The 113,442-nt window shown below is 43.2% G+C and overlaps 1 protein-coding gene across 5 annotated transcripts; it reads right to left on the reverse strand.

The window, feature by feature from the left end:
- Positions 1-1,793: 1,793 nt before the first annotated feature.
- nadsyn1 (NAD synthetase 1) lies at positions 1,794-86,147 on the reverse strand. 5 transcript variants are annotated; one of them, XM_063061702.1, is made up of 21 exons: positions 82,249-82,757; positions 75,737-75,797; positions 73,972-74,088; positions 71,486-71,539; positions 67,239-67,328; positions 62,916-62,967; positions 60,735-60,823; positions 37,281-37,398; positions 36,383-36,514; positions 35,923-36,000; positions 29,679-29,797; positions 27,344-27,392; positions 20,748-20,850; positions 17,728-17,896; positions 15,425-15,560; positions 11,880-11,986; positions 10,608-10,739; positions 9,423-9,492; positions 5,505-5,633; positions 4,360-4,536; positions 1,797-2,929 (listed from the first exon to the last, which is right to left on the reverse strand). In XM_063061702.1, exons 1-21 carry the CDS (start codon positions 82,334-82,336, stop codon positions 2,906-2,908), a joined length of 2,094 nt encoding a protein of 697 aa, XP_062917772.1. In that variant the 5' UTR covers positions 82,337-82,757; the 3' UTR covers positions 1,797-2,905. The 5 variants fall into 5 exon arrangements, with proteins under 5 accessions (XP_062917773.1, XP_062917772.1, XP_062917776.1 ...); XM_063061706.1 differs by lacking the exon at positions 82,249-82,757 and adding an exon at positions 86,034-86,147 and having other exon boundaries at positions 1,799-2,929; positions 73,972-74,030; XM_063061704.1 differs by lacking the exon at positions 82,249-82,757 and adding an exon at positions 86,034-86,146 and having other exon boundaries at positions 1,799-2,929.
- Positions 86,148-113,442: the final 27,295 nt, after the last annotated feature.

Here is a 113,442-nt window from a genome sequence, read left to right on the forward strand (position 1 = left end):
GACAGCACTCAAACATAGAGGCCTACTCTCCAGCCACAGCCAGCTGCCACACAGATTCCTTCTCTGGCAGCAGAGGGATCCCATCAGCGATCAAAAGGCAGGCAGGCAGCACTGAACCCTCACTCACCTTCCGTATTTGCCTCAATGTTTCAATCTTCCTCGACACTTTAATCAGTGAAATGGAGCCAAACATCGGTTCACGCCCTTTCTCCAAGTTTCTTCGCCTCGTGGGCATTCAAGCTCGCGCTCGTTTCCCGGAATCTTCTTGGAGCCAGCAAAGCACTGGATGACTCATCTCCAAACTGTAAATCACAGGGCCTAAGAGTTCCAGGAACACATTTAAGATGAAAAACAGACGTGAAGGTAGTGAAATTAGCAGTTTTGTGGACACTCTGGAAGATGTTGGCCGAGGGCGTGTTGTACGTGGGCATCACCAAGACCTCAATGGTGGAGCTGGCAGCATATGATGAAACATCACAACAGCAGGGAAGGTGGAGGAAGGCTCCAGGAGTGAAGGGTTCCCAGTCGTCATGCCACTGGACCCTGAGCCCAATCCCGATCTGTCAAGTGTAGTGACTGCTCGTGCACCAGTCTCCCGACATCAAAAAAAGTCACACACGGGCTTTGTCCATTAACAGAATCTACCCTAACATCCCAGAGCTAGGTGGATCCTGGATCAGTGTCTACAGCCATCTGAGGAACCACCGATAGACAACCTCCTGGGAGAACACCATACCCGACTCCAGTGATCCACATTACTACAGCACATGGATGTACACGTCAAGTGTTGCCTTAATATCAAGTCTTGCATTGCCTCTGCAGTTCTGCCCTTATATCCAAAGCTGTGGTGGGATCTGGAATGGTGTGCAGCTGGTATAGTCCAAACGAAGCACCAATGTTTAAGTTTATGATGAGTTGGCAGTAACTTTTAAAGCACTGCCCAGAGCACCATCATTTTTGTTGGTGATCACTGAGGTTACCGTCAATGGGAGTTCCCTCCACGGATCAATCAACCTTCCGCTCACCTTTCATACTAGGGTCAAAACATTTTAAAGTACATTTATTATCAAAACATGCAGACCATACATACATACAAGGCTATGGACTCGTTTTGGGGGACTTTGAGGCCTGCAGGTAACAAACGACACAGAGTTCGATTGAAATGACCTGAGCTGAACTGAATATGCCTGGACTCTCTTGATTTTGTGTTTTATATTGTGTTTTTCCCTCATTTATTTTTCTCTTTTTTGCCACTTGCACGATTTGGGTTTTTTTTTGCATGTTGGTGGGGGTGGTGTTTTTCCTGGAATGGGTTCCAGGGTTCTCTGTTTCATGGGTAGATGATGAATCTGGGTTGTAAACTGCATAAATTCTTTGATAATAAATGTACTTTGAACCTTTGAATGTTGCATGTGTTTCTGGATTCTGGTTACCCTTTCTTTTTGCTGTTTTTGAGTGGGAGATCAATGTGGACTGAGGTGCTGTGGCAAAGTGTAGCCCTGCAGCACTGAATACTACTGGACTCCTGATTTGACGTCTGATTTCCTATGTGTTGTTCAATCGCCTTTTGCTATTTGCGCAATTAGTTCCTTTTTTATGTGTTGAGTGTTCAACGTTTTCTTGAACATGATGTTTCTTTATTTTGTGGCTGCCCGTGGGGAGATGAATCTCAGAGTCATATTCTGCAAACATGCTTTGATAATGAATGCACTTTCAATATAAAACCTTGAAGTTTATCTCCCAGCAACACACATAACAGTTGCTGACGAAGGTCCCAGCCTAAAACGTTGACTGTACCTCTTCCTAGAGATGCTGCCTGGCCTGCTGCGTTCACCAGCAACTTTCATGTGTGTTGCTTGAAATTCCAGCATCTGCAGATTTCCTCGTGTTGGAGATTATCTTCTTACAGGTAGTAGCAAAAGAAAGAAACACAAGGGAATCCACTAAAATCCATCAAACATCCAACGTGCAAAAGAAAAAAAAACAAATTGTGCAAACAATTTTAAAAAATGAACAAACAATACACAGAACGTAAATCACAGAGACCACGAAAGTGAGTCCACAGCCACAGAGACAATTCACTGCTCAGGAGAGTGCAGCCAGTCAAGACTCCTGCAACTTGCACCCAATGGTAGTAATGAGAAGAAAGGGAGACGGGTCCGACGCAAGCAGACAGGACAGGCTCAGGTGGGGGATCCTGACTGACACAAGAGTAGTGAGCTGAATACCAGTGGTTAAATTGGCTTAACATCGGTCTGTTTCTCACTCTCGAGCCCGGGCCGCACCGCCTCATTCTGACCCGAGTTTCAATCCGGCCGGAAGTCTGCTCCGGAATTGGCTGACGCAGCCATAGCTGCGTTCTCGAGACTCCAGTTTGCCGAATCCTTCAGGGTACTCCAAAAATGCCCGATCGTTCAGACGGCTCAAAAGCACAGCTCCCAAAGGGAAATTACAGGCTGCAGACTGCAGTGATCATAGTCCAGAAAAAGTATATTTAGCAGAATAGTTTGGTTAGTTGCCCACAAAACGTTACCGTCTAACACCAGCACCAGCTTGGGATGGACTTGCTACTACCAAGAATTCTGTTTCCCCCCTCAGTGTTTGTTTGGCTTGAGGTCAACTTGTTTGTTTGATCTGAGTTCCACCAATTTGGGAGATATGCTATGTTACAAATCCAATGTTGGTACTATTATAGTGCAGGAAAACAGTGTTATTACACAATAAGATAACATTTTAATTAGAACCAATCATGTTATTTTTGGACTGGACATTAGAAAACAAGTTCCGTAGCTAGATTCTCTGAATACATGGCAGGCAGTTGAACTTGATCGTATCAATACATGATGGGCAACTGAGGTAGCAGCATTCAGCTGAGCTCATTGCAAACAGCATCAACACTCCGTCCTTAAGTACTTTCCAGTTTTGTGACCTTAAAAAAGAAAAGAATAACTGACATTAGAAATAGCAATTACTGAATATATTGTACAATTCATATTAAATTTAATTTCTACAAGATATCCTGTTTAAAAAGACCTTGGAAGTATCAACAACAAACTTCATTTCTCTTCCACGCTGCAGCTTCCAGTAAAGCAAGATTAAGGAGAAATTCTCTTCAAGGAGTATTGATGAGTACACCAAATTTAGATGTTTAAGTCTGTAGGTAGTAGGTGCTTTCGTGTAGAGAATGCAAGCACTTTACAGCAGAGGATGTCAAAATCTCTAGTGGCTGTGCCCCGATCTCATTGTTCCATTTCACCCGTCACTGACCTGTTACTGATCAACTGAGCACCAGTGAGAGACAACTTCATGAATTTGCAATCCTCATCAAATTTCTCTTTCATATCAAAACTCATCATCTCTGTAATCTCCTCTGACTTTTAACAGGTCGGCAAGCCTCCAATTCTCATCTCTTGGCCATCCTTAAATTTAACCAGTCAACTTGCCTGCTAAGACCCTGAGCCCCAGAATGGCCTCCAGAACTCATTCTGCCTCCCACCATCCAGAGACACAAACAGATACAAGCGAGGCAGAAATTCACTTGTGTTTCTTTCCATTTTGTGCATTATAGTCAATGTGGTCTCTGCTGTACCAGAGAAAAACAAAACAAATAGAGAATGATGTCATGTTTAATGTGTGATAAATGTTTTCTTTTCTTGTGGCTGTGGCTTGTATGAATCCATGCGCCAGTGATGCTGCTGTGAGCCAGCTTTTCATTGCACCTGTCAAACATGTACTTGCGCACATGAAAATAAACTCGACTTTTAGACTGTATCTGTTCTGCAGAACACAAGAAAAATAGGAAGACTAGGCCACTCCGACTCTCAAGCCTGCCCCGTCATTCAATGTGATTATGGCTAGTCTATGCTGGTCTCAACCGTTCCCTACAACCTTCAATTCCTCAATCTTTCAAACATTCATCAATCTCCACATTAATTATATCTCATCATCTGGCCTAAGCCACCCTCAGTTGAAATTCCTCTGCTCTCACACAGCCTCAGTTGGTAATAATAATAGAAAATGTCAGAAATACTTTGCAGATAAAGCAGCTTCTGTGGAGTGAGTCAGAAACCAAGTCATCAAGTGAAACATTGCTTGTTTGTCTCTTCACAAATGCTGTCTGACTTGCTGAAGTTTTGTTCTTAATTTTGGCTTTCCAGCACCTGTAGCATTTTGCTTTTGCCTCACCAGTAAATGCAGCAACACTGTGTGAGCCACATCATTAAAATATTCTCAGAAGAAATTCCCACCCTCTCTCAGTCCAATCACACCCACCCCCTTCAGTTACATTACCATTGGTTAATACGAGTCAATTTGAACATCCAAGTAGGTTCTCCGGCCAGCTTTATCCGAAAGCCTTACCTGGTTATCTATACACTTGAATTGCAAAGACCAGCTGGTATTGTACAGGAATGGTCGGAGGTCAAAGCGATTATCATCAGGATTATAGTCTTCGGCGTGGTATGAAGGAGTCAGCGTGGTCATTTTGTGCCGGTTAATAGAATACATGCGGAAGAAATGTTTTACCTTCTCAGCCACCTTGAGATAAATTAACATTTCAAATTTACTTCAAAAGCCATGACTTAAATGCTCTTTATATGCTCAACTGCACCTCTTCCTATAGATGCTGCTTGGCCTGCTGCGTTCACCAGCAACTTTGATGTATGTTACTTAAATGCTCTTTCATGTTCCAATCTGAAGGTAATAATTGCTAATTTTACATTATGAGCTTAGTAAGATCTTAGTTAAACTAAAGCGAGAAAGGATATGGACGAAAGGAAGAAATATGATGTAGTTACAAATCCACCTTGGTCATTAAGTGACTCAAGAGAATGAATGCCCTAGTTCAGCTCAGTAACATAATTACTGAGTACCTCTCTTCAAGAACTGTGTTTGCTTTGGATCAAGTCCTTTGCTAATATAACTACTTTGGTTCACAATCAACTTTTCTGCACTACATTACACAGTAGACTGAAGCAAGCCAAAAAAGATACATTTATAAAAATTTTTAAATTCTGGACATTCTGTGAAAAATAACAACACAAGTTTTGCAAATCTAGTGATTTTAACAGAATTGGGTTTATTATCACTGATGTAAGCTATGAAATTTGTCGTTCTGAGGCAGCAGTACAGTGCAGACATAAATTATTAAAAGTTATAATTAAAAAAAAGTAATGCCAAAGAGGAATAGCGATGTGGTGTTCATGGACCATTCAGAAATCTGATTGTAGAGGAGAAGAAGCTGTTCCTAAAACACTGACTGTGGGCCTTTCGCTCCCGTATCTCTTCTCTTTGGTGGTAGTAATGAGAAGAACTTATATGTATACTGTATCTAAATCTGAAACTGAATCTAAACATTGGTCACCAATGTCTTCTCACACCGTTCAGTTCTAACATTATAAAGTACTAACAATATATCCTGAAAGTTTTAGTGGAATTTCTTCTCTAAATTTTAAAATAACATATTCTGTGTACTTACTTGATACTTATTGCAATATTAGGCTCACCTGCCGAGGAGTGCAGACGGTTTTCCATATGTGTATTAGTTTGCAGAACATGCTGTAAGGACCACACTTTGCAATTTTCCTTAGCTTCCCGAACACTGAGAGTTCCCCGTACGTCATTCCCATATCGGCCTATGTGGAAATGATGGATTGAAACACTTGCTTTATGTTGGAATGGAAATCCCCGTCTACATAATAACTGTTGACATCGGTTTAAGATGGCACAGGTGAAACACACTGATGAATTACAGGCAGCAAACAAGTCTACTAACTACTCTATTAATCACACTTTTTCTCAACAACGATCACTGCAGTCAATAGCCTGTAACTTTCCTTTCTGTGATGAGGTTTTGATCCACCAGTAAAACCTGGCATTTTTGTGCTGTGAACTGAAGTCTTGAAGGTGCAGGACAGCTATGGGGTGGCACGTACGAGCCAAACTGAGGAATCGGAGCCCGGGCCCGAGAGCGTATCGAAGTGGCAGGGCCCGGGTCTCAGAATGAGCAAGAAGCCGATATCCCGCCGATTTAAGCACTGGTCCAGATTGAAAGAGTCAGGGTGACGGGCCCAGAGACGAGGAACGGGCTGGTGTTCAGCCTGCTGCTCTGCAAGGTTTACTCTGCGCTGAACTGAGGCTGTGGCCTGCAACGAACGGGCTCCTGGACCAGCTGCAGTGATGACCGAATTCGTGGCTATGAACTTACTTTGGTTAACTTCAGTTTTGAATTATTTGCTTACGTTTTATTGTTTGTATTTTATTTTTGCACATTGGGTGTTTGAAAATCTTTTTTAATGAGCTCTATTGGGTTTCTTTGTTTTGTGGCTGCCTGTAAGGGGAGGAATTTTAAGGTTGTATTTCGTGCACAGTACTTTGATAATAAACGTATTTTGAACTGTAAAAAATGGACTGTACCATCCACCAGGTGGAACGTAACTCTTGCAAACAATAAGCACATTACAGTACATGCTGACTGGTGTGATACCTCTGCAGGATGCATTTCACCTGGGTCAGACTCTGATTAGGCCAACCTGCATTCGTTTCTGATTACATTTTAGATGTGGAGGCTTTGGCGAGCGTGCAGAAGGGGTTTGCCAGGATGCTGCATGGATGAGAGGGCATGTCCTATAAGAAGAGGTTGGGCAAACTTGGGTTGTTTTCTCTGGATAGGCAGAGGCTAACGGGAGACCCGACAGAAGCTTATGATTATGGGAAGCACAGATAGAAAAAACTGCTTGTACCTTTTTCCAAGGGTTGAAATGTCTAATATAAGAGGGTAAGCATTTTATTAATAGAGGACTCTGCGAGTGAGGGGGTTGGGGATTTGATGTTATTGTCGTTTTTTTTCTCTGCAAGGGAGGTGGTTTTCAGGATTTGAGAGTTTTGTTTCTTTTCTTTGTCATGCCGGGGTAGGGGAGTTGATGTCTTTTCTTTCAACAACTCCCATGGTTTTCCTGTATTTCATGGCTATCTGGAGAAGACAAATGTCAGAGTTGTATTGTACATGCATATCTTGACAATAAAATGAACCTTTTTTGACTTAACGGTGAGGAGAGAGGAGTTCACAGGAGGTTGGTGGGGAAAGTATTTTTTTTAAAAAAGAGAGTGGTGGGTGCCTAGAATGAACTGCCAGGGGCAGTGCAAAGGTCTGTGAGAATAGCTGACAGGACCATAGAGGTCTCCCTACCATCCGTTGGGGACATTTAGAAAGAGCACTGCATACACAGGGCCCTTTGTATTATTAAGGGTCCCACCCATCCATATTCCTCTTTGACTTTCCACCATCAGATAGGAGACTCCGATGTATAAAACTAAGAACAGTCAGAATAGGAAACAACAGGAATTCTGCAGATGCTGGAAATTCAAGCAACACACATCAAAGTTGCTGGTGAACGCAGCAGGCCAGGCAGCATCTCTAGGAAGAGGTACAGTCGACGTTTCAGGCCGAGACCCTTCGTCAGGACTAACTGAAGGAAGAGTTAGTAAGAGAGCGCTCTGTCCGCCAGAGAAAGCAGGATCTCCCAGTGGCCACACATTTTAATCCACATCGGATTCCCATTCTGACATATCTATCCACGGCCTCCTCTACTGTAAAGATGAATCCACACTCAGGTTGGAGGAACAACACTTTATATTCCGTCTGGGTAGCCTCCATCCTGATGGCATGAACATCGACTTCTCTAACTTCCGCTAATGCCCCACCTCCCCCTCGTACCCCATCCGTTATTTATTTATATACACACATTCTTTCTCTCACTCTCCTTTTTCTCCCTCTGTCCCTCTGACTATACCCCTTGCCCATCCTCTGGGTTCCCTGCCCCCCCGTCTTTCTCCCCGGACCTCCTGTCCCATGATCCTCTCATATCCCCTTTGCCTATCACCTGTCCAGCTCTTGGCTCCATCCCTCCCCCTCCAGTCTTCTCCTATCATTTTGGATCTCCCCCTCCCCCTCCCACTTTCAAATCTCTTACTAACTCTACCTTCAGTTAGTCCTGACGAAGGGTCTCGGCCTGAAACGTCGACTGTACCTCTTCCTAGAGATGCTGCCTGGCCTGCTGCGTTCACCAGCAACTTTGATGTGTGTTACAGTCAGAATAGGAAACAGTTTCCACTCTCAGGCCTTTAGGCTTCTGAACTCTCTGCCACAGCGCCTTCGAAGTGTCACTGGTTAACCTGTTCTGAACCTTATGGTATTTAATTTAAACACTTTAGTTTGTTGTTTATGTGTGATTCATCTGTAGATGTTATCCTTACCTTTATGAGATATATGTGTTATGTGTACTACTGTGCTTTACACCCTGATTTGGAGAAACATCCCATTTGATGGTATACCTGTATATTGTTAAATGACAATAAATTGACTCGATGGTGGAGACAGATATGATAGAGACATTTAGAGGGCTTTAGAGAGGCACACGGATGTACAGAGAATGTACATCCATGAACATCTCTAAGAGATCCCACAGGCAAAAAGGGATCACCTTAGTTCAGTATTTAATTACTAGTTTAATTCGTTTGGTACATCATTTGCCAAAAGGGTCTGTTCCCGTGTTGCACTGTTCAATATTCTACATGTGCATCACTGGGTGCAGTTGTATAAACCTGATGCACCTTCAGAGCTCTCTGATATTCCCATGTATTAAACTGCAGACACCAAACATTACTTCATTGCAGTCGAGAAGTTGAACGTGATCACTTGTTAATTTTAATGCCCGGGGTGAATCTACACAGAGCATACAATGAAGGCTATTATAAAAGGTCTACAGAAAACAGGCCAAGATTAATAATGACGTTAGATAAAAAGCAAGGAAGTTATAACTGAACTCTTATAAAACACTTTATCTCTGGGCATCACATTTCAGGAAGAATATCTGAATGAAGTGGAGGAACACGTTTACCAGAATGATAAAAATGCAATAAAGATGTCCATAAGATGAAAGTGAGATTTACAGGAAGATCAAATCATTTACTCCAAATTATGTGGCGTTTTGTTAAGTAAAGAAATTGTTTCCAATTCAGTGCAATCACCGATGAATCAACGCTCAGGTGATGACAATATTGACGTGGAACTTTGAGTGCGTGCAAAATTGGGGACCCTTTGAACAGTTTCCAGGAATCCTTGCATGAAGATGAATAGTCACTGAAACCAGACTGAACACTTTCTTCGCAGGAGGCTGGCCAAGTACAAATGTTAGTGTCAAAGGCAAGAAGTATAAAGGACACAGGCAAAGAATAGCTGCATGGCACTTGTAAAAACTTGACCTCCTCAGCTATACCGCTCCATACATCTAAATTTCCATTATGCTTAATAACATCTGGCCCTAATACTTCAATGCTGAGCCTTCTATTTAAAATGGCAAGTGCCAATGCATATTGTAGACAAACGGAAGTTACACTGCATTCAGCAAGCAGGAAACGAGTACCTCGTCCGTCTGTGCTATCTGGCCCTCTGCCAGTGGCTCCAGTTCAGCGGTCGGTGGTGCAGACATAATGCTGTTAACAGAACAACACCATAAACCTCAACACGAACGGACAATGAAAGGCTCAAAGTACTCATATTTATTCATCATATGTACATCGAAAATAACGCAGTGAAATGCATCGTTTGTGTTATCAACCAACACAACTGAATGATTTGCTGGGGGCAGCCTTAAATATCACACTTTCTGCCACCAACATAGCTTGCCCGTAATGCTTGGCAGAACATGGAAGTCAACAAATGACAAAACAACATGAAAACAAGCCTCATTCCTCCCTCCCTCCCAGCCACACACTGACAGTATCTCCAGGATTAAGACCATAAAACAAAGGAGCAGAATTAGATTGTTCAGCTCATTGAGTCTACTCCGCCATTTAATCATGGCTGATGAATTATCTCTCTCAACCCCATTCTCCTGCCTTCTCCCCATAATCTTTGAGGCCCGTATTAATCAAGAACCTATCAACCTCCATGGTAAATATGCTCAATGACTTGACCTGCACAGCATTTGTGCCAATGAATTCCACAGATTCGCCCCCCTCCAGCTAAAGAAATTCCTCCTCAACTCTGTTCTAAAGGGACACCCTCGTATTCTGAGTGTGCCCTCTAGTCCTAAACTCCCCCACTATAGGAACATCCTCTCCACATCCACTCTACCTAGGCCTTCCAATATTTGATGTTTCAATTAGATCCACCCCTCATTCCTCTAAACTACAATGAGTAGAGGCCCAGAGCCATCAATTGCTCCTCATACATTAACCTTTTCATTCCCAGGATCATTCTCATGAACCTCCTCTGGAATATCTCCAATGCTAGCGCATTCTTTGTTAGATAAAGAGGCCCAAAACTGCTCACAACACTCCAAGTGCAGTCTGATCAATGCCTTATAAAGCCTCAGCATTACATCCTTGCTTTTATATTCTAGTCCTCTCAACATCAGTGTGAACATTGAATTTCCTTTCTCCACCACCAACCCAACCTGCAAGATAACCTTCAGGGAATCTTGCAGGAGCGGTCCCATGTTTCTTTGCACTTCTGGCTTCTGAATTTACTCCTCATTGAACCCAAAGGAAGCTCAAATTGCATTTTGAATACAAAATTAAAATAAAAGATAACACTACACACTTACTTTCGGAGAGCCGTGATCTGGAAGTTTTCGATACAGTACTGGATGAAGTTTCTGAGATCTGTCTTACTAATGCCGCCAATTGGATTGATATCTGCACTGGAGCAGTCGTACTTGGTCAGGTATCCTCTGAGACTGTAAAAGATCAGCATGGTAAGGCTAGGGAACCAATTTCTGTTCAACACCCCCACCTCCCCCCCCACCCAATTTTGCACTGGATTTCATATCCACATATCCATAATTGGCTAATTTCAAGGCTGCACCAAAAAGGCATGTTTTCACATGGACTGGAACACCAACTCAATTCTTTCACTCATTTGTTAATGCCATGTTATATGATGCAGGTGATCATGCTCTGCAGAAGTGGTTTTCCATTGCCTTCTTCTGGGCAGTGTCTTTACAAAACGGGTGACACGAGCCATTATCAATACTCTTCAGAGACTGTCTGCCTGGCGTCAGTGATCGCAGGACTTGTGATATGCACCAGCTATTCATATGACCATCTACCACTTGTTCCCCACTAGATGCTGCAAGAAACGCATCGCTCCTGGAGTGGAACTGGGTTGGTCGAAAGGGAAGCATCCATTGTTGATGCAGCCTTGATACTTAAACCCATGAGCACAACGTGCATTAACCACCAGAGACAACACAGCAGCATTAGCACAGGAGCAAGAGACTGCTGGAGGAACTCAGTGGGTCAGGCAGCTTCTGTGGGGAGGAGGAACTGTCAGTGCTAGGAGTTGAAACCCTGCACCAGGACCAAGTCTGGGAGTGCACCCAGTATGGAACTTCTTTTAGTCATTTATCTCACAATCAAGCAGTCCAATGAAATACAGAACTTTTCAAACCAGGCAGGAAAAGCTCATCTCTCATCCATGGGAAAGGTAGAAAAAAACACCACCGAAGGTGAATCTCAGAAATAGAAGCGGGAAGTTCAAGAAATTCTCAGCATGTCGGAGGGAGAAACAAAGTGAATGTCTCAGGTTAAAAAACTCTCATCATATATTTGATTTCTGTCTTCACAACTTCTGCTTGACCCACTAAATGTTAAGCATTCCATCCTCCACAGGTGTTGCAGAGCGCTGACTTGGTTGAGCAGTTAGGGTTACGGGAAAAAGACGGAAGAATGGGGCTGGTAAAATAAGAATCAGCCACGACTGAATGGTGGAGCAGACTCAATGGGCTGAATGGCCTGCTTCTGCTCCTATACTTCAAGGTTTATTCCTCCACAGAGGATGCCTGACTAGATGCGACTTCCACTGGCTTTAATCTCACCTCTCATCCACGTTGGCGGATCCCAGAATCAACAATCCTCCAGGTTTCCCAAGAGTCCATAAGCTCAACTGAGCAAAGAGATAGGCAAGGACCATTCGGATTCTAGCCTTAAATGGACAAAAGATTATTCTATCATGTTAATACCTTCACAAAGGACTCTTACCAAGTACCACATCTAGGATTTCAAACCAAAGCAGCAAATTTTGCATTAAGGAAGCTATTAATTATAATGACTGTTTCCTCCTGATAACGGGACTGTGAACAATGTTACAACAATAGAGCTCTGCCAGTGGGTATAAAACCATTAGAAACACATTAATCTATCAAACATGTTTCTATTGCCAAGGCAGACGTTACAGGTCTAATTCAAAAGTACAGTACTGTGCAAAAGACTTGGGCACATGTACAGTATATAGCCAGATTTTCCAAGTCAGTGGCACATTACTATATTTGTCAACATGGAGTGGTGAGCAGGTTTGCAGGAGGAAAGGATGTTGGGAATGGGGAGGGTGAGGCACTGCGGGAGGGGTGAAGGACAGGTGGCAGAGAAGGAGTCTCAGGGGCAGGGAGTGGCGCGAGGGCAGACACACACAGCCCTGAGACTCCGGGCAAGATAATCTGATTCCAAACAATTGGTTTATTGATCACTACAGAATGTCTCTCTGGTGTTTCCCACTCCTTCCCCACCTCCTTCCCCTTTTCCCAACCATGATTCCCCTCTCCCTGACCCCTTCCCACTCTCAGTCTGCAGTAAAGACCCATATTAGAATCAGGGTCTTCATCACTTGCATATGTCATGATCTATTTTTCCGGCAGTACAATGCAATACTTAAAATTAATACAGTGCTATACAAAGAGGTCTTCGGCACATCGGCTACATATATGTGTCTAAAAATTTTGCACAGTACTGTACTCTCATACGAGGTTAGTGCACAGAAAAGATACCTTCTTGTGTTTCAGCAGATTGAGAATGTGCACAGAGAAACACTGAAAAAAAGGAAGTCATAAAGTAAATTCAAAACATCTGGTCTAAGACCAGGCACAAGGAATAAGATGTTCTGTGAATAAATATTGCAATTGAACATTTATCTAAACTTCTGCAAAATAATCACATGCATTTTAACAAGTTGGTTCACCAAGAGGATGCCTTGGAAATATTAACTGCTTTAAAAAGGTGATCTTGGATGCCTTCTGCTGCATATATTATGATAATTCTCCAAAACCTCTGAAGTGAGAGGTCACAATCCAGGACAGGTTACTGAAGAACCAAATAAATGTTACCAGGTATTCATTAACTTGGGGAAGGTACTATCACATGAGGAGTGTTTGATGACTCTAGGCCTATATTCGCTGAAATGTAGATGAATGAAAGGCCGGTATCTCATTGAAATCTATTGAATATTGAAAGGCTTAGACGTGGAGAAGATGATTCCAACAGTGGGGTGAGTCTAGGACCAGAGGGCATGGTCTCAGAATACAAGGAATCTCATTAGAACAGAGATGACGAGGAATTTGTTCAGCTAGAGAGTGGAGAATTTGTGGAATTGATTGCTACAGACAGTAATGGAGGCCAAGTCAATGAGCATATTTCACATGGAGGTTGACAAGTTCTTGATTGGTAAGAGGCTCAAAGGTTATAGGGAGAAGGCAGGAGAATGGGGTTAAGATGGATAATAAATCAGCCACAATCAAATGGCAGAGCCGGCTCAATGGGCTGAATCACCCAATTCTACTCCTATATCTTCTGGTCTTCTGGTCCTGCAGAGGGGTGACTGGACTGTTCAATCAGCTGTGCACAAATCAATAATACAGAATTACTGCAGACTCCCAACTGTGCTCCCAGGGACATGATTTCCACTATAAGCCGATGTTAGACGTATTGGGATCAGTGTGCGATCATCATAACTCACCCACCTCCATAAACTGTAACTGAACCATATCAGACAGTTCATGTGAATGTGGCAAATGTGCTTGAGGCCGACTGAACGTGCAGTGAACCGATTGGGCCTCCTACACACAGAAGGCTCTCTCTTCTTTTCCGCAGGCGTAATACCACTTCCCTGAACAAGGTGGCACACGAATCCTAAGAAGATTGAGGCAAGCAAGGCTCCCCCTTCCTACCCTGGCATCTTAACTGCATTTTACAGGAGCACCATTGAGAACGTCCTGACAAGTTGCATCTCCGTCTGGTATGGGAGCAGTCGAGCATCAGACCAGAAGTCCCGACAAAGAACTGTGCGAACAGCTGAGAGGATCATAGGGGTCTCCCTGCCATCCATCAGGACATTTATCAGAAGCACTGCATAAGCAGGGCCCTTAGTATTGTTAAGGATCCCACCCATCCATCCAGCATCCTCTTTGGCTTTGTCCAATCAGGCAGGAGACTACGATGCTTAAAAACAAGAACGGTCAGGATGAGAAACAGTTCCTTTCCCACAGGCCATTAGGCTTCTGAACTCCCTGCCACGTCATATCCTAAGTGTCACTGGTTAATCTGTTCCGTACCTTACAGTATTTAATATTACAGTAATGCACTTTAGTTGGTTAATTATGTGTGATTTACCTGTAGATTTTATCCTTACCCTCATAAGTTATCATGTGTTATGTATACCACTGTGCTTTACACCCTGGTTCGAAGAAATGTTGGGTCGTGTATATATATGGTTATGTACATTATATACATGTGTGCGCAGCTCTCCGGTGAAAATGATATCGTATCCGTTAAATAGGGGCTGTGGACAATTGTGATTTGATTGAGAATGGACGTGAAAGCACAGAGGAACATCTGGAGAAATTTCTGAAACACCCGTTCGCTGCTGTCGTTACTGTGTGGTTGGGAATCTTTCAGAGGGTAGGCCTCAAAATCCCCGGCCTTGCCTGCTTTTGACAACCGAGAAGGAGGTCGAATCGTTCGGAGAGAGACGCCGCTCGGTACTTGGTGTTGGAGAGCTGATCAGAGTTCGAAGTTTTCGGATGACTCAGAGTCAGGTTGTGGTCGGCATGGCAGGGAGAGTTTTTCTTCCCTCTCCCGACTGCGTGAGATGTGGGACATTTGAGAAACTTTGAACTTTACTGTGTTCACGGACTTCTTCATCAAGTTATGGTATTGTTACACTGTTTGTAATTATATGTTAAAATTATGTGGTTTTGTCAGTTTTTTCAGTCTTGGTTTTTCCTGTGTTTTGTGATATCACACTGGAGGAAATAATGTATCATTTCTTAATGCATGCATTACTAAATGACAATAAAAGAGGACTACGTGTCTTCATAATCATATATAGTTAAATGACAATAAACTTGACTTTCGAGTACGTATACATTTTATCTCAGTGGGCCCAATTCATCGATCCTGCACTGTCGGTCGCCCCCACGTGTACTGAGGCTGACAAGACTGAGTAAAAGTGTTTAATCCTACTACACCATTGTTGTTCTTGCTCCACACATGCATAACAGTAACTAGAAACAAGAGTGTATTATGTCCCATCTTCATCTATCGCATACACCATGCAAGTGACATTGGCAAAGAAACAATTGGTTCTACGTACCTGCAAATTCTGAAGAGCGATGTTCTCCCGGCTACAGCCACCGTGCACTGTAAATTGTGGTAATTTGCCAGTTACCAACTTGAAAATCATAATCACAGCCTTCACAGCAGGGTCAATGTTCAGGTTTATGTGATGACTGAAATAAAATCATAAGAGTACGGAGGTTAAACGCAAATTAACATCCACCCAGTGGCCACTTTCTTAGCTACACCTGCTCATTATGAAAATGTCTAACCAGTCAATCATTTGGCAACAATTCAATGTATAAAAGTGTGCAGACATGGTCCCGAGGTTCAGTTATTGTTCAGATCGAACATAATGGGGAAGAAATATGACGTAGGTGACTTTGACCATAGAATGATCGCTGGTGCCAGATGGGGTAGTTTGAGTATCTCAGAAACTGCTGATCTCCTGGGATTTCCACAAACAATAGTCTCTAGAGTTTATGGTGCAAAAAGCACAGAAACATCCATCGAGCTGCAGTTCTGCGGGTGAAAATGCCTTGCTAATGAGAGAAGTCAGAGCAGATTGGCCAGACTAGTCGAAACTGAAGGGAAGGCGACAGCAACTCAAAACGATCATGTGTTACAATACTGGTGTGCAGAAGAGCATCTCTCAACACACATCTCAAACCTTAGTGTGGATGAGCTACAGTAGCAGGAGACTATTAACATACATTCTGATGTCTCTTTACTAGGTGCAGGAGGTGCCAAATAAAGTGACCACTAAGTGTAGAGTGGAATTTTACAACAAAGGTCCTCTCAAAGCTATATGTTTATGATCTCCGCTGACAATGCTCACTATGGGGTGTTAGCTTTCATAAGTTGAGGGATAGAGTTTAAGAGTCATGAGGTAATGATGCAGCTCTATAAAATTCTGGTTAGGCCACACTTGGAGTACTGTGTCCAGTCCGGGTCGCCTCACTATAGGAAGGATGTGGAAGCATTGGAAAGGGTACAGAGGAGATTTACCAGGATGCTGCCTGGTTTAGAGAGTATGCATTATGATCAGAGATTAAGGGAGCTAGGGCTTTACTCTTTGGAGAGAAGGAGGATGAGAGGAGACGTGATAGGGGTGTACAAGATAACAAGAGGAATAGATACAGGGGATAGCCAGCGCCTCTTCCCCAGGGCACCAATGCTCAATAAAAGAGGACATGACTTTAAGGTAAGGGGTGGGAAGTTCAAGGGGGATATTAGAGGAAGGTTTTTTACTCAGAGAGTGGTTGGTACGTAGAATGCACTGCCTGAGTCAGTGGTGGAGGCAGATACACTCGTGAAGTTTAAGAGACTACTAGACAGGTATATGGAGGTATTTGAGGTGGGGGGTTATATGGGAGGCAGGGTTTGAGGGTCAGCACAACTTTGTGGGCCGAAGGGCCTGTAATGTGCTGTACTATTCTATGCTCTATGTTCTATATGCTAATGACTGCCATGCAATCGCTTCATATTTTATACTTTCTTACACGTAGGAGCTCATTCAGCCAGCTCAGAGCAACATGATCAAACCCAGTCTCCCATGTTTCCTGGAAACCAAGACTCCACCAGGTTCTGATTAATAACCCCTGATTCTCCCATCCCACCCACCCCAAGGACAATTAACCAACAACCAATGGCTTATTGGGATGACAGGGGAAACTAGGGCGCATGTCCACCGGGGAAACTTGCAAACTCCACACAGATAGCACAAGAGGTCAGAGATAAATTTGGGTCATGGGAACTGTGATACAGCTGCACTACCGACATGGTTACCATGCGCTACTGCATTTCTACAGGACATGCCCTCTTCTCACCACCATTAGAGAGGAAGTACAGGAGCCTGAAGACACACACTCAACATTTTTGGAAAAGCTTCTTCCCCTCTGCCATCAGATGTCTGAATAGACAGTGAACCCAAGAACGATATCTCATTATTTCTGCTCTACTTACTATATATATGTATGAGTGGGTGTATGATAGGCTTAAGAAATGCAGATAAATGTTCCTACTATATCAAGTTGAACAGAATGTCAAGCTGAAAGACAGAACTTTGCTTTTGAAATGAAAATACTGAAAGGTGGGCCAAAAATCACAGGTAAGAAAGTTCCTTGAAAGATAATGAAAAATGTTTATACAAATTAAAATTAATCAACGTTTTGTCTTCAAAACAGGTTCTGCACTGCAAGCACTATTGAGTGAACTCAACAAACCTTAAAAACACTAGCTCATTAGTTTCCAGTGTTATAAATCATTGTTCAAGGTTCAGAACGTTGGACAAGTGAATGAACCAATTCTGCACAGTTAGTGTTTCCATTCATGCCTCACCTGCCTATTTGCTCAGCTACCTCTTTGGCCCGGTTACAGGTATCTTGAGACGAGTTCTCACTGGCCATGTAGCAAGTGGTGAAGATGTGTCGACAGAATTCCCGCGGGTCTTTGGGTGTGTAATTAGGATCATTGACAATCCTCCGGGCATCTTCCAGCACCTGCTGATCTGAATGGACATTACAGTAACTTTCAAAGCTAATTCACAGGTTATGACTTCTATAGGTGTGTGGCAGAGAGTATATTGATTGACTGCATCACAGCCTGGTATGGAAACACCAACATCTTTGAATGGAAAATCCTACAAAGAGTAGTGTATTCAGCCCAGTACCACATGGGTAAAGCCCTCTCGACCATCGAGCCCCTCTACATGAAACAATGTCGTAGGAAAGCAGCATCCATCATCAGAGATCCCCACCTCATAGGTCATAGTCCCTTCTCACTGCTGCCATCAGGTAGATGGTACAAGTTCCACAGGACTCGCACCACCAGATTACTACCCCTCAACCATCAGGCTCTTGAATAAAGTGGGATAACTACACAACTTCACTTACCCATCATTGAAATGTTCGCATAACCAATGATCTCGCTTTCAAGGACTCTTCGTCTCATTGTCTCATGTTGTCTATTTATTAATATTTGTATTTGCAGTTTGTCGGCTTCTGAACTCTACTGATCTTTCATTGATCTTGTTGTAGTTACTATTCTATAGATTTGCTGAGCATGTCCAAAGAAAATGAATCTCAGGGTTGTATATGGTGACATACGTACTTTGATAGTCCGCAATAAGCAGTATTTTGATTTAAAACCTGGTGAAAGTTGTTAAATTGATTACTCTAAATATTTCTACTTAAAAGCAAAATTGTTGTGTTGCTGATTGTTAATCATCTTGGACTAATAATCTAAACGTGAGAGTTCAAAGCACACCATGTCAGAAGAGGAATTTACATTTAACAAATTAATTTAAAATATCCAGCGTGTACCCTGAGTAGTGGTACTAGTTTCAATTGGTATGGGTTTCAATGGGAACACATAATGTCAGAGAAATGTATACAATATACATCCTGAAATTCTTTTTCTTCGCAAACATCCACAGAAACAGAGGAATGCCCCAAAGAATGAATGACAGTTAAATGTTAGAACCCCAAAGCCACCCCCAACTCCCCCTCCCATGCACAAGCAGTAGCAAAGTAATGACCCTCTCCCCCATCAGCAAAAAGCATCAGCACACTCCACCGAGCACCGAGCATGCAGCAAAGCATCATAGTGGCTATGAAGATAAGTATCTTCATAAAAATCCAAGTTGTTCTGCAAATCAAAATGGCTGACCGTGTTTCTATAATGTGGGTGATGTTGAAATGCTGAGAAGCCTTTCATTTCAAAGACATTAGCCTTTCCGGCAACATCCCACCATTTGTGATTGTTTTTTCCTTTTAATATTTTAAAATAAACTTTGGATACCACAGGAAGCCAGGCAGTAGAGACAAATAACGTATTGGTTACAACTCCAATGAGTTCACCTCACACATTAACCCCAGCAACAGGGCTCTATCAACAGCCTGCCAGTACTAGTCAGCACATAGATGGTTTATTTATTTGTTTAAAGATACAGTGCAGAACAGGACCTTCAGCCTAACGAGCCACACTGCCTAGCAACCCAACTATTTAACACCAACCTAATCACAAGACAATTTACAATGACCAATTAACCTACTAACCAGTCTGTCTTTGGACTGTGGGAGGAAACCTACGCAAGGGGAGAACATACAAACTCCTTACAGAGGGCACCGGAATTGAACTCTGAACTCCAGAACACCCCGGGCTGTAATAGCGTCATGCTAATGGCTACACTACCCACGTCTGAGATTTGGGGCACAAACACAAGAAAATTTGCAGATGCTGGAGGTCCAAAGCAACACACACAAAATACTGGAGGAACTCAGCAGGCCAGGCAGCATCTATGGAAAAGAGTAAATAGTCGGCTTTTCGGGCCTTGAGCCTTCCTCAGGACTGAAGAAGGGTCTCGGCCCAAACCGTCGAAAGTTTACTCTTTTCCTTTGATGCTGTCTGGCCTGCTGAGTTCCTCCATCGTTTTGTGTATGTTGCTCTGAGATTTGGGGAATGGTTGGGACAACTCAATTCCTTTCCCTCTGTGAGGAGAATGAACTTGGCTACCCATCCAGAGTCCGGTGGGACCTAATGAAATACGTCAGGTTCGTGTCAACTTGGTGGATAAACTGATTAAACATTTTGCATTGGTTAGGGCCAGGTCACCTCAAATGATCAATGCATAGTGTTTTGATATCAAGCCAGCCAAATGCCTTTTGTAGATTAATTATTCATGACAGTGGCACATCAGATGTGGCCACAAACCTGAATCCTGGGGCTCAAGACTCAGGTCTATATTGATGGTGGTTGGGGTTTGGTTTTAATTCAACACCTGAGTAGATCTCTAAATATAAGGAACCATGAGAATTTACTCAGTATCACTACCAAGTTAGTTGCAATTTGGTATGAAACACAAGCTACCCCAATGCAAAACAGAAAAACATTCCATAATGTAACACGAGCTGGCCAGTGGCGTATGCACCACACTTCAAGGCGAGTGGTCCCGGGTTCAAATCCGGCCGGCTCCTTGCACGCTTTCCATCTGTGCTGTGTTGAGTGTCGAGCTAGCAACTCAGCCTCATAAAAAACAAAGAAACCTCAAGGTTGCGGGCCCGCTGTGCCACCAGGAACAACAGCAATAACGCAACGCTGCTGTTATCAACCACTGGTTGTTACTAAGTAAGGACAGGCACCAAGGGTCAAAGTCTTTGCACACTTGAACCCAAATAGACCACGTTTTGGGTAAGAAAATCAGATTGAATGGGAGAGTTGGGTTCACACACAGTATCAGCTGCAACATTACTGAATGACGGGGAAGATTTGACAACAGTATGGACAACCCCTACCTCTATCACAAAAGACAGGGGACTGGGAGTGTAAATGAGACAAAATGGATCCGCACAGTTACTTACTTCCATTTGACACAGCAGAGCACACTTGACAACACATGGAATAGACAATGCAGGCTGAGGCCGAACTATCAATGCCCCCACTGAGAGGGAGAAAAAAACCAGCCTGTGGACACAGAAAGAACAGGATGAAATGGCAGGAAATGACAAGCAAGGAGCCTGCTAAACCCAGAACATCTCCCACATAGATCCTTCCTGCCGGTTCACCAGTGCAGGGACAGGTACACAGTGGGGAGTATCCTGACTGGCTGTATCATGCCTGTTATGGAAACACCAGTGGCCAAAGGTCTACAAAAAGGGGTGGATTAAGTCCAGTTCATCACGGATAAAGCCCTCCCCACCATCGAGCACATCTACAAGGAGCGCTGCCGCAAGAAAGCAGCATCCATTATCAAGGACCCTGCCATCCAGACCATCCTCGCTTCTCGCTGCTGCTATTGGGAAGGAGATACCCCAGGGGCCCTAGGTCCCACTTCATCAGGTTCAGGAAGATATAACCCCTCAACCATCAGGCTCCTGAACTGACATGGATAACTTCATTCAGCTATACACTGAACTTACAATGACTTTACAACTTATGTTGTCTATTATTTATGTTTTTTTTTGTATTTGCACAGTTTCTCCTCTTTTGCACCTTGGAGGCCACGGACCGACATGTCAGAATGGGAATGAGAAGTCAAACTGAAATGGGTGGCCACCGGGAAACCTCGTCTTTCATGGGGGACCGAGCAAAGGTGCTCGCCAAAGCTATTCATTAATGAAAAAGTGTAAGGAAATGCACCCACAATCAATGTATCTGTGACAATCTAGGATCTTCCTCAGATGCTGCCCCACCACCACCACACCGCTTCTCATTTCTAGCACACCCTGTTGTTATTTCGTATTTCCAGCATCTGCAGCTTTCAATGAGGAAATCTAAACGAAGTGGCCACTTTATTCGGTACACCTGCTCGTTAATGAAATTATCTAATCAGCCAATCATGTGTCAACAATTCAATACATAAAAAAACATACAGACATGGTCAAGAGATTCAGCTGTTGTCCAGACCAAACATCAGAATGGGGAAGAAATGTGATCTGAGTGACTTTGACTGTGGAATGATTGTTGGTGCCTGATGGGATGGTTTGAGAATCTCACAGACTGCTGATCTCCTGGGATTTTCACGTACAACAATCTCTAGAGTTACAGAGAATAGTGCAAAAAAACCCAAAAAACATACAGTGAGTGGCAGTTCTGTGAGTGAAAACACCTTGTTGATTAGAGAGGTCAGAGGAGAATGGCCAGACTGGTTCAAGCCGACAGGAAGGCGAATGTAACTCAAGTAATCACTGGTTGAGAGTGCTGTCACAACAACATTGCACTCAACATCAGTACGACCAAAGAGTTGACTGTGGAAATGGAGGTCAAGGGAACACATGCCAGTCCTCATCGAAGGTTCAGCAGTGGAAAGGATAAGCAGTTTCAAGTTCCTGGGTGACAACATCTCTGAAGATCTTTCCTGGGCCCAACACATCGACGCAATTACAAAGAAGGCACAACAGTGGGTATATTTCATTAGGAGTTTGGGGAGACTAAGCTTGTCATCAAAGTTTCTCACAAATTTCTACAAACATACTATGGAGAGCATTCTAACTGGTTGTATCACCGTCTGGTATGGAGCGGCTTCTGCATAGAATCGGAAAAAGCTGCAGAAAGTTGTAACTCAGCCAGATCCATCATGAGTGCTCGCCTCCCCAGCATCCAGGACACCTCAAAAATGCAGCACCCATCATTAGGGACCCCCGTAATCTGGGACATGCCCAAGGTGGTGGTACAGGGGCCTGGAGACACACACTCAGCAGATTCTTCCCCTCTGACTAGACCATGAACCCACATACATTACCATACGATTTTTTGCTCTTTTTTTTGCACTACTTCTTGAATTTACTATTATATGTATTTCTTATTGTAATTTATATTTTTAGCGTTAATGCATTGCCATGCACTGCTGCAAAGCAACAAGTATGACGTTACATGCCAGTGATATTAAACCTGATTCTGAACCACACTTTACAACAGTGGTGTGCAGAAGAGCATGTCTGATCGCACGTCGAACCTTGAAGTTGCAGCAGAAGACCACAAACATACACTCAGTGACCACTTTACTGTACCTAATAAAGTGGCCACTGAGCGTAGAGGGGTATTTTCCCACAAAGATCCTCTCAGAGAAGCTTCATAAAGTGTACGATACCCATAAACTAACATTTGAAAATCACAGGGTGCAATTAAACACACACAACACAAGGAGGAGCTGTGGCACTAAATATTCATGTCCAAACACAGGGCACCAAGGAATGAAATCACATCAGCTCACCCACCCAGTCGTTCCGTCCTGATGGAAAAAAACAGGAATGCACTCCCAGTGGAGGATCAAAATTCAAGATTCAAATTTATTTATCATATGTACAGTACTGTGCAAAAATCTTAGGCACATATATTATATATACAGTTTGTGTGTGTATATATAGTTAGGGTGCCTAAGACTTTATATTATGTCTTACCAGTTACCAAATAACACTTAATACTACTGAACTAATATAGAGCTCAGTCATAGAGAAGTCCAGCACAGAAACAGCCCCTTCAGCCCATTTAGTCTATGCTGAAACCATTTAAATTGCCTACTCCCATCGACCTGCACTAAGACCATACCCCTACCATCAATGTACCTATTAAAACTTCTCTTAAACATTGAAATCAAGCTCGCATGCACAACTTATGCTGACAGCTCATTCTACACTCTCACAACCCTCTAAGTGAAGAAGTTTCCCCTCATGTTCCCCTTAAACTTTTCACCTTCCACCCTTAACCCATGACCTCTGGTTGAAGTCCCACCCTACCTCAATGGAAAAAGCCCACTTGCATTTACCCTATCTCTACCCCTCAGAATTTAGCAGACCTCTATCAAATCTCCCCTCAATCTTCTACATTCCAAGCAATAATGTCTTAACCTATTCAATCTTTCCTTATAACTCAGGCCCTCCAGACCCAGCAACATTCTTCTAAATGTTCTCTGTTCTCTGTCAACCTTGTTTACATCTTTCCTGTAGACTGGTGACCAAGACTGCACCCAGCTACTCCAATACTCCAAATTAGGCCTCACCATCATCTTATGCAACTTCAACAAAATATCCCATCACCTGTACTCAATACTTTGATTTATGAAGGCCAATGTGCCAAAGGCTCTCTTTACGACCCTATCGACCTGTGATGCCACTTCCAACAAATTATGGACCCGTATTTCCAGATACTACATTCCTCAGTGTCCTAGCATTAACTGTGTAAGACCTACCCAAATTGGTCCTACTGAAGTGCAAAACCTCACATTTGTCTGCATTAAGTTTCAGATTCAAGATTCAAATTGACTTATCACGTGTACAGTACTGTGCAAAAGTCTTACGCACCCTAGCTACAGTATATAGTTGTATCCAAGACCTCTGCACCATACTGCATATGGAAACATACAGTGAAATGTATCATTTGCGTATCAAGCAACCAGCAAATGTTGTCAATGGAGTATGCCCACAGAGGTTGGAAAGTGCTGATCCACTCCTGAAAACCTCTAACATATCAGCCAAAACCTAAACACTTTCACAGATGCTCCGTAATAAGAGGCAACATGTTCAACTGCACTCTTTGTGAATGGTCAGAGTGGAAAATATTGAAAGTGGTACTGGAATTGTCATCACAGCTCTGGACTCCACACTCTCAATTCTTCAGGACAGGGCTATCAATGGCTGTCACATTAGGATGCTCTGTCTAAAAAATATGGAAATGTTTGCACATTAACAGGGCATGTGGCGAGTAAGGGCGAAACAATTGCTTCTCACTATTCCCACAGTTATCAAACATGTTAGGAATATGCTTGTATGTTTAAATTTGTGCATTTATTCCGCACCCTCTAAAAAGAGTTAAGTTAGTTAAAGTTAAAGTTTGTCTCGAGCATTATAGGCTCAACTGACCGGAGCTTATGCCGGTTTCTGTGGCGTGGACCCCCCCCCCAAAAGAATGGACGCCAGTCTATCGCGAGGTCCTCGGCTGGGCTCGGACTCACAACCTTCAGATCACTAGTCCAATACCTTAACCACTTGGCCACGTGCCACCCTCTAAAAAGAGCCTAATGTAAATTTATGCTCTCCATTTCCGAAGCTGTTTTATTTGCAAACAGATTTTTATGTTAAAAACTTCCTAGCCTATAGTAAAGAATAAATGCATCCTGAACATCAGGAAACATAGAAAACCTACAGCACAATACAGGCCCTTCAGCCCACAATGCTGTGCCAAACGTGTACTTACTTTAGAAATTACCTAGGGTTACCCATAGCCCTCTGTTTTTCTAAGCTCCATGTACCTATCCAGGAGTCTCTTAAAAGACACTATCATATTCGCCTCCACCACCGTCACCGGCAGCCCATTCCACGCACTCACCACTCTCTGCATAAAAAAACTTACCCCCGACATCTTCCTCTGTACCTACTTCCAAGCACCTTAAAACTGTGCCCTCTTGTGCTAGCCCTTTCAGCCCTGGGAAAAAGCCTCTGACTATCCACATGATCGATGCCTCTCATCATCTTATACACCTCTATCAGGTCACCTCTCATCCTCTGCCACTCCAAAGAGAAAAGGCCGAGTTCACTCAACCTATTCTCATAAGGCATGCTCCCCAATCCAGGCAACATCCTTGTAAATCTCCTCTGCACGTACATCTTCATCTTTTCCCTCTAGATCATCCCTCGGGGTCAAGGATGACTTGCTTCTGCTCCAGTTCTGTGTGGAGGTAATGGACGACACTAACGTGGGAAAAGGAATGCTTCCACAAAAGGGGCAGGATATACATGAAGGGTCGAATGGCTAGATTATTTGGAAGGTGATCATCATCTCATGGTATTTTTTGTGGGCCAGTGTGTGATCCAAACATGTGGAATTATCAGGAAGTTATCACATTGCTCGATGTGGAAACTTGCTGTGCACAGATGCATCACTGGTTCGCATTACAACAGTAATCGGGCAGCGTATCGGTGCAGCAGGGAGTGCCAGTAGCTCTCAGGTGGGTTTAATTGTGACTTCTGCTGCAGTCTATGTGGAGTCTGCACATTTTTCCTGTCACCACACAAGTCTTCCTTGAATGCTCTGTTTCCTCCCAAACCCCAAAGGCACGCTGGCTAGTCGGTCAACTGGTTACTCCTCATGCTCTTGGGTAAGGAATTAGGGGTGGACAAGTGAGAGAGAATCGATCAGGATCAGAATCAGGTTTACTATCACCCACGTGTGTTGTGAAATTTGTTATGTGGCAGCAGTACATTACAATAATAACTGTAAATTATGCTGTGTGTATATATATTTCGGCACAGAGTAATTAGTGTAAAAACAACAAAAAAAGTAGTGAGGTAATGTCCATGGGTTCAATGTCCATTCAGAAATTTGACGGCAGAGGAGAAGAAGCTATTTCTCAATTGCTGAGTGCACACCTTCAGGATCCTGTATCTTTCTCCTGATGGTAGCAATGAGAAGAGGTATGTCTGGGGTGATGGGCTGAATGGCCTAATTCAATGGGCTCATTCCGCTCCTATGTCTTTTGGTCTTGTAATGGAGGGTGATAGGTTCTTGATTAATCAGGGCATCAAAGGTTACAGGGAGAAGGTAGGAGTATGGGCCTGAGAGAGATAATAAATCAGCCAAGATGCAATGGTGCAGCAGACTCGACGGGCCGAACGGCCTAATTCTGCTCCTGTGTCTTATCAGAACAAATGAATGAGCGATGGGCTTGGTGGGATTAGAGTCAACATAAATTTGATGGGCCAGTAGCCTCATCAATACGAAAATATGAAAAATGATGGGAAACAAAATGGTCAGTTGTCATTAAAGCAGACATGTAACTACAGGATTTAAACTTCTTCAGGGTAGGCACCCCTGGAAGAGATTTTGCAGTGTAGCAGCCCAATCACAAACAAGAGAAAACCTGAAAATGCTGGAAATCCAAGCAAGTGCAACACACTTGCTTGGATTTCCAGCATCTGCAGACTTTCTCTTGTTTGTGATGTTAAGTAAAAGACCTTTTTAAGAGGTTGCATAGGAATATTTAAAAATCCAACTGGTAGCTAAATTTTAAAATTGCCATGCAAGAGAATTAAATCTAATTTCCGTGGTTCCATCTTTGGCAGCAATACCTCACACACACTTGAACCTAAACTCCTCTGAAACACACACACTGAAATAACCTCTCAAAGTAACTCAAAGAGTTGACTCTCCCTCTCCCTCACACAAGGAAGTGGCCAGAGTCAGCCGTACCAATGACCACCAGCACAGTACAGTCACTCAAATGGGGGATAAGTGCCAAATCACGGCATAATCCAATTTATCATGTTTTTGTTATAGGATGCTACAACGAATCCCAAGTTACCACGCTTCAATACATAATGTGACCCTTTCACCAAATCTCTCTTCAATTTACAGCGAGATTAAGTGAATTGTTCATTGCCAAGTCTCCTATAGTTAAACCAATTTGGCTGAAAATGCCTCCGTTCATACCTGACACCTTACCTTAGTTCTGACGTTGACTTACCTGTGAGCTACGTCGGAGATAATCCCACAGCCAACAGGCAGGTCCAAGGCTAAAGAGAACAGGAATAAATGTCAAAGAACAATAGATCACGTGTTTCTTCTTCACAAATAAAAGAATAGATGGACACAGGGGTGGGCCATTTATATCTTAAGCCCGCTCTGCTATTCAGCAAAATCTCTGCAGATGTTTTCAATCACTGCCACTTTTCAATACTAACCCCATAAGTATTGAATGATTATAGCGTGAATAAAGGTTATTTGGCTCATCATATGCGCATTGGCTCTATATGGGCACAATTAAGCTAGCTTCTCTCCTCTCAGCTCTTCAAGTTCTTTCCTTACAGGTATTCATCAACTCCCTCATGAATGCAACTATTGAGCAGTGAACATGCCTGCACTCCCAACACTGGCAAGGCATTCTACTTCCCAGGCACTGTGTAAAATGGAAAAGCACTTTCCTTCTGTCGTCACACAAAGGAGATTCTGCAAATGCTGGATATTCAGAGTAGCACCCACAAAATGCTGTAGAAACTCAGCAGGTCAGGCAGAGTCTATGGAAAGAAAGTCAATATTTCGGGCCAAGACCCTTCATCAGGACTTGTAGTACCAATCCTGTTGAGATCCTCCAGCACTGTGTGTGTGTGTGTTTCCTTATGTCAGGTTCGATTCTGAGTAAATAGAGATGCAAAAGATCCATTTAAGATCTCCCCCATCTCTTTTGGCTCCAGGTAAAGATTTTCACTCTGATCTTCCAGAGGTCCAATTTTGTTGCTTGCTATCCTTTTGCTCTTAAAATACCTGTAGAAGCCCTTGTGATTCTCCTTCACCTTGTTTGCTAAAGTAACCTCATATTTTCTTCTGGTCCTCCTGATTTCCTTCCTCAGTGCTCTCTTCCATTTCTTACACTCCTCAAGTACCTCATTTGCTCCCCCTTGCCTATACCTACTATGCAACTCCTCCTTTTACTTAACCAGCGCCTCAATATCTCTCAAAAACTAAGGTTCCCTAAACCTGTTATCCTTCCCTTTTTTTTTCCCTGCCAGGAACACAGAAACTTTGTACTCTCAAAATTTCACTTTAGAAGGCATCCCACTTACCAAGTACACCTTTGCCAAAAAGCAACCTGTCCCAATCCACACTTGCCAGATCCTTTCTGATACCATCAAAATTGGCCTTTCTTCAATTTAGGATCTCAACCCAAGGACTGGTTCAGTCTTTGGACTGTGGGAGGAAACTGGAGCACCCAGAGGAAACCCACACAGTAACGGGGTGAACATACAAACTCTTACAGACAGCATCGGGAAATTAACCCGGATCACCTGTATCGTAAAGTGTCATCCTTACCACTATGCTACCCTGCTGCCCTGGTTGGGAGGCAATAGGTTCATCTGCAATTTTGACAACTTGCCAACGTTTATGAATTTTTAATCTCTTGAAGTCTGGTAAAGGCAGCAGTCAGAATGGAAATATAATATCTTTAATTATGCAAAAGAGTTTATTGAATAGTAGTTCTGCTTTGAAACTTTGAGCCTTTATGAATTGGGAGTGTAGAAGGGGATGTGGTAAATGGCAAGACAGGTTTGAGAGGCTTCCTCCTTTGCCCATGAATTCTGGACAACGTTCTGCACATTACAATTCAAGAAAAGAACTAAATTCTCTCTCATTTCATATCTTGGTTGGGCCCTGTGTTTAGACAAAGCCTGTGCAAGATTAGTTATTGCATGCTCCAGAGTCTAAGATGTAGACATAAATTTTTTAAAAAATTATTGCCACTTTCACAAATTCCACATCTCTTTATGGAATCAAAGAATCCAACAATCAGATTACTGCACTTACCGTATCTCAAAGATTCAAGATTCAAAGTATATTTACTGTCAAAGTATGCATGCAGTATACAACCCCGAGACTCATCCTCCCACAGACAGCTAAAGAACAAAGACAACCATCAAAAAATATCAACTCCCCCTTCCCCATGTACAAAAATAAATCACACAAATGGCAAAAAAACCCACAAAAATGAAAGAGTCCAGGCATATTCAGCATTGCTCAGCCCAATCCAATCTAGCGCAGTGTTACCCACTATCTGCGGGCTGCATGATCTCCAAGGTGTCCAACTACCACCCTACCCCAACGCTTTCTCTCCACAGTCCACAAGACATAAGAGAAGAATTCAGCCAAATGAGCCTGCTTCACCATTCCAGCATGGCTGATTTCTTATCCCTCTCAACCCACAGCTGTGACATGAGTGTTTCCTTTAAGGAAAGTATTAGCTGTACAAGTTATCATAGTTTCAAATGTCACCTCTGTAAAGCCAAAATTGGAAAGCTGCCACACACCTGATTTCTTCCTCAGGAGTATGGTATCGGATCTGAATTGGCTGAACTGAGGGCAGGTAGACATCATCAGCCGAAGTCAGTGCGAAGCTGACATTCACTCGAGGATATACTTCATTTGCCTGTTTGGAATATAATTCGCGGGATTGGTAAATTCTGAGATTCAGAAAAATTTACAAATGAAGACACAAGCAGGGTGGCTACCAGTAAAATGAGACAAAACTCCCACAAGAAGAGCCAGTGATGAGAATTCCCCATTTAACACGCTCAAGAATCAAGCACATTAATTTCAACAAAACTGTGTACCAGTTGACAAATTCACATGGCTGACATCAACAGGGGAGACACCCGTCCTGGACCGAATGCTCCCCGATCCAAAGTTTTCAGTTTGCTTTTATTACTTATCTCAAGCAGCAGCTGCGAAAGGAGAAACTGAACAACCAAAAGACCCAACTTCTTAGCCTTGTCCACATTGCAGCAGAATATGTGGATCCCGGATCGGCCTCCACAGCCATCTGAGGATCCATCAACAGACAACCCTTAGGAGAACATCGTACCTGACTCCAGTGATCGCACCAACTCTCCTACTTCTTATCTAATTTTACCTTCACTATCTTTACCCCACATGCACTGTGTATACATGAGTGAGGTAAGCCTTTTGTCGTGTCAAGCTTCAGAACGGCAGCACAGTACAGTTCCTGGGTTCAATTCCTGCCGCTGTCTGTAAGGAGTTTGATCATTCTCCCCGTGACCTCTGGGTGCTCCGGTTTTCTTCCCCAGTCCAAAGACATACCAGTTGGTAGATTAATTGATTGCGAATTGTCCTGTGATTAGGCTGGGGTTAAATCGGGGGTCGAGGGGCGGAGCGTCCCAAAAGGCCGGAAGGGTCTCCTCCGCGCTGTATCTAAATAAGTGAATAAGTAAACCTATGTTCTGCACAAGCTGTTTACAGTTCTGCTTTTACCATACATGTACAATGGCACACTTCTATCCTGGAGTCTTACGAAGCTGTTGCTAAGCCAGTCCTCCAGGCACGAGTTTACTAGAGCTCACCCAGACCTACAGTTTGTGGCTTGGCATGGCTGAGCCTCTTATAGACTTTCACTGCCTGGAACCAACCCTGTAGGAGTCCCCTTTATCACACATACACAGCCCTCACCCCATCTCTCTCTCTGCTGTGCTACAGAGCCAAGAATTCACTAGTCCTTTCTATCAATTTACTATTTCCTATTTCCCACTACAAGCCAACAATCAGCTGGCAAACCAATCCAGTCTGTTTTATATAGTTATCTTGATCCAACATCACCTACCGTGGAGTCCTGTTAATCACATATATAATGTTAATTATAGAAAACAGCATTGAATACCAGGGTGGAGGTCCATCCTCTGTTGCTTAAGCTAAATTCACAATTCAAACACAGATACTCATCCAAGGCCATTTCTGGAATTCAGTTTCATTATCCAATGAAATACAATGCTTTACGAAACCTCACTGTTACGAAAGACCTACATTAGTACCCTGTTTTCGCTAACAGAAGGTGTTTTCACTGTTACGAAAAAAGCAGTGCACGAAAAAAATCAGCGCGCGCCCCGAGCAGCCGCTCTCCCCTGGATTCGGAACGGCGTTCCTTAAACACGTGTCTGTGAGCAACCGTTTGCAAGATGAGTTCTATGGTATCGGAAAAGCCTGAAAGAGCTCGTAAGGGTGTTACACTTAGCGTAAAACTACACATAATTAAGCATTTTGATCGTGGTGAACGAAATAAGGACTAAGTGAGTTTGGCTTGTGGAAGCTGACGAAGATGATGTTGAAGAGGTTTTGGCATCCCATGACCAAGAACTGATAGATGAAGAGCTGATGCAATTGGAAGAGGAAAGGATAACAATCGAAACCAAATGAGTAATGATAAAGTACGACTTTAATTTTGAAAGGGTACGTCGGTTTAGGGGATATTTGCAGGATGGTTTGAGTGCTTACAAAGAACTGTATGATAGAAAAATGCGCGAGACTCAGCAGTCAAGCAAGCCTTCCACATCAGCCACAGCAGACGACCAACCTCGACGTTCGACATCGAGGCTGGCAGTCATAGGAGAAGATGAGCTGCCTGCTCTAATGGAAACAGACGACAAGATGACACCCCAGTGTCCCACCACCCCAACACCCAGGCCACGGACAGATATTGATTCGCTTTCCGGAGGGTGGGGGCCACTGCACCACCCAAACTCAGATGACTCAGTCTAAGACACCACCATCAGTGTGCTCCGCGCTTTCCCAATTCCGGTAAGTGATACTACACTGTACATACATTATTTCTACTTTATACCGGATGTGTATTTTTATGTGTTATTTGGTATGATTTGGCAGCTTCATAGCTTAAAGGTTACTGGAGAGCGCTTGCGTCGTGTTCTTGCTGACGGCACTTGCGTGAGATTTTCGCTACGGAGAACAGTTCAGGCAATGATTGTGAAAAAGTATTTCTACTTTATATAGGCTGTGTATTTATCATATCATTCCTGCTTTTACTATATGTTACTGTTATTTTAGGTTTTATGTGTTATTTGGCATGATTTGGTAGGTTGTTTTTGGGTCTGCGAACGCTCACGAAATTTTCCCCATATAAATAAATGGTAATTGCTTCTTCACTTTACGACATTCTGGCTTACGAACCGTTTCATAGGAACGCTCTACCTTCGGATGGCAGGGGAAACCTGTATCAGAAATGGATCTCAGAATTCATACAAACACCTCTTTACACTTTCAGTTCAATATCCACCTTGTTTCACTCTTCCCAAAAAAATGTGTTTAGCAAGTCAAATGGTAAAGAGAGAAGATTAAAAAAAAAGGCAAATTAGCAAGAAATATAAAGATAATCATAATAAATAATGGGCGTAAATGGAGAACTGGCTAACTGTCAGGAAGGACAGAAGTCATACTTAGGCATGATCAACACCGATAACGAGAACTGAGAATGACCGTTCTAATTCAAACTATTGGTAATTCAACGTCTTTAAGAGATCAGATCAGTTTGCCTTGATGATAAAGGCTGATAGAGAAATCAGCAGAAGAGAAGGAGGGTGGGAGGACAGGAGGGAGGGGGGCGATGGGGAGAGGGGAGATATGGAGGGAGGGGGAGAGGGGGAGATGCGGAGGGAGGGGGTGAGGGGGAGATATGGAGGGAGGGGAGAGGGGGAGATGCGGAGGGAGGGGGTGAGGGGGCAAAGGGGAGATGCGGAGGGAGGGGGCGAGGGGGAGCTGCGGAGGGAGGGGGCAAGGGGGAGATGCAGAGGGAGGGGGAGATGCAAAGGGAGGGGCGAGGGGAGATGCAGAGGGAGGGGGAGGGGGAGATGCAAAGGGAGGGGGCGAGGGGAGATGCAGAGGGAGGGAGCGAGGGGAGATGCAGAGGGAGGGGGCGAGGAGTAGCTGTGGAGGGAGGGGGAGGGGTCGAGGGGGAGCTGCGGAGGGAGGGGGCGAGGGGGAGATGCGGAGGGAGGGGCGAGGGGAGATGCAGAGGGAGGGGGCAAGGGGAGATGCAGAGGGAGGGGGCAAGGGGGAGCTGTGGAGGGAGGGGGAGGGGTCGAGGGGGAGCTGCGGAAGGAGGGGCGAGGGGGAGATGCGGCGGGAGGGGGCAAGGGGGAGATGCGGAGGGAGGGGCAAGTGGGAGATGCGGAGGGAGGAGCGAGTGGGAGATGCGGAGGGAGGAGCGAGTGGGAGATGCGGAGGGAGGGGCGAGGGGGAGCTGCAGAGGGAGGGGGCGAGGGGGAGATGCAGAGGGAGGGGGCGAGGGGGAGATGCGGAGGGAGGGGGCGAGGGGGAGATGCGGAGGGAGGGGGTCGAGGGGGAAATGCGGAGGGAGGGGGCGAGGGGAGATACGGAGGGGGGGCAAGGGGAGATGCAGAGGGAGGGGGTGAGGGGTAGCTGTGGAGGGAGGGGGAGGGGGCAAGGGGGAGATGCGGAGGGAGGGGCAAGTGGGAGATGCGGAGGGAGGAGCGAGTGGGAGATGCGGAGGGAGGGGCGAGTGGGAGATGCGGAGGGAGGGGCGAGTGGGAGATGCGGAGGGAGGGGCGAGGGGGAGCTGCAGAGGGAGGGGCGAGGGGGAGCTGCAGAGGGAGGGGTCGAGGGGGAGATGCGGAGGGAGGGGGCGAGGGGGAGATGCGGAGGGAGGGGGTCGAGGGGGAAATGCGGAGGGAGGGGACGAGGGGGAGCTGCGGAGGGAGGGGCGAGGGGAGATGTGGAGGGGGGCAAGGGGAGATGCAGAGGGAGGGGGCGAGGGGGAGCTGCGGAAGGAGGGGGAGGGGGCAAGGGGGAGATGCGGAGGGAGGGGCGAGGGGAGATGCGGAGGGGGGGCGAGGGGGAGATGCGGAGGGAGGGGGCGAGGGGGAGATGCGGAGAGAGGGGGTGAGCGGGAGATGCGGAGGGTGGGGGGGCGAGGGGGAGATGCGGAGGGAGGGGGGCGAGGGGGAGATGCAGAGGGAGGGGGACAAGGGGGAGATGCAGAGGGAGGGGGGCGAGGGGGAAATGCGGTGGCGAGGGGAGATGCGGAGGGAGGGGGCGAGGGGGAGATGCGGAGGGAGGGGGCGAGGGGGAGATGCGGAGGGAGGGGGCAAGGGAAAGATGCGGAGGGAGGGGGTGAGGGGGAGGAATACAAGAACAGACCCTTCAGCCCACTGAGTCAGCACTTACCCTTCTGTTTTTGCTAATCCTACGTTAATCCAATGATTTATATAATACCTTCATATTCTCATTTTTTTCCTGCATAATCTACCACCCACCTATACATGTGGTGCAACTTTCAATGGCAAATTAACCTAGCAAACTGCAGAACTTCGACATGTGGGAGAAAACTGGCAAACCCAGACAAACTCCATGTGGTCACATGGAAAACCAGCAAACTCAACAAACAGAGAGGATTGAACCCAGATCTCTGGAACCATGAGGCAGTAGCTCTATTAACCTATCAACATCTCTTGTAAAGTTTTATACTCTCCTCTCAGCCAGTTTTTACATTATCTTTTGTGGCGTTTGCAAATGTGGCTTCTTCTTTAGTTCATACCTCCAAGTCCACAAATGCTGTAATCATTTGTCATTCCAGCACTAATCCAGATGGTCACTGGCTGCTGAATGGAAATTGATTTCCTGGTCCCTACTCGATGCTTCCTGCCAGTTAGTTAGTCCCCTATTTTTGCCAATTATTTATTTATTATTTATTTTTCTATTACTTGCTAATTTGCCTTTGTATTTATTTTCTGTCTTTACCATTACTTCATTTTCCTTTGCTCGATTCTGAATTCACCTGCCTTCAACTAACCTTTGCTTGCTTTTCAGATTAAAAGCTGGTCTTCCAAGTCACAAAAAAGGATTCTGAATTCAATTTCCAAGACCATGAGGTTCTTGAGAATTTGTGAGGCACCTTGTCAAGTGCTTCTGGAAGTCCAAATATAATTAATTCCCTCATATCCACATTTGTTGAGACCTTAACAGAACTCCAATAAATTTGTCTGAAATGGTTTTCCTCTTCTGAAGTTAAAGACTTCACGATTATGACTTTGCAAGTGTTCTTACATTTTTTCCACATCAAATCTTACCTAATTGGGCTATAGTTGCCAGCTTTTTGTCGCCTTCCCTTTTAAAATTGGTATATCGCATTGGCACCTTCCCTATTTCTCATGTATTTGTCTAGAATTTAAGGATGTTTGTAAGATTGTAATTAATTCATCCACAAAATAATCACTTTGCTTAGGCTCTGAGGACACCAGCTGTCCAGGCCAGGGAATTTATCATCCTTCAGCTGCATTATCTTGGCTAATCATATTTCTGAAGTGACACTTGTGCAATTTAATTTCTCCCCTGTTATTCAATAATAATGGGATTTTCATGCTATCTTCTACTGTAAAGACTGGAAAATATCTGTTGACTCCTCCACAATTTTCTTGTTCCCTGTAGCTCTTTCCCCAGCCTCATTCTCTCAGAGGCATTTGAGGGACTTTGTTTTGTGGCTGCCTGTAAGGAGACAATTTTCAAGGATGTATATAGTAATCATAACTTTGATAATTAATGTACTTTGAACTTTTTAAACTTTGCTGTGTACAGGATCTTGTAGCAGCCAAAATGACCTCAGCATTTTATTCAATCCAAATGTAGCCACAGTCATTGACCCTAATGTGTATTGGGGCATCCTGAGACAAGGGAGCCTGCTAAAAGGAAACAGTTTTAAAACAATTCAACACAGAGGTAAACTCATTTACAAACCATTTTAAATTTTTGGCTGCTCTTGTCTATGCGGTAGGTTCTTACATCTTCCAAGTCCTGAGTGGTTGTTAGAACTTCCTAAAGAGAGAACAAAAACAAAATTCCGGAGAAAGATCCATAAGAAACAGGAGCAGAATTAGGTCATTTGACCCATTGAGTCTGCTCCACCATCACAGCATGGCTGATTTATTCTCCCCAATTCAATCCCATTCTCTTGCTTTCTCCCTGTAACCTTTTACTCCCTTAATAATCAAGAATCTATCAACCTCAGTACCTAATGACTTAGCCCCTACAGCCATTCTGCAGATTCACCACGCTCTGGCCAAAGAAATTCCTCCTCATCGAGATGGATGGACTCCAACTGATGTCTAATTCTGCAGAAACTAACTTTGTACTTTTTGACCATTCAGAGAAGGTGGTAGAGTCAGCCCCAGAAGTCTTTACATTATTCATAGCTTACCACATCATCCAATGAAAACTGTAATCCTTGAGCCACTATATGCCCATTTACACCAATCATAGCACAGCCATCGTAATACAGGCGATCACCATCGCAGCCCTTCTGGTTAGCCAGGAGATATATTCCACCATTCTGAAGGGATGGAAGAGGAAAATTAGTCAAACATGGCCTCCTCTACTGTCACTATGAGGACACCCTCAGACTGGAGAAGCAACACTTCATGTTCCACCTGGCTAGCATGAACATCAATTTCTCCAACTTGCAGCAATTTCTCTCCCCTCCCCCTTCTCTTCTTTTCCATTCCCATTCTGTCTCCCCTCCAACCCTGTCTCTCTTCCTCACCTGCCTATCACCTCCCTCTGGTGCCCCTTCTCCCACCCTTTCTACAATAGTCCACTCTCCTATCAGACTCCTTCTGCATTCCACCAATCACCTCCCAGCTTCTCACTTCGTCCTCCCTCTCCCACCCACTTACCTTCCCCCTCAGCTGGCAGCTTGTACTCCGTCCCCTCCCCCCCCTCATCTTCTTACTCTGACTTCTTCCCTCTTTCCTTTCCAGTCCTATTGAATGGTTTCAGCCCTAAATGTCAACTCATTTTTCCCCTCCATAGATGCTGCCTGACCTGCAGAGCTCCTTCACCATTTTGTGTATGTTGCTCAGGCTATAAACTCATCTCCTCTGATATTAAGCCACTCACCAGATCATGATTCCTGTGACATTACTGTTAAACTATGAACTTTAAATTAAACTATGATGTGGTATGATACCTGGCTAGCAACATGATAAACAAAGAAATTTGCTCAGAGTAATTTATTTAAAATATTTCCTTCAGCAATTCTTATAGCACAGCTGAAAGCCCACTGACATTTGGAAATACCTCTTGACCCACAATTTTACCTTTGCAGTAGCTGACTTTACAAGATCGGTCCTCAAGTAACTTTTACGAAGAACATGGTGGCTTGCAGAAGAATTGGTAAATATCTCCACCCCATCCATCGCCATGGTAATGTGAGGACTGGGAAGGGAAAAGAACAAGGAAAGCTTCGTAAACTTCTGTTGCAACTGGCAAAGACGACTTTACTTTTGTTTAAATATACAACCATATTTTAGATCTCATCCTTTTTTTGCCCTTACAGGTAGAAATAGTTCATGGCAGTATAACAAAGGAGCAGGAAAGTTTTCCGTAATGTCCAAGCAAGCATTTACCCTTCATGTACGCTAGTAGGGGTTATTGCACAAAACCATCTTAGTAACTGTGCAACCAATTTCAGAATCAGAACCAGGTTTAATATCACCAGCATATATCAAGAAATTTGTCGTTATACAGCAGCAGTGCATTGCAACACATAATAAAACCTGTGAATTGCAGTAAGTTATTTAAATATATCAAAAAGTTAAAATAACTAAGTAGTGCAAAAGAAGTACTGAGGTAGTGTTCACACACAAAATGCTGGAGGAACTCAGCAGGCCAGGCAGCATCTAGGAAAAGAATACAGTCAATGTTTCAGGCCGAAATCCTTCGGCGGGATTGAAGGGTTTCGGCCCAAAACATAGACTTTTCCAAAGACGCCTCCTGGCCTGCTGAGTTCCTCCAGTATTTTGTGTGTGCTGCTTGGGTTTCCACCTTCTTCAGATTTTCTCTTATTTGTGAGGTAGTGTTCATTGGGCTCAAAATGCATTCAGAAGTCTGATGGCAGAGGGGAAGAAGCTGTTCCCAGTCAGGATATACCGTGAATAAGGTTTTCAAGTTATACCGAGGTTTGTGAGTTTTCTCTGTACAGACACAGCTTCACCTTGAAAAGAACAAGTTTTGTAATAATTTGAAGTATGAGTGAGAGACATCGTTCCAAGGCAGGAGCACAGGCAGATGTTCTAAGCAAGTTTTTAAAAGTATTTTTTCCTCTTTGTCTATATAGCTAGTGCACTGAGAATGTGTCCAGAGTTAGTTGTATGTTCTTTTGTGTGAGATGTGGGAACTCTGGGAGGCGTCCAGTCTCCCTGATAACTACATCTGCACCAAGTGCATCGAGCTCCAGCCCCACAGCGACCATGTTCAGGAACCAGATACAGCTCAATGATCTTCGGCTCACACGGAAGAATGAGGACATGATAGATAGGACAGGGAGCTAGTCACCCCTGGGATGCAGGAGGCCGGTAACTGGGTGACTGTCAGGAGAAGGAAGGGAAATGCTAGCCAGTGCAGATCACCCCCGTGGCCACTCCCCTCAATAATGTATACAGCTTTGGATATTTTTGGGGAGGACAAACTACCAGGGAGAACCTGCAGCGAACACGTCTCTGGCACCAAGTCTGGCTCCGTAGCTCGGAAGAGAAGCGGGAGAAGAGGCATGCAGTGTATTATTTTTGAAATACATGTAGTATTTGGAATAAGGTTGATGATCTTGTAGCATAGTTAGAGCTTGGCAGGTACTACGTTGTGGGCATCACAGAGTTGTGGCTGAAAGAAGATCATAGTTATGAGCTTAACGTCCAAAAATACACAATGTATTGAAAGGACAGGCAGGTAAGTGAAGGAGGTGGGGTGGCTCTGTTGATGAAAAATGAAATCAAATCTTTAGAAAGAGGTGACATTGGATCAGAAGTAGAACCCTTCTGGGTGGGGTTAAGAAACTGCAAGGGTAAAAATATCCTGATCTGAGTTACATATAGGCCTCTGACCAGTAGCTCGGATGTGGGATAAAAATTATGAGACAGGAAAGGTATGTAAAAAGGACCACGTTGTGATTGTCATGGGTGATTTCAATATGCAGGCAGACTGGAAAATCAGGTTGGTATTGGAAAACAAGAGAGAAAATTTGTAGAATACCCACAAGATGGTTTTTCAAAGGAGCTTGTGGTTGAATCCACAAGGGGAAAGGCAATTCTGAACTGGGTGTTGTGTAATGAAACAGATTTGATGTGGGAGCTTAAGGTAAAGCAACCCTTAGGATGTAGAGATCACAATATGATAGAATTCATTCTGCAGTTTCAGAGGGAGAAGATAAAATCAGATGTATCAGTATTACGATGGAGTAAAGGGAACTACAGAGGTACAAGAGAGGAACTGGCCAAAGTTCATTGGAAGGGGACACTAGCAGGGATGTTAGCAAAACAGCAATGGCTGGAGTTTCTGGGGAGCAATTCAGAGGGCGCAAGACAGATACATGCCAGAGATTAAAAAGTATTCTAAAGGGAGGATAAGGCAATCATGGCTGACAAGGAAAATCAAAGACAGCATAAAAGCCAAAGAGAGGACATATAATCAAGCAAAAAAATTAATGGGAAGTAGAGGATCAGGAAGCTTTTTAAAAAAAAATCGACAGAAGTTAACTAAAAAAAGCATCAAACAGAGAAGAGATGAAATAAGCTAACCAATAATATAAAAGAGGATACAAAAGATTTTTTAGATATATAGAATAAAAGAGAGGTAAATGGATATCAGACTGCTAGAAAATGACACAAGAGAGGTGGTAATGGGGGACAAAGAAATGCGGACGAACTTACTAAGTATTCTGCGTCAGTCTTCACTGTGGAAGACATTAGCAGTGTGATGGGAATTTGAAAGTGTCAGAGAGCAGAAGTGAGTATAGTTGATTGGGAAGCTGAAAGGTCAGAAGGTAAATAAGTGACATGAACTAGACGGATTACACTCCAGAGTTCTGAAAGAAGTAGCTGAACATATTGTGGAGGCATTAGTAATGATCTTTCAAGAATCACATCTGCAGAATTCCTCGTGTTTACTAGATTCTGGAATGGTTTTGGAGAACTAGAAAATTGCAAATGTCACTCCACTCTTTAAGAAGGAAGGAAATTATAGGCCAGTTAGCCAGACTTTAGTAGTTAGGTCCATTATTAAGGATTTGGTTTCAGGATACTTGGAAGCACTTGATAAAAATAGGCCAAAGTCAGCATGGCTTCCTTAAGGGGAAATCTTGCCTGACAAACTGTTGGAATTCTTTGAGGAAATAACAGGCAGAACAGACAAAGGACAGTGAGTGGATGTTGTTTATTTGGATTTTCAAAAGGCCTTTGACAAGATGTCCACGAGGCTGCTTAACAAGATAAGAGCCCATTGTATTACAAGTAAGATACCAGCATGGATAGAAGATTGGCTGACTGGCAGGAGGCAAAAAGTGGGTATAAAGGGGGCCTCTTCTAGTTGGCTGCCGGTGACTAGAGGTGTTCCGCTGGAGTTGGTGTTGGGACTGCTCCTTTTCACGTGATATATCAAGGATTTGGATAACGGGACTGATGGCTTTGTGGCCAAGGTGTAGACAATACAAAGATGGGTGGAGGGGCAGGTAGTATTGAGGAAGCAGGGAAATCTACAGGACTTGGACAGCTTGGGAGAATGGGCAAAGCAGTGGCATATGTAATATAGTGTAGAGTAGTATATCGTCATACACTTTGGGAGTAGAAGGAATAAAGGAGTAGACTACTCTCTAAACGGGAAGAAAATTCAAAAATCTGAGGTACAAAGGAACTTGGGAGTCCTTCTGCAGGATTTCTGAAAGGTTAACTTGCAGGATGAGTCAGTGGTAAGGGAGGCAAACACAATGTTAGCATTCATTTCCAGAGGACTAGAATATAAGAGCAAGATGGTGATGCTGAGGAGTCATAAGGCATTGGTCAGAGCACAAAATAGATGTGCTGGCATTGGAGAGGATCCAGAGGAGGTTCATGAGAATGATTCCGGTAAAGAAGTGTTAATATATGATGGCTCTGGGCTTACACTTGATTGAGTTAAGAAGGATGGTGGGGTGATGGTGGGGAGCAAAAAATCTCATTGAAACCTATCAAATATTGAAAGGCCTGGATAGAGTGGATGTAGAGAGGATGTTTCCTATAGTGGGCAAGTAGAGGACCAGAGGGCATAGCTTCCATATAGAAGGACATTTATTTAGAACAGAGATGAGGAGGAATTCCTTTACGCAGAGGGTAGTGAATGGAATTCATTGTTACAGCCAGCTGTGGAGGACAAGTACAGAATATATTTAAAGCAGTGGTTGATAGGTTCTTGATTAGTCAGGATTTCAAAGGCTACAGGAGAAGGCAGGAAAATGGGATTAAGAGAGAAATAAATCAGCCATAACGGAATTTTGGAGTGTAGATGACCTGAATGGCCTAATTCTGCTCCTATGTCTTATGGGTATCAAATGCCTGCCCCTTTACTATCCTTGAATGTCTTGCTTGGCCATTTGGAATGATATTTAAGGACAACAGTCAACCAAATTGCTATGGAAAACACAGTCACATGTAGCTTGTGCAGGTGACTAAATTTCTGTTCCTAAAGAACAGAACCATCTGAAAAATCATTTTAATCCAGTTACTTCATAATATTTATTACTGATTCTCTTAAAGCTGCATGCAGTGATAAGCAACAGCATTAAAAGGTGGACAGCTGGAACTTTCACCTGTCAATTAGATTTGGTGATCACACTACTCTGAGGCCACGTCCACACTAGACGGGATAATTTTGAAAATGCCGGTTTCACGTAAAAACGATAGGCGTCCACACCAGGCGTTTTTGAAAATACCTCTGTCCACATTAAAACAGGTATTTGGGCGAATCTCCTCCTACTGAGCATGCGCAGGACACAGCTACAGAATTCACCCACTTCAACGAGTACGCCCAACTCCGACAGTTTGGACCAAGCACAGGTGATGGCTGCAACATGTTTGGTGGGGAAACTCGCCATGAAAGACTTGGTGTGCGTTTGTCCAGTTACAGACTAGAAAAACTTGAAAGGAAATTGCCAAACGACGGGCAGCTGTTGGCTCTCACGCAGGACTTAAAACTAAAAAACAAATACTGGATCGTATGGAGGCAACCGACAGGGAATTCACGTACAATATGACCCGGCTGACGACGAACATTGAAAAACTGACTAACTCTGTTGCAGAGGGATTTGCAATGATGGGGAATATAATGGCTCCCTGCCCGGCACATTTCACCAGCACAATACCAGCCTCACAGCCACTACAATAGCTACACATATGGACACACAGACCCCCGGGTGGCCCCACAAACATCTTCCCCACCCCCACAGAGCGGTCACCCTGGAAACATTTTCTACAGCCATAGTCTCTTCACCGATGAAAGGGACGACAGCTACAACTAAATGCAATAAGGCTTGTTACTGGGCAAAAGTGTAATTTGCTGTTACCTCATTTGTTTGCCTTTACTTTTGCTATGTCTTTCTGTATTATTTTGCTGTATTTAACGTGTGCAATAAAACAAGTTACTGGGCAAAAGTGATTTTATTTTTACCAGAGTAGAAGTGAAACTTATAATTTTCCTTTGTCGGCCTTAACATTTTTATGTCTATGCCAAACATAAGCTACGACTTAAAAATGACATTTTGGAAGTAGTGACAATTGCACCTATTGGATGTTTGCACAAGCAATACATTAATAAAGCACCTTGTTAAATGTATAAAGCATGTCTGCATCAGTGTTATCTTGTATTCCCATACAATGTTACATTAGGCTGTTACACATCTATTGTCAGAGAAGTACTTGCATAAATAGGCAAATGACCTCCACATAAGCAAGGACAGAAAACAGGGCAAAGTGAGCATACTTATTTATTCAGTATTCAATAAGTTATGGGTCAAAGTATTTGGTGAGTACATTTCTAACTCTTCTGGCTTCAGTCTCATTGCCGTCTGTTCTGAAATTGTTAGGTTGTGTGGGGGGTTGAAATTAACGTAGACAATAAAGTAAACAACACACACATGAAGCCGTCCGCCATTGTTGTTGTGGTGTTGGAGGTTGCGTTTAAGAAAACAATGAAATGCCGCGCTGCTACCACCATCTGTTCCGGCACGTCATGACAGCGTTTCTAAAAAGAGCCACTTACCCCGTACACACTACACCGGCCATTAGGCCTTTTCAGATTTATTCACGCTGGAGAGCGTTTTTGAAAAGCTCTGTTTTCGGGGGAGGAAAACCCCATTTCAGTGCGGACGGAGGGTCAAAACGAAGAGAAAAGGCTTCGGTTACGGGTTTATCCGGTCTGGTGTTGACATAGCCTGAATGATTTAAACTGATTCAATATGCGTAATACAAAAGCAACCATCTTCCCCTTACTGTTTTCCTTCTGCTGCAGCAATAACCAGTTTTAGTCGGAGAACTTGTTCTATTTCCTCACCTCCTTGCGTAGATTGTGTTTAGCTGGATCATAAATAATGAGTCCACCTCATTGGCTGACAGCGTTAGAAAGCTGGGAGAGATTTAGTGGTCAAGTTATTTTACTAATTAGCATCGGAACTCATCCCTACAGTGCATTAGATATAACATCTAGAGTGAAGGTCAAGTTATCCAATCATTATACCCCTGATTCATCAATGACCACACTGCAGAGGTATCTCATGGGATGTACTAAATTTCACTACGGGCATAGATTTTGAAGGCACAATGTGGCTCAACACATTTCTCTTTTTATTCCGTTTACAAGGGTTTACAACTTGAGTCAGACCGTAGAGGTTTCATTCTCACAGAAAAGCGCAGAAACAGGAAGCAAACTCCTTTTTCTCTTTCGAGAAATTCAAATATTCAAGTCAAGTTTAGGCAAAACAGCAGCAAATCAAAGTAGAAACTTGGGTGAAATATATTACTTTTATATCGAGTTGTTTCGTTGGTTCCAACTAGTCACATCTTGTCTTGACACAGGCGTCAGACCGTGAGACGAACCGATTGCTAATGTTAAGAAAGGGATCAAAGAGTTCACTTTGAACCTGGGGCAATTCTCCACCATATACATTGGGAAATCCATCCTAAACTAATCTGCATTACAATGATTGCAAGGGTAATCTTGGTTAATTTGCATTTACTTTCGGATAAATTGCACTTACTTAGGTCCCCGAATTCGCATGGCGTTTTTTTGACAAAATAAGTATTTTAAGCAACACACACAAAATACTGGAGGATCCCAGCAGGCCAGGCAGAATCCATGGAAATGAATAAACAGTCAACGTTTCAGGCCAAGACTCTTCTTCAGGTCTGAAGGACCTTTATTTATTTCCACAGGTGCTGCCTGAACTGCTGAGTCCCTCCAGCATCTTGCGTGTTAGTTTGGATTCCCAGCAGCTGCAGAATTTGTCGTGTTTAAGTATTTTGTGTTTTTTTTTTGAAAAAGTAGATCTAATAACAACTGCCAAAGAAGATGCTGGAGAGCAAAGTGTTGGCCCGTGGAGGTCGGGCGTTGTGGCTTTGCAGGCCAGTCGCTCTGCAAAGTATACACTGCAATTGGAATCATGGGAGAGAAGAAGGAGAGCCACTTCTACCACCACAGATGCAGCAGAGAAAGTGTCAAGATGGCTCTGGATAAAGAGGGCAGATACGTGGGTTGCTGCTAGGGCACAGGCCGGGGTCTGATAAACCCCGATCGGGTCGCCTGGGCAAGGGTATATGATGTTGAAAGACCCGAAACACCTTACGACCCCAGGTAACATCACTGATGATGTGCCCTAGCTTAGCATCATGCAGATGTCTCTGTAAGAACTAATATTTAAGTACTTTTATAAGATTTAATTGCCAGATACAAAAACATTTCCAATTCACTGGGCAGGGCTTGTTCCACCCTCCAGATGCTCATTATGTCACAGAATGCCTTGTTGTCAGAGAGTTTTCACCACAGGTGTAGGGACAGGTTCAGCCAGATCATTGACACTGGCAGATCAGCAATTAAAGCTAATTCCCTCCAAGTGCATAAATCAGCAGTAAATAAAGATACCTTGGAGAAGCACTTAAGGCTGTGCTGATATTTTTTTTTAGAAAACAGCAGAGATGGTGGATGCAGGTTTAATTTTAACATTTAAGAGAAATTTGGATAGACACATGGATGGGAGGAGTAGGGTGAGTTATGGTCCCAGTGCAGGTTGAGGGGACTAGGCAGAATAATATTTCGGCACAGACTAGGAGGGCTGAAGGGCCTGTTTCCCTACTGTAGTGTTCAATGTCTCTAAGGTTTATAAAGTTCAGGAGCTTAAGTAAACAGGAAGGACCTATCTCCTCAGCATAGAGTTAAAGGAAGTGACAGAGGAGAGCTGGAATAGCGTCACGCTAACCACTGCATTAACATGGCGCCCGCACAGCATCATTTTCTGTGATGCCTCATTGCATTTCCTCAGTTACATAACTTGTCCTTGAGCAGATCATGTCAAAGCAGCAAACCTGATCTCCTGCTGCACCCAGCACCAAGTCCTCAACAGTTCCTCATTTTATTCAGCTTTACAGAATCATAGAGTACTACAGCACGAAAACAGGCTCTTCACTCCATCTAGTCTGTACCAGACTGGTTTCCTGCCTAGTCCCACCTACTTGTACCCAGTGCTCCATACCCGTCTCATCCATGGTCCATCCAAACATCTTTTAAATGTTAGCGTAAGATACAGGAGGCTCCACCAGTTCATCATGGCTAATCCAGTTTTCCTCTCAGCCCAAAACTCCTGCCTCCCCCATGTATCCCTTCATGCCCTGACCAATCAGGCCTTTAGTGTACAAAAATACTTGACCTCCACAGCTGCCTGTGGCAACAAATTCACAGTTACTGTTGAATCCATATCTACCACTTCCACTGGCAGCTCGTTCCCACACTCACACCACACCTTGAGTGAGGAAGTTTCCCCTTAAATATTTCACCTTTCACCCTTAACCTATGACCTCCAGTTATAGTCTGACACAACCCAAGGAGAAAAAGCCTGCTTTCATTTACCCTCTCTATATCCCTCAATTTTGTATACTTCTAAAATCTCCCCTCATTCTCCTCTCCTCTAGGAAACAAAGTCCTAACCAATTCAACCAACTCAGGTCCTCAAGTCCAAGCAACAACCCTGTAAGCCTTCTATTCACTCTTGTACCAACCATAGCAGGTTTATCTTTATTTGAATGGGGAGCTGTCAATCTCTATTAAAATGTTTAAGATATGTCACAAAAACAGAAAATATCAGAAGCACTCAGCTCCACCGTGGACAGTCCCAAGACCAGCTGCAAAAGGAGAAAGTTTGGGGATGGGGCTATTATCCCCGTCCCAGAAAAACTGAGTGCTGCAGAAACTCCAAAGACCCCATCCCTGAGAGAGGGAGAAGACACCAAAAGGATGGGCTATACCCGGAGATAATATGAAAGACTGGTCTAGGACAGAAGAGTCTGGCAAGCTACTGTAAGCAGCCTATGCCCCAGCAGGGCACATGATAAAATAGCTAAAGTCAGCATGGCTTCCTTAAGGGGAAATCTTGCCCAACAAACCTGTTGCAATTTTTTTGAGGAAATAACAGGCAGGATAGACAAAGCAGATCCAGGGATGTTGTTTATTTGGATTTTCAAAAGGCCTTTGACAAAGTGCCACACATGAGGCTGCTTAACAAGATAAGAGCCAATGGTATTACAGGAAAGACACTAGCACGAATGGAAGATTGGCTGACTGGCAGGAGTCAAAGAGTGGGAATAAAGGGGGCCTTTTCTAGTTGGTTGCCAGTGACTAGTAAGTTAGCAAGCCAAACAATACTCATCAAAGGAAAAGAAGGAAATATTGTTGATATTTCAGGTCAGTGACAACTTCATCAGATTTGAAGTTAAATGTCTCATCTTTTATTTTAATATTCTGATTAACTTGAGGATACACCTTTTGACAGAAGGGATGTTATGTTGAAGATGTACATGATGTTGCTGAAGCCAAATTTGGAGTATCGTGTGCAGTTCTGGTCACCTATCTACAGGAAACATATCAAAAAGATTGAAAGAGTGTAGAGAATATTTACAAGGACTTGAGGACCTGAGTTAGAAGGTTAAAAAGGTTAGGACCTTATTCCCTGGAGCTCAGGAGAATGAGAGATTTCATATAGGTATACAAAATTATGATGGGTATAGATAGGGTAAATTCAAGTGGGCTTTTTCCACCGAGATTGGGTGAAAGTGAAATATTTAAGGGGAACTTGAGGGGGAAACTTCTTCATTCAGAGGCTGGTGACAGCGTTGAACGAGCTGCCAATGGAAACGGTGGGCGCAGGTTCATTTGCAACATTTAAGAGAAGTTTGGATAAGTACATGGATGGGAGGGGTAAGGAAGGCCATGATTCAGGTGCAGGTCAATGAGGCATCTCAGAATAATAGCTTGGCACGGACTGGAAAGAGCAAAGAGCCCATTTCTGTGCTGTAGTGTCCGAGTCTACTCTGGAAGCAGGGGTCAAGGCAGCAGCAAGCGTTGGAAATCTCAATAAAAGGGGAAGAACACCACTGGGAGACATACACAAGCTTTGGGCTGGGGCAAGCACATTCTGCCCAATTCTAAACCAAACACTCCCACAACCTACACAGACTCAACCAGTCAGGAGCCCACTTGGCAAAGATTTGTGCAATATTACATCGTCTTTGAAAACCCGGGTACACCATGTCCACTAGATCTGTTACTCACCGACTGAAAATCTGATTCATTTTGACCAACACACATCATGAAGTTTGTTGTTTTGCAGCAGTACTGTGCAGTACATAAAATTAAGTTGAATAAATAAAAACAAATACTACAAAAAGAAAACAAACTAAATTAGGTAACACACACACAAAATGCTGGGGGAACTCAGCAGGTCAGGCAGCATCCATGGAAATAAACAGTCGACATTTCGGGCCGAGACCCTTTCAAAGTTTAAGAGAAGTTTGGATAGTAACATGGATGGGAGGGGAATGGCAGGCTACAGTGCAGGGGCAGGTCGTAGCCACTAGGCAGATTAAATGGTTCAGCATGGACATGATGGGCCAAAGGGCCTGTTTCTGGGCAGTAGTTTTCCATGACTCTACATTCGCGTTACACACACCACACACCAACAGTACTGGATGAAGTGTGCCAACGTGGACTGAAAGATGACCGGCTCATAGAATAAGAAAAAGCAGGAATCAGCCAATCAGCCTGCGAGCCTGTGTCAAGCACTTTTCTTGGGTCTGGTCTCTACATCAGTCTGCATGAGCATGCTATTTCCAATATCACTTAGTGACCGACTGAGGTCCCTTGCTTGGTAGGCTGCTCCAGCGGGTTATAGCACACCAGATCCAAGGTCAGCCGGCTAGTTGGATCCAACGTTTGTTTGGTGAAAAGAAGCAGAGGATTGTAGTAAGACAAAGGAGATGATGATCAACTTTAGGAAAACTGCCTGCATTGCTCCCTGTTACTATTGATGGCAAGGATGTGCATGTGGTGAGGACCTACTAGTACCTGGGGGTGCACCTGGATGACAGACTTGAGTGGAGCACCAACACAAGAGACCGTGTACAAGAAGGGCCAGAGTCACCTCATCCTGAGGAGACTGAGGTCCTTTGCAGGATGTAGGCCTCTCCTTCACATGTTCTTCCAGTCTGTTGTTACCAGTACAATCTTCTATGTGGTGATGTGCTGGGGCAATGGCATCAGCATGGGTGATGCCAACAGGTTCAATAAACTGATTAGAAAGGCCATTATAGGAGTCAAACTGGACACACCGGAGGCTGTAGTAAAATCCTTGCAATTGCATTTCTCATCCTCTGCATGCCACCTTGAATGAACAGAGGAGCACTTTTAGTAATAGACTAAGACAACTGTGCTGCTCCAAAGAGCGCTATAAGAGGTTATTTGGCTCTAAAATGAGTTAACCTATAGTCGGGGAAATGATGACCTCCTCCTATTAGACTGTTTGAGGTAGCTTTTTTTTTCCTTTTACTTTTCTCCTAATATTTGTATGTCTATGCACTTGTAATGCTACTGTGTCACTGTAATTTCCTTTGGGATTAATAAAGTCTCCATCTATCTAGTAGAAGAATACTTTTCTGGTGTTAGTTTTTGACTGCTGATGTACCAGAGGAATCCATACTCAGATCATAGCTGTTTGTTATTTAATTTAACAACTGGGATATGAAGATCAAGTCTGCAGATAACACAAAAATTGATGGTGTGAGAGATTGTAAGGAAGGCTTCAAATGGAAATTTTGACAGACCATTGTCAAGGGTGAGGTAATGCATTTTGGAAAGTCAGATGAGTAAATGTAGGGGTCCTAAGAAATGTTAATTTTACAGAAAGCCTTAGGGATTTTGGTGTCTGTGGTGGCCAGTGCTATCATGTTTGCTGTTGTGTGCTGAGGCAGCAGGCTGAGGGTAACAGACACCAACAGAATCAACAAACTCATTCGTGAGGCCAGTGATGTTGTAGGGATGGAACTGGACTCTGTCACGGTGGTGTCTGAAAAGAGGATGCTGTCCAAGTTGCATGCCATCTTGGTCATTGTCTCCCATCCACTGCATAATGTACTGGGTGGGCACAGGCGTACATTCAGCCAGAGACTCATTCCACCGAGATGCAGCACAGAGCGTCATAGGAAGTCATTCCTGCCTGTGGCCATCAAACTTTACAACTCCTCCCTTGGAGGGTCAGACACCCTGAGTCAATAGGCTGGTCCTGGACTTATTTCATAATTTACTGGTATAATTTACATATTACTATTTAACTATTATGGTTCTATTACTATTTATAATTTATGGTGCAACTATAACGAAAACCAATTTCCCCCGGGATCAATAAAGTATGACTATGACTATGACTATTTAAGTCCATAATTTTATAAAAGTAGCAACACGGGTCACTAGAGTTCAAGAAGGCACATGGCATGATTGCCTTTATGGGTCAGGACATTGAATATAAAAGTTGGGATGTTATGTTGCAATTTGGCAAGACAATGATCAGGCCACACCTGGAGTATTGTCTGCAGTTTTAAAGCGAGGACGTGTTGCACTAATCAAAACGCACAGGAGAGTCTCATCTGCAAGCGGGGCCTCTGTGAATGATGCTTGTTGCCTGATCCAACTTGAGGCAGCAGCAAGCGTTGGAGATCTCAATGAAAGGGTTAAGTATCCCTGTGAGAGACAAACACAAGGCTCTGAGCTGGGGCAGGTACATTTCACTCAAGTCTAAAACAAAACTTTCCACCAACCTACACACACTCAACCACTCAGTAGCCCACTTGGCAAAGATTTGGGCAATATTGTACCAAATCTTTGAAAACCCAGGTACACCATGTCCACTAGATCTGTTACTCACCAATTGAAAATCAGATCTATTTTGACTAACGTACGTCATGAAGTTTGTTGTTTTGCAGCAGCAGTATGGTGCAATAAATAAAAATATTATTAAGTTGAATTTTAAAAAATAAATACGACAAAAAAAGAACAAACTTATGAGGTCTCACACACACACACAAACTGCTGGCGAACCCAGCAGGACTGGAAAGGAAGTGGGGAAAAGGTGAGGGGAGAGGAAGCAGCACAAGCTGGAAGGTGACAGGTGGTGACAGGTGGGTGGGGGAAATGGGTACAAAGTGAGAAGCTGGGAGGTGACAGGTGGAAAAGGTAAAGGACCAAATAAGAATTCTTCCATTGGCCACTCTGGTGCCCCTCTCCCTCAGCTGCCTACCACTAAAGCAAGGACAGAACGTGAAGGAGATTCACAAGGTCTTTGCCGGTATTGAAGGATTTTAGTTATGAGGAGCCTGGATAAGATGTTTTTTTTAAACCTCTGGAGTGAAGAACACTGAGGGGCAACCTGACAGAGGTGGATAAAATGATAAGAGGCACAAATAAAGTAGATAATCAGAATCTTTTCCCACGATGGGGATTAAAGACAATAGGTTTAAGGCAAGAGGAAGGAGTTCTAAGGAGAAACTTGGAGGCAAGTCTTTCTTCTACACAGAGTGTGATGGTATGTAGAACATGCTGCCAGAGGCGGCACTGGAATCGGATACAGTCACTGAGTTAAAGAGGCGTTTAGACAGCCACTTAAATAGACAAGGCACAGAAGGAGACAGTCCTATTGTGGGCCAATGAGATCAGTGTAGGTGAATAGAAAGGGGTCAGCATGGATGTGGTGGGCTGAAGGGCCTATATCCTGTCTGTACAACTTTGACTCTATGGTCAAGTTATACCTGAAAACAGTTAATCTCCGACTCACCACACAGTACAGCAATACCAATTCAGTGCTTGAGCTGGTGAGTTGTTTTCCCGGCATGTTCTCCAATATCCAATGCTTCCAGGAGTCATTTCCAACAACTCTGCTCATTACAGCCCAATCCAATGGTCACTAGAAAATTAAAATTTCTCGTAACCATCTAAATGTTCCTCTACCTTTAGCTTCCAACAGAATCTCTCGTCCCAATAAGTACCTCAACCCAGAGGTGTGCAGCAGATATCAATGATCAATCTTTTGAAAAAGTTCAAAGTTTATGATCAAAGTATATGTTACCATATACCACCACGAGATCCATTTTCTAATGGGCATTCACAGTAATTATAAAGAAACACAACAGGATCAATGAAAAACTGCACACAAAGACAAACAACCAATGTACAAAAGGCAGTAAATATAAATAAATAATAACTATTGAGAACATGAGGTGCAGAGTCCTTGAAAGTGAATCCATAAATTGTGGAATCAGTTTGGTTTGAGGGGTGAATGAAGTTATCCACACTGGTTCAAGAGCCTGATGGTTGAACCTGGTGGTGAGGGACCTAAGGTTCCTGAACCCTCTTCCTGATAGAGAAGAGAGCAACTGTTGTATTGGATTTACTTCAGCAATACCTCATAAATCACTGGTTTTTAAAATCTCAGAAGAACTTCAAAGTGCTCACTGACAGAATTACTCCAATTCCTTTATTCTGCCGATCTGGCCTGTCAGCCTGTTGATCCTCAAAATGAAATATTAACGATTTTTAAACCCAATTACATTCAATGAATAACAAATAAGGAAACGCTCCTGCAGTAGTTCAATTTCAAATCCGCTCAATCCTAGCTCTTAGCACAGGAATTCTCCTGAACAAACTCCTTCTAAAGCCAAACACAAAAAATACTCTGCAGATGTGGGGTCAAAGCAACACTCACAACACACTGGAGGAGCTCAGCAGGTCGGGCAGCATCCGTGGAAACAATCATCAATCAATCAACGTTTCGGGCCGGAACCCTTCGTGAGTCCTGACAAAGGGTTCCGGCCCGAAACGTTGACTGATCGTTTCCACGGATGCTGCCCGACCTGCTGAGTTCCTCCAGCGTGTTGTGAGTTTTGCTCCTTCTAAAGCCACTGGTATGTACGGTTTAAAAAAAGATACAAAATGGTTAATATAATTTAAAATCGTCAAGAATTAATTGGAGCTGTTTACAACACTTCATTTGTATACACCAATAACAAGGGCACACATCCCATGACAAAAAAAAAGATTAAAATCAAAATGTTTGTCAGTACACAAAAGGATGTTCTTCATTGAAGGACGTTCACTCCAGAACAATCAGCAATCCTGGGTGTAGTCTTTGAATTATTTAAACAGACACCGGCAGTTCATTTGGCACACAATGCAATCTGTCAAACCAATATTAATCATTGGAATTCAATGCAGTGAAGCCTGACACGACAGAAAAATCATACGCTTGTTAACCAGTGCTGATCCAACATTGTTTCTTAAGGTAGTCATAGCCAGGTGGGGTTTGGGGAGATGAGCCCCACTACACCCTATCCTCGTTATATGCGAGGGATACGTTCCTTAAAGTTGACAAATAATGTGAAATCACATAAATGTGAATAATTATTTAAATGGAGAAAATAGGGATGCGTTCCAGAGGGCTTCCTAAATATGTTTTATCTGTAATTTATCCACATTTTATACCAATACGACACAAAAGCAGTACTACAAGACAACATTTATATTATATTTAATCCATTTAAGGTAATATTCAATGTAATAAATCATAGAAAGTTAACATCCTAGGGTGTACAGTACTCACCAGGTATGTTTGCTCTGGGAGATGTGTGGTTGTCGTGGTGTCGGGCAGCTTTACACGGATAAGGTGGGTGGTTGTGGTCGTCAGGATAATATCAAGCACAGCAAGGGGTGAAGGAAGACTCACAGAACTCTTAGAACTGCTGGCAGCAGAAGATTATAATGATTTGCATAAAATGGTGAGGGTTATTTGCTTGTAGGGAAGAAGAGTTGACGGCAGGGAATGACTGAAATGCTGACTCCGTTCTAAACTTGGGTCCATGTCCATCGCCATTTGTGCCAAGTGTTCCGACTTCCACCATTCCCTCACCGTTGGTAAACTCCCGGGATTTTCAAAATCGTCTGTTGCTTGCAGCATCTGAGAGATAGTTTGCCGTAAAAAAAAATACGTACGCCTTGAATGTGGGTCACACCGGTCGAGTGGTTGAATCAGTGATGTGTTAAGCGGCAAGAAATGCACTGTTATGCAAGGATGAACGCTGTCCAAATGTTTGAGATGGGCTGGCGCATTGTCAAGCAAAAAAAAAACTTTAAAGGCAAGATTCTGTTCCTGGCAGTCGCGTCCCAGAGCTGTGTTACCTTCAGCTGATACCGCGCTGTTTATAATTTACAACTTTTTTTCAAGTGTTAAAGCGGTTCTCTGCCGCTCGGCTGACAGCCCAAGACATGACATCGGACGCTTAGGAGGCATAGTTAAATATTTCAAGCGCAAAATCACTGCACCGTAGGTAAAACCAACAAAAGTTTACGATCGCGCATCCACACCTTGCCAAAACCAATGCAAGAGTGGCGGGAGAGAGATTGTGAGGCGCGCGCACCTGACTTGTATTGGCGGGAAGGCAGTGCTCCTCGCATAACTGTGAATTTTGGACGCATATAACGAGACATTGGTAGAAATAGGTTCCTCGCATAACTGTGAATCCGCATAGTCTGAAGACGCATATAACGAGGAGAGGGTGTACCTATTAAATGCTCCCAATGGCATGCATCTCAAATAACCTCTGACAAGTCCTGCTCATGTGTGGCTTAGCTACTAAGCCAAGCTGAACTGTACCTACTGACAGGAGAAGGGTTCAGAATCTGGTTACTGGGACCTTAAAACTGGTCGTTCCAGGGAGACTGCGGGGGTGGGGGGGGTCATCAGCTGTGGTTGGCAGCTCATCTAGGAGATAAACTCTGATCTCAAACCTCTACTGCCTTGTGGTTATACCCACTCATGGGGAAGGCTTTGGGAGTAAACACTGAGGAAAAATCCAGAGTTGGCATCCCTAAAGCAGTCCTACGTTGAATTCGATGTTGAATGACAACTCCTGTGATGCCACTGGTAGCAAACTGTATTGATCTCTGCCATTCCTTTGGTTTCGTCAGCTGTGTGGAGAGGGGGAGCCTGCTGCATAGGCGACAGCTTGCTCTCCATATTATAGTGCCCTGGTTTGTGTACATAGACGTCTACAGAAGGATACAACATCTATGCTTCCGACCAACATATAGGTTAGAACTTCATTTTGGAATGTCAAGCTCTTTTTTCTTGCAGTGGCATATCCCGGGTCCGTACTGGCTCGAGCATTCAGAATTAAAATTAATTGGATTGGAGGAGAGATAAAGTGATACAAATAGAGAATTGTTTGGCTACCAGGAGATAAAGAGCAGGAATACACGGATTCTTTTTCAAATGGCAGGCAGTGACTAATGTGATACAAGGATTAGTGCAGGGACACCAGCTTGTCAGTCAAAGCCTGGTTATCCAAGTTCCCATAACTCAGATACACTCAGCGACCACTTTATTAGGTACACCTGCTTGTTAACGGAAATATCTAATCAGCCAATCATGCGGCAGCAACTCAATATATAAAAACATGCAGACATGGTCAAGAGGTTCAATTGTTATTCAGATCCAAGATCAGAATGGGAAAGAAATGTGTTCTAGATGACTTTGACCATGGAATGATGGTTGGTGCCGGATGGGGTGGTTTGAGTATCTCAGAAACTAGTGATCTCCTGGGATTTTCATGCATCACATTCTCGAGAGTTTACAGAGAACACTCAAAAAAAAGCAAAAAAATAAATCAGTGACCAGCAGTTGTGGGGGTGAAAACTCCTTGTTAATGAGAGGTCAGAGAAGAATGGTCATACTGGTTCAAGCTAACAGGAAGGCGACCATAACTCAAATGACCACACATTACAATACTGGTGTGCAGAAGAGCATCTCCGAACACACAACACGTCAAACCTTGAAGTGGATGGCTACAACAGCAGAAGATCATGAACATACAATCAGTGGCCACTTTATTAGGTACAAGAGGTATCTACTAAAATGGCTACTGAGTGCAAACATACTTTGAAAACAAACTTCATTTGACTTTTTCTTCAGGCAGAATGATAAACTTTTGGAGAAAACGCCAACATTGAGTGTTTAAGGCAAGTATACACAGAATCTCTACAAGCAATTGGATGCTTCATTGAGGGATCATCAAAATTTCTTATGATCCAATAAAGGTGGACTGAATAGTTTTAAACATCTATTATTAGCTTCTGAACACCTTGGAAGTGTAATCGAAGATATGCACGTAGTTTGTCATTATCCTTGACAAAATTATCTGTTTATTACCCAGTAAACACAGTCTACCTAAGGAGCTGTGAAAACAGAATCAAGCAACTATTTCTGCAGCAAAAAGCAATGGGTAATATCAGAATCAGAATCAGGTTCATTATCACCGGCATTTGACGTGAAATTTGTTAACTTAGCAGCAGCAGTTCAATGCAACACATAATAGAGAAGAAAAAAATAAAAATTTTAATAATAATAAAGTAAATCAATTACAGTAAACATATATTGATTAGTTTTAAAATTGTGCAAAAAAACCCAGAAATACTGTATATTAAAAAAGTGAGGTAGTGTCCAAGGGTTCAATGTCCATTTAGGAATCAGATGGCAGAGGGGAAGAAGCTGTTCCTGAATCGCTGAGTGTGTGCCTTCAGGCTTCTGTATCTCCTACCTGATGGTAACAGCGAGAAAAGGGCATGCCCTGGGTGCTGGAGGTCCTTAATAATGGACGCTGCCTTTCTGAGACACCGCTCCTTAAAGATGTCCAGGGTACTTTGTGGCTAGTACCCCAGATGGAGCCTTCTGCAGCTTCTTTCAGTCTTGTGCAGTAGCCCCTCCATACCAGACAGTGATGCAGCCTGTCAGAATACTCTCCACAGCACATCTATAGAAGTTTTTGAGTGTATTTGTCCATATATCAAATCCCTTCAAACTCCTAATGAAGTATAGCAGCTGTCTTGCCTCCTTTATAACTACATCGATATGTTGGGACCAGGTTAGATCCTCAAAGATCTTGACACCCAGAAACGTGAAACTGCTCACTCTCTCCACTTCTGATCCCTCTGAGGATTGGTATGTGTTCCTTCATCCTACCCTTCCTGAAGTCCACAATCAACTCTTTCGTCTTACTGACACTGAGTGCCAGGTTAGTGCTGTGGCACCACTCCACTAGTTGGCATAGTGCACTCCTGTACGCCCTCTCGTCACAATAATAAACATGAGAAATTCCGCAGGTACTGGAAATCCAAAGCAACACACATAAAATGCTGGAGGAATTCAGTCAGCCCCAGCATTTTGTGTGCATTACTTTGATTTCCAGCATCTGCAGATTTTTACTCAGTGGCCACTTTATTAGGTACATCTGCTCATTAATGCAAACATCTAATCAGTTAATCATATTGTAGCAACTTAATGCAAAAAAGCATGCAGACATGGTCAAGAGGTTCAGTTGTTATTCAGACCAAACATCAGGATGAAGAAGAAACACTCACAACACACTGGAGGAACTCAGCAGGTCGGGCAGCATCCATGGAAAAGATCAGTCGACGTTTCAGGCCGGAACCCTTCGTCAGGACTGAAGAGCGAAGGGGCAGAGGCCCTATAAAGAAGGTGGGGGGAGGGTGAGAAGGAGAAGGCTGGTAGGTTCCAGGCGAGAAACCAGTAAGGGGAAAGATGATTAGAATGAAATATCCAGTGCAGGTAGAAGGCCCAGGCGGGGTGTCCAGGAGGAGGAGGAGGGTTAAAGAACCTACCAGCCTTCTCCTTCCCACCTTCTTTATAGGGCCTCTGCCCCTTTCCTCTACAGTACTGACGAAGGGTTCCGGCCCAAAATGACGCCCGACCTGCTGAGTTCCTCCAGCGTGTTGTGAGTGTTGCTTTGACCCCAGCATCTGCAGATTATTTTGTGTTTAGCATGAAGAAGAAATCTGATCTAAGTGTTGGTGCCAGACAAGGGGGTTTGAGTACCTAATAAAATGCCCTCTGAGTGTATATTTCAGTCTGCTATAAAAGGTAGAATAGCAGAGAAGTTAGAGGATTGAGAAAAGCCAAAATGGACTCAAAGGAACTTATGCTTGACAAATCCACTGGAACTTTTCTCTTTTCAGGATGCAACGAGGAGAAAAGATTTGGGACTACCCATGTAAATGGACTTTTGGCCAGGTTTTGTTTGGGTCCCACCACTCTACGCTCTCTACACCCATGATAGTGTGGCATGGCACAGCTCAAATGCCATCAATAAATTTGCTGACGACACAACTATTGTTGGCTGAATTCCAGTTGGTAATGAAGAGGCATACAGGAGTGAGATTTATCAGTTGTTAAGAGTGGTGTCACAACAACAACCTTGTACTCAACATCAGTAAGAGCAAGGAATTGATTGATTGATTGGGGACTTCAGTAAGGGGAAGTCAAGGGAGCACACACCAGTCCTTATCAAAGGATCAGCAGTGGATAGGGTGAGCAGTTTCAAGTTCCTGCAATTACTGCAATATGCCAGCAGCTATATTTCATTAGGAGTTTGAAGAGACTTGGTATGTCACCAAAGACACTCGCAAGTTTCTACAGATGTACCACAGAGAGCACTCTGAATTAGCTGCAACGCCGTCCGGTATGGGGGGGGGGGCGGGGGGCACTGCACAGGACTGGAAAAATTTGCAGAAAGTTGCAAACTCAGCCAGCTTCACTATGGGCACTCGCCTCCCCAGCACTGAGGACATCTTCAAAAGGCAGCATCCATCACGTTGGGCTTCATTAGCTGAGCGATTCAAGAGCCTGAGTTAATGTTGCAACTCAGTAAAACTGGCTGAATCACACTTGGAATGCCGTGTTCAGTTCTGTTTGTCTCATTATCGGAAGAATGTAGAAAATAGAATGCTGCCTGGACATGTCTTATGAAGATAGGTCGAGCGAGCTTTTGGGCGTTTCCTCGTTGGAGCAAAAGGAACACGACAGGTGACTTGACAGAGGTGTACAAGATGATAAGAAGCATACAGAGCGTGGATAACCAGAGACTTTTCTTCCCAAGGTGGATATGGCTGATACAAGCCAGAATAACTGTAAGATGATTGGAGGAAAGTATGGAAGAGGTTGTGTTGTCAGAGGCAAGTTCTTTACACAGGGAGTGTAAAGATGGTAGATTAGGGGTATTTAAGGAATTTTCAGATAGGCACATAGCTGATAGAAATATGGAGGGCTATGTGGAAAAGAAGGGTTAGATTGATCTTAGAGTAGGTCAAAAGATTGGCACAACATCGTGGGCTGAATACCGCAACATCAAGTTTTATACCCTCAACATTTTCTGTACTTGAGTCATGTCATACATGTTACCTTCATGTTTGTGGGCACACAAAGCTGGGTAAGAGAGCAAACTTTAAGGAGATGCAGAAAAGCTGATTTGGACAAACTGACTGAGTGATGAGATGCAATATAGCAGGATAACTCTGAGATTGTCCTGTTTGGTGGCATAACAGGAAAGAAGATTAGCTCAACAGTGATAGATTGGGAAAAGTGGAAATTCAGCAAGACACTGAGGTGTCTTTGTGCAGGTGTGACAGATAATTAGGGAAGCAAATTACATCATGGCCTTCATATTGACAGGTCTCAATTGTCTTGTGTCATGTGGTCTATTTTATGAACAGATAGAGGCAAAGTTCCTTACGAGGTTTCTTCATTTTCAACACAAAGAGACATTTCATCAGCCCCAACTGTTTAAGAAAATTGATCACAGCCTCAGATAAGATATGAGCACACTCTCAGGTTTTCACTAAAAATTAAATTACGAAGTAATTAACCCCAGTGTTATCTCAGACTTCTATTTATTCAAACATCAAAAAAACAGTTTATATGATAATGATCAGAGTATTAGCTGTGAGGGGAGGTTGGAAGACCTTAGAATGTTTACTTTGGGGCCTCAGAGGCCGAGGGGAAACCTGACAGAAGTTTATAAGATTATTCAAAGATCCAAAGTATATTTATTATCAAAATATGTATGCAGTATACAACTCTGAGATTTGTCTTCTCAGATAGCCAGGAAACAAAGAAATAAAGGAACACCATGGAAACCGTTCAAAGAACACATCAAACACCCAATGCACAAAAGAAAGAGCAATCTGCGCACACAGCAAGAAAAAAAAACACAAGCAGAACAACACAGAATACAAAACATCAAACCACGAAGTCATTGAACCAGTCTAGGAAAGTTCAGTTCAGTTATGAAATATGTCCATAACGCAGGTAGTCAGAATCTTTTCCCAAGGATAGAAATGTTAAGTATTAGAAGGCATAATTTTAAGATGAAAAAGGAAATATTTGGAAGGGATGTGTGGGTCTATATTTCTTTCACCCCCAAAGAGAAGCAAGTGACTGGAACATACTACAAGGAGTGTTGGGGGAAGCAGAAATCAGAGTAGCTTTAAGAGGATTTTAGACAGACATGAATAAGCAGGATATGTAGGACTTCAGTGTGTGTCAGCAGGTGTGTCGTGGGAGACAGAAGATCGAAAGCAGCGAGCTGGCTGCGAGCCCAGAGACTCGAGTTCTTTGGGCACAGAGTTTGGAAAAATCGACACAACGGACTTTTAACACCATAAATCAGCACGTTGTTTATGTCTCCCCTCTCGCTGTGAAACAGGGACACCTCTTTTTCCATTATTAGGGAGAGAGAGAGCCTGTTGTATGTCGAATGACCAGGTGAATGAGTAATCTTTGGGATACTGCAAATATGTGTCTTTGCTGATGCTTTGCTGCATGCTTGGCTGTTCGGTGGTGGGCGCTGATGCTTTTTTTTTGCTGGTGGGGGGGGGATTGTTGCTTTGCTGCTGCTTACACATGGGAGGGGGGAGCTGGGGGGGGCTTTGGGGTTCTTACATTCAACTGTCATTCATTCTTCAGGGCACTCCTCTGTTTTTGTGGATGGTTGCGAAGAAAAAGAATTTCAGGATGTATTTTGTATACATTTCTCTGACATTAAATGTACCTTTGAAACCTTTGAAACTATGGAACATGTGCTGGCAGAAGGGTCAAGTATAATTTAGCATCATGTTCAGCACAGTCCCTGTGTTTTACTGTTCTCTGTTCTATATTCTGTGAATGCTGCCATTTAATGGGAGATTACTGTGCACCACTTAACTGTTGTATTTCCAAAAACTTTGACTTTGGTGACACTTCTGAAACGAAAGTCCGGCAGGCTGCAAAGCACATGCTGAGACCATGAAAGATACAGAACAAAAGGAAAGGTTTATACCTATTGGCAGCCCAAAGTTCCTCACATATTTCACTTCCAAGACAGGTGTCCTTTGTTGCCAACACAGCATCACCAAACGGGACCGTTTCCTTAAAGAAGAGCATGCATTTTGTTACTGTCTTCTACTTCCTTTTTTCTCTCCAATACACTTAATTCTCAAGAAGTGTATGCATTTCAGAACAAAATAGGCTCAGGAATTGCACCCATTTTGTTGCTGGACTTTCACAGAACTGGTTTCTTTCATTTGCTCAGGTTCTGGGGGATGGGTGCTGCTAGGAAGGCCAGTACCCAGTGCAGATCACCACTCCTCTGACAAGTGGCGCTGATCCATCCTCTTAAACCACTGGCCATTCCTGTGAACTCCAAACAACTGACAGGATGCACAGCTGCCCCGAGAAATAGCAGATAGAGTCCGAGCGGGAAAAGTGTTAAGTAATTCACTTTGAAAGGTCAAATTTGAAGGCAGAATACACGGTTAATGGCAGGATTCATCATAGCATGGAGGAACAGAGAGCTAGGAGTCCACGCCCATAGATCCCTCAAAGTTGATGGGGCTGTTAGGAAGGTATATATGGTGCATTGGCCTTCATTTGTCAGGGTTTAAGTTCAAGTGCGTGAGGTAGTGTTGCAGTTCTATAAAAGCATGGTTCGTGGACACTCGGAGTATTGTGTTCAATTCTGGTCACTTTATTATAGGAAGGCAATCAAAAGAAGAACAACAGAAAAAAAGTAATTCAGGTATTACTTTGAAAAATGAGCCAGGTTGCAGGAAAAAGTGAATAATATTGCCAAAAGGCAGCTCAACAATTGATACTATTTCAAAATTCACTAAAGGAGGAAGAAAGCATTGATAATAGAAAGCAGAATACAGAACTGTGAAAGTCTTAAGCACATACATAGAGATAGGGTGCCTAAGACTTCCAGAACTGTAGTAATTTTATGTCTATGAGATCATACACAACACTGCAAAAGTCTTCAGCACATATACAGGTGTCCCCCATTTTACAAACGTTCGCTTTACACCACTTCACTCTTCCGAAAGACCTACACTAGTACCTGTTTTCGCTAACCAAAAGAGGATTTTCGCTTTTGCGAAAAAGACGCCCCCTTTAAACTTGTGTTTACCCCAAGAAAGACCACCACGACCGTGAAGCCTTGCACAGGTGTGTGTGCATGTGGGTATGTGCTGATTTTTTTCTAGAAATCGGTTTTGGCTAAATCTTCGTGATTGTTAAGTGAAATTACACTGTGCATACATCATTTCCATGTTATATAGGCTGTGTATCATTATCATTCCTGTTTTTACTATATGTTAGTGTTATTTTAGGTTTTATGTGCTATTTGGTATGATTTGGTAGGTTATTTTTTGGGTCTGGGAACACTCAAAAATTTTTCCCATATAAATTAATGGTAATTGCTTCTTCACTTTACGCCATTTCAGCTTATGACCAGTTTCACAGGAATGCTCTACCTTCGGATAGTGGGGGAAACCTGTATATAGCTAGGGTGCCTGAGACTTTTGTATTTGTCAACGTGGAGTGGAGAGCCAGTTTGTAAATCTGGCAGGAGCAAAGGATGTCGGAAATGGCAAGGGTGGATGGGTGTGCGATAGGTGGCAGAGACAGAATGCCGGGGCAGGGGGTGGCACGGGTGCAGACTCACCCAGCCCTGAGACACCAGGCACAGTCATTTGATTCCAAACAATTGGTTTATTGATCATTACAGAATGTCTCTCTGATGCTTTCCACTCCTTCCCCTTTTCCCAACCGTGATTCCCCTCTCCCTGCCTCCTTCCCACTCTCAGTCCCCAACAGAGACCCATATCAGAATCAGGTTTATCATCACTCACACGTCATGAAATTTGTTTTTTTGCTGCAGCAGCAGCACAGTACAATATATAAAATTACTACAGTACTGTGCAAAAGTCTTGGGCACCCCACCTATGTATTTGTGCTGAAGATATTTACACAGGCTAGTGAGAAACAAACTGTAAATGCTTTCAATCCAAGAACCTCTGTAGAAGGTGCAAGCTTTTTCCAATTATGGGTTTGCACATACACCCAGTGGAAGAGATTTTACAAAGTCAAAGGCCAGATATGAGAATAATGCGCAACTGGAATTCAAAACAAATTCCAGCCCATAACAATAAGCAAAACAGTAACCAACAGCTGTTCAGCTCACCTGTTCCGTCACAGACTGGATTATTTCTGGAAGATAATACTCTTCTACTACCCTAAGAATAGAAAGGAATAAACAACAAATTATTTAGATTCTTCCACATAGAAGATTTTAAACATTTTAAAGTCACTTCTGCAGTTTATCAATCAACATACTCTTTAAAACTGCGTTTCAGGTTTATGGATCATAGGGATCTCTTCTGGGGAAGGTACGACCCGAACCAAAGAGACGGGTTACATCTGAACCCGAAAGGGTCCAATGTCCTTGCAGGCAGGTTGGCTAGATTTGTTCGGGAGGATTTCAACCAATTTGGCAGGGGAATGGGAGCCAGAGTGGCAATGCTGAGAATGAGGTAGTTGTTTTCACAAACAGAGACAATGTGGAGTGACTCCTAGCAAGGAGAGGCTGATGACAGGGCAAAATTGCAGTCAACAGGATTAGTTGCAACGTAAAAGGCGGACAAAATCGAAAAGGGTGAATACAGGACAGAAAGTGTTATATTTGAATGCGCGCAGTATATGGAATAATGTAGGTGAACTTGTAGCATAGTTAAAATTGGCGTGTACGATGTTGTAGGCATCACTGAATCATGGCTGAAAGAAGATTATAGTTGGGAGCTTAATATCCAGAGATAAACATTGTATCGAAAGGACAGACAGGAAGGCAGAGGGGGTGGCATTGCTCTGTTGCTTAAAATATGAAATGAAATCATCAGGAAGAGGTGACATAGGGTCATATGATGCTGAATTATTGCAGACAGAGCTAAGGAACTGCAAGGGTAAAAAGATCCTGATGGGAGTTGTATACAGACCCTCAAACAGTAGCAAGGATGTGGTCTACAAATTACAACGGGAGATAGAAAATGCATGCCAAAAGGGCAATGTTACAAAAGACATGGGGGATTTCAATATGCAGGTAGATTGGGAAAATCAGCTTAGTGCTTGATTCCAAGAGGGGGAATTTCTGGAATTTCTGGATTTTTTGAGACCAGCTTATGGTGGAACCCACTAGGGGTTCAGCTTTTCTGGATTGGGTGGTGTGTAAAATTGATTAGAGACCTTAAGGTAAAAGAACCGTTAGGGGCAAGTGATCATAGTATGATCGAATTCACCCTGAAATTTGAGAAGGAGAAGCTAAAGTCAGATCTTTCAGGCAGTGGAGTGAAGGGAATTACAGAGGCATGAGAGAGGATTAGGCCAGAACTGATTGGAAAAGAACACTGGCAGGGATGATGGCAGAGCAGTGATGGCTGGAATTTCTGGAAGCAATTTGGAAGGTGCAGATTACATACATCCCAAAGAGGAAGTAGTATTCTAAAGGCAAGATGACACAAATATTTATGACAAAGCCAAAGAAACAATACTGGGACTTGGAAAACTCCACTACAAATGCCTTCAAACTCTAAAACACGTGTGGACATCATACTCTGCGTCCACTTTGTCAATTCCCCTTAGGCTTTTTCCTCATCGCAAAGAGCCATGCAAAAATTCCAAAGAAGCTGCATCAAAATTGCAAATTCCACTGCCTTCTTGAAACTTCTTCTAAAAACATAGTCAAATTGGTTAGATACAACCCAGGCGGTTTCGATCTGATACAAACAACACATTTCACTGTATGTTTCAATGTACATGGGTAATTGAACATAGAACATACAAAAAGTTTAAAAAGTCCAAATGGAGTGGACGTGCAAAAATATTTCCTGTAATGGGGGGTGGGGGGGGGGGGGGAGTCTAGGTCCAGAGGGTAAAACCTCAGAATACAAGGATGCCCCTTTAGAACAGAGATGAGAAGGAATTTCTTTAGCCAAAGGGCGATGAATCTGTGGAATTCATTGTCACAGGCAGCAGCAGAGGCCATGTCATTGGGTATATTTAAAGCAGAGGTTGATTTGATTCTTGATTAGTAAGGATGTCAAAGGTCACAGGAGAACACAGGAGACTGGGGTTGAGTGGACCTGACCTGACTGGCAGAAGCCCAAGGCTGCTCCTGTCTTATGGACAAATAAAGCTAATCTCTAATATTAGCCAGCTTTTCATGACTAATTGCTGACTGGTTCCTAACTGATGATTAATTGTGTCCCTCAGAACCATTACAATAATTTTCTCAATAATCTTCACTCTTTAGCAATAATATAACATTACTAGCTCACCAATCCTCATGTACTTTGCTTAAAACTATGGAGGATTTGGAAATCAATGGTTACAGCTTTTGCTATTTCTTCTTCTCCAGAATAGAATTAAAGCAAAGTACTAAACCAGGCGTTTCCAACCTTTCTAAATGGTATTGATCCCTGGCGTGAAGAAGGTTGGGAATCCCGGCACTAAACCACCTCACCATCTTAATCCTACTCATCATTTCTGATTTCCCTACATGACAAAGCCTGCATTATCCTCCTCAGAGGAGAATGGCAAGACTGGTTCATGTACTAAGAACCTTGACCACCCAAACATAAAGCGTTTGGTCTATACAGGTCCTTTCTTGATCTTAATCAAACATTTGTCCACATCTTTTCACTCTCATCCCTTTGTATACTCTATAGACTTTCATCTCTCACATAAATGGGAAGGTAGTTAAGCAACTATGGATTGCAAAACAAGTTTAATGTTTGACTTGTCATGCCAAAGGTAATATCTTATTGTTGGTTGACTTATTCCTCCAAAGATAAAATGGTTGGGACAAGTTTACTAATGATTGGTATTTGTTCGAAGTTTGAACACAATGGCATTTTCCTATTGGAATAGTGAATAAATATGATTCAGAATACCTGTCACCCACCCACAGATCCTAACATGCACACAGTTGCCACTTTATTAGTTGACCTCTGCACCTAATGAAGTGGCCACTGAGTGTCTGTTTGTGGTCTGCTGCTGTAGCCCACCCATTTCAACGTTCAACATACTATACATTCAGAAATGCTCTTTTGCAACCACCATTGTAACTCATGGTTACTTGAGTTACTGTTGCCTTCCTGTCAGCTTGAAGCAAGTCTTGCCATTCTCCTCTGACCTCTCTCATTAACAAGGCACTTTCGTCCACAGAACTATCGCTCACTGGATGTTTTTAGTCTTCCATCATTCTTTGTACTCTCGAGACTGTCGTGCATGAAAATCCCAGGAGCTCAGCAGTTCCTGAGATACTCAAACCACCCCATCTGGCACCAGCAATTGTTCCACAGTCAAAGTCACATAGATCACATTTCTTCCAAATTCTGACGACTGGTCTGAACAACAATTGAATCTCTTGAACATGTCTACATGTTTTTATGCATCGAGTTGCTGCCACATGATTGGCTGATTAGGTATTTGCATTAACGAACAGGTGTATTGCTATACCTAATAGCACTGAGTATATAATAGATTAAATGATTTGGTGGATTCTTCTCCAATGGCCAAATATTAAACTAGAGAAAATGTCAGCATAAAAGGTTCAAGAAATAAAAAGTTACATGTTATGACATTGTGGCTAATGGAAGAAAACTGCATGTGATCGCTTGGATAATGCACCAAAATACAGATCTCCAATATAGAAGACATTTAGGTAGAAGGATTAAAGTAACTGAACTTGCTTATCCAGACACTTTGTTTTGCACTGCTTTGAAAGTTCCATATTCATTACCTCAAAAACTGAGCAAAAGTGGCTATAAAGTGTTGGTCAAGATTGATGGCCACTCACATACTGCATGTCATCCATATAAACTGTTTAATCATTGATCAGAAAAACATCAGCTTTTCTTTTTTCAGTTATTAATTGATAGTAACACTGACATCACGGGCTAAGCTCACGTACCCTGCTCAATCCCAGATGTCCTCAAACAAAAGTCTAATAGACTAGAATTTCAGTAAGGAAGCCAGTCATTGGTGCTTCTGGAATCTTAAACACCAGACCTAGTAAGGGGTGACACCAATTTCCTTCCTTGAAATACACGAATGAACCAAATGGTTTTTTTAATGACAATTGAGTGGGTTCATGGTAACATTACCAAGACATTATTCATTACAGATCCTTCCTCACCTTATTACAGATTTTCCCCAACTCATGGATGCCTGATTTATAAATAGCCTGTACGTATGAAAAAGTATTTTGGAGACTGTTGATACGGATTTGCCAGTTACCGCTTAGTTGTGGGCATCTACTGACAAACGGTGACATGGTTTGTGGCTGTCTTTCCGACTTGCAAACTATCCAGGTTATGAACAGATCACAAGAGTGGAACACTGACGTAGCCAGGTTGCCATGGAGAGATCTGAACTCATGTCTCCTGCAAAACACTCCAGGCCTCCGATTACTGGTCTCGGAACAAATCAGTATATCAAATGTTTGCCTTACCTTGGCTTATTCCATGGCAAGAACCAGCGTAACTCCCTGTAGTTACCTCCATTTGCCATTAGCAACTTTGGTCTAATTAACAATATTTTTCTGTAATATCAAAGCACAAAAGTATTACCAATTTTCTTTACGATTAGGAATAAAAGCATATGAACACGCCAGTAAAAGCATTCCCAACAACAGATCTTGAATAATTCATTTATTATTACAGCCAAGACACAAATGTTCTAAATATCATGCAAGTTCACACAGAAAACAAGAATAATTAACCAGGAATTCAAGAGACCATTTATTGTCTAAATTCAGGATGTCACATTTTCAGTCCTCCCTCCCAACTCCGATGCCATTTCATGATCGAGATACTGTGCAGAATAGGCCCTTCTGGCCCTTCAAGTCATGCCAGCTAGCAAACTCCTGATTTAATCCTAGCCTAATCACGGGACAATCTACAATGACCAATTAACTACCAACTGGTACGTCTTTGGACTGTGGGAGGAAACCAGAGCACCCAGAGGAAACCCACACGGTCACAGGGAGAATGTACAAACTCCTTGCAAACAGCAACGGGAATAGAACCCGGGCCATCTGTACTGTAAAGCATCGTGCTAACCACTTCTCTATCACGCCGACAAGCCCACATCTGTACCACTGGCCTGATCCCAGAGAAAATTCATTCCAGATCCATTTGAATATAAAGATCAAAGCAACTTTGTCACCTGTACATCAAAACATAGTGTGAAATGCATAGTTTGCATCGAATCACCGAGGATTGTGCTGGGTAGCCGTTCTGGCAGCAACATAGCAAGCACGCAGTAACCCAAACCACAAGTTTTTGGAATGAGGGAGGAAACCAGAGCATCTGGAGGAAATCCACGCAGCCACAAGGATAACGTACAAACTCGTTACAGACAGCAACAGGAATCGAACCCTAAGCAGTGATCACTGGGTCTGTAAAGTAACTGCACTATCCACTATGCTAGAGTGCTGCCATAACCAAAATGCAAAGCAACAACCAAAGTTTTCCTTATTAAATCATGAAACCCGGATATCATTAGCAAAGCTATATTGACCAACCATCTTGAATTATCTTGAAGTAACGATAGAGAAAGAGCAATATATTTCCAAGCTCAGTGCTGAGAGAGGTGACGAAGAACATTAAAGCAATAACATTCACGCACCCCTTGCACCCCTGATCTTCAAAATGGCTTTGATCACAGATTTGGGTATTGGGGCAAGTAAACAGTACTGTATCTGATTGATTCTGAGAGAGTGTGGCGAGTGCACATGTGGCTGATCGACAGCGCGGTGAATCAATTAGGTCTCCTACCCACAGGAGACACCCTCTTCTGGGCACGGGCTTTCAAGTGCGTATTTTTTTTTGTCTCAGCAGGCCCGGTTCGTCACTCCCACTACAAACAAGTGTCAGTAAAAACATTTAATCAAACAGCTCCTGTCGTTTCTGCTCCATGCAAACATAATATTCTGGCAAAGAGAATCAAATCAAAGAATGGCCACTCTACTCCAAGCACCCAACTCGTTTTTGGGTGGCAGAAGCCAACCACCAGAACCTGGCTGCAACAGAAGACAACAATACACTCTTACGAACTTTAGCACCAGCAGCAAAGCTAGCGAAAGCAATTAAACTCAAGCTGCTCGGGAAGAAATACTTCAATGCTCTGCACCTTTCAACCAATTTGAACTGACAGACGTGTTTGAGGCTTTGGACAAAGTTTGAGGGACGCAGGACAATGTCTTTATGAGATGCTTCAGGTTCTCACAGCCACAGCAGGTCCCCGATGAGAATGTAGATGATTTTGTCACAAGACTGACCCTACCAGTGCTGGAATGCAAGTACAAAGATATTCCCCCGAGCAAATTTGAAGCAGCAATGCTTATCCACACTTTGACTGTTGGAGCCCAAGATCGGAGGACACAAGAGAGCCTCCTGTCTATAAAGCATAATTCGTCCTGGGACAAAACATGCTCCACAGATTGCCATCAGGAGGCAGTCAAGAGAGGCCTTACAATCCTCCTGAAAGAGTCAATACTTGTTAGTGGATGCCAACCTGCAGCCTAAGGTCTCCACAGAGATTACATAAGCCTCCACAAAGATAGCACTGCTGCGGGGAAAATCATGACCAATGGTCCAATTGTAAGCATCAGAAGACAGTCTGCTGGTTCTGTCAGAAAAGGTGCCCTTGCCAAACGACGCATCATGAGAATACGGAGGAATTCAACCATCAAATCCCTCATGTCAGAGCGAAAAAGGGGCCATTATTTTCCAAACTCATGATATGAGCCACCAATTCCAGCCGCCTTACTTGGTTACACTCACAGTAAATAACCAGCCCGTGAAATTTGAGCTGGACACGAGGTCATCCCTAGCACAGATTCCAAATTATGACCGCCAAATTCAGTGCTCTGCAACTACACTGCAGATAGTGAGGATAGCTTTTTTCCATTATTTCTGGTTTTTGCACTACTATTTTTAAATTTAACTATTTAATATGCATATACTTTCTGTAATTCATTTATTTTTCTACATGTATTGCATTATAGTGCTGCTGCTAAGTTAACAAATTTCACGACACATGTTGGTGATATTAAACCTGATTCTGATACTGACATGTGTGTTGTCTTTGTGGCAGAAGTGGTTCACCAGGGGTATCTGTTTCACTTAACTATGCACACGGTTACAGGAGACCAACTGCCTAATTTGCTGGGCAGAAATTGGATCAAGATGACAACTTTGGTGATGTCCTGCATCAATGGTTTTGGGTGGAACCCTCATCTATTACAAAAGCACCAGTGGCTTTTCTAAACTGACAATTCCGGTCAAATACCATGGTCCAGCAGCCAAGTTCAAGTTTAAGGAGAACTGTCAGCTGACGTTTTACAAGGCCTGCCCAGTGTCATATGCATTGGGCCCAAAGGCAAAGAACTTGATTGCCTACAGAGAGCAAATCTCCTACAGCCAGCCGTTTGGGAGCTATGAAACAGTATGATATGCACACCAGGCGAATGTTTCGTCCCAGGGACAAAGTATACACATGCATCTCGCAGGAAGAAAACTGGCAACTGGCTGTTGGCAGAGATCATCACGGTCATATTACAGAGCTGAGCTCACAGACGGACGAATTGTTAGGTGACATTTAGAACATACAAGTCGGCGACCTTACGGGAGAAACAGGGAAGCTACAGAAGCATCTTCTGCTGATGAGGCCATTGTCCCAGCAGATGAACGAATGGATGCTACATCAAGAGGAGAATCACAGCCTAAAGCCCTCGATGTCAGTTGACCAGGAAGGCACAGAGAGAGAAGCTCCCTCCTCCAGAGGTCCACAAGGGTGCACCAACAAGTTGACCAGTACCAAGATAGATATTTCATCATTTTTCTTGGTTAACCTCACTTATCTGGGTCCTCTGCAGTTCCCATCGATAGGAGGGAAGAGATGTATTATATAGCCGGTTGATCATATGGCGAATTGACTGGGCCTCCTGCTCTTTTGGGTACGGGCTTTCGAGTTCTCATGTTTTTGTGTCAGCGGGCCCGGTTTGTCACTCCCACACGGCAAGTTGCCCAGCATGTACTGTAACTGACGTGACTCGGTAAAAACGTTTAATCAAACTGACTCCAATGTAGCTCTTGCTCTGCACGTACATGGCTCGGCCTACTGAAATGACCTGCAGAAGTTCAGTGTATAGATGTTTAGGGAACTAGGGGGTGAAAAACAAAAGGTATTCCAATGGGATTTGATAAAGGAAACCATGCATCTAACAGTACATTGACATCAATCAGGTCCCAGTATGATATTAAATAAGCTTCTCAAGTACTAGCAGTTTGGACCGTTTCATTCTTTTTCCAAGAGTTTTCCCACACACTGCCAATTTGAAATGAATGTCATGCTCAGCCACACACCATGTCTGGGGAACTAAACGACAACTCGTTGCTTTATGTAAAGTGTCAACCTTTTAAAAGTGGTCATAACATAAAAGCTGATGGAATTGTCCTTTTTATATGAACATATTTGGTTATGATAAACGCAGCAGAGCACATTGTAGTCAACTGAATTAAGACTTGTGAAGATATGCAATAGACAGACAGCATGCTTTGAGCAGAGTTGATGTTTTTGATGGTGTTACAGGTTGAAATCGAGACATTTTGTACAATGCATACAAGCTCACCAAAAGCATTAGAAGACCTAACTCAAACACCCAGCAGAGCGACTAGCACAGATCAAACTCACCTGTTGAGAAAGATCACCCTGCAATTGAAGAGAGCATTTTTATGCATAACTGGCCTGAAATATAAGACAAATATGGAAAGATAAAGACAATTATGAAAGAATCTTGGCTTATTCAACAAATCTTTTAACTAATTATTGATTTTTAAATCACATAGAGGGAAGGCAGTAAGGTGCCCGAGTTTAGGATCTAGCACATGGAGGCAAAGCTTTGAAACCCACAGTTCGGAGCTAAGATCAGTAACCCCAACCATGAAACAACTGAACTGTCTGAAAGTTAGAACAAAAGATTCTTGACCCAAAATATTAACTTTGTTTTTATAGATGCTGCCTATGGATATTTCCAGCATTTTCTTTTATTTTTATTCCATTATCATTGGAAGTGTATTTTAATATTGATAGATGGATAATTCAATCCTTGACTTCCCAGTCCATGTGACAGAGCTATTACATTCATTATCCTTACAGAGTCTATCTGTTGCACTTACTATGGGAAAAAAAATGATACCATTGCTGTTACAGCAGAGAATTATTGCTTCTTTCCACAAAGACTACACATCTCCCTGTGCGAAAAAGCATCTCCAAGTTCATCTCACTGACTGGAGTCAACATAACCTCTCTTTTTCACATGACATTCCAAGGTCACATGGTTCCTGCTCAAATGTCTGAACAACTCAATTTCCTTCTCTTTCTGCTCTTTCAGCCTAAATCCAAGCACCAGATCCTGTTCTGGAAACCAAATTACACTCCAAAACACCCATTGCCATCAAATCTGACATCTACATACTAAGTCTCATGTTCTACTTCAACTCTTTAATGATCCAATTCTTCCCTTCATTGCTGGTAGAACCCTCACCATTGCCCCTGTGAACTTCCGAACACTCTTCTCTATCTTTGCTATTCAGGTGTTTTTAAATTAAATTCTCGTAAAAATCTACCTCTTGGACTGAAGTATCAGTCGTAGCCCTAAATTCAACCCTCACAAGCTACCCTTCTCATTTTGAACAATATCTCCAGGAATTTCATAAATTTGAAGACCTTTTGGGTTTTCTTTTGGTTAAAAGATCTTTTACCTCCTGTATCTAATAAAGTGGTCACTGAGTATGTGCTTGTGGGCCTTCTGTTGCTGTAGCCCGTCCACTTCAAGGTTCAACATGTTGTGCATTCAGAGAAGCTCTTCAGCAAACCACTGTTGTAATGAGTGGCTATTTGAATTATTTTCGCCTTTCAGCTTAAATCAGTCTGGTCGTTCCTCTGACCACTCCCATTAACAAGGCATTTTCTCCCACAGAACCACCTCTCACCTCCAACCTGATGGCATGAACATTGACTTCTCTAACTTCCGTTAATGCCCCTCCTCCCCCTCGTACCCCATCCGTTATTTATTTATTATATATATTCTTTTTCTCTCTCTCCTTTTTCTCCCTCTGTCCCTCTCACTATACCCCTTGCCCATCCTCTGGGTTTTTCGCCCCCCTCCCCCTTTTCCTTCTCCCTGGGCCTCCTGTCCCATGATCCTCTCATATCCCTTTTGCCAATCAACTATCCAGCTCTTGGCTACATCCCTCCCCCTCCTGTCTTCTCCTATCATTTCGGATCTCCCCCTCCCCCTCCCACTTTCAAATCTCTTATTAGCTCTTCTTTCAGTTAGTCCTGACGAAGGGTCTCGGCCCGAAACGTCGACTGTACCTCTTCCTAGAGGTGCTGCCTGGCCTGCTGCGTTCACCAGCAACTTTGACGTGTGTCACCTCTCACTGGATTTTTTTTTTTCTGCACCATTCTCCTTAAATTCTAAAGACAGATGTGTGTGGAAATCCCAAAGGATCAGCAGTGTCTGAGATACACAAGCCACCCTGTCTGGCACCAACATTTATTCCACAGCTTAAAACACTTAGATCACATTTCTTCCCCATGCTGATGTTTGGTTTGAACAACAACTGAACCTCTTGACCATGTCTGCATGCTTTTATATATTGCGTTGCTGCCACACAATTGGCTGAGTAGATGTTTGCATTAATGAGCAGGTGTATAGGTGTACCTAATAAAGTGGCCACTGAGTGTCAACTAATGTACTGTATACAAAAGGCTTCAAATCAGCAAACCAAATAACATCAACATTACTTTTAAGTTTCTCCTGCTATCTGCACCTTGGAGTTGGACTTCCACCCTACCATCATAATGTTGGTGATTTTATCATGGAGGCTCAACAAGTCAAAGTCCACCAAGCTTTTCCCCCTTACACTGGTCATAGTTAGCCTTTTTATTGAAAAAAAGATCTTTTCGTGAAGACTACGTGTTTATTTATAAACTCTATTTTGTGTTGTTTCAGTATAGGCATTAACTTAATTGTGTTATAATGCCTGTGTAACAATAACCATAAATGTTAGGTACAGGTAACTATTTCAGTCATCTAAAGTATCAGTTGTAAAATAATATGATTAATTTAAATTAAAAATTCAAATTAAAATTTCGGCATTTCATCTACTTACATGCCTACATCACATATAATGTCTTCAGTAACTGGAGAAACCAAGAGTTCTGCCAGCATCTGGAAGGAATGCAGCACAGTATCAGACTCCAGATAGTGATCGCCACAGCCATATCCACTGAAGAGAAGACGACATAGAATGGCTCATTACAAAAATGATACAGACACGAGATCTATTGAATAAGAGCCATCAATCTATCTTTTAAAGCTGTTCTAAAGACATTGTTTTCACAGCTGCCACTTAACTCTACGATTCAAAGTACATTTGTATGTAGTACAAAACCCTGAGATTCATCTTCCTCACAGACAGCCAGGAAACAAAGAAAACCTTGGAACCCGTTCAAAGAAAAACATCAAATCCCTTCCCACACGCAAAAAAAATGGCAAAAAAAGGAAAAAAAAAAATCAAGCAACGAATACAGAACATAAAACAAACAAAAAAAGTCAAAAGAGTCCAGGTACATTCAGTTCAATCTAGCGCTGTGTTGTTCATTATCTGCAGGCTGCACTGATCAAAATCGCCAAAATAGCAACAAAAAAATGTGACCAGAAGCGAGAAACTCTAAATTTTAGACACCACGAGATTCCCTCCCATATATTCACAATGCAAGAGACATGACCAAAGGGAAAATTGTAGAAATATTTTCACAGTCAGGGTCATATCTTACAGTGGCCCCACACCCCTCTGAGTGCCAATCATCAAGAACCCATTTATACTAATCCCATTTGGATTTACCAAACATACCCATCACACATATACTCAGTTATAGAAAAGTACAGCATAAAACAGCCCCTTCAGCCCACCTAGTCAACATCAAACCATTTAAACTGCCTATTCACATCAGCCTGCACCCAGACCATATCCCTCCCATCCATGTACCTATCCAAATCTCTCTTAGATGTTGAAATCGAGCGTGCATGCATCATTCCTACTGGTAGCTCATTCTGCACTATCACAACCCATGAGTGAAGTTTCCCCTCATGTTCCCCTTAAACTTTTCACCTTTCACCCTTAACCTCTAGTTGTAGTCCCATTCAACCTCAGTGGAAAAAGTCTGCTCGCATTCACCCCACCTATACCCCTCAATTTTGTATACCTCTATCAAATCTCCACTTAATCTTGTACACAGCTTGTACACAAGAGGGACAATTTGCCTGTAGGTGTTTAAACTTCCAACATGCACACCTTTGGGACATGGGGGAAACCAGGGCATCCGGGAGGAACTCACGCGATCACATGAAGACCATACAAACACCACACAGGCAGCACCAACGGTCAGTTCTGAACCAATGTTTGCTGGAGTTGTGAGACAGCAGCTCTCCCAGCTGTGCCACTGCATCCGTTCCTCAACCAGATAAAGAAAAAAGCATGGTGACCATTCACTTATCTTGAATGTTCACAGAGATCTTCTGGCAATACCAATCAATCAGCTTTTATACACAGTTAATGTTCAGTCACCGTGCACAATGGTCTGAATATGGGATTTAGAACTAGCTTCAATGGACATTTTAGTCAGTATGAATGAGATGGACCAAATGGCCTGTTTCCATGCTGTACTACCCAAACTATTGAAATCCAAGGTCAGTTACAAGGACACCAGCAGGCTCTTTTGTCCTTGCCAAGTAATCCACCAAGTGATTACTATAACCTTAATAATTGATTCTCTTCAGAAGACCTCTCTGTCAGAAAGCCTTTTGTATGGTCCCAACGTAATAAAAGGAGTCATATCACTCCCTCCTTTTAGTCTCTTTCTGACATCACCTACCAGATTTCCAGCTCCGGTCCAAGTCGGTATCTTGCTCCTTTTGATTTTGCTATTTCAATACCTGTCAATATTTAAAATGAAGTATTAGAGAATAAGTATTACAGAATTTTAAATCTATAAGGTATCAAACACACAAACCTGGGCAAGTTACGAGAAACAAGGATGGGGAATAATTGTGATGAGGACAATCAGACTCAAATGATTTGTCTACACAAGAAAACCAAGGAAAGTCTGGCTTTACACCCATACCATAAAATTTTAATTCACTTCTCCAAACTTGTAAAAAATCAAAACTTAGAGAAAATGAAAAAAAAATTCCAATGAGCACCTTGCCACAAAGGGGGGAAAATGAGAACAGAGAATCAGAATCAGGTTTATTATCACCAGTGTGAGACGTGAAATTCGTTAACTTAGTAGCAGCAGTTCAATACAATACATAATATAGAAGAAAAGCAATAATAATAAATCTTATTCAGTATATTTTATACAGTATACTTATATCGAATAGATTAAAAATTGTGCAAAAAACAGAAATATTACATATCTTTTAAAAAGTGAGGTAGTGTCCAAGGGTTCAATGTCCATTTTAGGAATCAGTTGGCAGAGGGGAAGAAGCTGTTCCTGAATCACTGAGTGTGTGCCTTCAGGCTTCTGTAACTCTTACCTGATGGTAATAGTGAGAAAAGGGCATGCCCTGGGTGCTGGAGATCCTTAATAATGGACACTGCCTTTCTGAGACACCGCTCCTTGAAGATGTCTTGGGTACTTTGTAGGCTAGTACCCAAGATGGAGCTGACTAAATTTACAACCCTCTGCAGCTTCTTTCGGTCCTGTGCAGTTGCCCCCCACCCCCATACCAGACAGTGATGCAGCCAGTCAGAATGCTCTCCATGGCACATCTATAGAAGTTTTTGAGTACATTTGTTGACATGCCAAATCTCTTCAAACTCCTAATAAAGTAGACTGCTGTCTTGCCTTCTTTATAACTGCATCAATATGTTGGAACCAGGTTAGATCCTCAGAGACCTTGACACCCAGGAACCTAAGGCTGCTCACTCTCTCCACTTCTGATCCCTCTCTGAGGATTGGTATGCATTCCTTCATCTTACCCTTCCTGAAGTCCACAATCAGCTCTTTCATTTTACTGATGTTACATACCCCGTAACTGGGTTGCCAAACCGGCAGAAATGGACCACTTAGTTGGAGTCTGGATTATTGGAACTAATAAAGTTTTATTAAAGAAATAAGTAACACAGTACTCTAATCACAAGGATATAAATACAACAGGTTAGCAATGATAAAACACACATGTACACAGAACTAGGATAATAGGAATCAATCAAGCTCTATCACAGTCTAGGGGTAAAATGATCAGTCTCAAGTGACGCAGAGTGCAGTTCAGCTGAGTACAGTTCGCAGTAATCGCTGTTGTGCCGTTGGGGGGAGAGAGAGAGAGAGAGAGATAATATGCAAATTCTGGTTCACACAGACCTTAGTTCTTCGCAGTTAGCTTTCGGGCGAACCCTTTTCTGTCTTCTGTGGTCACCGACTCTGACCCCTCCGTTCCGGATACAACCGTTCTCCCGCAGTAAACCCGGCACCCAGGCAAGGGCAGACACACACACCAGGTCCCCGCCGATCGTACCTTTTCACCCTGTGCGTCTATGGTCGGTTCCGCGACCAAACCTCCAAACTCTCACCAACTTGTGGGGGCATACCGCATTTCCAGGGTCTCGTTATCTCGTGATCTCGTGGTGTCTCCGTGCCTTAGCGAACCTGTTCCTTTTATCCCCCTGCTGGGGTATCACCTGTCCATCAAACTTCAAACACTTCAGGTTCAAAGCAACCGGTCTGTCAATACTTGGAACTGTGTCTCTTTTCGTTAATCTCTCTCCTCTCTCATTAACATTTTGAATGTTTCTCCCTTTGTCTCTCTTATCTCTCTCATCAGCATCAATCTTCTGATAACTTGGTTTTTCGTTACACTGACATTGAGTGCCAGGTTGTTGCTGCGGCACCACTCCACTAGTTGGCATATCTCACTCCTGTACGCCCTCTCAACACCACCTGAGATTCTACCGACAATGGTCATATCATCAGCAAATTTATAGATGGTATTTGAGCTGTGCCTAACCACACAATCATGAGTACACAGAGAGTAGAGCAGTGGGCTAAGCACACACCCCTGAGGTGCACCAGTGTTGATCATCAGCGAGGAGATGTTATCACCAATCCGCACAGACTGTGCTCTTCCGGTTAGAAAGTTGAGGATCCAATTGCAGAGGGAGGTACAGAGGCCCAGGTTCTGCAACTTCTCAGTCAGGATTGTAGGAATGATGGTATTAAATGCTGAGCTATAGTCGATGAACAGCATCCTGATGTAGGTGTTTGTGTTGTCCAGGTGGTCTAAAGCCATGTGAAGAGCCATTGAGATTGCATCTGCCGTTGACCTATTGTGGCGATAAGCAAATTGCAATGGGCCCAGGTCCTTGCAGAGGCAGGAGTTCAGTCTAGTCATGACCAACCTCTCAAAGCATTTCATCACTGTCGATGTGAGTACTACTGGGCAAAAATCACTAAGGCAGCTCACGTTATTCTTCTTAGGCACTGGTATAATCGTTGCCTTTTGAAGCAAGTGGGAACTTCTGCCCGTAGCAGTGAGAGGTTGAAAATGTCCTTGGAATACTCTCGCCAGTTGGTTGGCACAGGTTTTCAGAGCCTTGCCAGGTACTCCATCAGGATCTTCCGCCTTGCGAGGGTTCACTCTCTTTAAAGACAGTCTAACATTGATCTCGGAGACAGAGATTACAGGGTCATCAGGTGCAGCACCGATCTTCACAGCTGTAGTTGTATTCTCCCTTTCAAAGCTGGCATAGAACAGGGCGCAACTCTGCAAGCAAATGTTCTTAAAAAATATTTCTTTTTCTATTCCCTCAGAATTCTAAAACAATGATCAGACATTGCTGGAATACGATTTGACTTTGCTGTTGACCAGTCTCTCCACCACAACAACTTGGTTGACAAAGTTACTTCAACAGCCTTACCTCTCTCCTCCACCCAGCTGAGAGGTTACAGATAAGAGCACACCTTTCCCAGCCCCCCAGCCATGAAGTCCAGATTGCAATGCTTTAGTCACACACAGTTTTCATTTGACATTTTTGATCCGTTAATTCAACACATCATATTCAAGAAATTCAAGTTCAGCTTGTTAACTAAAGGATCTGAAGGAACCTTCCAGCTGTCCTCGAATTCAAGGGAAATTAAAGGGAGATAAAAGGAACAGATCAGGTTCAGCCAGTGGGGCACGAGGAGCTTTGGATGTAACACAGACCATCTACGCTAAATTTGCCCCTTATCCAAGAAAAAATACGTTGGTAATGGAGAGTGTCCGGAGGAAGTTCACAAGAATGATCCTGGGAATGCAAGAGTTAATGCATGATGACTCTGCGCCTGTACTTGCTGGAGCTTAGAAGAATGGCGGGGGTGGGGGTGGAATCTCATTGAAACCTATCGAACATTGAAAGCCAAGATAACATGGAAGTTGAGCGGATGCTTCCAGTAGTGGGGGAGTCTCGGGCCAGAAGGCACACCCGTGAATACAAGAATGTCTCTTTAGAACAGAGATAAGGAGGAATGGTGAATCTGAGGAATTCATTACCACTGACAGTTGTGGAGACAAAGTCATTGGGTACATTTGAAGCAGAGGTTAATAGGTTCTTGATTGGTGAGAACATCAAACGAGAAGACAGGAGAATGAGTTCAGAGGGATAATAAATCAGCCATGATCACATAGCAGAACAGACTATGGGCCAGAGAGCCTAATTCTACTTCATGTCTTATGATCTCATACAGCTTTATGCAAAGTAAGTTCCAGAAAATATCTTTTAATTTAGAATTCAGATATTTCCAGAGTTGTTTCGTGACCCTCTCTGAAAAGAAAAATTATCAACTCTGCTCTAATCACAAGTTATGTTCAACCCTTGTTAATCAGAGATACCAAACACAAATATCCAATCCAAATGCATTCAAAGTTAAGATGCTGGTGCATTCCACATTCCTGTTGAAGAAAGCGCTCTCTGTGCAGCAGGATATCCTACTACCCCTCTGCTTCCATAAGGTCCTAAACCATTTTGAAAATGAGAAAATTGTGCTTGCGACATTTATTTCTACTGTCTGCCCTGAACATCACATTGAGGTGATGTCAAGAGAAAGCATATCACACTAATAATTAGGCAGAAAAATGAAATTTTACATAAATTAAGAACATCCCCAGTATGTAGCTCAAGGAAATAATACTAGTAGCCACAAGATAAACCAGAATCAGGTTTATTATCACTAACACATGTTGTGAAATTTACTGTTTTGCAACAGCAAAGATATAAAAATTAAGTTACAAGTAAACAGCGCAAAAGAGAATTAACAAGGTAGTGTTCATGGCCGTTCAGAAACCTGATGACAATTTGTAAAAGAAGTTGTTCCCAAAACACTGAATGTTGACTTGCCATCTATTTGCTGATGATACAACCACTGTTGGTAGAAACTCGGATGGTGACGGGAGGACGTACAGCAGCAAGATATACCAGCTAGTTGAGTGATGTCCTAGCAACAACCTTGCACTCAACGTTTGTAAGACCAAAAAGCGGATTGTGGACTTCAGAAAGAGTAGAACGAGGGAACACAAACCAATCCTCAGATAGATCATAAATGGAGAGAGTGAGCAATTTCAAGTTGCTGGGTGTTAATATCTGAGGACCTAATCTGGTCGCAACACATTGATGCAGCTATAGAGAAGGCAAGACAGTGGCTATATTTCATTAAGAGTTTGAGGAGATTTGGTTCAACACCCAAACTTCTACAGATGTACCGTGGAAAGCATTCTGACTGGCTGCATCGCCGTCCAGTATGGGGCTACGACACAGAATCAAAGCAAGTTGCAGAAAGTTGTAAAATTAGTCAGCTCCATCATGGGTACTAGCCTCCATCGTATCCAAGGCATCTTCAAGGAGCAGTGCCTCAGGAAGGCCACATCTGTTACTGAGAACCTCCTTCACCGAGGACATGCCCTCTTCTCATTGAGAAGAAGGTGCGGAAGCCTGAAGGCACACATTCAGCGATTCAGGAACAGCTTCTTCCCCTCTGCCATCCGATTTCTGAACGGACTTTACCCATGAATACTACGTCACCAATTATTTATTTCTGTTTTTGCACTAGTTATTTTAACTTAACTATTTAATATGCATACATACTTACTGCAATTCAGTTTTTTTTTTCTATATTATCATCTATTGCATTGAACTGCTGCTGCAAAGTTAACAAATTTCATGACATTTCCTGGTGATATTAAACCTTTCCTCTTCCCAAACTATGACAACACAAAGAGGGTACATCCCTGGATAGTGGGGGTCTTTAATGATGGATTTACAAGCATATGAATGAGGAAGAGTAGATAATTTTGCCCTCAGCCACCAATCTCCACCATTTAATAAGATCATAGTTGTGCCAATTCTAACCTCAACTCAGCATTCATAGTTACACACATCCACTGAATTATTAGAAAATTTATATCTATCTCTGCCTTAAAGATATTCAAAGGGGCTGGTTCAACCATCCTTAAGAGGAAAAGAGCTGCAAAGCCCTCAGAGATGAAATACCTCAATAAAGCCAAGGCCCATAGATGCAGATTCACCCACAAAAAGCAATGGATGCAAATTCAGGTCCCCTTGAGATGTGCACACTTACCAATCAGGCCACCTTCATTATAAGCCAAATACAGACAAAATTGCCAGGATTTGGACTGTTACAGATTTCCAGTCAGAAAAAGTAGCCACCCTTCATGACCTGCTGCCTCTTAGTACCAAGACAATTTTGGATCTTGCTTGCCAATATACCTCAGACCTCCTGTACCCTTCGGACCTACCTATCTGCAAGACCTTGTTTAAATGTGTTCCAAGCAAAGAATAAACTGCTGGAGGAACTCAGACGGTCAGGCAACATCTACGGAGGGAAATACACCACCTTTATTTGGTAAATTGGTTTATTATCGTCACGTGTATGGAGGCACAGTGGGAAAGCTTGTTTTGCACACTGCCCAGTCAGATCCATTCATTGAGGTCTTTTTTACGCTAACTTCTGTCAAAGTAGGGGTGCTGCTGTGATTTCTTTGTAATTGCATTTACGTGCTGGGCCCAGAACAATGGAAGGAGAAGGACCAAGAGAAAGCCGTTGAAATTCCGGAAATTGATTTTTTTTAACGTATCGATATTCCTCCAATAAATGTTATTTCTACACAATAGAACTACCAAAATTCAAAAAGATAAATTGTCAATTTGTGAATTCTGCGAGGGCGTGGTTGCTAATCTGCGAGTAGTAAGAATAAATTATAATCCTAAATAACATAAACTGAAAAAAACAGAAATGTTTTGAGTTTAGAGTGTGAGGTTTCCGATTGACACAACACGCAATTCCGAAGTATTTACTTACAATGTTATCGACATTCTTCCATTAAAACTTACTTTTCAAAATTCTTTGAAGATTTCCTTCAAAATCTAAAGCCCACTGGTTCAATGCGCAAGTCGCCAATGTCACTTTACGACCCAGCATTGTACAAATAGAGCACTTCCAGTAAATGTTGGTGATGTTATAATTGGGATGGATAACACCGAGTTAAGCCTGATTCCTATCTCAAACTCCACACTGCAAGATGCTAGTGTTGCTGCAGTTCCCTTCCGGGTCAGTTTCGCCTTGTGCAGCAGAGGACAGTACATCTCAATCGCAAACTGTCATTTCCAAACAGAACCGCTAGACAGTGACTCTTTGTATTAAATATGTTCCCTTGCCACGGGTTTGCATAGCCATCAGAGTGCAGATAGTATGGAATGGATGTTATTCTTTCAAAAGCCAACTGTACACCCAGCTGCTACTTTACTGTTTGCCCCCATCTACCCCTACCCTCGGACGATGGTTGAGTCGATCAGGAATTATCCAAACTGAAGCCGCCTTTTCAGAAAATATCCCAGAAATAAAAGAAGCCCATTCATGTGCGAGGGAAGTATTAGAATGTTTTTAATACACGAGTTTAATCGTTGCAAAATTACCAGAGTTAGGAACTGACTAATAATTTCGACTGACTAGCATATCAGCCAATCGGATAGAAGTAGATTTTCTTTGCTCTCCAATTGGTCTCAGAAGACACGGGGATATGTGATTGGATATCTAAATTGTCCATTCACATATAGGGGAGGAACAGCAGTCATGTGACAAATCCGACGTTTATTCAATCCGCTATTGGCTACATCAATTGTAATCAAATAATCTGTAAGGAAATTTTGTTAAAGTTCATATTCCTTTATAGCACATTTAATCTGTTTGGTTCGCAGTGAGAAAACTGTGATCAAAATGAACCACAACGAGAGACTGAAAATATCACCCAACAGTAGTCCTGGAGGAGGGCAGATATTGGGATGCTACTGAATGAACTGGAATTTTCACCACACAGGCTCCAATAGATTTTGGCTGGATTAAGATATATCTGTTTTCTTAGTTCGTTTCTCAATAACGTATTTTTTTTCTGAAACACTTCCCGCAATCCTGAAACTCTTGCCATTTGATTTCCAAATGGACTTGTTTCCTGAGTAACAAACAGGAAATGCTGGAGAGACTCAGCAGGTCAGGCAACATCTATGGAGAGGAATAAACAGACAATATTTTGGATCAAACCTCTTCTGGTCAGAAAAAGGCAGACTAAGAACACTAGAACACCACAGCACAGTACAGGCCCTTTGGCCCTCGATGTTGTGCCGACCCATATATTCCTAAATAAAAAGTACTAAACCCACACTACCCCGTAACCCTCTATATTTCTTTCATCCATGTGCCTGTCCAAGAGGCTCTTAAATACCTCTAATATTTTAGCCTTCACCACCATCCCTGGCAAGTTATTCCAGGCACCCACAACCCTCTGTGTAAAAAAAACTTACCCCTGATGTCTTCCCTAAACTTCCCTCCCTTAACTTTGTACATATGCCCTCTGGTGTTTGCTGTTCGTGCCCTGGGAAACAGGTACTGGCTATCCACCCTATCTATGCCTCTCATAATCTTGTAGACCGCTGTCAAGTCCCCTCTCATCCTTCTATGCTCCAAAGAGAAAAGTCCCAACTCTGCTAACTTTGCCTCATAAGACTTGTTTTCCAATCCAGGCAATATCCTGGTAAATCTCCTCTGCACCCTCTCCATAGCTTCCACATCCTTCCCATAATGAGGTGACCACAACTGAACACAATACTCTAAATGTGATTTCACCAGAGATTTGTAGAGTTGCAACAGGACCTCCCTACTCTTGAACTCAGAGTGTGGGGGGTGGAGGGAGAAGGAGTACAAGCTGGCAAGTGATAGGGGAAATCAGATGAGGGGGGAGGTAGGTGGGTGGCGGAGGGGTGGATGAAAGGGGAAGCTGAGAGGTAATTTACTCAATTTCCCTCGGGATTAATAGAGTATATCTATCTATCTGTCTATCTATCTATCTATCTATCTAATAGATAGAAGAGGTATTGTCTGAAGAAGAAGGAACTTGATAGGAGAGGAAAGTGTACCATGGGAGAAAGGGAAGGATGAGGAGGCACAAGAGGAGGTGATGGGCGGGTGAGGAGGGGAAGGGATGAGAGTGTAATCAGAATGGGAAATGAAAAAAAGAGAGAAGAGGGAGGAGAGAGAAATAACTGGAAGCTTGAGAAATAATGTTCATGCCATTAGGTTGAAAAGACTATCTCTAAACAGAATATGAGGTGTTGCTCCTCCAACCTGAGAGTGGCCCTGTTGTGGTAGTAAAAAAGGCCATGGATCGACAGGTAGAAATGGGAATGGTAAGTAGAATTAGAATTGGTGGCGTCCAGGAAGGCCTGCCTTTTGTGGCAGACAAGAGCAATGGATCTCTTTCCTGACCTTTTTTTGTTTTCTCTCATTCTCTCCCTCGTTTCGTGTTGATATTTACCTCCATGACAGGTTTTTGGGCAGAAATGCTCTCATTCTACTTTTATGCTTCTTCACATCTGACTCATTAATTTTTCTTTTTTTTTAATTTTATTTTTATTTGGATAAGGTATTCACAAGTAATACACAAACTTTTTTTTACATATATAACCTTTTCCATTTTTTATGTGAGTGTATCTATATTAATTTGTACATTCACATGTGCACATTGAGATAATCTACAAATGTTTGTAGAAAATAATTAGGCACTCAAATAGATGTTTATGTGCAATTGTAATTCCACTCTATTAAACTAAATAATGATAATAGTTGTTATAAAAATATTAATAATAGTGGTTGAATACTAATTTTCATGTATCTCTTCTGGTCCATTTCTTTCTGTTCCAAAATTTCCCCAGATCTTTTCATTACTTGTGTTAATTCCACACTTTCCAAAAAAAAGAACAGTAAACATTCGAGCCAAGGGTGGTTACATTAACACTATTACTATGTTGGTGAGACAAACAGTATAAACTATTAGGGGAGTCATCTAAAGTCTGCTCACTCTGAGGTTATAAATTCAATCCAATTATTCCAAATTTGATAAAATTTTTCATTTTGAATTCTCAGAGAGAAGGTCATCTTTTCCATATTAAATAGTTCCAAAATGATTTCTTGCCAATCTTTTAATGTAGGTGATGTTGGATTTAACCGCTTTCTGGTGATTGATTTCTTACTTGCCGCTAAAAGGGCTTGCAGCAGCTTTATATCTTTCTTCTGTTCCAAAAACAATACATGCCCCAAGTAGAGAGTCTCAAAGTTCAGAGGTATCTGAGTCTTAAATGCCTTAACTAATGCTGACTCATTTTTAATAAAAAAAGATGAACGATATCATAATGCGTTAAAACAGGGCAGACAGTAAAATAGCCTGCACAGTAAGATTAGCACAAATAACTTAAGCATGAACCTTACTGGGGACTTATATCTACCCAGTGTCATAAAGAGACATTGCCTCTAATTTAACAGGCAGTGCCCCGCCTCCAAATCCCCCTTCCCCTCCCTCTCCACTGCATTAACCATTTCACACTATGTTGTTAATTAGCTGTATGTCTGACACCAGCTTCTCAGTACAAGCTCACCACGTGTTCCTACAGCTTGTTTTATTTACAAGATAAACTTTACTCATAATGAAAATTCATTTACAAGAACAAACTGTTCAATGCCTTTTCATTCTTTGCATACAGGGTCAATGCTTTCAGTCCCGTTCTATTACATTCATACAGATCAATAGTACTGCTGACACCCATGTGGCCCTCTGGGGTGATGTACTAACCACTACAATAAATGAGGGGCGTCCTCCGACAACCTGCCCCTCCCTCTGCTGTAGAGGAATCCTACACGGTGGTCCGTCCCCACCGAGCACCTGCAGAGGCTGTGCCAAGCTTCAGTGCGTCAGTCAGCATGTACTCCTGCAGCCTCGATTCTGCCAGTCAGCAACATTCCTCCACTGACACCTCGATGAGCTGGTAGGCTAACAATTTTCAGGCAGAGCAAAGAGCGTCTTTCACCAGGTTGGTGATCTGTCAGCAATGCCCGGGGGTTCGTCTCCGTGTGTGTTTCTGGAAACAGCCCGAAGGTCAGAGAGTCCTCTGTCACACAGCTCAAAGGTTCATTTACTATCAAAGTATACAACTCTGAAATTCTGCAGTTCCCTGGGTAGCCATGAAACCAAGAAAGAAAAAAAAGACAACGCAATCATCAACCCCCAAATCTCATCTCCCTGCAAAAAAAAACGGAACAGGCACATCAACCCCCCAAATCACTCCTCCCGCACAAAAAAATAACCAAGCAAATCAGATCAGGCATGTCGACCCCAAATCCCTCCTCCTGCACAAAAAAAAACAAACAGAACAAATCAGGCACACGGACCCCCAGATTTCTCTTCCCACTCAAAAAAACAAACAAAATAGATCAGACACATCAGCCCCAAAACCCCCTCCCATACAAAAAGAATGAGAAGATTGAGCGAAAAAACACAGAATATAAAAGCTTAAAGATTGAAAAAAAAGTCTATATTCTAAGTCCACCTCCAACATGCAGAAAACACCTGGGCAGTATTCTCCGGGTGCAGCAGCAGGCTCTCTGGTACCGTGCAACTGATCAAAAGACAAGCAGCTGGCACTCACCCTCTGCACTCGCTTCGATGCCTCAGTCTCCCTCGTCGCTTTAATCGGTAAACTATGGAAGCTATAATCAGTGAAATGAAGCCAAACAGCAGCTTGCACCCTGTCCTACAGCCTGCCTGCTACGAGGTTTGTGCACACTCCCTCTGCCTCTCAGAACCTTCTCAAAGACTGCAGAGTGCTGGAACGGCCAGACCATCTCCAAACTTCACCACTCACTTTGACGTTTCATTCTCCCTCATAGCTTTAGTTGGTGAATAATGGAAGCTATAATCAGCGAAGTGGGATGAAATATTGGCTCCTGTGCCATCCTGCAGTCTTCTCGCTCCTTCGTGGAAAGATGGAGTGGGTCAGACAGGTCATGTCCTGCTGACTCCCTCTCCAAACCCCTTTTTGGAGCATATGTCCATCACATATGTGTGTGATATCCTGTCAATGGCTTTCTCCTGGTCCAAGCTGACCAGGCAGGCATCCAGCCCCTGTCCTGCACGTAGGCAATAGTATCCCTCAGTAGCACAAGGTTGTCAAAGATCTTCATGCCAGGTAAAACACAGTTTTGGTTCAGGTGGATCACCTATCCCAGAACAGACTTGGCCCTGTTGGTGTTGGCCTTGGATAAGATTTTATAGTCTACATTCAACAGCGAAGTGGGTCTCCAATTCCCGATGTAATTCCTTACCTCCTTATATTTGTAAACGAGCGTAATGGTGCCCTTCCTCATGGAGTCCAACATGCTGTCAGCTAGAAACATAGCACTGTACAGGTCTGGGCCCACCCAGTTTCACAGAGCCAAGTACGACTCAGCTGGTAAGCCGTCACTTCCGGGAGTTTTATTCGAATCAAAGGAACAGATGGAGCCAGTCAACTCCTTCAGGATCGGTGGCTGATCCGGACCACCTCCGTGATAGACAACAGGAAGTTCTCGGAGGCGCTGGTGTCTGTCACCTTTCTGTTATATAGGCTGGCTTAGAAGTATCAGCAGATCCTCAAAATGTCCATCTGTGAGGTTGCCACTGAGCCGACGTCTTCTTTAAGGTTGTGGATCACAGAGCTTGTGAGCCTTTTGGAAGAAGAAGTGTGAGTATGTCTCTTCCTGTTCCACAGTGCAGACCTTGGATCAGAAGGTGATTCAGTAGTGAAGTGTTGGGTTTGCTAACCTTTCCCTCATGTAGCTCCTCCTTCACATCCGACCCCTTTGACTGCAGAAGAAGTTGGTGCAATCTTGTCCAGAGTTTACGCAGATCCCTCTGACCCTGCCTTGCTTTCTGAACCCCTTTGTGGGTGAAAAATCTCTCGATGCCTCTCCTGCTACCAATCTCACTTTTGCACACTCAAACATCCCCAGATGCTCCATAGGTGTCTTTGAGTGGTAGAATCCTTCGGCGATCATAAGACAAGAACACATTCTCTGAGAGACTTTAATGAATCATTTATTTTCAACCCCTCTTCTCTGAAGGATTCTTCAAAATTTACAAGTTTGAAATATTAACAATATCATTTATCTAAAAGTTTACATTTGTAATGTGAATATATGGCTCTGACCTGGATCTTTGATTTTCCCAGAAAAATGGGGGCAAGATAAACAGGATAAATAAATCATGCCAATTCAATCTGAGATGCCAACTGGGATGACAGAAGGTCTTTGCACATAAGCTTCAGCTTTGCTCTACTCAGCTCTCCTGAGCATTTGTTCCAAAATTTGCTAATACAAATGCAATATTTTAAGGGGATTGCAGAAAAGAACGAGGGGAATGCCAGAGGAAAGTATCTTATACAGAGAGTGATGGGTGCATGGAATGCCCTGCCAGAGGTGGTTGAAGAGGAAGATACATTCAGGACATTTCAGAAACTCTTAGATAACACATGGATGATAGAGAACTATGTAGGAGGAAACATTTAGATTGATCTTCAGCAGATTAAAAGGTTGGCCCGACATCATGGACCAAAGGGCCTGTACAGTGCTGTAATATTTTAAGTGTCTAAAAATATATCAATCTAATAAGTTATTATCAATTAGTCTTTCTTCAAAGGGTAGTAACAGTCTTCTCATTAGATCCCGCCATGCTCCTCTTCTAAGTTGACCCCTGGTTCCCAATTAAAAACATGAACTCACACCTTTCCTTAATGCTCCTTTGCTCAGTCCCTGTTCCTAGCAAGTGTCATATTTCAGATAACCAGCCATTCCTGTTTGGTATAATCAGATCCTCCTGATCATAACCATCATGTGCATACTAACTACTCTCATTCGAGTGAGCCATTGATGTTCATTCGCAGTGGGACAGGTTATGTGGTACTAGTCCATTCAAGTTATTCCACGATCACTTGGGAAAAGTTTCTGGATATTTATTTGATCCTTCCTCTCTGTTGTACACTAATGCTGACAGAATGGTCATCTGCAGGTAGTCTGGGGTTCCATCATACCTGTGATGTCCCACAGGTAGTATTGAGAAAAGTATGGAGTCTACACTTCAATCCATGCAGTGGCTGTTATAGATTCATGTGCAAAGGTGGTGATTGGATCCACCACAATATTATACATAAAATGTAGAACAGTACAGACCTTTCAGCCCAGGATGTAGTGCCAACTCTTCAACCTACTCTAAGATCAATCTAACCCTTCCCTCCCACATAGCCCTCCATTTTAATTTCATCCATGTGCTTATCTAAGGATCTCGTTCTTTTTAAGCCCATCACCTCTGCTGAGACATAAGCCCCCAGCAGCAGCTGCCAAGAGTATTCTGACCTGGACCAATCTTTCAAGTTGTCCCCAGGTGTATCCCATCTTATGTTTTCTATGTAAAGATCATTTCTCTCCCAGGGATGAGGTCTTTGGAACTTCTGCTGGCATTTCTGTAGCCCTGGGTTTTCACAGGATGGGGTTACTAGCTCCATGCCCAACCCTCCTCCTTTTGCAGTAGGGATTGGGATCATCCATGGAAGAGTTAAGAGTCTCTTAAGTGTCCATAATTTTTCTGCCTCCACCACCACCCCTGGTAGCATGTTCTATGCACCCACCGCTCTCTGTGTAAAAAAACTTGCCTCTGATATCCCCCTCTATCTTTCTTCCAAACACCATAAGGATATGCCCCCTCATTTTAGCTAATTCTGCCCTGGGAAAATGTCTCTGGCTATCCACTCTATCTATGCCTCTTATTATTTTGTACACCTCTATCAAGCCACCTCTCTTCTTTCTTCTCTACAAAGAGAAAAGCCCTAGCTCACTCCACCTATCCTCATAAGACATGCTCTCAGATCCAGGCAGCATCCTGGTAAATCTCCTCTGCACCCTCTCTAAAGCTTCCACATCCTTTCTATAATTAGATGTCCATATGCCAGCTGAGTGGGTTATATTCTAAGGCATGAATAAGGCAGAGACCTCAGCATTGTCAAGGACCCTTCTCATCTATCCCATAACCTCTTTGATCACCTGCCATCAGGCAGAAGGTAGGGCAGTATAAGAACAAGGATCCCAGGCTGTGAAACTTCTGAACACATGGTACACACTATTTATGACAGCACCGGTAGAATTGTACTATTGTATATTTAACTATATCTGTACTGGTGGTGTAGTGACATCTGCACCTGGACTTCAGAGTGAGAGGTCCTGGGTTCAAATCCGGCTGGTTCCTTGTATGAGTTTCACCTGTGCTGGGTTGAGCATTGAGCTGCAACTCAGCATCATAAAACAGACAAATGCTAAAGGAATGGTAAGGGTCCTGCCCAATGCACCAGATGGTGCAGGGAGGAACTTTTTACTTTATATTTAGCTAAATGTTGTATATGAACTTTTATATCAACGTACAGTACATCTGCAGATTTTTTTCTGTTATGTGTTAATACTATTCTTTGTGTTGTAAGTGATATGGGTACTGTGTTTTGCACTTTGGTCCCAGAGGTCCCAGGGGAACATTGATCTGTTTATCTCAAAGGGTTATTTATTATCAAAGCATGAATCTGTGGTGTGTCGGCCAGTGTTAATTTTAAGGTTTGTTGGGGTGTGTAACAAAGGGTTTGTAGGGGTATGTGCATCAGTGTTAGGTATAGGGTTGGGACAGGGTTGTGGTGTAATTATGTGGGCAGTGGGAAAATTATCCTTACCGTGCTTCTTGATCTCCTTGCTGGAGATTCACTATCACTTGATCCTCCCAATTCAATCTGGCCCATGCCTTTCATCAACCTGGTACAAAACCACTTGGCTTAATTAACCTGATGTGCACTGGGACACTTAATCAGTAATGTAACCTGGGGTCTTCAGGTGTTTTGGGTCTTTAAACACGAGACGCCTTGCCCAGGCAATCCAGCCAGGGTTGATCAAGCCCAGCTCATATTTTCCCCATGGACTAAGATATTGAAAGTCATGTCACTTCGAGGGTTAAGATACTTTAGACTTGTTAGTTGGTTTTATTTTGACCACCTGGGTAGCAGAATGTTTTGAGGCTGAGTTAGAACCAAAAACATAGAAACATAGAAAATCTACAGCATATTACAGGCCCCTTGGCCCACAATGTTGTGTCAACCATGTAACCTACTCTAGAAGCTGCCTAGAATTTCCCTACCACATAGCCCTCTATTTTTCTAAGCTCCATGTGCCTATCTAAGAGAATCTTAAAATACCCTGTTGTATCGACCTCTACCACCTTCGCTGGCATTTATTAGGCTTTATCTCACAGTAAAATGTAACTTCCCTACTTTAAGGGTACACTGATCTTTATTTTGCATCTGGGTGTGTGGGGACCCCAATGGGTTAAATTAACAGGATTTACTGGAGGTTCAGTGTCACTCAACCCCGATACTTTGAATTTAGTGGTGAGTTGTTTTCTGCGGTCCCAGCTTGGGCTTAACTTTCTGGTTCCTTTTTTGCTTTCTTGGTCTCATGGTTTTTTTTAAATTGGCATTTTGTGGACTGGGAAAACGAAAAGCATGTCACCGTTTTGATTATGCGGGCAGTGGGAAAATCATCCATCTTGTGCTTTTTGATCTCGTCACATGAGATTCCATGTCACGCAACCCTGCCACTTATATCTGGCCCACACCAGATCCAGCACTTGCCTTTATCGGGATCTTCCTCCTCCGTACACAAATTTTAAGATTTATGGTTATGAATATGCTAAAATAATGGGATTATACCGATACCTGCTTTGATAATAAATGAACCTTTAAATCTTTATCTGTAGACATGTGTGCGGTTGAATGATTATAAATTTGTACTTGATATCGAGGTCTGTCTAAGCTGGCGTTTGTCAGCTCAGGTTGTTAATGTTGGACAAGCACGAAGCAGGTGTTTCCATTGCTGGTTCAGGAGTGGCTCACACATCATCACTTTCATGATGGTATACATAAGTTTCATCAACTAAATCTTCTCCATTATTCTGCCAGTCCTCATCTTGCTCAATATTTCAGCCCCTAGAGACATGATTATGTCTCCCCGGGCTGAAAACCGCGACTGTGATTTAATTATTTCCTGTTGACATTTAGCATGACTAGCTGAACAATAATCTCAATCAGTGAGGGTACGTTGCAAAAGAGACAGGGCGGCTGGCAGATTGAAACACAGCTACTCTGATTTCATAAGGTGATACTTGGCCTTTTGCAGGCCATTCCCTCAGACTCACTGAAGCTGCTCTTTTCTTGTTCGGCCTCATTCCGAAACTTAAATATATGTCCGGGGAATTGTATGGTTATGCTCTTTGGTAGAAGGAATAAATTGTAAATTAGTTTCTAAATGGGGAGCAAATTCAGAAATTGGAGTTCCAAAGGGACTTAGGAGTCCTCATCATGTAGGATTCCCTGAAGATGAATCTGCAAGTTGAGCTGGTAGTAAGGAAGGCAAATGTAAGGTTAGCATTAATTTCCAAATTACTAGGGTATAAAAGAAGGACGTAATGCTAAGGTTTTATAAGGCATCGGTTAGATTGCATTTGGTGTACTGTGTGCAGGTATTGGGGCCGATATCTAAAGAAGAAGGCAATGGCATTGGAGAGAATCCAGAGGATGTTCAGGAGAATGATCTTGGAAATGATAATGTCTGAAGAGAATTTGATTGGCTTTGAGCATGTACTTGCTGGAGTTTAAAAGAATAAGGTGGGGTGAGGGGGGATTGTAGATCTCATTGAAACTTATCAAATATCAAAGGGTCCAGATAGAGTCTAGGACCAGTGAACACAGCTCATAACAGAAGGATGTCCTTCAGGACAGACTGAAAAAGAACTTCTTTACCCAGAGGGTGGTGACTCTGAGGAATTGATTGCCACTGATGGCTGTGGAGGCCAAGTCATTGGGTATATTTAAAGCAGAAGTCAATAGATTCTTGATTACTAAGGATGTAAAAAGTTACAGGGAGTAGGCAGGAGAATGGTTTGAGAGAGAAAATAAATCAGTCATGATCAAATGGAGGAGCAGACTTGATGGACAAATAGCCTCATTCTTGCTTGTTATGGTCTTATAGAATATCTGAACAGCATTGAGCATCCCACCATTTTGCACTCTCTTGCCGTGGATTCTGGAAGTCAAAAAGTCAAAAATACCCACTCACTGAGTCCAAAGGGAACTTCAAGCACCCATTGTTATAATAATCCTATCCTAACCCATTGTCTTCTGCCCAAAATCCCACCGACTCCCATCCCACCTCAGGTTCCGCCAGTCACCTACACACTAAGGATAAATTACGTAGGACAATTAAGCTACTGATTTGGGATGTTGGAGAGGTGGAAAACATCCAGAGGCAAAAACGCAATGGGGACCATGCAAGGTTCCCACAGACGACAATGCAAGCCTCACGCTGGATGGTGAGGCAGCAGCTGTGCTTCCTCCAGGTCTTCCAGTTTCCTCCAATGTGCTGGGATGGAGGAGGCCCCTGCAGACCAGCTCTGCTATTGGAACTGCTCTCCAGTGTTCGGTCCCTGGACAACAAACTGGATTGCGATCGTCTGCAGCTGCAAGAGATAAGGAACGGCTGCATGTTTGTTGCAGAAACGTGAGTCCAGAGCATCCCATGCAACATCAATGTTCAGGCCATGCCACACAGGGATTTGTGGTAATATTTTTTATGACTGTAGTTTTCCTCAACAAAATCAGCTTTATTCATAATAAAAACAAGAATAAGCTATTCAATGCCTTTTCATTTTTTACATACATCCTTGTTCAATGCTTTCTAGACTGTTCTAATACAATCATGCACACTCATGTGGCACTCTGGGGTGGTATATTAGATTACGAGAACACTCAGTCCTCTTTTATTGTCATTTAGAAATACATACATACATTAAGAAATAATACAATGTTCCTCCAGAGTGATATCACAGAAAACAGGACAAACCAAAGACTAAACACGAGGAATTCTGCAGCTGCTGGAAATTCAAGCAACACACATCAAAATTGCTGGTGAACACAGCAGGCCAGGCAGCATCTCTAGGAAGAGGTACAGTGGACGTTTCAGACTGAGACCCTTCGTCAGGACAAACTGAAGGAAGAGCTAGTAAGAGATTTGAAAATGTGAGGGGGAGGGGGAGATCTAAAATGATAGGAGAAGATAGGAGGGGGAGGGATGGAGCCAAGAGCTGGACAGGTGATTGGCAAAAGGGATATGAGAGGATCATGGGACAGGAGGCCCAGGGAGAAGGAAAAGAGGGAGGGGGGAAAAAACCAGAGGATAGACAAGGGGTATAGTCAGAGGGACAGAGGGTGAAAAAGGAGAGTGAGAGAAAGAATGTGTGTATAAAAAAAATAACGGACGGGGTACGAGGGGGAGGTGGGGCATTAGCGGAAGTTAGAGAAGTCAATGTTCATGCCATCAGGTTGGAGGCTACCCAGGCGGAATATAAGGTGTTTTTCCTCCAACCTGGGTGTTGCTTCATCTTTACAGTAAAGGAGGCCATGGATAGACATGTCAGAATGGGAATGGGATGTTGAATTAAAATGTGTGGCCACTGGGAGATCCTGCATTCCCATTCTGACATGCAATCAGACTTGATGGTGAAGGGGACGCTGGATCGATTGGCCATTTGGCAAAAGACCATCAGATGAAGTAGGAGACTAAAGTCAATGTAAGATGCATTCATCCAGGCTTAACGATATCAGGAGCTGTCAGTCACATACCCCTCTACACCTGATGGGTAGTTTAGGGCTGATAACTATGCATCAGTGAACTAGTAAATGAAAAGTGTTGCACTGGCAACCAATAGTCCAACGGCAGTAGGACAAAGATGGACAAAATAGTTTAAACCTGAACAAGGCAACCAAGTTCAAGTTTAATTGTCAGATATATATGTACTTCTTACTGTAATTTACAGTTTGTATTATTATGTATTGCAATGTACCGCTGCCATGTAACAATAAATTTCATGACACATGTCGGTGATATTAAAATGGATTCTGATTCTTATTCTGATCAACGAAAGAACACACCAACTTGGGGGTTCAATCAATGTGCAAAAGACAACAGACTGTGTAAATATAAAAGGAAGAAGAAGAAATAAATAATCAATAGATATTGAGAATATGAATTGAAGAGTTCTTGAACGTGAGTCAATTGGTTGTCGGAACATTTCAATAATAGGGCAAGTGAAGTTGAGTGAAGTTATCCCCTTTGGCTCAAGAGCCTAATAGCTGAGGGTTAATAACTGGTCCTGAACCACATAATGTGTGTTCTGAGGCTCCTGGGTCTTCTTCCTGAAGGCAGCAGTGAGAAGACAGCATGAACTGGGTGGTGGCTGTCCCTGACGATGGATGCTGATTTCCTACAACAGATTTTGTTCATGGTGGGGAGGGGTTTACCTGTGATGGACTGGGTTATATCCTCTACTTTTTGTAGGATTTTCCATTCAAGGGCATTGGTGTTTCCATACCAGGCTGTGATGCAGCCAGTTGATATACTCTCCCCTACACACTTACAGAGCTTTGTCAAAGTTTTAAATGTCATGCCAAATCTTAGCAAACTTCAAAGGAAGTGAAGGCATTGCAGTGGTTTGTTCATAATTGCACTCACATACCAGGCCCAGGACGGGTCCTTTGAAGTAATAATACTGAGGAATTAAAAGTTGCTGACCCTCTCCACCTCTGACCCTTCAATGAGCACAGGCTCATGGACTTCCTGTTTCCTTCTCCTGAAGTCAATGATCAGCTCCTTGGACTTTCTGACATTGAAGAGGAGGTTGTTGTTAAGGCGTCGCTCAGCCAAATTTTCAATCTGCCTCCTGTATGCTGATTCATCACCACCTTTGATTCAGCCTATGACAGTGGTGTCATCAGCAAACTTGAATATGGCATTGGAGCTGTGCTTAGCCACACAGTCATAATTGTAAAGTGAGTAGAGCAGGGAGCTAAGCACACAACCTGTGTACCTGTGCTGGTGGAGATCGTGGAGGAAATTTTGTTACCTAAAAGAACTGACTGGGCTCTGCAAGTGAGGAAATCAAGGATCCAATTGCACAAGAGGTATTGAGGTCAAGGTCTTGTAGCTTATTGATTAGTTTTGAGGGGATGATGCTATTGAATGCTGAGTTGTGGTCCTCTGGGCAGCCTCCAACACGATGGCATGAACATTGATTTACCTAACCTTCTCTTCTCTCTTTTTACATTCCCCTTCCTGTTACCCTCTCACCCCTTCTCTTCTCCTCACTTGTCATCACCTCTTTCTGGTTCCCCTCATTCTTCCATGATCCACTCTGCTCTCCAATGTTCTCTCTCAGGTGGACACGCATGTGCACACACACATCTTTTGCTACTAGCACACAAAGGAATTTCAACCGCACACAAAAGGTTGCTACCCTCTACCTCGTTGTCATGTTAAGTATATTTCACGATTACAATATTAGTATGCAGATAAGCATCTCTGAATGCACAACATGTCACATTTGAAGTGGATGGGCTACAGCAACAGAAGACCACAAACAAACACTCAGAGCGGACTTTTTTAGGTACAGGAAGTACCTACTAAAGTGGCCACTGAGTGTTGGCAAGACTGTACTTTGAGAATAAATTTACTTTGACTTTTTCTTCAGGCATAATGATCAACTTTTGGGGGAAATGCCCACAGAGAGTATTTAAGGCAAGTATACACAGAATCTCTTTACAGTACAAGCAATTGGACGCTTCATTGAGGGATCATCAAAATTTCTCATGATCCAGTAAAGATGGACTGAATAGTTTTTCACATTTATTATTAACCTCTGACCATCTTGGAAGTGTGATCAAGGATATGGTCACAGTTAGTCATTATCAGAGTCAGAGAGTATACAGTGTGGAAAAAGAGCCTTTAGTCCTATGTGCAGCAATTTTGCTGAGAATGCATTGTAAAATAAATAATAGTACTGAAAATTAATGCAGAGCCTTCAGAAATCTTCAGTAACAATTCTGTAAAATGACTTCTCTCCATTTCTTCCTTCAACTTTTTCAATAATTTTCAACAATATTGTTAAGGTTCAATGTAAGCATTTCTCTATGGTTTGTTTAACTTCTCTGTTCGATCTTCCCTTTTTTATATTCTTTGGTTTACTAAAGTTTCACTGAAATCAGGAATTTCCAACCTCACTCTGTGGCAAAGTGTTAGTCCTTTATAGTGATTCTCTTGTGGTCAATAACTAAAAACTAAGCACGAGAGATTCTGCAGATGCTGGAATTCTTGAACAACACATACAAAACGCAGGAGGAACTCAACGGGTTGGGCAGCATCTGTGGAGGGAAACGAACAGTTGATGTTTTGGGCTGAGACTCTTCATCGGGCCTGGAAGGAACCAGAATCAGAATCAGGTTTACTATCACAGACACGTGTTGTGAAATCTGTCAACTTAGCAGCAGTAGTTCAATGCAATACACAACATAGAAGAAAGAAAAAATATATAAATAAGTAAATCAATTATAGTATATGTATACTGAAAAGATTAAAAATCGTGCAAAAAACAAATAATAATTTTAAAAATGAGGAAGTGTTCGAGGATTCAATGTCCATTTAGGAATCAGATGGCAGAGGGGAAGAAGCTGTTCCTGAATCGCTGAGTGTGTGTCTTCCGGCTTCTGTACCTCCTTCCTGATGGTAACAATGAGAAAAGGGCATGCCCTGGGTGCTGGAGGTCCTTAATAATGGACACTGCCTTTCTGAGAAACCGCTCCCTGAAGATGTCCTGGGTACTTTGTAGGCTAGTACCCAAGATGGAGCCAACAAAATTTACAACCCCCCGCAGCTTCTTCCAGAAGGGAAAAGAAGCCAGAATAAGAACATTGGCAGAGGAGAAGGAGTGGTTAGAGAGCAGGAGATATCACAGAAGGAGAATATTGAGAGAGGGTCTCACTGAACTCCCGTTGAAGAGAATATTTAAACTTTTTCAGGGTAGGCATATCTCAAAGATACATCACAGTGGAGAACTCAAACATTGAAGTGCACCTACCCTCTGATCTCCTCCCTTGACCAAAGTCCCCTGGAGTCCCATCCGGAAAATTTACCTTTACATTATTATCAGTGGTTTGAGCTGCCATAATAAACACCGGAACCCATGCCGCCGGGAATGATCCCTGGAGAGAGGAACAGTTAAAGTTTCTCCTCCACGCGCCCACCTTCCTCACTCACCTGGTCTCACCTATCACCTCCTATCTTATCCTACTTCCCCTCCCTCCTCCTTATTCTGGCTTCTGCCCTCTTCCTTTCCAGTCCCGATGAGGAGTCTTGGCCTGAAACATTAACCGTTCATTCCTCTCCATAGATGCAGCCTGACATGTTGAGTTCCTCCGGCATTTTATGCATTACTCTAGAGTAAACTTCTATCCACCACCATTCTGCCACACAAACTGGACCACTTAAGGCTTATCTACAGTTGCTGTTTCGCACTTCATTCTCAGCTACAGGGTCCATTTTTGTTTTTGTGTCTGCTGCGGACTTGTTTATCTTCCACCTATATTGAAGTTTGTGTGGTATCTCTACCAAAGGATGTGTAAGGCGCACCTCCCTTCCATTAGCCTGCAGGTCACCCTTGGGCAACATTTAGCTGCTTAGCACCCTCCCCCCCCCCCACCCTGATCAGGGTCATGTGAAGTCATGGAAGCAGGTGGTGGATGGTCGTATGAGCAGTCGGTGCATATCACAAGTCCTGGTGATGCAACCGCTGATGCCAAGCAGACAATCTCTGAAGAGTATTGATAATGGCTGGGGTCACTTTTAAAGACACTGCCCACAAGAAGGCAATGGCAAACCACTTTCGTAGAAAAATTTTAATCTTGAAAAAGCTCTATTCGTTTAATTATATTTCGACTGTTAAATATCCTTAACCAAGTAGTTTTAAACTGCAATGATAAAAACTTTAAATTAATTACCTCAGCCTCGCAGACAACTGGTTATGAAACTAGAACCAGTTCACTAAAGTCAGCTGACACTCTGGAAACTAACTTGGTTCTACCAGCAAAAAGCACAATGTCTTTCTAGCACAGCAACCCGAGATACAGTATTCATGGAATATAGTTTTTGCTGATGGGACAGAATTAGTTAAGTTTTATATAACTAAACAGGCTTACATAAGTATTATATAAATATTTAAAGGCAGGCTTGCAGGGCAAATTGTATGTTATTAGAAGGCAATTTGAATAAGGATTATGGGAGTCATTGCAATTGTACAGGACTTGGGGAAACCACAGCTGGAGTATTGTGTGAGGATTTGGATTCCATACCTTCCACTAGAAAGAATGCTGCAAATATTCACTTGGTTGGTTTCAGCGATAGTAGATTGAGCAGAGCTGGGTTACACTCTCACTGAATCCTATGGCTTCAGCCCAACCTGTCCATACCACCCTAGATGCCAATCTATAAGCTGGTCCCATTTGCCTACTTTTGGCCTGTGTCAGAATCAGAATTAGATTTAATATCACTCATATAAATTGTGAACTTTGTTAACTTTGTCCCTCTCAATCTTTCCTATTAAAGTACCTGTCCAAGTACCTTTTAAATGTTGTTAATACACCTGCCTCAGCCACTTCCTCTGGCAACTCATCCTATATACTCTAGGTGGAAACATTACCCCTCAGTTCCTAGTATATCTATCCCCTCCTTCTTAACCCCATGCTTACAGTTTTTGATGTTCCCACCCTGGGAAAAAGCAATGCATTCACACTACAAATGATACTCATGACTTTATGCACCTCTGTCAGATCATCCCTCATTCTCACTTGCTCCACTGAGTAATGTCCTCACCTCTCTACAACTCAGTCACTTGAGTTCTGGCAACATCCTCATAAGTCATTCTGCTTAATGGCATCTTTCCTACAGCAGGGTGACCACAACTGAACAGAAGAGATTTATTTAAAACATTGAAAATTTTTAAAGAGCTGTGCAGGCCAAACGTAGGGAGGATGGCCAAGGAGTCTAGGAGCAGGGGACTCTAATTTAGAACAGATTAGGAATGAGATGAGGGAAAATTTGTTTATTCAAAGGCTGGGGAAGCTTTGGAATTCACTTTACCAGAAGCTTTGGAGGCTCAGTCAATATGTTCATTCAAATCAGAGATCATAAGCAAACATTTATCAGTTTCTTTCTTGCATTTAAAGGTACTGTATATTGCAATATTGTATTGTTATGTCAGTAGTCCCTGTTCCCCTTTTTTAGACCCAACTCCCGTACTTTAGGTCATAAGCTTCATTTCCATTTGACTGAATATAAATTATAAGTTCCTGAAAAGATTGTGCTCCAAAGTAAAAATTTGCTTAAATATGATAATAGGCTGTATCAAGACTATTCTATTGATTATTGCTTTTCAGTAATTATGCGTGAAATACCTGACTACTTTTTTTCTCTTTTTGTACTACTTATGTAAATTAACTTTTTAAAAATTCATACTCGTTACTGCAATTTAGTATTTATTATTATGTATTGCACTGTACTGGGGTGACATAAATTTCATGACATATGCCTATGATATTAAATCTGATATATATTACAAACAGTATATTTTTTAATTTCATAGTGTCATCCATCTATATATTTATGGTGCTTTTGTCATCAAATTAATTAATTCCAGGCATGATAAGGCACTGTTACGATCTCTGAACAAATCACCCTTAGAGTGTTTATGGGCCTGTTACACAAAACCCAGCTGCTTGGGCACTTGTGCTCACAAAGCTTCACAGACGTCCCACCTCTCCCGGAAGTTCCGGGAGCCTCCCGCAAATTGATGGTGCGACCTCCCTGAAATGAGTTTTTGCAGGGTGGGATGTCTGGCCTCTGACATTCACTTGTGGACATCCTGAAGACCAGCAAGAATCGAGAAGCCAACTGAGGGTGAGCCACTAATTTTCAACAGCACTGCCAGCATTTTGTGTGCATTGCTTTGGATTTCCAGCATCTGCAGATTTTCTCGTATTTGTGTTTTGCATTTTATTTTTAAACCGTTGCATCCCTGCACAGCCCTTTACAAATGTTGATTATTTCGCATAATTAGTTTTGTCTGCTTTGCATCTAAAGGCTAGATCAGTGAATGTTCCAAAGGGGAATGATAAAATGTTTTCTTTCTGCTGGATTTCTAACGGTTTCAACACACGCCTGTTCTAACGACTATCTCCGCCTTTTCGCTATTAGATAAACAGAGTGCCCAATTGTTACTGAGCGGGGACGCCACCCAGATCGAACTATAAAATGGGTTCAGGCTCTTGACCAATCGCTGTCGTGGGACACGCTCCTCTCTTTGTGAGATCAGAGGAGTGGTGAAATCTGATTGGAGGATATGATTGTAAAGGCGTTCCATTCCAACTGGTGATTGACAAATTGAGCCTTTTACGGACTGGTGCTGAAAGCCCGGGTATTACATGAGCATCGTCGTGAAAGCGCAGGGCAGCGTTAAGTGATCACAGTCCTACGGAAGCAAAGCGCACGGTAAGGATGCAACAAGTATAATCCAATGCTATATTGTAGCTACACCCAGGTATGGTCATTTTTAACGGTTCTTCAGCATGCGCCTGTCGATAAAATCAAGGGATCGTGTTTGCAGATGGTCCGTCTTTCTGCCAGTAGAATTTAACGCCTTATTTGGACAATATGCACTGTTTGCAGCGGATTTTATATATATTCCCTTCATTTTGTAAACCATTGTGGGGTGGAGTTGGCTTTGACAGACCATATATGCCCCCTCCCTTCGGAGGTGGCATATATGGTCCTGTGTCAGAAGCGTTTAATCAGTGATGCGAATGAGGTGAAGGGTTATAGTTATGTCACCAGGAGACTTGCTGCCGAAACCTTCCCTCTCCCCATCTCCAGCGGGAAATCGCGCTTTGCGTTTCAGCCTTTGGCGAGAAGGTTCCCGTTTTAGCTTCGCGATACAGACTGTAGTTCCAGAGGAGGATCTGCGGTAAATTAAACCGTCTATTTAAAAGAGTGGTTTAGAGCGGATCCTAACCAACAGTTTCATGAAGCCAATGGACATTTCGATTCTAGATTTTTTTTTTAAAAAGTTACTCCGAGGCAAGACAATGCATCTGTTTTTGGACTAGCAAATAGAAATCCTCAATAAAAATTCAGCCGAGGAAGCTATGGAATGTACAAACCCAGTTATAAAAGTGAGCTGACTTTTAGTGTGATTGAACAATAACCCTTCATTTCCTCCGAATGTCGTCCTTACTTCAAAATACCAGCAGTTTGGTTGACTCTGAGAAGTCCTGTGAATAGCTGTGTGGGGGACTGGGATTGACCGGGTGGCTCTTTCATCCAGAGCAACCCACACAAAATGCTGGAGGAACTCAGCACGGGCAATTAACAGTCGACGTTTCATGCCGAGACTCTCCGCCAGGGTTTTTTCATCAAGTCAGTGTGGACACAGTGTGGGCCAAATTGCCGCTTTCTGTGTTGTAATTCTGTGCTGGATTATGTCGAGTCTGTTACTGAGTAGAACTAGATCTCGCATCAAATCGGTATGGACTTTTTGAGCCAAATGGCCTCTCCTATGGCTGTGATATGTCGTTCAGACCTTTTGCAGCTGCCGCTTGTTCTCTGCGGTACAAGCCCCTTTTGAACGGAGTTCCTCCAGGTTATCTGTTGACTGCAGCGTTTAGATGGATTTGGTGCTCACAGTTGAAGTGGCCGCCACCTTGCCTTGTAAGGTTTTACTGTGTGCTTTGAGTTTTTATGGATCACTGTGTTGGGTTTGCTTTCACACTGATAATGATCTTGATTTGATTTTGTACTTGGTCTCAGCGTCTGATCATGTATTGATTGACATTGAAGGCCAGACCATCATCGCTCCAGTATTGGGAGAAACTTTTTCTGCCTGTTGTTACCTGAACAACACTCAAAGCAGAAGCTAGTCTGTGTTGGAGCCACACTGTAGTGAAACTAACTCGTACCTCCTGATAGAGGGTTTACTGCTTACGAAGGAACACCTTCTGGGCAATTTTTCCAAAACGCGGAGAGTGATAACCAAGCAGTTTTAACTGCGTTCAGAAACGAAAGAAGATCTGTAGATGCTGGAAATCCGAGCAATCCGGCCTGCTGAATTCCTCCGGCATTTTGTGTGTTTAACTGCGTTCAGAACTGCATAGTCAGCCATGTAAATTCCTCAGGTATTCTGAAGGAATCCTTTGCATTTTTCAAACTAGTCAAAACTTACACCCTCACTGTCCCGGCACAACATAAGTTAAATAGCCTTTTCTGTTCTGTTGTTCTGTTGATAATTACTTATCTGTTCGTATGTTCACATGTATTTATTTGATTGTTGACGTTTGCGCATGTGACCATTGTAAATTGTTGGTTGCTACTGTGTTGTCGTATTGTCCCGTGTTTTATGCTTGGCACCGAACCACAATCAATTTTTTGTATGTTCCACATACTGGCAATGAAGTGAATCTGATTTCACTGCAGTGACATTCTCATTCCCATGTCTGACCTATTCAGTAATTTCAGCTTTCCCTGTTTTTGTTTCACAGATAAGTGGCAAGGATTTTTTTAGAAACTTTAAATGATTTTTGCTTTGAGGAAAATATTGAAAAGTGCTTTATTGTTGAAGTTTAGGTTTCTATGATTGTGGACTATTTGATTTTTGAATGAGACTGCAGAACCGGGAGCATAAATTAAGACCAGGACTAATTCATAGAAATAAGTTTTGCAATGAGGGCTTGGAGGATTCTTTCTTCAAAGACCACTGGATACAGGAATGAACACCAAGATAGAGCAGCTGGATTCTCCTTTTTAAAAAAAAAAATACTTTTTTTGCAGTGTACTGCTGCCACAAAATAAATTTCACATATATGTCAGTGATATTGTCAGCATGGTAACTGGCCCTTCCAGCCTAATAAGCCCAGTACAACCATGTGACCAATCAGCTGACTAGCCCATATGTCTTTGGAATGTGGGAGGAAACTGGAGCACCTGGAGGAAACCCACATGGTCACAGGGAGAACATACAAACTCCTTACAGACAGTGGTGGGAATTGATCCTGAGTAGCTGGCACTGTATTATGCTAACCGCTACGCTACCATGCTGCCCGCCCCTGATTCTGATTAAATGATTTATTCTTATTCTGAAAATGATCTCTTTGATCATCTCCATGAACTTCTTTAATTTTATTGCCAGAGAGTAGTGAATCTGTACGATCTTTCTGTCCAGTCCTGATGAAGGGCCTCTGCCTGAAATGTCCACTGTTTATTCATTTCCATTGAGGCTGCCTGGCCTGCAGAGTTCCTCCAGCATTTTGTGTGTATTGCTTTGGATTTCCCGCACTTGCAGGTTTTCTTGTTAGTGAATCTGTGGAATTTATTGCCACAGGCAGTTGTGGAGGCCAGGTTTTTACATATATTTAAGGCAGAGATTGATATATTCTTAATTAGTCAGGACATGAAGGGATTTGGGGAGAAGGCAGGAGATTGGCGCTGAGAGGGAAATGGATCCGCCATGATAAAATGGTGGAGCAGACTCGATGGGCCAAAGGGCCTAATTCTACTCCTATATCTTATGGACTTGTAGTCTTATTGGTTAATTACTGAAGAACAGGTTCTACAGTATGGTCTCCAGGTATTCAAATAGACATACAACACCATTGAAAGGTTACTGCATGGTTGTTTACCTTTTGACTCATCAAGTCCATACAAGCTCAATGCAATTAATTCCAGGTCTCAATCTCCTTCTATAATCTGCTGTTTTTCTCCTCCAAGCACTTACTCAGCTACCATATGAACACAACTGAATTTGCTTCCATTGCCACCTCAGTCATATATTCTGGACCCGAATGGGTGAACGTGAAATGATATTGAGATACAGTGCAGAATAGGCCCTTTTGGCCCTTCGAGCTGCGACACCCAGCAATCCCCCTTTTTAACCCCAAAGATAAAGAAAATTTTGCTTCAGTTTTCACGTGCACGTCGAAACATACAGCCCTGATGAAGGGTCTCGGCCCGAAGCATGTTCCCGCTGATGGGTGAGTCCAGAACCCGAGGCCACAGTTTAAGAATAAGGGGTAGGCCATTTAGAACAGAGTTGAGGAAAAACTTTTTCACCTAGAGAGTGGTGGATATGTGGAATGCTCTGCCCCAGAAGGCAGTGGAGGCCAAGTCTCTGGATGCTTTCAAGAAAGAGATGGATAGAGCTCTTAAAGATAGCGGAATCAAAGGTTATGGGGATAGAGCAGGAACTGGATACTGATTGTGGATGATCAGCCATGATCACAGTGAATGGTGGTGCTGGCTCGAAGGGCCGAATAGCCTGCTCCTGCACCTATTGTCTGTTGAAACATCGACTGTTTATTCATCTCCATAGATGCTGCCTGCTGAATTCCCCGAACATTTTGTGTGTATTGCTTGGATTTCCAGCAGCTGCAGACTTTGTCGTGTTTATGATAGAGTAAAATGTGTGATATATGTCAAATCAAATCAGCGAAGATTGTGCTGGTGAGTAAGTGTCACCACTCGTCCAGCGCATGTCCATTCTTGAGGGCAGGTTTACTAGAGTTGTTGGGAGTGGTTTAAGCTAATATGACGGGGGATGGGAACCAGTATGATGGAGTTGAGGATGAGCCAGCCGGTTTACAAGTAGATGATGGGTGTAACATGAACGTAAGGGTGTCAAGCCAATGATTGGATACATATGCAAACAGAGCAAAGAGTTCAATTGTACCACAGAGGCAAAATTCAAAAGGGCAAAGAATGCAGGACTGAAGGTGCTGTATTTAAATGTGCGTAGCATTTTGGAATGAGGTGGATGAACTTGTGGTTAAATTAGAGATTGGTCAGTATGACATTGTGGGTATCACTGAGTCATGGCTGAAAGTAGGCCATAGGTAGGAGCTTGACATCAAAGGATATACTTTGTATCGAAAGGACAGGCAGGAAAGCAAAGATGGTGTTGTGGCTCTGTTGATAAGAGATGGAATTACATCTGAAGAAAGAGGTGACATAGGGTCAGAGAATGGTGAATCTTTGTGGGTAGAGTTAAGAAACTGCATGGGAAACAAAATCATTATGGGAATCGTATATCGACTCCAAATTGTAGGATGTGGGGTTGAGATTGCAAAGGGAGCTGGAAAAGACGTACTAGGGGTAATGACACAATTGTAATGGGGGACTTTAATATGAAAGGGGATTGGGAAGATCAGGTTGGTGTCAGATCACGAGAGGGAATTTGCTGAATGCCTACAAGATGGCTTTTTGGAACGGCTTGTGCTTGAGCCTACTCTGGGAAAGGCTATCTTAGACTGGGTGTTGTGTAATAACCCAGATTATATTTGGGAGCTTAATGTAAATGAACCCTTAAGAAGCAGTGTTCATAATATGATTGAATTCATACTGAAATTTGAGAGGGAGAGACATAAGTCACATGTATCACTATTGCAGTGGAATAAAGGGAATTATAGAGGCATGAGAGAAGAGCTTCCCCAAGTGGATTGGAGGAGGATACTGGCAGGGATGACGGCAGAGCAGAGGTGACTGAAATTTCTGGGAATAGTTGATAAGGTGCAGGATAGATATGTTCCACAGAAGAAGTAGTTCTCAAATGGCAGGAGTAGGCGACTATGGCTGACAAAGGAAGTTAAAGACTGAATAAAAGCCAAGGAAAGTGCATAGAAGGTAGTAAAAGTGATTGGGAAGCTTTTAAAATCCAACAAAAAGCAACTGAAAAAGCTATAAGAAGGGAAAAGATTAAATACGAGGGCAGACAAGCCAATAATATAAAGCAGGATACCAAAAGTTTTTTTGGTTATATAAAGAATAAAAGGGAAATGAGGGTTGATATTGGACCACTGAAAAATGATGCTGATGAGGTAGTAATGGGGACAAAGAAATGGCAGATGAACTTAATGGATACTTTGCATCTGTCTTCACTGTGCAGTGTGTCAGAGGTCTGAGTGTCAGAGAGCAGGAGTAAGTGCTATTACGAACAAAAAGTGCTAGGTAAACTCAAAGGTCTTAAGGTGGATAAGTCACCTGGACCAGATGGATTACATCCCAGAGTCCTGAGAAAGGTTGCTGAAGAGATAATGGATTCATTGGTCATGATCTTTCAAGAATCACTTGATCCTGGCATGGTCCCAGAGGACTGAAAGTTTGCAAATGTCACTCCACTCTTTAAGAAGGAAGGAAGGCAAAAGAAAGGAAATTATAGGCCAGTTAGCCTAACCTCAGTGGTTGGGAAAGTGCTGGAGTCTATTATTAAGGGCGAGATTTGGGGGTACTTGGAGACTAATGATAAAATAAGTTAAAGTCAGCATAGTTTCTGTAAAGGGGAATCTTGTTTGACAAGCAACACACATCAAAGTTGCTGGTGAACGCAGCAGGCCAAGCAGCATCTGTAGGAAGAGGTGCAGTCGACGTTTCAGGCCGAGACCCTTCGTCAGGACTAACTGAAGGAAGAGTGAGTAAGGGATTTGAAAGCTGGAGGGGGAGGGGGAGATGCAAAATGATAGGAGAAGACAGGAGGGGGAGGGATAGAGCCGAGAGCTGGACAGGTGATAGGCAAAAGGGGATACGAGAGGATCATGGGACAGGAGGTCCGGGAAGAAAGACGGGGCGGGGGGGGTGACCCAGAGGATGGGCAAGAGGTATATTCAGAGGGACAGAGGGAGAAAAAGGAGAGTGAGAGAAAGAATGTGTGCATAAAAATGAGTAACAGATGGGGTACGAGGGGGAGGTGGGGCCTAGCGGAAGTTAGAGAAGTCAATGTTCGTGCCATCAGGTTGGAGGCTACCCAGACGGAATATAAGGTGTTGTTCCTCCAACCTGAGTGTGGCTTCATCTTTACAGTAGAGGAGGCCGTGGATAGACATGTCAGAATGGGAATGGGATGTGGAATTAAAATGTGTGGCCACTGGGAGATCCTGCTTTCTCTGGCGGACAGAGCGTAGATGTTCAGCAAAGCGGTCTCCCAGTCTGCGTCGGGTCTCACCAATATATAAAAGGCCACATCGGGAGCACCGGATGCAGTATATCACCCCAGTCGACTCACAGGTGAAGTGATGCCTCACCTGGAAGGACTGTTTGGGGCCCTGAATGGTGGTAAGGGAGGAAGTGTAAGGGCATGTGTAGCACTTGTTCCGCTTACACGGATAAGTGCCAGGAGGGAGATCAGTGGGGAGGGATGGGGGGGACGAATGGACAAGGGAGTTGTGTAGGGAGCGATCCGTGTGGAATGCAGAGAGAGGGGGGGAGGGAAAGATGTGCTTAGTGGTGGGATCCCGTTGGAGGTGGCGGAAGTTACGGAGAATAATATGTTGGACCCGGAGGCTGGTGGGGTGGTAGGTGAGGACCAGGGGAACCCTATTCCTAGTGGGGTGGTGGGAGGATGGAGTGAGAGCAGATGTACGTGAAATGGGGGAGATGCGTTTAAGAGCAGAGTTGATAGTGGAGGAAGGGAAGCCCCTTTCTTTAAAAAATGAAGACATCTCCCTTGTCCTAGAATGAAAAGCCTCATCCTGAGAGCAGATGCGGCGAAGACGGAGGAATTGCGAGAAGGGGATGGCGTTTTTGCAAGAGACAGGGTGAGAAGAGGAATAGTCCAGATAGCTGTGAGAGTCAGTAGGCTTATAGTAGACATCAGTGGATAAGCTGTCTCCAGAGACAGAGACAGAAAGATCTAGAAAGGGGAGGGAGGTGTCGGAAATGGACCAGGTAAACTTGAGGGCAGGGTGAAAGTTGGAGGCAAAGTTAATAAAGTCAACGAGTTCTGCATGCGTGCAGGAAGCAGCGCCAATGCAGTCGTCGATGTAGCGAAGGAAAAGTGGGGGACAGATACCAGAATAGGCACGGAACATAGATTGTTCCACAAACCCAACAAAAAGGCAGGCATAGCTAGGACCCATACGGGTGCCCATAGCTACACCTTTAGTTTGGAGGAAATGGGAGGAGCAAAAGGAGAAATTATTAAGAGTAAGGATTAATTCCGCTAGACGGAGCAGAGTGGTGGTAGAGGGGAACTGATTAGGTCTGGAATCCAAAAAGAAGCGTAGAGCTTTGAGACCTTCCTGATGGGGGATGGAAGTATATAAGGACTGGATATCCATGGTGAAAATAAAGCGGTGGGGGCCAGGGAACTTAAAATCATCGAAAAGTTTAAGAGCGTGAGAAGTGTCACGAACATAGGTCGGAAGGGATTGAACAAGGGGTGATAAAACAGTGTCGAGGTATGCAGAAACGAGTTCGGTGGGGCAGGAGCAAGCTGAGACAATAGGTCGGCCAGGACAGGCAGGTTTGTGGATCTTGGGTAGGAGGTAGAAACGGGAAGTGCGGGGTGTGGGAACTATAAGGTTGGTAGCAGTGGATGGGAGATCCCCTGAGCGGATAAAGTCGTTGATAGTGTGGGAGACAATGGCCTGGTGCTCCTTAGTGGGGTCACGATCGAGGGGTAAATAAGAGGAGGTATCCGCGAGTTGTCGCTGTGCCTCGGCAAGGTAGAGGTCAGTACGCCAGACTACAACAGCACCCCCTTTATCAGCGGGTTTAATAATAATGTTAGGATTAGTGCGGAGGGAGTGGAGAGCAGAGCGTTCCGAAGGAGTGAGGTTGGAATGGAGACAAGGTGCGGTGAAGTCGAGACGGTTGATGTCCCGTCGGCAGTTGGCAATAAAGAGATCCAGAGCAGGCAGAAGACCAGAGCGGGGTGTCCATGAAGAAGAGGAGGGTTGAAGACGGGAGAAGGGGTCATCGGTGGGGGTGGAAGAGTCCTTGCCGAAGAAGTAGGCTCGGAGACGGAGACGGCGGAAGAAATGTTCCGCATCGTGGCGAACACGGAACTCGCTGAGGTGTGGGTGAAGGGGGACAAACGTGAGGCCCTTACTGAGAACAGAGCGTTCTGCCTCCGACAGTTGAAGGTCAGAGGGGATGGTAAAGACCCGACATGGATGAGAGCTGGGATCAGAGCGGGGAGGGGGGAGGCTGGGGGTGTCAGTGGAGAGGGGAGGGTTGGGGTGAGAGAAAGATGGAGCCTCTGAGGGCCCAGGAGCTGACGGTGGGATCTGAGGAAGACGGGGCTGCGGAGTGGTGGTGGGGGAAGGGGAGACGGGAGTCACAACAGCAGCACATAAAGACCCGGCCTGGTGTTCAAGGCTGGAGTTGCAGTTGGTGGTTGCGTAATCACTTCGAATGTGTCCATGGTCGTTGCTGGAGTCCGGGTTTTGAATATGTCCTGAGGTGTTGGAGCCGCCGAGATCAGTGGCAGGGGCCACAATTGAAAGTTCATGCCTGCTAGCGTCGGGGCCGGCAGGCTCTGGAGTCCGTAGATGTAAGATCTTGCGATCTTTGCCTAACATGACAAAGTCAAAAAAACGGCGATTGCAGGCGTGAATCTGACGGAGGATGAAATAACGGGTAGGACCATTACAGACGGCGAAGAAAGTGTCCCGAAGGTGTGGAAGGGTCTGGGATAGGGACACCAAGTACCTCCTCATGGCGGAGAGCGTCGCCTTCAGAGCTTGACGGGAGAAGCGGCGAGAGGCAGAGTCAATAAACTGTGAGTACCTGGGATCCTCAGAAGGTCCAAATTGAGAGGCTTGGAAACGAATCCTAAAGCCAACTGGAGTAAGTTGGCGATGGAGGCACGTTCCAAGAAAGGATACATGGCTGTGATAGCGAGTTTGAGTCAAAGTGTGGTCGAAAAGTTGAAGAGCCGAAGAAATTACAGATGGGGAGCAGTGAGAGATGGTTTCACTGAACTCCCGTCGAAGAGAGGATCTAAACTTCTTCGGTGTTGGCATCACCGGAAGAGGCTTCGCAGTAGTGAATTTAAACGCAAACAACAGGAATTCTGCAGATGCTGGAAATTCAAGCAACACACATCAAAGTTGCTGGTGAACGCAGCAGGCCAAGCAGCATCTATAGGAAGAGGCGCAGTCGACGTTTCAGGCCGAGACCCTTCGTCAGGACTAACTGAAGGAAGAGTGAGTAAGGGATTTGAAAGCTAGAGGGGGAGGGGGAGATGCAAAATGATAGGAGAAGACAGGAGGGGGAGGGATAGAGCCGAGAGCTGAACAGGTGATAGGCAAAAGGGGATACGAGAGGATCATGGGACAGGAGGTCCGGGAAGAAAGACGGGGGGGTGGGTGACCCAGAGGATGGGCAAGAGGTATATTCAGAGGGACAGAGGGAGAAAAAGGAGAGTGAGAGAAAGAATGTGTGCATAAAAATGAGTAACAGATGGGGTACGAGGGGGAGGTGGGGCCTAGCAGAAGTTAGAGAAGTCAATGTTCATGCCATCAGGTTGGAGGCTACCCAGACGGAATACAAGGTGTTATTCCTCCAACCTGAGTGTGGCTTCATCTTTACAGTAGAGGAGGCCGTGGATAGACATGTCAGAATGGGAATGGGATGTGGAATTAAAATGTGTGGCCACTGGGAGATCCTGCTTTCTCTGGCGGACAGAGCGTAGATGTTCAGCAAAGCGGTCTCCCAGTCTGCGTCGGGTCTCACCAATATATAAAAGGCCACATCGGGAGCACCGGACGCAGTATATCACCCCAGTCGACTCACAGGTGAAGTGATGCCTCACCTGGAAGGACTGTTTGGGGCCCTGAATGGTGGTAAGGGAGGAAGTGTAAGGGCATGTGTAGCACTTGTTCCGCTTGTTTGACAAATTAGTTAGAGTTCTTCGAGGAAATAACAAGCAGGGTGGACAAAGGAGAGGCAGTGGATATCATTTAATTGGATTTTCAGAAGGCATTTGATAAGGTGCCACACATGAGACTGCTTAGCAAGATAAAATCTTCTGGCCTTTCAGAAGAGATACTAGCACGGATAGAGGAAAGGTTGACAGGTAGGAGACAGTGAGTAGGAATAAAATGGACCTTTTCTGGTTGGCTGCCAGTGACTAGTGGTGTTCCTCGGGTTGGTATTGGGACAGCTACTTTTCATACTGTTTGCCAGTGATTGAGATAATGGAATTGATGGCTTTTTGGCAAAGTTTGCAGATGATACGAAGATAGGAGGAGGGGTCGGTAGTGCTGAGGAAGCAACGCGATTGCAGCAGGACTTAGACAAATTGGAAGAATGGACTAAAATGGTAGATGGAATGCAGTGTTGGGAAATGTATGATAATGCATTTTGGTAAAAAGAACAAATGTGCAGACTGTTACCTAAATGGGGAGAAAGATCAAACATCAGAGATGCAGAGGGACTTGGGAATCCTCCTGCAAGACTCCCAAAAGGTTAATTTACAGATTGAGTCTGTGGTAAAGAAGGCAAATGCAATACAAGTGTCCCCCGCTCTGCTGTGCTACAGAGCCAAGAATTCACTAGTCCTTTCTATCAATTTACTATTTCCTATTTCCCACTACAAGCCAACAATCAGCTGGCAAACCAATCCAGTCTGTTTTATATAGTTATCTTGATCCAACATCACCTACCGTGGAGTCCTGTTAATCACATATATAATGTTAATTATAGAAAACAGCATTGAATACCAGGGTGGAGGTCCATCCTCCGTTGCTTAAGCTAAATTCACAATTCAAACACAGATACTCATCCAAGGCCATTTCTGGAATTCAGTTTCATTATCCAATGAAATACAATGCTTTACGAAACCTCACTGTTACGAAAGACGTACATTAGTTCCCTGTTTTCGCTAACAGAAGGTGTTTTCACTGTTACGAAGAAAGGCAGCGCGTGAAAAAAATCAGCGCGCGATAAAACAAGCAGTGCGCGCCCCGAGCAGCCGCTCTCCCCCGGATTCAGAACGGCATTCTCAGCGGCATTGCTTAAACACGTGCCTGGGAGCAGCCGTTAGCAAGATGAGTTCTAAGGTATTGGAAAAGCCTAAAAGAGCTCGTAAGGGTGTTACACTTGGCATAAAACTAGACATAATTAAGCGTTTCGATCGTGGTGAACGAAGTAAGGACAAAGTGAATTTGGCTTGTGGAAGTTGACGAAGATGATGTTGAAGAGGTTTTGGCATCCCATGACCGAGAACTGATAGAAGAAGAGCTGATGCAATTGGAAGAGGAAAGGATAACAATCGAAACCGAATTCAGTAGCAAAAGTGAAGTCGTCCAGAAACTGAACGTGAAGCAACTACGTGAGATTTTCGCTGCAATGATAAAGTACGACTTTAATTTTGAAAGGGTATGTCGGTTTAGGGCATATTTGCAAGATGGTTTGAGTGCTTACAAAGAACTGTATGATAG

The sequence above is a fragment of the Mobula hypostoma genome, chromosome 11, assembly GCF_963921235.1.
Source record: "Mobula hypostoma chromosome 11, sMobHyp1.1, whole genome shotgun sequence".
Lineage (NCBI taxonomy): Eukaryota > Metazoa > Chordata > Chondrichthyes > Myliobatiformes > Myliobatidae > Mobula > Mobula hypostoma.

Coding starts and splice junctions, on each gene's coding strand:
- nadsyn1 (XM_063061702.1), bottom strand. CDS start 82,336: ATGCTGGGTCGTAAAGTGACATTGGCGACTTGCGCATTGAACCAGTGG. Junction 60,824..62,915: donor TCCAGTCTGTGACGGAACAG/GTGAGCTGAACA, acceptor CTCTTCTTTAAG/GAAACGGTCCCGTTTGGTGA. Junction 11,987..15,424: donor TCGCTCTTCAGAATTTGCAG/GTACGTAGAACC, acceptor TGTCCATTTAAG/GCTAGAATCCGAATGGTCCT.